This window comes from Pelophylax lessonae (assembly GCF_965119305.1).
Source record: "Pelophylax lessonae genome assembly, chromosome: 3".
NCBI lineage: Eukaryota > Metazoa > Chordata > Amphibia > Anura > Ranidae > Pelophylax > Pelophylax lessonae.
Window position 1 is genome coordinate 375,892,853 of NC_138770.1, and position 144,179 is coordinate 376,037,031.

At 40.6% G+C, this 144,179-nt stretch overlaps 1 protein-coding gene across 1 annotated transcript; it reads right to left on the minus strand.

Moving 5' to 3' along the window:
* Positions 1-695: 695 nt before the first annotated feature.
* On the minus strand, positions 696-57,957 carry LOC309550543 (uncharacterized protein; the record flags this gene model as incomplete). The annotated part of the gene is made up of 4 exons (XM_082250897.1): positions 57,727-57,957; positions 55,777-56,816; positions 55,251-55,567; positions 696-1,057 (listed from the first exon to the last, which is right to left on the minus strand). The coding sequence occupies exons 2-4, from the start codon at positions 55,860-55,862 to the stop codon at positions 696-698; spliced, it is 765 nt and encodes a 254-aa protein (XP_082107023.1). The 5' UTR covers positions 55,863-56,816; positions 57,727-57,957.
* Positions 57,958-144,179: the final 86,222 nt, after the last annotated feature.

A 144,179-nucleotide genomic window follows, 5' to 3' on the forward strand; every position in this document is an offset into this window, starting at 1 on the left:
CACTGTCTAGCTTGAGCTATATTTATAACTCTTTTCACTATTTAAGAAAGCTGAGCCCTAGTTTTGGGGCTACCTTTTTTCTTTCTCTTTTGCACTTTCAGCTAAGGTCTTTTTAGCCCATTTTCAGGAAACTCTAATTCCTTTTAATTTATCACTTAGTCACTTTCAGGGTCTTAACCCCCTGGTTCAGCACGTGTTCACCTCATTTTATTGATATTTTTAAGATATATCCTGCTATTTGATTCATATTTATTGCATATATTGGTTTTATAGGCAGCGCCATCTACCTCCCCTCCTTCCTTATCTTAAACAAAAACAGATCAAATATGCCCCTTCCCCTTTAAACATCCCTACCCTTTATTCCCTGCTTTTGCTTTATTTTTCTCCACAGCTTATTCCCTTCCTAAACTAGTGTGCATAAAGCAGTCATTTTTGGAAGTTACACATTTTCTTTTCATCCTCAACTTGTTAGGGCAACTAAAAGATCTCAAAGGACAGTAGGCCACATTCAAGTATTCCTTATGTAAAAACAAAAGTGATTAGAGCACCTAAAAACATTGAGCTTAAACAAAAACAGATCAAATATGCCCCTTCCCCTTTAAAGCATCCCTACCCTCTCTTCCCTGCTTGTGCTTTTTTTTATCCAAAACGTATTACCCTTCTTAAGCTGGTACGCATAAAGCAGTCATATATATTTAAGTTAGAAATCTTTGGTTTATTCTCAAAAGTAGTTGGTTTTCAAAATTGGAAGTATTCAGTCTCACTCTTCTAGGGCTAAAGACTAATCCTGCGATACTAAAAAGCCTCTCGCAGGCTGCTGATGCTGGAAGGGGTGTGTTTAACTTAACAGACAACTTGCACCCAGCTGGAAAAGACTTGAGCAAGTCCATGTTATCTGCTGAACATGACAAGTACGCATCTAGCTGTTTGGCACTGTCTTGTGCCTTCGAACCCTGCATGCCAGAAAAGAAGTCATCTTCATCAGATGAGCTGGACCTGTTGACCTCACTGGACTGCAACAAGGGGTCTTCAATGCTTCGTTTGATATAGTCCATTCCTAAAATATAAGAGTGCGTAAGCTAGCTGTTAATTTTATTCAATTGTATATGGTAGAAAATTAGACTATTAGTCAAAATAAACTTTTTGGTAATGCATCTCAACTTGTCAGCATCTAAGTGGTCTTTGCGCACTCCTGTTTCTCATAATGCATGGTTGGTTGTATCAAGTTAGTGAAACAGTGATTGCAGCGCTGCTTATAATAAATAAATATATAAATCAAATCACAAACTTCAAAGAAAATTAATAAAGTGCACTAGATGATAAATAATAAATGTCCATTGGTACATCATTGCGATGTGGTGAATCCTTTCATTTGTAATCATACAAGTGCTTGAATGTGAAATCCGTGCTTTATTCAGGGTTTCCCCCTTTGGTTATCTACTCACCGCCAAGTAGCTAATTTCAGGCATGTAGGAGCTGCTATGCTATAACTTCTCCACTTGCAATAAGGTCTCTTGCTGTAATATGAAGATCCATCCCCGATTTCCTCATAAGAAAAAGCCGATTATAGTGAAGCTCGTTTTTAAACAGCATTTATTCAAGAAAATCATAGGGGTGTATACTCACAAACATCTTAAAAACACATGCAATGTACAGAGCGGCACGGCGGCTAGCTGCTCCCGCAGCAAACAGTTCCCCGGCCGGAGGTCACGTGGTACTCGCTCGACCAATCGCTAGACGCGTTTCGCTGTAAGATACAGCGTCATCTGTAGCTATCATTCAGAGCGTACCACTCAGTTATATAGGCTGAATGCCCACTCCTACTTTGTATCTAATCCGTAGATCGATACATTTACTCCTAGGAATTAACTACTCTTATTGTGTTGGAGTGGATACTTTTATTAGTAAACATTCTTTGAACTTTGCTTCTGGTTAAACTTTTAAAATCATATAGAACTATATCCTGAGGGTTCTCAACATAGCCCTCTCCTGGTCAGTTCAAGGACTACTCTTTGTATAATTCTAGCTCATACATCTTTCGATTGCTCATGAGCGATTCCAATACATATTATCACAATACATGTATTCACAAATATTCATATATATATATATATATATACATTAATATTCAAAACTAAAAATAGATTATGTTGTAAGGTGCAGAGATCAATGATTACAGGCTGGATGTACAATTAAAAATGTATAAAAGTTATAAAATTATCATAAAATATATAAATCTTAAAAAAATTTTTAAAATATCATGTTAAAAATCATTAATAAAACAGTTTATATCAATTTCAACGTTTAACCCTTTAGGTGCCATGCTATCTAATTTATGAATCCACCAAGTTTCATTTTGGGAAATAGCTCTTTTCATGTTTGTACCTCTCCAGTGTTTTTCTATTGTATCTATTGCACAGAATTTTAGCTTACTCTGGTCTTTATTGTGACAGATTCTAAAATGATTCGATAAACTGTGCTTTCTAAAACCTTTTTTAATGTTAGCAATGTGTTCTCTTAGTCGAATTCTTAGTTCCCTGGTGGTACGTCCTATATATTGGAGTCCACATTCACACTCCAATAAATAGGTAACATGGGTGGTTCTGCAAGTTATAAATTTTTCTATCTTATATTGGTGCTTTGTGACATTAGATGTAAAATGTGTTACTTTTCTTGATTTATTATTCTTTCTACAGGTGCGGCAAATGACACAATTGCCACATCGATAATACCCTTTCTGGTCTAAAAATGTCACCATTTTAGTTGGAGGGTCGGGTATATTTTTGGCGATTTTATCTTTAAGAATAGGTGGTCTACGATAAATGAAATGCGTTTTTTTCGGTAAAATATTCTTAAAAATCGGGTCTCTCATTAGGATGGGCCATTGGGTTTTAAAACTGCTCTCTAATTGTTTGTACTGCTGGTTGTAATCTGTACAAAAGGCAATTTGGTGGGTTTTCTTTACTTTCTTACTAGGTTGCAATAATTCTTTTCTGTCCATACTCATAACTTTCTGTTGGATCTGGTTGAGCATTAAGGGTTTATAACCTTTATCTTTAAATCGCTGGATCAACATATTGGATTGTTGTAGATAATCACTTTCAGATTGGCAGTTCCTCCTGAGTCTTACCAATTGCCCTTTGGGTACTGCCGACAACCACTTAGGGTGGTGGTTGCTGTTGATAGGTATATAACTGTTTCTGTCCGTACTCTTAAAGTATGTTTTAGTGGACATGTGCTCATTAGATTTAGAAATTGGCAGATCTAGGTAGTTAATTTCTTGTTCATTTATGGTTTCCGTGAATGTAATATCATACTTGTTGGTATTCAGAGATTTGATGTATTTTGCCAGGGATTCTTGCGATCCCTCCCATATGATTAAAATGTCATCTATGAACCTTTTAAAACCTTTTAGTTGGGGGTGGGGCTTGTTAAAAATGTATTCAGCTTCCCATTTATTCATAAATATGTTCGCTACTGTCGGTGCGTACTTAGCCCCCATAGCAACGCCTTTTGTTGGCTTATAAAAGTGCTTAGAGTGCCAAAAATAGTTATTGCACATGGCCCATTCTAAAATATCTAATAAAAATTCGATTTGAGACGGAGGTAGTTGCTTTTCTGTTTTCAAAGCCCATTTCACTGCTGCCATGGCGTCTTTTTGATTTATATTAGTGTAAAGTGAATTTACGTCCACACTGGCTAAAATTGTATTTTCGGTAACATGCAAATGTTCTATATAATTTAACACATCTTTGCTGTCTTTGAGGTAGGATGTTGTTTTTTGTGCTAAAGGTTGGAGATAAAAATCTAAATATTCACCTACTCTTGAGAAAATTGATTCTATTCCATTTATAATCGGTCGACCGGGCGGTTTATCCTGATTTTTGTGGATCTTTGGTACCTGGTATATAATTGGCATCTTTGGAGCTTCCGGTACCAAATATTTCATTTCTTTTTTATTTAAAATGTCATTTTTGTATGCCTTCTTTATTTTCTTGGTTAGTGTGGCTTTAAGTTTGTTTATTGGATTGCCTTTTAGTTTTTCATACGTCTCACTATCATTAACTATTCTGTCCAATTCATCCATATACTGTTTTTTATCTAAAATCACAATTCCCCCTCCTTTATCCGCTGGCCTTATTACTATATTTTTCTTTTTTCCAAGAGATTCTATGTTCTGTTGCAATTTCTTGCTCCCAGGGATTGGGTGAATTGATATATTTCCGATATCTTGTTGCACCATAAGTTTAAAAACATCTAAACATTGATTATTGTTATTTTTTGGGTTAAACGTTGATATGTTTTTAAGACCACTATGTAAAATTTCATTTTCTGGTGGAGGGTCTGCGTTGTCATTCATTTTATTTGCATAAAACTTTTTAATATTTAATATTCTTACAAATTTATGTAGATCTATAAACACCTGGAATTTGTTTATATTTTTGGGGGGGGGCATATTTGAGTCCTAGATCAAGAATACGTAATTCTTCATCTGTAAAGGTTACACTACTCAAATTGTATATGCCCGCTCCTAATTGTCCCTTTTTCTTTTTCCTTTTCCCCCCTCTACATCCTCTTTTCTTTCGGTGTGTTGTGGCTGTGGGGGTCCTTGATGTGGAGGAGGTCCTTGGTGGTAACCTCTGGGTCTCCAGTAATAAGGGTTGCCCCTTGGTGGACCCCAATATGAGCCTCTCCCTCTGTTGCCTCTCCAAGGGGGTCTGCCCTGTCCCCTGTTCCAAAAATCCCCCCGATAGGGAGGTTGATGTTGGTACCCTTGCTGGTAATAGGGAGGTGGACCTCTTTGTCTTGGGGATGGGGAGTGTTGGTAAATAGGATCAAACCTATTGTGTGTGGGTACATTGTACTGAGGTGAATCCACATAATGTTGGGGGGTTTTGTTAACTCGTGAAGTGCTTGGAGTTGGAGTATTGGAAGGGAAAGGTGATGAGACACTTTCCCTTTCTGGTGATGAGTCCCTTGAGATAATGATCTCCTCCTCCATTAATTCCTGCCATTTATAAATGTTTCCTGCCTTATAATCAGTTAGATCTCTTTGAAATGTTTTAATTTTTTTCTTTTGTGTATCTTTGTCTAATTTAGATATGAATTCTTGTATACTTTTCATTCTATCTTTGTATTCATTCGTATTTGCATGTGGTTGGAGTGTTTCTTTTAAATTTAGGATCTTGCTTTCCAGCATTTTTAATTTGTTTTTCCATCTGATTAAAATCAAATCCAGCAATTTTTGTTCGCAGGTATTAAAAAAGGTATACCAACTTTCGTTGAGTTCTTTATTATCTAGACCATCATTGGGGGCCAAATCCCAACGTAGTCTTCTGGGTGTCATACCTTCTTTAATATATTGCTCTAATGTTGTAATATCCCACCACACCCTTACTTGCTTATCAAGGGTGTGTTTGAGTGCTTTACAACTTTGGCCTATGTCCAATGATGTGGGATTGCTGGAGAATATTTCTTCTGTGTTTATTTTCCTTTTTGATATAAAATCAAACTATTCCATAGCTGCTGGGGGGTAAAGTTAATAAACTTTAAAAATGTATAAAACTGTGGGTACCCTGCGCTTGTGGATAAAGTGCTATTGTGCTAAATATGTGCTAATCAATGTGCTAATTTTATAAAGCTGCTAGCTGCAGTGAAAAAGTACTGGTGCTCTTTTGATATGTGAAACAGTGATTGCAGCGCTGCTTATAATAAATAAATATATAAATCAAATCACAAACTTCAAAGAAAATTCATAAAGTGCACTAGATGATAAATAATAAATGTCCATTGGTACATCATTGCGATGTGGTGAATCCTTTCATTTGTAATCATACAAGTGCTTGAATGTGAAATCCGTGCTTTATTCGGGGTTTCCCCCTTTGGTTATCTACTCACCGCCAAGTAGCTAATTTCAGGCATGTAGGAGCTGCTATGCTATAACTTCTCCACTTGCAATAAGGTCTCTTGCTGTAATATGAAGATCCATCCCCGATTTCCTCATAAGAAAAAGCCGATTATAGTGAAGCTCGTTTTTAAACAGCATTTATTCAAGAAAATCATAGGGGTGTATACTCACAAACATCTTAAAAACACATGCAATGTACAGAGCGGCACGGCGGCTAGCTGCTCCCGCAGCAAACAGTTCCCCGGCCGGAGGTCACGTGGTACTCGCTCGACCAATCGCTAGACGCGTTTCGCTGTAAGACACAGCGTCATCTGTAGCTATCATTCAGAGCGTACCACTCAGTTATATAGGCAGAATGCCCACTCCTACTTTGTATCTAATCCGTAGATCGATACATTTACTCCTAGGAATTAACTACTCTTATTGTGTTGGAGTGGATACTTTTATTAGTAAACATTCTTTGAACTTTGCTTCTGGTTAAACTTTTAAAATCATATAGAACTATATCCTGAGGGTTCTCAACATAGCCCTCTCCTGGTCAGTTCAAGGACTACTCTTTGTATAATTCTAGCTCATACATCTTTCGATTGCTCATGAGCGATTCCAATACATATTATCACAATACATGTATTCACAAATATTCATATATATATATATATATATACATTAATATTCAAAACTAAAAATAGATTATGTTGTAAGGTGCAGAGATCAATGATTACAGGCTGGATGTACAATTAAAAATTTATAAAAGTTATAAAATTATCATAAAATATATAAATCTTAAAAAAATTTTTAAAATATCATGTTAAAAATCATTAATAAAACAGTTTATATCAATTTCAACGTTTAACCCTTTAGGTGCCATGCTATCTAATTTATGAATCCACCAAGTTTCATTTTGGGAAATAGCTCTTTTCATGTTTGTACCTCTCCAGTGTTTTTCTATTGTATCTATTGCACAGAATTTTAGCTTACTCTGGTCTTTATTGTGACAGATTCTAAAATGATTCGATAAACTGTGCTTTCTAAAACCTTTTTTAATGTTAGCAATGTGTTCTCTTAGTCAAATTCTTAGTTCCCTGGTGGTACGTCCTATATATTGGAGTCCACATTCACACTCCAATAAATAGGTAACATGGGTGGTTCTGCAAGTTATAAATTTTTCTATCTTATATTGGCGCTTTGTGACATTAGATGTAAAATGTGTTACTTTTCTTGATTTATTATTCTTTCTACAGGTGCGGCAAATGACACAATTGCCACATCGATAATACCCTTTCTGGTCTAAAAATGTCACCATTTTAGTTGGAGGGTCGGGTATATTTTTGGCGATTTTATCTTTAAGAATAGGTGGTCTACGATAAATGAAATGCGTTTTTTTCGGTAAAATATTCTTAAAAATCGGGTCTCTCATTAGGATGGGCCATTGGGTTTTAAAACTGCTCTCTAATTGTTTGTACTGCTGGTTGTAATCTGTACAAAAGGCAATTTGGTGGGTTTTCTTTACTTTCTTACTAGGTTGCAATAATTATTTTCTGTCCATACTCATAACTTTCTGTTGGATCTGGTTGAGCATTAAGGGTTTATAACCTTTATCTTTAAATCGCTGGATCAACATATTGGATTGTTGTAGATAATCACTTTCAGATTGGCAGTTCCTCCCGAGTCTTACCAATTGCCCTTTGGGTACTGCCGACAACCACTTAGGGTGGTGGTTGCTGTTGATAGGTATATAACTGTTTCTGTCCGTACTCTTAAAGTATGTTTTAGTGGACATGTGCTCATTAGATTTAGAAATTGGCAGATCTAGGTAGTTAATTTCTTGTTCATTTATGGTTTCCGTGAATGTAATATCATACTTGTTGGTATTCAGAGATTTGATGTATTTTGCCAGGGATTCTTGCGATCCCTCCCATATGATTAAAATGTCATCTATGAACCTTTTAAAACCTTTTAGTTGGGGGTGGGGCTTGTTAAAAATGTATTCAGCTTCCCATTTATTCATAAATATGTTCGCTACTGTCGGTGCGTACTTAGCCCCCATAGCAACGCCTTTTGTTGGCTTATAAAAGTGCTTAGAGTGCCAAAAATAGTTATTGCACATGGCCCATTCTAAAATATCTAATAAAAATTCGATTTGAGACGGAGGTAGTTGCTTTTCTGTTTTCAAAGCCCATTTCACTGCTGCCATGGCGTCTTTTTGATTTATATTAGTGTAAAGTGAATTTACGTCCACACTGGCTAGAATTGTATTTTCGGTAACATGCAAATGTTCTATATAATTTAACACATCTTTGCTGTCTTTGAGGTAGGATATTGTTTTTTGTGCTAAAGGTTGGAGATAAAAATCTAAATATTCACCTACTCTTGAGAAAATTGATTCTATTCCATTTATAATCGGTCGACCGGGCGGTTTATCCTGATTTTTGTGGATCTTTGGTACCTGGTATATAATTGGCATCTTTGGAGCTTCCGGTACCAAATATTTCATTTCTTTTTTATTTAAAATGTCATTTTTGTATGCCTTCTTTATTTTCTTGGTTAGTGTGGCTTTAAGTTTGTTTATTGGATTGCCTTTTAGTTTTTCATACGTCTCACTATCATTAACTATTCTGTCCAATTCATCCATATACTGTTTTTTATCTAAAATCACAATTCCCCCTCCTTTATCCGCTGGCCTTATTACTATATTTTTCTTTTTTCCAAGAGATTCTATGTTCTGTTGCAATTTCTTGCTCCCAGGGATTGGGTGAATTGATATATTTCCGATATCTTGTTGCACCATAAGTTTAAAAACATCTAAACATTGATTATTGTTATTTTTTGGGTTAAACGTTGATATGTTTTTAAGACCACTATGTAAAATTTCATTTTCTGGTGGAGGGTCTGCGTTGTCATTCATTTTATTTGCATAAAACTTTTTAATATTTAATATTCTTACAAATTTATGTAGATCTATAAACGCCTGGAATTTGTTTATATTTTTGGGGGGGGGGGGCATATTTGAGTCCTAGATCAAGAATACGTAATTCTTCATCTGTAAAGGTTACACTACTCAAATTGTATATGCCCGCTCCTAATTGTCCCTTTTTCTTTTTCCTTTTCCCCCCTCTACATCCTCTTTTCTTTCGGTGTGTTGTGGCTGTGGGGGTCCTTGATGTGGAGGAGGTCCTTGGTGGTAACCTCTGGGTCTCCAGTAATAAGGGTTGCCCCTTGGTGGACCCCAATATGAGCCTCTCCCTCTGTTGCCTCTCCAAGGGGGTCTGCCCTGTCCCCTGTTCCAAAAATCCCCCCGATAGGGAGGTTGATGTTGGTACCCTTGCTGGTAATAGGGAGGTGGACCTCTTTGTCTTGGGGATGGGGAGTGTTGGTAAATAGGATCAAACCTATTGTTTGTGGGTACATTGTACTGAGGTGAATCCACATAATGTTGGGGGGTTTTGTTAACTCGTGAAGTGCTTGGAGTTGGAGTATTGGAAGGGAAAGGTGATGAGACACTTTCCCTTTCTGGTGATGAGTCCCTTGAGATAATGATCTCCTCCTCCATTAATTCCTGCCATTTATAAATGTTTCCTGCCTTATAATCAGTTAGATCTCTTTGAAATGTTTTAATTTTTTTCTTTTGTGTATCTTTGTCTAATTTAGATATGAATTCTTGTATACTTTTCATTCTATCTTTGTATTCATTCGTATTTGCATGTGGTTGGAGTGTTTCTTTTAAATTTAGGATCTTGCTTTCCAGCATTTTTAATTTGTTTTTCCATCTGATTAAAATCAAATCCAGCAATTTTTGTTCGCAGGTATTAAAGGTATACCAACTTTCGTTGAGTTCTTTATTATCTAGACCATCATTGGGGGCCAAATCCCAACGTAGTCTTCTGGGTGTCATACCTTCTTTAATATATTGCTCTAATGTTGTAATATCCCACCACACCCTTACTTGCTACTCAAGGGTGTGTTTGAGTGCTTTACAACTTTGGCCTATGTCCAATGATGTGGGATTGCTGGAGAATATTTCTTCTGTGTTTATTTTCCTTTTTGATATAAAATCAAACTATTCCATAGCTGCTGGGGGGTAAAGTTAATAAACTTTAAAAATGTATAAAACTGTGGGTACCCTGCGCTTGTGGATAAAGTGCTATTGTGCTAAATATGTGCTAATCAATGTGCTAATTTTATAAAGCTGCTAGCTGCAGTGAAAAAGTACTGGTGCTCTTTTGATATGTGAAACAGTGATTGCAGCGCTGCTTATAATAAATAAATATATAAATCAAATCACAAACTTCAAAGAAAATTCATAAAGTGCACTAGATGATAAATAATAAATGTCCATTGGTACATCATTGCGATGTGGTGAATCCTTTCATTTGTAATCATACAAGTGCTTGAATGTGAAATCCGTGCTTTATTCGGGGTTTCCCCCTTTGGTTATCTACTCACCGCCAAGTAGCTAATTTCAGGCATGTAGGAGCTGCTATGCTATAACTTCTCCACTTGCAATAAGGTCTCTTGCTGTAATATGAAGATCCATCCCCGATTTCCTCATAAGAAAAAGCCGATTATAGTGAAGCTCGTTTTTAAACAGCATTTATTCAAGAAAATCATAGGGGTGTATACTCACAAACATCTTAAAAACACATGCAATGTACAGAGCGGCACGGCGGCTAGCTGCTCCCGCAGCAAACAGTTCCCCGGCCAGAGGTCACGTGGTACTCGCTCGACCAATCGCTAGACGCGTTTCGCTGTAAGACACAGCGTCATCTGTAGCTATCATTCAGAGCGTACCACTCAGTTATATAGGCAGAATGCCCACTCCTACTTTGTATCTAATCCGTAGATCGATACATTTACTCCTAGGAATTAACTACTCTTATTGTGTTGGAGTGGATACTTTTATTAGTAAACATTCTTTGAACTTTGCTTCTGGTTAAACTTTTAAAATCATATAGAACTATATCCTGAGGGTTCTCAACATAGCCCTCTCCTGGTCAGTTCAAGGACTACTCTTTGTATAATTCTAGCTCATACATCTTTCGATTGCTCATGAGCGATTCCAATACATATTATCACAATACATGTATTCACAAATATTCATATATATATATATATATATACATTAATATTCAAAACTAAAAATAGATTATGTTGTAAGGTGCAGAGATCAATGATTACAGGCTGGATGTACAATTAAAAATTTATAAAAGTTATAAAATTATCATAAAATATATAAATCTTAAAAAAATTTTTAAAATATCATGTTAAAAATCATTAATAAAACAGTTTATATCAATTTCAACGTTTAACCCTTTAGGTGCCATGCTATCTAATTTATGAATCCACCAAGTTTCATTTTGGGAAATAGCTCTTTTCATGTTTGTACCTCTCCAGTGTTTTTCTATTGTATCTATTGCACAGAATTTTAGCTTACTCTGGTCTTTATTGTGACAGATTCTAAAATGATTCGATAAACTGTGCTTTCTAAAACCTTTTTTAATGTTAGCAATGTGTTCTCTTAGTCAAATTCTTAGTTCCCTGGTGGTACGTCCTATATATTGGAGTCCACATTCACACTCCAATAAATAGGTAACATGGGTGGTTCTGCAAGTTATAAATTTTTCTATCTTATATTGGCGCTTTGTGACATTAGATGTAAAATGTGTTACTTTTCTTGATTTATTATTCTTTCTACAGGTGCGGCAAATGACACAATTGCCACATCGATAATACCCTTTCTGGTCTAAAAATGTCACCATTTTAGTTGGAGGGTCGGGTATATTTTTGGCGATTTTATCTTTAAGAATAGGTGGTCTACGATAAATGAAATGCGTTTTTTTCGGTAAAATATTCTTAAAAATCGGGTCTCTCATTAGGATGGGCCATTGGGTTTTAAAACTGCTCTCTAATTGTTTGTACTGCTGGTTGTAATCTGTACAAAAGGCAATTTGGTGGGTTTTCTTTACTTTCTTACTAGGTTGCAATAATTATTTTCTGTCCATACTCATAACTTTCTGTTGGATCTGGTTGAGCATTAAGGGTTTATAACCTTTATCTTTAAATCGCTGGATCAACATATTGGATTGTTGTAGATAATCACTTTCAGATTGGCAGTTCCTCCCGAGTCTTACCAATTGCCCTTTGGGTACTGCCGACAACCACTTAGGGTGGTGGTTGCTGTTGATAGGTATATAACTGTTTCTGTCCGTACTCTTAAAGTATGTTTTAGTGGACATGTGCTCATTAGATTTAGAAATTGGCAGATCTAGGTAGTTAATTTCTTGTTCATTTATGGTTTCCGTGAATGTAATATCATACTTGTTGGTATTCAGAGATTTGATGTATTTTGCCAGGGATTCTTGCGATCCCTCCCATATGATTAAAATGTCATCTATGAACCTTTTAAAACCTTTTAGTTGGGGGTGGGGCTTGTTAAAAATGTATTCAGCTTCCCATTTATTCATAAATATGTTCGCTACTGTCGGTGCGTACTTAGCCCCCATAGCAACGCCTTTTGTTGGCTTATAAAAGTGCTTAGAGTGCCAAAAATAGTTATTGCACATGGCCCATTCTAAAATATCTAATAAAAATTTGATTTGAGACGGAGGTAGTTGCTTTTCTGTTTTCAAAGCCCATTTCACTGCTGCCATGGCGTCTTTTTGATTTATATTAGTGTAAAGTGAATTTACGTCCACACTGGCTAGAATTGTATTTTCGGTAACATGCAAATGTTCTATATAATTTAACACATCTTTGCTGTCTTTGAGGTAGGATATTGTTTTTTGTGCTAAAGGTTGGAGATAAAAATCTAAATATTCACCTACTCTTGAGAAAATTGATTCTATTCCATTTATAATCGGTCGACCGGGCGGTTTATCCTGATTTTTGTGGATCTTTGGTACCTGGTATATAATTGGCATCTTTGGAGCTTCCGGTACCAAATATTTCATTTCTTTTTTATTTAAAATGTCATTTTTGTATGCCTTCTTTATTTTCTTGGTTAGTGTGGCTTTAAGTTTGTTTATTGGATTGCCTTTTAGTTTTTCATACGTCTCACTATCATTAACTATTCTGTCCAATTCATCCATATACTGTTTTTTATCTAAAATCACAATTCCCCCTCCTTTATCCGCTGGCCTTATTACTATATTTTTCTTTTTTCCAAGAGATTCTATGTTCTGTTGCAATTTCTTGCTCCCAGGGATTGGGTGAATTGATATATTTCCGATATCTTGTTGCACCATAAGTTTAAAAACATCTAAACATTGATTATTGTTATTTTTTGGGTTAAACGTTGATATGTTTTTAAGACCACTATGTAAAATTTCATTTTCTGGTGGAGGGTCTGCGTTGTCATTCATTTTATTTGCATAAAACTTTTTAATATTTAATATTCTTACAAATTTATGTAGATCTATAAACGCCTGGAATTTGTTTATATTTTTGGGGGGGGGGGGCATATTTGAGTCCTAGATCAAGAATACGTAATTCTTCATCTGTAAAGGTTACACTACTCAAATTGTATATGCCGGCTCCTAATTGTCCCTTTTTCTTTTTCCTTTTCCCCCCTCTACATCCTCTTTTCTTTCGGTGTGTTGTGGCTGTGGGGGTCCTTGATGTGGAGGAGGTCCTTGGTGGTAACCTCTGGGTCTCCAGTAATAAGGGTTGCCCCTTGGTGGACCCCAATATGAGCCTCTCCCTCTGTTGCCTCTCCAAGGGGGTCTGCCCTGTCCCCTGTTCCAAAAATCCCCCCGATAGGGAGGTTGATGTTGGTACCCTTGCTGGTAATAGGGAGGTGGACCTCTTTGTCTTGGGGATGGGGAGTGTTGGTAAATAGGATCAAACCTATTGTTTGTGGGTACATTGTACTGAGGTGAATCCACATAATGTTGGGGGGTTTTGTTAACTCGTGAAGTGCTTGGAGTTGGAGTATTGGAAGGGAAAGGTGATGAGACACTTTCCCTTTCTGGTGATGAGTCCCTTGAGATAATGATCTCCTCCTCCATTAATTCCTGCCATTTATAAATGTTTCCTGCCTTATAATCAGTTAGATCTCTTTGAAATGTTTTAATTTTTTTCTTTTGTGTATCTTTGTCTAATTTAGATATGAATTCTTGTATACTTTTCATTCTATCTTTGTATTCATTCGTATTTGCATGTGGTTGGAGTGTTTCTTTTAAATTTAGGATCTTGCTTTCCAGCATTTTTAATTTGTTTTTCCATCTGATTAAAATCAAATCCAGCAATTTTTGTTCGCAGGTATTAAAGGTATACCAACTTTCGTTGAGTTCTTTATTATCTAGACCATCATTGGGGGCCAAATCCCAACGTAGTCTTCTGGGTGTCATACCTTCTTTAATATATTGCTCTAATGTTGTAATATCCCACCACACCCTTACTTGCTACTCAAGGGTGTGTTTGAGTGCTTTACAACTTTGGCCTATGTCCAATGATGTGGGATTGCTGGAGAATATTTCTTCTGTGTTTATTTTCCTTTTTGATATAAAATCAAACTATTCCATAGCTGCTGGGGGGTAAAGTTAATAAACTTTAAAAATGTATAAAACTGTGGGTACCCTGCGCTTGTGGATAAAGTGCTATTGTGCTAAATATGTGCTAATCAATGTGCTAATTTTATAAAGCTGCTAGCTGCAGTGAAAAAGTACTGGTGCTCTTTTGATATGTGAAACAGTGATTGCAGCGCTGCTTATAATAAATAAATATATAAATCAAATCACAAACTTCAAAGAAAATTCATAAAGTGCACTAGATGATAAATAATAAATGTCCATTGGTACATCATTGCGATGTGGTGAATCCTTTCATTTGTAATCATACAAGTGCTTGAATGTGAAATCCGTGCTTTATTCGGGGTTTCCCCCTTTGGTTATCTACTCACCGCCAAGTAGCTAATTTCAGGCATGTAGGAGCTGCTATGCTATAACTTCTCCACTTGCAATAAGGTCTCTTGCTGTAATATGAAGATCCATCCCCGATTTCCTCATAAGAAAAAGCCGATTATAGTGAAGCTCGTTTTTAAACAGCATTTATTCAAGAAAATCATAGGGGTGTATACTCACAAACATCTTAAAAACACATGCAATGTACAGAGCGGCACGGCGGCTAGCTGCTCCCGCAGCAAACAGTTCCCCGGCCAGAGGTCACGTGGTACTCGCTCGACCAATCGCTAGACGCGTTTCGCTGTAAGACACAGCGTCATCTGTAGCTATCATTCAGAGCGTACCACTCAGTTATATAGGCAGAATGCCCACTCCTACTTTGTATCTAATCCGTAGATCGATACATTTACTCCTAGGAATTAACTACTCTTATTGTGTTGGAGTGGATACTTTTATTAGTAAACATTCTTTGAACTTTGCTTCTGGTTAAACTTTTAAAATCATATAGAACTATATACTGAGGGTTCTCAACATAGCCCTCTCCTGGTCAGTTCAAGGACTACTCTTTGTATAATTCTAGCTCATACATCTTTCGATTGCTCATGAGCGATTCCAATACATATTATCACAATACATGTATTCACAAATATTCATATATATATATATATATATACATTAATATTCAAAACTAAAAATAGATTATGTTGTAAGGTGCAGAGATCAATGATTACAGGCTGGATGTACAATTAAAAATTTATAAAAGTTATAAAATTATCATAAAATATATAAATCTTAAAAATTTTTTTAAAATATCATGTTAAAAATCATTAATAAAACAGTTTATATCAATTTCAACGTTTAACCCTTTAGGTGCCATGCTATCTAATTTATGAATCCACCAAGTTTCATTTTGGGAAATAGCTCTTTTCATGTTTGTACCTCTCCAGTGTTTTTCTATTGTATCTATTGCACAGAATTTTAGCTTACTCTGGTCTTTATTGTGACAGATTCTAAAATGATTCGATAAACTGTGCTTTCTAAAACCTTTTTTAATGTTAGCAATGTGTTCTCTTAGTCGAATTCTTAGTTCCCTGGTGGTACGTCCTATATATTGGAGTCCACATTCACACTCCAATAAATAGGTAACATGGGTGGTTCTGCAAGTTATAAATTTTTCTATCTTATATTGGCGCTTTGTGACATTAGATGTAAAATGTGTTACTTTTCTTGATTTATTATTCTTTCTACAGGTACGGCAAATGACACAATTGCCACATCGATAATACCCTTTCTGGTCTAAAAATGTCACCATTTTAGTTGGAGGGTCGGGTATATTTTTGGCGATTTTATCTTTAAGAATAGGTGGTCTACGATAAATGAAATGCGTTTTTTTCGGTAAAATATTCCTAAAAATCGGGTCTCTCATTAGGATGGGCCAGTGGGTTTTAAAACTGCTCTCTAATTGCTTGTACTGCTGGTTGTAATCTGTACAAAAGGCAATTTGGTGGGTTTTCTTTACTTTCTTACTAGGTTGCAATAATTCTTTTCTGTCCATACTCATAACTTTCTGTTGGATCTGGTTGAGCATTAAGGGTTTATAACCTTTATCTTTAAATCGCTGGATCAACATATTGGATTGTTGTAGATAATCACTTTCAGATTGGCAGTTCCTCCTGAGTCTTACCAATTGCCCTTTGGGTACTGCCGACAACCACTTAGGGTGGTGGTTGCTGTTGATAGGTATATAACTGTTTCTGTCCGTACTCTTAAAGTATGTTTTAGTGGACATGTGCTCATTAGATTTAGAAATTGGCAGATCTAGGTAGTTAATTTCTTGTTCATTTATGGTTTCCGTGAATGTAATATCATACTTGTTGGTATTCAGAGATTTGATGTATTTTGCCAGGGATTCTTGCGATCCCTCCCATATGATTAAAATGTCATCTATGAACCTTTTAAAACCTTTTAGTTGGGGGTGGGGCTTGTTAAAAATGTATTCAGCTTCCCATTTATTCATAAATATGTTCGCTACTGTCGGTGCGTACTTAGCCCCCATAGCAACGCCTTTTGTTTGCTTATAAAAGTGCTTAGAGTGCCAAAAATAGTTATTGCACATGGCCCATTCTAAAATATCTAATAAAAATTCGATTTGAGACGGAGGTAGTTGCTTTTCTGTTTTCAAAGCCCATTTCACTGCTGCCATGGCGTCTTTTTGATTTATATTAGTGTAAAGTGAATTTACGTCCACACTGGCTAGAATTGTATTTTCGGTAACATGCAAATGTTCTATATAATTTAACACATCTTTGCTGTCTTTGAGGTAGGATGTTGTTTTTTGTGCTAAAGGTTGGAGATAAAAATCTAAATATTCACCTACTCTTGAGAAAATTGATTCTATTCCATTTATAATCGGTCGACCGGGCGGTTTATCCTGATTTTTGTGGATCTTTGGTACCTGGTATATAATTGGCATCTTTGGAGCTTCCGGTACCAAATATTTCATTTCTTTTTTATTTAAAATGTCATTTTTGTATGCCTTTTTTATTTTCTTGGTTAGTGTGGCTTTAAGTTTGTTTATTGGATTGCCTTTTAGTTTTTCATACGTCTCACTATCATTAACTATTCTGTCCAATTCATCCATATACTGTTTTTTATCTAAAATCACAATTCCCCCTCCTTTATCCGCTGGCCTTATTACTATATTTTTCTTTTTTCCAAGAGATTCTATGTTCTGTTGCAATTTCTTGCTCCCAGGGATTGGGTGAATTGATATATTTTCGATATCTTGTTGCACCATAAGTTTAAAAACATCTAAACATTGATTATTGTTATTTTTTGGGTTAAACATTGATATGTTTTTAAGACCACTATGTAAAATTTCATTTTCTGGTGGAGGGTCTGCGTTGTCATTCATTTTATTTGCATAAAACTTTTTAATATTTAATATTCTTACAAATTTATGTAGATCTATAAACGCCTGGAATTTGTTTATATTTTTGGGGGGGGCATATTTGAGTCCTAGATCAAGAATACGTAATTCTTCATCTGTAAAGGTTACACTACTCAAATTGTATATGCCCGCTCCTAATTGTCCCTTTTTCTTTTTCCTTTTCCCCCCTCTACATCCTCTTTTCTTTCGGTGTGTTGTGGCTGTGGGGGTCCTTGATGTGGAGGAGGTCCTTGGTGGTAACCTCTGGGTCTCCAGTAATAAGGGTTGCCCCTTGGTGGACCCCAATATGAGCCTCTCCCTCTGTTGCTTCTCCAAGGGGGTCTGCCCTGTCCCCTGTTCCAAAAATCCCCCCGATAGGGAGGTTGATGTTGGTACCCTTGCTGGTAATAGGGAGGTGGACCTCTTTGTCTTGGGGATGGGGAGTGTTGGTAAATAGGATCAAACCTATTGTGTGTGGGTACATTGTACTGAGGTGAATCCACATAATGTTGGGGGGTTTTGTTAACTCGTGAAGTGCTTGGAGTTGGAGTATTGGAAGGGAAAGGTGATGAGACACTTTCCCTTTCTGGTGATGAGTCCCTTGAGGTAATGATCTCCTCCTCCATTAATTCCTGCCATTTATAAATGTTTCCTGCCTTATAATCAGTTAGATCTCTTTGAAATGTTTTAATTTTTTTCTTTTGTGTATCTTTGTCTAATTTAGATATGAATTCTTGTATACTTTTCATTCTATCTTTGTATTCATTCGTATTTGCATGTGGTTGGAGTGTTTCTTTTAAATTTAGGATCTTGCTTTCCAGCATTTTTAATTTGTTTTTCCATCTGATTAAAATCAAATCCAGCAATTTTTGTTCGCAGGTATTAAAAAAGGTATACCAACTTTCGTTGAGTTCTTTATTATCTAGACCATCATTGGGGGCCAAATCCCAACGTAGTCTTCTGGGTGTCATACCTTCTTTAATATATTGCTCTAATGTTGTAATATCCCACCACACCCTTACTTGCTTATCAAGGGTGTGTTTGAGTGCTTTACAACTTTGGCCTATGTCCAATGATGTGGGATTGCTGGAGAATATTTCTTCTGTGTTTATTTTCCTTTTTGATATAAAATCAAACTATTCCATAGCTGCTGGGGGGTAAAGTTAATAAACTTTAAAAATGTATAAAACTGTGGGTACCCTGCGCTTGTGGATAAAGTGCTATTGTGCTAAATATGTGCTAATCAATGTGCTAATTTTATAAAGCTGCTAGCTGCAGTGAAAAAGTACTGGTGCTCTTTTGATATGTGAAACAGTGATTGCAGCGCTGCTTATAATAAATAAATATATAAATCAAATCACAAACTTCAAAGAAAATTCATAAAGTGCACTAGATGATAAATAATAAATGTCCATTGGTACATCATTGCGATGTGGTGAATCCTTTCATTTGTAATCATACAAGTGCTTGAATGTGAAATCCGTGCTTTATTCGGGGTTTCCCCCTTTGGTTATCTACTCACCGCCAAGTAGCTAATTTCAGGCATGTAGGAGCTGCTATGCTATAACTTCTCCACTTGCAATAAGGTCTCTTGCTGTAATATGAAGATCCATCCCTGATTTCCTCATAAGAAAAAGCCGATTATAGTGAAGCTCGTTTTTAAACAGCATTTATTCAAGAAAATCATAGGGGTGTATACTCACAAACATCTTAAAAACACATGCAATGTACAGAGCGGCACGGCGGCTAGCTGCTCCCGCAGCAAACAGTTCCCCGGCCGGAGGTCACGTGGTACTCGCTCGACCAATCGCTAGACGCGTTTCGCTGTAAGACACAGCGTCATCTGTAGCTATCATTCAGAGCGTACCACTCAGTTATATAGGCAGAATGCCCACTCCTACTTTGTATCTAATCCGTAGATCGATACATTTACTCCTAGGAATTAACTACTCTTATTGTGTTGGAGTGGATACTTTTATTAGTAAACATTCTTTGAACTTTGCTTCTGGTTAAACTTTTAAAATCATATAGAACTATATCCTGAGGGTTCTCAACATAGCCCTCTCCTGGTCAGTTCAAGGACTACTCTTTGTATAATTCTAGCTCATACATCTTTCGATTGCTCATGAGCGATTCCAATAGATATTATCACAATACATGTATTCACAAATATTCATATATATATATATATATACATTAATATTCAAAACTAAAAATAGATTATGTTGTAAGGTGCAGAGATCAATGATTACAGGCTGGATGTACAATTAAAAATTTATAAAAGTTATAAAATTATCATAAAATATATAAATCTTAAAATTTTTTTTAAAATATCATGTTAAAAATCATTAATAAAACAGTTTATATCAATTTCAACGTTTAACCCTTTAGGTGCCATGCTATCTAATTTATGAATCCACCAAGTTTCATTTTGGGAAATAGCTCTTTTCATGTTTGTACCTCTCCAGTGTTTTTCTATTGTATCTATTGCACAGAATTTTAGCTTACTCTGGTCTTTATTGTGACAGATTCTAAAATGATTCGATAAACTGTGCTTTCTAAAACCTTTTTTAATGTTAGCAATGTGTTCTCTTAGTCGAATTCTTAGTTCCCTGGTGGTACGTCCTATATATTGGAGTCCACATTCACACTCCAATAAATAGGTAACATGGGTGGTTCTGCAAGTTATAAATTTTTCTATCTTATATTGGCGCTTTGTGACATTAGATGTAAAATGTGTTACTTTTCTTGATTTATTATTCTTTCTACAGGTGCGGCAAATGACACAATTGCCACATCGATAATACCCTTTCTGGTCTAAAAATGTCACCATTTTAGTTGGAGGGTCGGGTATATTTTTGGCGATTTTATCTTTAAGAATAGGTGGTCTACGATAAATGAAATGCGTTTTTTTCGGTAAAATATTCCTAAAAATCGGGTCTCTCATTAGGATGGGCCAGTGGGTTTTAAAACTGCTCTCTAATTGCTTGTACTGCTGGTTGTAATCTGTACAAAAGGCAATTTGGTGGGTTTTCTTTACTTTCTTACTAGGTTGCAATAATTCTTTTCTGTCCATACTCATAACTTTCTGTTGGATCTGGTTGAGCATTAAGGGTTTATAACCTTTATCTTTAAATCGCTGGATCAACATATTGGATTGTTGTAGATAATCACTTTCAGATTGGCAGTTCCTCCTGAGTCTTACCAATTGCCCTTTGGGTACTGCCGACAACCACTTAGGGTGGTGGTTGCTGTTGATAGGTATATAACTGTTTCTGTCTGTACTCTTAAAGTATGTTTTAGTGGACATGTGCTCATTAGATTTAGAAATTGGCAGATCTAGGTAGTTAATTTCTTGTTCATTTATGGTTTCCGTGAATGTAATATCATACTTGTTGGTATTCAGAGATTTGATGTATTTTGCCAGGGATTCTTGCGATCCCTCCCATATGATTAAAATGTCATCTATGAACCTTTTAAAACCTTTTAGTTGGGGGTGGGGCTTGTTAAAAATGTATTCAGCTTCCCATTTATTCATAAATATGTTCGCTACTGTCGGTGCGTACTTAGCCCCCATAGCAACGCCTTTTGTTTGCTTATAAAAGTGCTTAGAGTGCCAAAAATAGTTATTGCACATGGCCCATTCTAAAATATCTAATAAAAATTCGATTTGAGACGGAGGTAGTTGCTTTTCTGTTTTCAAAGCCCATTTCACTGCTGCCATGGCGTCTTTTTGATTTATATTAGTGTAAAGTGAATTTACGTCCACACTGGCTAGAATTGTATTTTCGGTAACATGCAAATGTTCTATATAATTTAACACATCTTTGCTGTCTTTGAGGTAGGATGTTGTTTTTTGTGCTAAAGGTTGGAGATAAAAATCTAAATATTCACCTACTCTTGAGAAAATTGATTCTATTCCATTTATAATCGGTCGACCGGGCGGTTTATCCTGATTTTTGTGGATCTTTGGTACCTGGTATATAATTGGCATCTTTGGAGCTTCCGGTACCAAATATTTCATTTCTTTTTTATTTAAAATGTCATTTTTGTATGCCTTTTTTATTTTCTTGGTTAGTGTGGCTTTAAGTTTGTTTATTGGATTGCCTTTTAGTTTTTCATACGTCTCACTATCATTAACTATTCTGTCCAATTCATCCATATACTGTTTTTTATCTAAAATCACAATTCCCCCTCCTTTATCCGCTGGCCTTATTACTATATTTTTCTTTTTTCCAAGAGATTCTATGTTCTGTTGCAATTTCTTGCTCCCAGGGATTGGGTGAATTGATATATTTTCGATATCTTGTTGCACCATAAGTTTAAAAACATCTAAACATTGATTATTGTTATTTTTTGGGTTAAACGTTGATATGTTTTTAAGACCACTATGTAAAATTTCATTTTCTGGTGGAGGGTCTGCGTTGTCATTCATTTTATTTGCATAAAACTTTTTAATATTTAATATTCTTACAAATTTATGTAGATCTATAAACGCCTGGAATTTGTTTATATTTTTGGGGGGGCATATTTGAGTCCTAGATCAAGAATACGTAATTCTTCATCTGTAAAGGTTACACTACTCAAATTGTATATGCCCGCTCCTAATTGTCCCTTTTTCTTTTTCCTTTTCCCCCCTCTACATCCTCTTTTCTTTCGGTGTGTTGTGGCTGTGGGGGTCCTTGATGTGGAGGAGGTCCTTGGTGGTAACCTCTGGGTCTCCAGTAATAAGGGTTGCCCCTTGGTGGACCCCAATATGAGCCTCTCCCTCTGTTGCCTCTCCAAGGGGGTCTGCCCTGTCCCCTGTTCCAAAAATCCCCCCGATAGGGAGGTTGATGTTGGTACCCTTGCTGGTAATAGGGAGGTGGACCTCTTTGTCTTGGGGATGGGGAGTGTTGGTAAATAGGATCAAACCTATTGTGTGTGGGTACATTGTACTGAGGTGAATCCACATAATGTTGGGGGGTTTTGTTAACTCGTGAAGTGCTTGGAGTTGGAGTATTGGAAGGGAAAGGTGATGAGACACTTTCCCTTTCTGGTGATGAGTCCCTTGAGGTAATGATCTCCTCCTCCATTAATTCCTGCCATTTATAAATGTTTCCTGCCTTATAATCAGTTAGATCTCTTTGAAATGTTTTAACTTTTTTTCTTTTGTGTATCTTTGTCTAATTTAGATATGAATTCTTGTATACTTTTCATTCTATCTTTGTATTCATTCGTATTTGCATGTGGTTGGAGTGTTTCTTTTAAATTTAGGATCTTGCTTTCCAGCATTTTTAATTTGTTTTTCCATCTGATTAAAATCAAATCCAGCAATTTTTGTTCGCAGGTATTAAAAAAGGTATACCAACTTTCGTTGAGTTCTTTATTATCTAGACCATCATTGGGGGCCAAATCCCAACGTAGTCTTCTGGGTGTCATACCTTCTTTAATATATTGCTCTAATGTTGTAATATCCCACCACACCCTTACTTGCTTATCAAGGGTGTGTTTGAGTGCTTTACAACTTTGGCCTATGTCCAATGATGTGGGATTGCTGGAGAATATTTCTTCTGTGTTTATTTTCCTTTTTGATATAAAATCAAACTATTCCATAGCTGCTGGGGGGTAAAGTTAATAAACTTTAAAAATGTATAAAACTGTGGGTACCCTGCGCTTGTGGATAAAGTGCTATTGTGCTAAATATGTGCTAATCAATGTGCTAATTTTATAAAGCTGCTAGCTGCAGTGAAAAAGTACTGGTGCTCTTTTGATATGTGAAACAGTGATTGCAGCGCTGCTTATAATAAATAAATATATAAATCAAATCACAAACTTCAAAGAAAATTCATAAAGTGCACTAGATGATAAATAATAAATGTCCATTGGTACATCATTGCGATGTGGTGAATCCTTTCATTTGTAATCATACAAGTGCTTGAATGTGAAATCCGTGCTTTATTCGGGGTTTCCCCCTTTGGTTATCTACTCACCGCCAAGTAGCTAATTTCAGGCATGTAGGAGCTGCTATGCTATAACTTCTCCACTTGCAATAAGGTCTCTTGCTGTAATATGAAGATCCATCCCCGATTTCCTCATAAGAAAAAGCCGATTATAGTGAAGCTCGTTTTTAAACAGCATTTATTCAAGAAAATCATAGGGGTGTATAGTCACAAACATCTTAAAAACACATGCAATGTACAGAGCGGCACGGCGGCTAGCTGCTCCCGCAGCAAACAGTTCCCCGGCCGGAGGTCACGTGGTACTCGCTCGACCAATCGCTAGACGCGTTTCGCTGTAAGACACAGCGTCATCTGTAGCTATCATTCAGAGCGTACCACTCAGTTATATAGGCTGAATGCCCACTCCTACTTTGTATCTAATCCGTAGATCGATACATTTACTCCTAGGATTTAACTACTCTTATTGTGTTGGAGTGGATACTTTTATTAGTAAACATTCTTTGAACTTTGCTTCTGGTTAAACTTTTAAAATCATATAGAACTATATCCTGAGGGTTCTCAACATAGCCCTCTCCTGGTCAGTTCAAAGACTACTCTTTGTATAATTCTAGCTCATACATCTTTCGATTGCTCATGAGCGATTCCAATACATATTATCACAATACATGTATTCACAAATATTCATATATATATATATATATATATATACATTAATATTCAAAACTAAAAATAGATTATGTTGTAAGGTGCAGAGATCAATGATTACAGGCTGGATGTACAATTAAAAATTTATAAAAGTTATAAAATTATCATAAAATATATAAATCTTAAAATTTTTTTTAAAATATCATGTTAAAAATCATTAATAAAACAGTTTATATCAATTTCAACGTTTAACCCTTTAGGTGCCATGCTATCTAATTTATGAATCCACCAAGTTTCATTTTGGGAAATAGCTCTTTTCATGTTTGTACCTCTCCAGTGTTTTTCTATTGTATCTATTGCACAGAATTTTAGCTTACTCTGGTCTTTATTGTGACAGATTCTAAAATGATTCGATAAACTGTGCTTTCTAAAACCTTTTTTAATGTTAGCAATGTGTTCTCTTAGTCGAATTCTTAGTTCCCTGGTGGTACGTCCTATATATTGGAGTCCACATTCACACTCCAATAAATAGGTAACATGGGTGGTTCTGCAAGTTATAAATTTTTCTATCTTATATTGGCGCTTTGTGACATTAGATGTAAAATGTGTTACTTTTCTTGATTTATTATTCTTTCTACAGGTGCGGCAAATGACACAATTGCCACATCGATAATACCCTTTCTGGTCTAAAAATGTCACCATTTTAGTTGGAGGGTCGGGTATATTTTTGGCGATTTTATCTTTAGAATAGGTGGTCTACGATAAATGAAATGCGGTTTTTTCGGTAAAATATTCTTAAAAATCGGGTCTCTCATTAGGATGGGCCAGTGGGTTTTAAAACTGCTCTCTAATTGTTTGTACTGCTGGTTGTAATCTGTACAAAAGGCAATTTGGTGGGTTTTCTTTACTTTCTTACTAGGTTGCAATAATTCTTTTCTGTCCATACTCATAACTTTCTGTTGGATCTGGTTGAGCATTAAGGGTTTATAACCTTTATCTTTAAATCGCTGGATCAACATATTGGATTGTTGTAGATAATCACTTTCAGATTGGCAGTTCCTCCTGAGTCTTACCAATTGCCCTTTGGGTACTGCCGACAACCACTTAGGGTGGTGGTTGCTGTTGATAGGTATATAACTGTTTCTGTCCGTACTCTTAAAGTATGTTTTAGTGGACATGTGCTCATTAGATTTAGAAATTGTCAGATCTAGGTAGTTAATTTCTTGTTCATTTATGGTTTCCGTGAATGTAATATCATACTTGTTGGTATTCAAAGATTTGATGTATTTTGCCAGGGATTCTTGCGATCCCTCCCATATGATTAAAATGTCATCTATGAACCTTTTAAAACCTTTTAGTTGGGGGTGGGGCTTGTTAAAAATGTATTCAGCTTCCCATTTATTCATAAATATGTTCGCTACTGTCGGTGCGTACTTAGCCCCCATAGCAACGCCTTTTGTTTGCTTATAAAAGTGCTTAGAGTGCCAAAAATAGTTATTGCACATGGCCCATTCTAAAATATCTAATAAAAATTCGATTTGAAACGGAAGTAGTTGCTTTTCTGTTTTCAAAGCCCATTTCACTGCTGCCATGGCGTCTTTTTGATTTATATTAGTGTAAAGTGAATTTACGTCCAACCTGGCTAGAATTGTATTTTCGGTAACATGCAAATGTTCTATATAATTTAACACATCTTTGCTGTCTTTGAGGTAGGATGTTGTTTTTTGTGCTAAAGGTTGGAGATAAAAATCTAAATATTCACCTACTCTTGAGAAAATTGATTCTATTCCATTTATAATCGGTCGACCGGGCGGTTTATCCTGATTTTTGTGGATCTTTGGTACCTGGTATATAATTGGCATCTTTGGAGCTTCCGGTACCAAATATTTCATTTCTTTTTTATTTAAAATGTCATTTTTGTATGCCTTCTTTATTTTCTTGGTTAGTGTGGCTTTAAGTTTGTTTATTGGATTGCCTTTTAGTTTTTCATACGTCTCACTATCATTAACTATTCTGTCCAATTCATCCATATACTGTTTTTTATCTAAAATCACAATTCCCCCTCCTTTATCCGCTGGCCTTATTACTATATTTTTCTTTTTTCCAAGAGATTCTATGTTCTGTTGCAATTTCTTGCTCCCAGGGATTGGGTGAATTGATATATTTTCGATATCTTGTTGCACCATAAGTTTAAAAACATCTAAACATTGATTATTGTTATTTTTTGGGTTAAACATTGATATGTTTTTAAGACCACTATGTAAAATTTCATTTTCTGGTGGAGGGTCTGCGTTGTCATTCATTTTATTTGCATAAAACTTTTTAATATTTAATATTCTTACAAATTTATGTAGATCTATAAACGCCTGGAATTTGTTTATATTTTTGGGGGGGGGCATATTTGAGTCCTAGATCAAGAATACGTAATTCTTCATCTGTAAAGGTTACACTACTCAAATTGTATATGCCCGCTCCTAATTGTCCCTTTTTCTTTTTCCTTTTCCCCCCTCTACATCCTCTTTTCTTTCGGTGTGTTGTGGCTGTGGGGGTCCTTGATGTGGAGGAGGTCCTTGGTGGTAACCTCTGGGTCTCCAGTAATAAGGGTTGCCCCTTGGTGGACCCCAATATGAGCCTCTCCCTCTGTTGCTTCTCCAAGGGGGTCTGCCCTGTCCCCTGTTCCAAAAATCCCCCCGATAGGGAGGTTGATGTTGGTACCCCTGCTGGTAATAGGGAGGTGGACCTCTTTGTCTTGGGGATGGGGAGTGTTGGTAAATAGGATCAAACCTATTGTGTGTGGGTACATTGTACTGAGGTGAATCCACATAATGTTGGGGGGTTTTGTTAATTCGTGAAGTGCTTGGAGTTGGAGTATTGGAAGGGAAAGGTGATGAGACACTTTCCCTTTCTGGTGATGAGTCCCTTGAGGTAATGATCTCCTCCTCCATTAATTCCTGCCATTTATAAATGTTTCCTGCCTTGTAATCAGTTAGATCTCTTTGAAATGTTTTAATTTTTTTCTTTTGTGTATCTTTGTCTAATTTAGATATGAATTCTTGTATACTTTTCATTCTATCTTTGTATTCATTCGTATTTGCATGTGGTTGGAGTGTTTCTTTTAAATTTAGGATCTTGCTTTCCAGCATTTTTAATTTGTTTTTCCATCTGATTAAAATCAAATCCAGCAATTTTTGTTCGCAGGTATTAAAAAAGGTATACCAACTTTCGTTGAGTTCTTTATTATCTAGACCATCATTGGGGGCCAAATCCCAACGTAGTCTTCTGGGTGTCATACCTTCTTTAATATATTGCTCTAATGTTGTAATATCCCACCACACCCTTACTTGCTTATCAAGGGTGTGTTTGAGTGCTTTACAACTTTGGCCTATGTCCAATGATGTGGGATTGCTGGAGAATATTTCTTCTGTGTTTATTTTCCTTTTTGATATAAAATCAAACTATTCCATAGCTGCTGGGGGGTAAAGTTAATAAACTTTAAAAATGTATAAAACTGTGGGTACCCTGCGCTTGTGGATAAAGTGCTATTGTGCTAAATATGTGCTAATCAATGTGCTAATTTTATAAAGCTGCTAGCTGCAGTGAAAAAGTACTGGTGCTCTTTTGATATGTGAAACAGTGATTGCAGCGCTGCTTATAATAAATAAATATATAAATCAAATCACAAACTTCAAAGAAAATTCATAAAGTGCACTAGAATCTGTACTGGGAAAGGTATCCCAAAGGGTGAAACCCACAGCTGGAACCTGAGGTGTACAGGTAGGTGCTGGGGTAAGAAGACACGAGAAGGAAGAAAAATGTCCTTGGATAAGGGTCGGTACGGGCATTCGTTTGCCCGGTGGTAAGTGGTTTCAGTCGAGACATCATGCCGACTGCAACACTCAGGGGGTCATTTACCTCATGAGTTGTTGCTGTGGGGCATTCTATGTCGGCAAAACCATTCGGAAATTGAGCAAACGGATAGGGGATCATATTTATCACTCTGAGGGAGGTACAATACAAACGAGCGTCACACGCCACATAGCTTTTTGCCACAAGTATGATAACTCCATGGTCTCGTTTTTTGCTTTGGAAGTGATCCCCCAGGATCCCCGAGGGGGAAACTGGGACAAACGGATTCTACAAAGGGAATCCTATTGGATCGAGTCCCTGGAGGCTACCATACCCCCTGGGATCAATGAGGTCCTGACTTACAAACCTTTCTTGGGCTAAAGTGGTCTTTTCCCCAACGCTCTATTCCTTCCTTTTTCTTTCTTTTTTTCATATACATTCTATATACATTTTTGATTGCTCTTGAACCCGGTCGATGCTAGTTGCTGAACGTCTATGTCCTTTATTTGCCCACGATTTATCTCTGGACCATTCACCCCCTGTGGCACCGCAGATGTGACTCTGGAGAATGGTGAGTCTGCTAATTACTCTCATTATTGAAAACTTTATACACTCATTTTTCGAGTTGATGTCTCTCTGGGATTCTATATCTCCAATCGCTGTAGTAGTCAATACTTAATATCATGATATGTTTTATTTTCTATGATGTCAAATTTCCCGTGCGCTGGAGGATTTCAGTTCTCCATAACATGGTATCCTTATATAGAAACTATGGGGAACTTTTTGTTTCCTATAAGTTTCCTCTACAATAACCACTTACTGTTAGGATTATAACTCTATATCTTACATAAAAATTAATAGGTGTTTTTGTTATTATTTTATCCCTATTGTCCATTGTCATATTTGTTTACATGCATGCTATGATTCTTTTGGCGATCAAAGTACATTCTGGGCACTATCCATGTGTGTGGTCTTTCCTCCTGCCACTGGGTGGCGTGTTCTCCAGACGTCTCAGCGGATGTGTGGTCCTCTCACACACCGCTGGCCGGGTGTTGTATATCCGTCCGGCGGTGTTGTGGCCGCTTTCTGGGCTGTCCTTTGCGGCCTGGTTTGAGCGACACTGCGCATGCGCCTCTTCGGATGCGCGCGCAGTTGAGGTCCTGACCCGCCCACGTTACGCATGACGTCATGCGCGGCGTGGCGTCGGGTTGAGGGCCATAACAGGGGGAACAAGCGTCTCATTCAGTCACTCAGGAATTGGTGTATGCGGACATGGCGGTCCCACGCGGGTAAGATACTCAGGATCATATTGGCGTACCTGTTGTCTGATGATAGACGGGTTCTCCTTTCACTTTGTAATATATTGATTTTTCCATATGCTATCTAGATGTCTGGGATGGTTGGCCTCACCCCTCTGACTAAGCAATACAAATGTAACAGCTCACACTTGGGCTTTACTCATATCCCTAGTTACCTATCTTTACCAAGAAGGACTTTTCCTCCATCTTTGCAGGTATAGCCCCCCTTTCGCTTATTTTTTAACCATTTAACAGAGACATAATATACAGCATTTTGATCATAGATGCACTACTTGTTTGATTTCCATCTCTACAGATCATCACCCCGCTGGGTATCCTTCCAACTTGGCCGCCATGTTTGACACCTCCTGCCCTTAACCTTTTTTACTTTTGACTATACAAACGTGTCCATTTTAGACACTGAATAAGGTATATATGTTAGACCTATAAACAGGTTTTTCTTTTTTGCTTACTGGGCGGTGAAAGCTTCTTTAGCTTACCACACCTACATCTCTATCCCACCCCCTATGTCCCTCCACATCCGCGGGTGAGACGTCTTTTCTGGGGAGCTTTCTATCCAATTGGTTTGGTGGTGGATCTCTCTATGGTGATGGCCCTGAATGTTCCTTTGATGTTCCATATTAGCATGCACTTTCTGCTCTTGTTGTTAGACATATATGCACCTGAACTAACAATAATTGTTTGTTGTCACTGTATCATACAGGCACTGTACGTTGACATACTCTTATTCCCCTGAAGAAGCGGTGCATCATTGCCCGCGAAACATGTCGGGATTGGTTTAATGCTCATCATTGGACCTATGTATCTACATTATCATTACTGCCTTATGTTCAGTTTATTTGCTCTTCTTGTATATGTCAAATTATTTGTATCCATGTTGTATTTTTTGTCTTGTATTTTAAAGATGTTATGTTAATAAATATCTCCAGTTTTTAAATTATGTGCTTATCATTTTGAACTACCTGGTACCTTTAAAGTCCCACTAGCCCTCCCCTCCTTTTCGCATCTTTATTTGCTTTTTCTTTCCCCTTTCCTTCTTCATTTTCCTTCTTTCTCTCCCTTTTCCTTCTTCCCACCCCCCCCCCCCTCCCTTTTTCTTTGTTTCCCGTCCCCTATCCCCTTTTTTTCTCTCCTTATTTTGATTTTCATCTTCCTTTCCCTCTTCCTTTTTCTTTTTCCCCCCCTTTTTCTTTTCACCTTTTCCCCCTTCCCCTTTTCTTTCCATTTTCTTTTTCTCCTTTCCCTCTTTCTTACTTGTTTTTCTTCCTTCTCGTGTCTTCTTACCCCAGCACCTACCTGTACACCTCAGGTTCCAGCTGTGGGTTTCACCCTTTGGGATACCTTTCCCAGTACAGATTCTATACAGATTGGGGATGTGGTACCTTTTGTTTACAACCTTATAAAACAAACACACTTTTTCAATTAATTTTAGGTGGATAACACACCTGAGGGCGCCTTCCTTTTTTTGGCTATACGCCAAGTGTTTGTAAAATTGTATTGCATTACAGTATTTTCTATATGAACATATTACTTGGATTATATGCTCAGCCTTTTATTGATATCCCAGAGAGACAGTAATTCTAGTTTTTGTTTTTGTTTCCCGGGGCACACACTCTGGTCCGGAGCAGTTGTGCTTTTTTTCTCTCCAGCTTTGCATCCTTTGAGGTCGCTGGTGGTCGTTTGGTCCGAAATTGTGGGCACAGGCATGGACTTGTTGGGCACAGCATGGACCGGTTTCATGACAGGTATACAATCCACGTGTGAATCTCATACCAAAACAGAGGAAGACCTAAGGACCTATTTAAGCAAAATGTATAACCTATTAAAACGCAAATCACATCTTTACTGGCACATCGAGTATTTCCTCAAGTACATTGACGAGAATATCAGTCCCCAAGGGCTGAGGATACACACGCTCCCTACTTTGAGAGACCCATCTGAGACTTTCAAAAAAGAATGGGAGAGTATACTTAATACATGCAGTCAAGATTTGATGAAATCACTCGTGACCCAGTATAAGGTGGATATGATAGCGCTAGACATTGAAATAGATCAAATGAATACCAAATATAAACAGGTCTTCGAGGCCCCAAATTTCGCTCCAGCTTGGACAGAGGTGAAGGCCAAACTAGAGATTATGAATAAAGAGATTATTCATAAAAAACAAGTTAAGTTCCAAAAAGACAAACAAGCCTTCAATGAAGGCTATGCCTACAAATGGAATCTCAAAACCCGCCCCTTATATACACACCGCACACGCACTACCAATCACGTTGATATCACGGATGATAATGTAGAATCTGATTCTAGTCTGGCTAGTTCCCTCTCGCACCAATCACGAGCACCACGAGCAGGTCCCCCTGCTTCCAACAAACGCACTAAGGCCCAGAAACGAGGACGAGGCAGTGCTGGTCCTTCACCCACTTTACCCTCGAGTCAAAATAAGAAAAAACCTGATACACTCGCTAATCTAAACACGTCCACGAGTCTACCAAATATAGCCCCTACACTACAGAAAGTACTAGCCAGAAACACCTCACTACCCTCTAACACTAGCGATTCCGCTTCCGCTATATCGGATGACGGTTTTTTAGAACTACCCAATCCCCAAACACCCAGGAACACCAAACAGGGCAACTTAAACATGTACGTGAAACCCAAAACAACCTAAACAATTCCAACACACACATTAACGCCTCAAACAAACTTAATATTATTAACTTAACCCCGTTTGACTTGACTCCTGTCCAGGAACAAGTGCTTGGCCTGGGTCTAGGCTTTTGCCCTTCCAGGGCTATCGATACTTCCGAAACTATAAAAGATTTACACTTATTTGCAAGGAATCTTACTTTTAAATTCATGTTTGACAAAGATAGGAAACAAAAAAACTTAGAAAAACAACTGGCCGAACAGACCAGGCACTTGACCATGGCTGAGAGTCGGGCCATCAAAGACCTGGTTTTGTTATATGAAGAGGGTAACACGGAAGTTGTGTCCATGATTGATTCAGTGGATTCACCTGATGAAACCCTTCCTCCTCCCACTTCTCAAATCATTTCAAAAAAGGTTTTCAAACCGAAATCAGAGAAATTTCCTGATCTATCGAACAATGCTAACATCTGGACGTTCGTTCAACGAGTGTCCAGAGACTTAAAAAAGACTTCTCTGCCCCCCATCCCTAGAAATCTCACTAGAGATCAGGCCCTGGCTCTATCCTCACTTCAAAGCAATAAAAATATCCTTATAAAACAATCAGACAAGGGGGGTAACATAGTTGTTATGACTCCTCCCCAGTATGAAACTATGTGTCTAGAAGTCTTATGCAACCGGCAATGGTATTTGCCCATTGAGCCCGGTTGCATTGAGGATTTCATCTGTGAATACAGGTCCCTGTGTTTTGAGGCCCTTTCCCAGGGCCTCATAGACAGGGACACGTATAACTTTCTATTTACCCAATATCCCAAAACTCCGACCTTTTATACCTTGCCCAAGGTGCACAAGAGCCTGGTGCACCCACCTGGGAGACCCATCGTCTCTGGCAACGAGTCGCTCACTGAGCACGCCAGCAAATTTGTGGACTCATTCTTACTTCCTCATGTCCTTGCACTTCCGTCCTATATCAGGGACACCACCGACCTTCTCAAACACCTTGAGGAGATTCAGGTCCCTCCGGATGCCCTGCTTGTAGCAATTGATATTGAGGCGTTATACTCTAGTATCCCGCACGACCAGGGCATCCGGATGGCCGAATCTTTCCTCAAGGAACAGGATTATAATACCTGGCCCTTGATGGACTTTGTCCTCCGGTTATTAAGATTCATTCTCACGAGAAATTATTTTACCTTTTTGGAACAAACATACTTGCAGGTCCAGGGGGTAGCTATGGGCACTTGCTGCGCTCCCTCTTATGCGAATTTATATTTGGGTGCCTGGGAGAGGCTGGTCTTTTCGGACGAGAGAATGGAACAGTGGATGTCTCACATTTTAATTTGGTACAGGTTCATTGATGATCTGTTGATCATATGGACAGGTACAGTAGATGAACTCTCATTATTTTTGAAAGCCATTGACCATAACAATCTAAATCTTAAATTTACTTACACGTTTGACAGACACATGATTTCATTCCTTGATCTGAACATCAGCCTCTCCCCGGATGGCCTTATCGACACGGATCTCTACCGCAAACCCAGTGCAGGTAACACTATCCTAAGCGCAGCAAGTGCCCACCCCGCCCCCTTGATTGCAAGTATCCCTTATGCCCAGTATCTAAGGCTCCGTAGGAATTGTTCCATGGAGGCTAAGTTTTATGTCCAGGCTGGCCTGCTCCGTGAGCGACTCCTTGCCAGAGGATATTCCAAGACACTGCTTAGGAAGGCCTACAATAGAGCCATCACTTATTCGAGAGCTGATTTGTTATACAAAACTACCTCCAAAAAAGATGACAAAAGTGTCAGATTTATTACCACATACTCTGCTCACGATGATGTTCTGCGTAGGATTCTGAAGCGTCACTGGCCGATTCTTACTCAAGACTTTACTCTTCACAAATATCTAAGTGCCAGACCCAGTCTGGTGTTTAGACGATCAATGTCCCTTAGAGACTGTTTAACTAAAAGTCACTATACCAAAGAATCTACCAAGGTGGGTCTCCCAAAGGGTACATACCGTTGTGGTTCTTGTGACAAATGTCCTTGGATAAGGGTCGGTACGGGCATTCGTTTGCCCGGTGGTAAGTGGTTTCAGTCGAGACATCATGCCGACTGCAACACTCAGGGGGTCATTTACCTCATGAGTTGTTGCTGTGGGGCATTCTATGTCGGCAAAACCATTCGGAAATTGAGCAAACGGATAGGGGATCATATTTATCACTCTGAGGGAGGTACAATACAAACGAGCGTCACACGCCACATAGCTTTTTGCCACAAGTATGATAACTCCATGGTCTCGTTTTTTGCTTTGGAAGTGATCCCCCAGGATCCCCGAGGGGGAAACTGGGACAAACGGATTCTACAAAGGGAATCCTATTGGATCGAGTCCCTGGAGGCTACCATACCCCCTGGGATCAATGAGGTCCTGACTTACAAACCTTTCTTGGGCTAAAGTGGTCTTTTCCCCAACGCTCTATTCCTTCCTTTTTCTTTCTTTTTTTCATATACATTCTATATACATTTTTGATTGCTCTTGAACCCGGTCGATGCTAGTTGCTGAACGTCTATGTCCTTTATTTGCCCACGATTTATCTCTGGACCATTCACCCCCTGTGGCACCGCAGATGTGACTCTGGAGAATGGTGAGTCTGCTAATTACTCTCATTATTGAAAACTTTATACACTCATTTTTCGAGTTGATGTCTCTCTGGGATTCTATATCTCCAATCGCTGTAGTAGTCAATACTTAATATCATGATATGTTTTATTTTCTATGATGTCAAATTTCCCGTGCGCTGGAGGATTTCAGTTCTCCATAACATGGTATCCTTATATAGAAACTATGGGGAACTTTTTGTTTCCTATAAGTTTCCTCTACAATAACCACTTACTGTTAGGATTATAACTCTATATCTTACATAAAAATTAATAGGTGTTTTTGTTATTATTTTATCCCTATTGTCCATTGTCATATTTGTTTACATGCATGCTATGATTCTTTTGGCGATCAAAGTACATTCTGGGCACTATCCATGTGTGTGGTCTTTCCTCCTGCCACTGGGTGGCGTGTTCTCCAGACGTCTCAGCGGATGTGTGGTCCTCTCACACACCGCTGGCCGGGTGTTGTATATCCGTCCGGCGGTGTTGTGGCCGCTTTCTGGGCTGTCCTTTGCGGCCTGGTTTGAGCGACACTGCGCATGCGCCTCTTCGGATGCGCGCGCAGTTGAGGTCCTGACCCGCCCACGTTACGCATGACGTCATGCGCGGCGTGGCGTCGGGTTGAGGGCCATAACAGGGGGAACAAGCGTCTCATTCAGTCACTCAGGAATTGGTGTATGCGGACATGGCGGTCCCACGCGGGCAAGATACTCAGGATCATATTGGCGTACCTGTTGTCTGATGATAGACGGGTTCTCCTTTCACTTTGTAATATATTGATTTTTCCATATGCTATCTAGATGTCTGGGATGGTTGGCCTCACCCCTCTGACTAAGCAATACAAATGTAACAGCTCACACTTGGGCTTTACTCATATCCCTAGTTACCTATCTTTACCAAGAAGGACTTTTCCTCCATCTTTGCAGGTATAGCCCCCCTTTCGCTTATTTTTTAACCATTTAACAGAGACATAATATACAGCATTTTGATCATAGATGCACTACTTGTTTGATTTCCATCTCTACAGATCATCACCCCGCTGGGTATCCTTCCAACTTGGCCGCCATGTTTGACACCTCCTGCCCTTAACCTTTTTTACTTTTGACTATACAAACGTGTCCATTTTAGACACTGAATAAGGTATATATGTTAGACCTATAAACAGGTTTTTCTTTTTTGCTTACTGGGCGGTGAAAGCTTCTTTAGCTTACCACACCTACATCTCTATCCCACCCCCTATGTCCCTCCACATCCGCGGGTGAGACGTCTTTTCTGGGGAGCTTTCTATCCAATTGGTTTGGTGGTGGATCTCTCTATGGTGATGGCCCTGAATGTTCCTTTGATGTTCCATATTAGCATGCACTTTCTGCTCTTGTTGTTAGACATATATGCACCTGAACTAACAATAATTGTTTGTTGTCACTGTATCATACAGGCACTGTACGTTGACATACTCTTATTCCCCTGAAGAAGCGGTGCATCATTGCCCGCGAAACATGTCGGGATTGGTTTAATGCTCATCATTGGACCTATGTATCTACATTATCATTACTGCCTTATGTTCAGTATATTTGCTCTTCTTGTATATGTCAAATTATTTGTATCCATGTTGTATTTTTTGTCTTGTATTTTAAAGATGTTATGTTAATAAATATCTCCAGTTTTTAAATTATGTGCTTATCATTTTGAACTACCTGGTACCTTTAAAGTCCCACTAGCCCTCCCCTCCTTTTCGCATCTTTATTTGCTTTTTCTTTCCCCTTTCCTTCTTCATTTTCCTTCTTTCTCTCCCTTTTCCTTCTTCCCACCCCCCCCCCCCTCCCTTTTTCTTTGTTTCCCGTCCCCTATCCCCTTTTTTTCTCTCCTTATTTTGATTTTCATCTTCCTTTCCCTCTTCCTTTTTCTTTTTCCCCCCCTTTTTCTTTTCACCTTTTCCCCCTTCCCCTTTTCTTTCCATTTTCTTTTTCTCCTTTCCCTCTTTCTTACTTGTTTTTCTTCCTTCTCGTGTCTTCTTACCCCAGCACCTACCTGTACACCTCAGGTTCCAGCTGTGGGTTTCACCCTTTGGGATACCTTTCCCAGTACAGATTCTATACAGATTGGGGATGTGGTACCTTTTGTTTACAACCTTATAAAACAAACACACTTTTTCAATAAAGTGCACTAGATGATAAATAATAAATGTCCATTGGTACATCATTGCGATGTGGTGAATCCTTTCATTTGTAATCATACAAGTGCTTGAATGTGAAATCCGTGCTTTATTCGGGGTTTCCCCCTTTGGTTATCTACTCACCGCCAAGTAGCTAATTTCAGGCATGTAGGAGCTGCTATGCTATAACTTCTCCACTTGCAATAAGGTCTCTTGCTGTAATATGAAGATCCATCCCCGATTTCCTCATAAGAAAAAGCCGATTATAGTGAAGCTCGTTTTTAAACAGCATTTATTCAAGAAAATCATAGGGGTGTATAGTCACAAACATCTTAAAAACACATGCAATGTACAGAGCGGCACGGCGGCTAGCTGCTCCCGCAGCAAACAGTTCCCCAGCCGGAGGGCACGTGGTACTCGCTCGACCAATCGCTAGACGCGTTTCGCTGTAAGACACAGCGTCATCTGTAGCTATCATTCAGAGCGTACCACTCAGTTATATAGGCTGAATGCCCACTCCTACATTGTATCTAATCCGTAGATCGATACATTTACTCCTAGGAATTAACTACTCTTATTGTGTTGGAGTGGATACTTTTATTAGTAAACATTCTTTGAACTTTGCTTCTGGTTAAACTTTTAAAATCATATAGAACTATATCCTGAGGGTTCTCAACATAGCCCTCTCCTGGTCAGTTCAAGGACTACTCTTTGTATAATTCTAGCTCATACATCTTTCGATTGCTCATGAGCGATTCCAATACATATTATCACAATACATGTATTCACAAATATTCATATATATATATATACATTAATATTCAAAACTAAAAATAGATTATGTTGTAAGGTGCAGAGATCAATGATTACAGGCTGGATGTACAATTAAAAATTTATAAAAGTTATAAAATTATCATAAAATATATAAATCTTAATTTTTTTTTTAAAATATCATGTTAAAAATCATTAATAAAACAGTTTATATCAATTTCAACGTTTAACCCTTTAGGTGCCATGCTATCTAATTTATGAATCCACCAAGTTTCATTTTGGGAAATAGCTCTTTTCATGTTTGTACCTCTCCAGTGTTTTTCTATTGTATCTATTGCACAGAATTTTAGCTTACTCTGGTCTTTATTGTGACAGATTCTAAAATGATTCGATAAACTGTGCTTTCTAAAACCTTTTTTAATGTTAGCAATGTGTTCTCTTAGTCGAATTCTTAGTTCCCTGGTGGTACGTCCTATATATTGGAGTCCACATTCACACTCCAATAAATAGGTAACATGGGTGGTTCTGCAAGTTATAAATTTTTCTATCTTATATTGGCGCTTTGTGACATTAGATGTAAAATGTGTTACTTTTCTTGATTTATTATTCTTTCTACAGGTGCGGCAAATGACACAATTGCCACATCGATAATACCCTTTCTGGTCTAAAAATGTCACCATTTTAGTTGGAGGGTCGGGTATATTTTTGGCGATTTTATCTTTAAGAATAGGTGGTCTACGATAAATGAAATGCGTTTTTTTCGGTAAAATATTCTTAAAAATCGGGTCTCTCATTAGGATGGGCCAGTGGGTTTTAAAACTGCTCTCTAATTGTTTGTACTGCTGGTTGTAATCTGTACAAAAGGCAATTTGGTGGGTTTTCTTTACTTTCTTACTAGGTTGCAATAATTCTTTTCTGTCCATACTCATAACTTTCTGTTGGATCTGGTTGAGCATTAAGGGTTTATAACCTTTATCTTTAAATCGCTGGATCAACATATTGGATTGTTGTAGATAATCACTTTCAGATTGGCAGTTCCTCCTGAGTCTTACCAATTGCCCTTTGGGTACTGCCGACAACCACTTAGGGTGGTGGTTGCTGTTGATAGGTATATAACTGTTTCTGTCCGTACTCTTAAAGTATGTTTTAGTGGACATGTGCTCATTAGATTTAGAAATTGTCAGATCTAGGTAGTTAATTTCTTGTTCATTTATGGTTTCCGTGAATGTAATATCATACTTGTTGGTATTCAGAGATTTGATGTATTTTGCCAGGGATTCTTGCGATCCCTCCCATATGATTAAAATGTCATCTATGAACCTTTTAAAACCTTTTAGTTGGGGGTGGGGCTTGTTAAAAATGTATTCAGCTTCCCATTTATTCATAAATATGTTCGCTACTGTCGGTGCGTACTTAGCCCCCATAGCAACGCCTTTTGTTTGCTTATAAAAGTGCTTAGAGTGCCAAAAATAGTTATTGCACATGGCCCATTCTAAAATATCTAATAAAAATTCGATTTGAGACGGAAGTAGTTGCTTTTCTGTTTTCAAAGCCCATTTCACTGCTGCCATGGCGTCTTTTTGATTTATATTAGTGTAAAGTGAATTTACGTCCACACTGGCTAGAATTGTATTTTCGGTAACATGCAAATGTTCTATATAATTTAACACATCTTTGCTGTCTTTGAGGTAGGATGTTGTTTTTTGTGCTAAAGGTTGGAGATAAAAATCTAAATATTCACCTACTCTTGAGAAAATTGATTCTATTCCATTTATAATCGGTCGACCGGGCGGTTTATCCTGATTTTTGTGGATCTTTGGTACCTGGTATATAATTGGCATCTTTGGAGCTTCCGGTACCAAATATTTCATTTCTTTTTTATTTAAAATGTCATTTTTGTATGCCTTTTTTATTTTCTTGGTTAGTGTGGCTTTAAGTTTGTTTATTGGATTGCCTTTTAGTTTTTCATACGTCTCACTATCATTAACTATTCTGTCCAATTCATCCATATACTGTTTTTTATCTAAAATCACAATTCCCCCTCCTTTATCCGCTGGCCTTATTACTATATTTTTCTTTTTTCCAAGAGATTCTATGTTCTGTTGCAATTTCTTGCTCCCAGGGATTGGGTGAATTGATATATTTTCGATATCTTGTTGCACCATAAGTTTAAAAACATCTAAACATTGATTATTGTTATTTTTTGGGTTAAACGTTGATATGTTTTTAAGACCACTATGTAAAATTTCATTTTCTGGTGGAGGGTCTGCGTTGTCATTCATTTTATTTGCATAAAACTTTTTAATATTTAATATTTTTACAAATTTATGTAGATCTATAAACGCCTGGAATTTGTTTATATTTTTGGGGGGGGCATATTTGAGGCCTAGATCAAGAATACGTAATTCTTCATCTGTAAAGGTTACACTACTCAAATTGTATATGCCCGCTCCTAATTGTCCCTTTTTCTTTTTCCTTTTCCCCCCTCTACATCCTCTTTTCTTTCGGTGTGTTGTGGCTGTGGGGGTCCTTGATGTGGAGGAGGTCCTTGGTGGTAACCTCTGGGTCTCCAGTAATAATGGTTGCCCCTTGGTGGACCCCAATATGAGCCTCTCCCTCTGTTGCCTCTCCAAGGGGGTCTGCCCTGTCCCCTGTTCCAAAAATCCCCCCGATAGGGAGGTTGATGTTGGTACCCCTGCTGGTAATAGGGAGGTGGACCTCTTTGTCTTGGGGATGGGGAGTGTTGGTAAATAGGATCAAACCTATTGTGTGTGGGTACATTGTACTGAGGTGAATCCACATAATGTTGGGGGGTTTTGTTAACTCGTGAAGTGCTTGGAGTTGGAGTATTGGAAGGGAAAGGTGATGAGACACTTTCCCTTTCTGGTGATGAGTCCCTTGAGGTAATGATCTCCTCCTCCATTAATTCCTGCCATTTATAAATGTTTCCTGCCTTATAATCAGTTAGATCTCTTTGAAATGTTTTAATTTTTTTCTTTTGTGTATCTTTGTCTAATTTAGATATGAATTCTTGTATACTTTTCATTCTATCTTTGTATTCATTCGTATTTGCATGTGGTTGGAGTGTTTCTTTTAAATTTAGGATCTTGCTTTCCAGCATTTTTAATTTGTTTTTCCATCTGATTAAAATCAAATCCAGCAATTTTTGTTCGCAGGTATTAAAAAAGGTATACCAACTTTCGTTGAGTTCTTTATTATCTAGACCATCATTGGGGGCCAAATCCCAACGTAGTCTTCTGGGTGTCATACCTTCTTTAATATATTGCTCTAATGTTGTAATATCCCACCACACCCTTACTTGCTTATCAAGGGTGTGTTTGAGTGCTTTACAACTTTGGCCTATGTCCAATGATGTGGGATTGCTGGAGAATATTTCTTCTGTGTTTATTTTCCTTTTTGATATAAAATCAAACTATTCCATAGCTGCTGGGGGGGTAAAGTTAATAAACTTTAAAAATGTATAAAACTGTGGGTACCCTGCGCTTGTGGATAAAGTGCTATTGTGCTAAATATGTGCTAATCAATGTGCTAATTTTATAAAGCTGCTAGCTGCAGTGAAAAAGTACTGGTGCTCTTTTGATATGTGAAACAGTGATTGCAGCGCTGCTTATAATAAATAAATATATAAATCAAATCACAAACTTCAAAGAAAATTCATAAAGTGCACTAGATGATAAATAATAAATGTCCATTGGTACATCATTGCGATGTGGTGAATCCTTTCATTTGTAATCATACAAGTGCTTGAATGTGAAATCCGTGCTTTATTCTGGGTTTCCCCCTTTGGTTATCTACTCACCGCCAAGTAGCTAATTTCAGGCATGTAGGAGCTGCTATGCTATAACTTCTCCACTTGCAATAAGGTCTCTTGCTGTAATATGAAGATCCATCCCCGATTTCCTCATAAGAAAAAGCCGATTATAGTGAAGCTCGTTTTTAAACAGCATTTATTCAAGAAAATCATAGGGGTGTATACTCACAAACATCTTAAAAACACATGCAATGTACAGAGCGGCACGGCGGCTAGCTGCTCCCGCAGCAAACAGTTCCCCGGCCGGAGGTCACGTGGTACTCGCTCGACCAATCGCTAGACGCGTTTCGCTGTAAGACACAGCGTCATCTGTAGCTATCATTCAGAGCGTACCACTCAGTTATATAGGCTGAATGCCCACTCCTACATTGTATCTAATCCGTAGATCGATACATTTACTCCTAGGAATTAACTACTCTTATTGTGTTGGAGTGGATACTTTTATTAGTAAACATTCTTTGAACTTTGCTTCTGGTTAAACTTTTAAAATCATATAGAACTATATCCTGAGGGTTCTCAACATAGCCCTCTCCTGGTCAGTTCAAGGACTACTCTTTGTATAATTCTAGCTCATACATCTTTCGATTGCTCATGAGCGATTCCAATACATATTATCACAATACATGTATTCACAAATATTCATATATATATATATATATATACATTAATATTCAAAACTAAAAATAGATTATGTTGTAAGGTGCAGAGATCAATGATTACAGGCTGGATGTACAATTAAAAATTTATAAAAGTTATAAAATTATCATAAAATATATAAATCTTAAATTTTTTTTAAAATATCATGTTAAAAATCATTAATAAAACAGTTTATATCAATTTCAACGTTTAACCCTTTAGGTGCCATGCTATCTAATTTATGAATCCACCAAGTTTCATTTTGGGAAATAGCTCTTTTCATGTTTGTACCTCTCCAGTGTTTTTCTATTGTATCTATTGCACAGAATTTTAGCTTACTCTGGTCTTTATTGTGACAGATTCTAAAATGATTCGATAAACTGTGCTTTCTAAAACCTTTTTTAATGTTAGCAATGTGTTCTCTTAGTCGAATTCTTAGTTCCCTGGTGGTACGTCCTATATATTGGAGTCCACATTCACACTCCAATAAATAGGTAACATGGGTGGTTCTGCAAGTTATAAATTTTTCTATCTTATATTGGCGCTTTGTGACATTAGATGTAAAATGTGTTACTTTTCTTGATTTATTATTCTTTCTACAGGTGCGGCAAATGACACAATTGCCACATCGATAATACCCTTTCTGGTCTAAAAATGTCACCATTTTAGTTGGAGGGTCGGGTATATTTTTGGCGATTTTATCTTTAAGAATAGGTGGTCTACGATAAATGAAATGCGTTTTTTTCGGTAAAATATTCTTAAAAATCGGGTCTCTCATTAGGATGGGCCAGTGGGTTTTAAAACTGCTCTCTAATTGTTTGTACTGCTGGTTGTAATCTGTACAAAAGGCAATTTGGTGGGTTTTCTTTACTTTCTTACTAGGTTGCAATAATTCTTTTCTGTCCATACTCATAACTTTCTGTTGGATCTGGTTGAGCATTAAGGGTTTATAACCTTTATCTTTAAATCGCTGGATCAACATATTGGATTGTTGTAGATAATCACTTTCAGATTGGCAGTTCCTCCTGAGTCTTACCAATTGCCCTTTGGGTACTGCCGACAACCACTTAGGGTGGTGGTTGCTGTTGATAGGTATATAACTGTTTCTGTCCGTACTCTTAAAGTATGTTTTAGTGGACATGTGCTCATTAGATTTAGAAATTGTCAGATCTAGGTAGTTAATTTCTTGTTCATTTATGGTTTCCGTGAATGTAATATCATACTTGTTGGTATTCAGAGATTTGATGTATTTTGCCAGGGATTCTTGCGATCCCTCCCATATGATTAAAATGTCATCTATGAACCTTTTAAAACCTTTTAGGTGGGGGTGGGGCTTGTTAAAAATGTATTCAGCTTCCCATTTATTCATAAATATGTTTGCTACTGTCGGTGCGTACTTAGCCCCCATAGCAACGCCTTTTGTTTGCTTATAAAAGTGCTTAGAGTGCCAAAAATAGTTATTGCACATGGCCCATTCTAAAATATCTAATAAAAATTCGATTTGAGACGGAGGTAGTTGCTTGTCTGTTTTCAAAGCCCATTTCACTGCTGCCATGGCGTCTTTTTGATTTATATTAGTGTAAAGTGAATTTACGTCCACACTGGCTAGAATTGTATTTTCGGTAACATGCAAATGTTCTATATAATTTAACACATCTTTGCTGTCTTTGAGGTAGGATGTTGTTTTTTGTGCTAAAGGTTGGAGATAAAAATCTAAATATTCACCTACTCTTGAGAAAATTGATTCTATTCCATTTATAATCGGTCGACCGGGCGGTTTATCCTGATTTTTGTGGATCTTTGGTACCTGGTATATAATTGGCATCTTTGGAGCTTCCGGTACCAAATATTTCATTTCTTTTTTATTTAAAATGTCATTTTTGTATGCCTTCTTTATTTTCTTGGTTAGTGTGGCTTTATGTTTGTTTATTGGATTGCCTTTTAGTTTTTCATACGTCTCACTATCATTAACTATTCTGTCCAATTCATCCATATACTGTTTTTTATCTAAAATCACAATTCCCCCTCCTTTATCCGCTGGCCTTATTACTATATTTTTCTTTTTTCCAAGAGATTCTATGTTCTGTTGCAATTTCTTGCTCCCAGGGATTGGGTGAATTGATATATTTTCGATATCTTGTTGCACCATAAGTTTAAAAACATCTAAACATTGATTATTGTTATTTTTTGGGTTAAACGTTGATATGTTTTTAAGACCACTATGTAAAATTTCATTTTCTGGTGGAGGGTCTGCGTTGTCATTCATTTTATTTGCATAAAACTTTTTAATATTTAATATTCTTACAAATTTATGTAGATCTATAAACGCCTGGAATTTGTTTATATTTTTGGGGGGGGCATATTTGAGTCCTAGATCAAGAATACGTAATTCTTCATCTGTAAAGGTTACACTACTCAAATTGTATATGCCCGCTCCTAATTGTCCCTTTTTCTTTTTCCTTTTCCCCCCTCTACATCCTCTTTTCTTTCGGTGTGTTGTGGCTGTGGGGGTCCTTGATGTGGAGGAGGTCCTTGGTGGTAACCTCTGGGTCTCCAGTAATAAGGGTTGCCCCTTGGTGGACCCCAATATGAGCCTCTCCCTCTGTTGCCTCTCCAAGGGGGTCTGCCCTGTCCCCTGTTCCAAAAATCCCCCCGATAGGGAGGTTGATGTTGGTACCCTTGCTGGTAATAGGGAGGTGGACCTCTTTGTCTTGGGGATGGGGAGTGTTGGTAAATAGGATCAAACCTATTGTGTGTGGGTACATTGTACTGAGGTGAATCCACATAATGTTGGGGGGTTTTGTTAACTCGTGAAGTGCTTGGAGTTGGAGTATTGGAAGGGAAAGGTGATGAGACACTTTCCCTTTCTGGTGATGAGTCCCTTGAGATAATGATCTCCTCCTCCATTAATTCCTGCCATTTATAAATGTTTCCTGCCTTATAATCAGTTAGATCTCTTTGAAATGTTTTAATTTTTTTCTTTTGTGTATCTTTGTCTAATTTAGATATGAATTCTTGTATACTTTTCATTCTATCTTTGTATTCATTCGTATTTGCATGTGGTTGGAGTGTTTCTTTTAAATTTAGGATCTTGCTTTCCAGCATTTTTAATTTGTTTTTCCATCTGATTAAAATCAAATCCAGCAATTTTTGTTCGCAGGTATTAAAAAAGGTATACCAATAGTGTTGAGCGAACACGGACTGTATTATTCGTGTTCGTACCGAATAATTGGATTTTTTGTACCCGAACACGGACACGGACACTTTACTGTATGTTCGGGTAAAAATCCGTGTTCGGTCGTTTTATTTCCGGGTTTTGCATGCTTTGGCGCTCTTTTCATGGCGGGCTTTCAACAGCCAATCAACAATCGTTTAACTGGTGTGCCTTAAGCCATCCCAGCCATGCCTGCAAATGTCTTAGTAGCTGTGATTGGCCGTCTGAAGCATGTGACCAAGTCTTTATAAGTTCGAGGCAGCCGCAGCGGCGTCATTATGCTGCTTATATCAGGGACAGAGCACACATCAACGTGCTGGCTGCTGATTAGGGAAAGATAGGCAGGAAAAAAACATTTGTGTCCGGATAGAATTGAGGGACAGGTCGGAGTGTTTAGGCAGGGCGAGTTGTAGGCATTTTAGGGATAGAGTCTGCTGAATTATAGGGTCAGTGTCTTCTACAAACTACAATCGATATTGCTGTGTGGGGGGTGGGGTGAATCTGCACTCAATCCTGATCTACGATCTCTTCTCAATCCTGTTAGGGACAGAGTCTGCTGAATTTTAGGGAAACTGTGTTCTACAAACTACAATCGATATTGCTGTGTGGTGTGGGATTGGAGATAGGCAGGTGTCAGTGATCCACATCCATTTTTCTGTGTGTGAGCTGCAGTGAACACAATCTTTTTGGGCTGCAGTGAACACAATCTTTTTGGGCTGCAGTGAACACAATCTTTTTGGGCTGCAGTGAACACAATCTTTTTGGGCTGCAGTGAACACAATCTTTTTGGGCTGCAGTGAACACAATCTTTTTGGGGTGCAGTGAACAAAATCTTTTTGGGGTGCAGTGAACACAATCCTTTTTGGTGTGCAGTGAACACAATCTTTGTGGGGTGCAGTGAACAAAATCCTTTGTGGGGTGCAGTGAACACAATCTTTTTGGGGTGCAGTGAACAAAATCCTTTTTGGGGTGCAGTGAACAACATCCTTTTTGGGGTGCAGTGAACACAATCTTTTTGGGGTGCAGTGAACAAAATCCTTTGTGGGGTGCAGTGAACACAATCTTTTTGGGGTGCAGTGAACACAATCTTTTTGGGGTGGAGTGAACAACATCCTTTTTGGGGTGCAGTGAACAAAATCCTTTTTGGGGTGCAGTGAACAAAATCATTTTTGGGGTGCAGTGAACACAATCTTTTTGGGGTGCAGTGAACACAATCTTTGTGGGGTGCAGTGAACACAATCTTTTTGGGGTGGAGTGAACAACATCCTTTTTTGGGGTGCAGTGAACAACATCCTTTTTGGGGTGCAGTGAACACAATCTTTTTGGGGTGCAGTGAACACAATCTTTGTGGGGTACAGTGAACAGAATCTTTGTGGGGTGCAGTGAACACAATCTTTGGGGGGTACAGTGAACACAATCTTTTTGGGGTGCAGTGAACACAATCTTTGTGGGGTGCAGTGAACACAATCTTTTTGGGGTGGAGTGAACAAAATCATTTTTGGGGTGCAGTGAACAACATCCTTTTTGGGGTGCAGTGATCAAAATCCTTTTTGGGGTGCAGTGAACACAATCTTTTTGGGGTGCAGTGAACAAAATCCTTTGTGGGGTGCAGTGAACAGAATCTTTGTGGGGTGCAGTGAACACAATCTTTGGGGGGGTACAGTGAACACAATCTTTTTGGGGTGCAGTGAACACAATCTTTGTGGGGTACAGTGAACAGAATCTTTGTGGGGTGCAGTGAACACAATCTTTGGGGGGTACAGTGAACACAATCTTTTTGGGGTGCAGTGAACACAATCTTTGGGGGGTACAGTGAACACAATCTTTTTGGGGTGCAGTGAACACAATCTTTGTGGGGTGCAGTGAACACAATCTTTGGGGGGGTACAGTGAACACAATCTTTTTGGGGTGCAGTGAACAACATCCTTTTAGGGTGCAGTGAACACAATCTTTGTGGGGTGCAGTGAACAACATCCTTTTAGGGTGCAGTGAACACAATCTTTGTGGGGTACAGTGAACAGAATCTTTGTGGGGTGCAGTGAACACAATCTTTGGGGGGTACAGTGAACACAATCTTTGTGAGGTGCAGTGAACACAATCTTTGTGGGGTGCAGTGAACACAATCATTGTGGGGTGCAGTGAACTCAATCTTTGTGGGGTACAGTGAACACAATCTCATACTTCTGAAGATTTGAGGGTGCTGCCTGTTCCATACTCCCCCTACTCCTCATCTAGCCTTTTAGGGGTACAAACAATAGTAATTGGGGCCTAGTGTGGTTGTGTACGTGTGATATACATACACTTTTTTTGGATCATATTTTCTATTCCGCTATTTAATCAAAAACCTTTGGGGATCAGTTAAATTGGGGGATAGTCTGTGTTGGTACGTGTGAGAGAGATCCACCTTTCCAAGTTGTTGGGGTTCATCTCATACTTCTGAAGGTTTGAGGGTGCTGCCTGTTCCATACCCCCCCTACTCCTAGCCTTTTAGGGGTACAAACAATAGTAATTGGGGCCTAGTGTGGTTGTGTACGTGTGATATACATACACTTTTTTTGGATCATATTTTCTATTCCGCTATTTAATCAAAAACCTTTGGGGATCAGTTAAATTGGGGGATAGTCTGTGTTGGTACGTGTGAGAGAGATCCACCTTTCCAAGTTGTTGGGGTTCATCTAATACTTCTGAAGGTTTGAGGGTGCTGCCTGTTCCATACTCCCCCTACTCCTCATCTAGCCTTTTAGGGGTACAAACAATAGTAATTGGGGCCTAGTGTGGTTGTGTACGTGTGATATACATACACTTTTTTTGGATCATATTTTCTATTCCGCTATTTAATCAAAAACCTTTGGGGATCAGTTAAATTGGGGGATAGTCTGTGTTGGTACGTGTGAGAGAGATCCACCTTTCCAAGTTGTTGGGGTTCATCTCATACTTCTGAAGGTTTGAGGGTGCTGCCTGTTCCATACCCCCCCTACTCCTAGCCTTTTAGGGGTACAAACAATAGTAATTGGGGCCTAGTGTGGTTGTGTACGTGTGATATACATACACTTTTTTTGGATCATATTTTCTATTCCGCTATTTAATCAAAAACCTTTGGGGATCAGTTAAATTGGGGGATAGTCTGTGTTGGTACGTGTGAGAGAGATCCACCTTTCCAAGTTGTTGGGGTTCATCTCATACTTCTGAAGGTTTGAGGGTGCTGCCTGTTCCATACTCCCCCTACTCCTAGCCTTTTAGGGGTACAAACAATAGTAATTGGGGCCTAGTGTGGTTGTGTACGTGTGATATACATACACTTTTTTTGGATCATATTTTCTATTCCGCTATTTAATCAAAAACCTTTGGGGATCAGTTAAATTGGGGGATAGTCTGTGTTGGTACGTGTGAGAGAGATCCACCTTTCCAAGTTGTTGGGGTTCATCTCATACTTCTGAAGGTTTGAGGGTGCTGCCTGTTCCATACCCCCCCTACTCCTAGCCTTTTAGGGGTACAAACAATAGTAATTGGGGCCTAGTGTGGTTGTGTACGTGTGATATACATACACTTTTTTTGGATCATATTTTCTATTCCGCTATTTAATCAAAAACCTTTGGGGATCAGTTAAATTGGGGGATAGTCTGTGTTGGTACGTGTGAGAGAGATCCACCTTTCCAAGTTTTTGGGGTTCATCTCATACTTCTGAAGATTTGAGGGTGCTGCCTGTTCCATACCCCCCCTACTCCTCATCTAGCCTTTTAGGGGTACAAACAATAGTAATTGGGGCCTAGTGTGGTTGTGTACGTGTGATATACATACACTTTTTTTGGATCATATTTTCTATTCCGCTATTTAATCAAAAACCTTTGGGGATCAGTTAAATTGGGGGATAGTCTGTGTTGGTACGTGTGAGAGAGATCCACCTTTCCAAGTTGTTGGGGTTCATCTCATACTTCTGAAGGTTTGAGGGTGCTGCCTGTTCCATACTCCCCCTACTCCTCATCTAGCCTTTTAGGGGTACAAACAATAGTAATTGGGGCCTAGTGTGGTTGTGTACGTGTGATATACATACACTTTTTTTGGATCATATTTTCTATTCCGCTATTTAATCAAAAACCTTTGGGGATCAGTTAAATTGGGGGATAGTCTGTGTTGGTACGTGTGAGAGAGATCCACCTTTCCAAGTTGTTGGGGTTCATCTCATACTTCTGAAGGTTTGAGGGTGCTGCCTGTTCCATACTCCCCCTACTCCTAGCCTTTTAGGGGTACAAACAATAGTAATTGGGGCCTAGTGTGGTTGTGTACGTGTGATATACATACACTTTTTTTGGATCATATTTTCTATTCCGCTATTTAATCAAAAACCTTTGGGGATCAGTTAAATTGGGGGATAGTCTGTGTTGGTACGTGTGAGAGAGATCCACCTTTCCAAGTTGTTGGGGTTCATCTCATACTTCTGAAGGTTTGAGGGTGCTGCCTGTTCCATACCCCCCCTACTCCTAGCCTTTTAGGGGTACAAACAATAGTAATTGGGGCCTAGTGTGGTTGTGTACGTGTGATATACATACACTTTTTTTGGATCATATTTTCTATTCCGCTATTTAATCAAAAACCTTTGGGGATCAGTTAAATTGGGGGATAGTCTGTGTTGGTACGTGTGAGAGAGATCCACCTTTCCAAGTTTTTGGGGTTCATCTCATACTTCTGAAGATTTGAGGGTGCTGCCTGTTCCATACCCCCCCTACTCCTCATCTAGCCTTTTAGGGGTACAAACAATAGTAATTGGGGCCTAGTGTGGTTGTGTACGTGTGATATACATACACTTTTTTTGGATCATATTTTCTATTCCGCTATTTAATCAAAAACCTTTGGGGATCAGTTAAATTGGGGGATAGTCTGTGTTGGTACGTGTGAGAGAGATCCACCTTTCCAAGTTGTTGGGGTTCATCTCATACTTCTGAAGGTTTGAGGGTGCTGCCTGTTCCATACCCCCCTACTCCTAGCCTTTTAGGGGTACAAACAATAGTAATTGGGGCCTAGTGTGGTTGTGTACGTGTGATATACATACACTTTTTTTGGATCATATTTTCTATTCCGCTATTTAATCAAAAACCTTTGGGGATCAGTTAAATTGGGGGATAGTCTGTGTTGGTACGTGTGAGAGAGATCCACCTTTCCAAGTTTTTGGGGTTCATCTCATACTTCTGAAGATTTGAGGGTGCTGCCTGTTCCATACTCCCCCTACTCCTCATCTAGCCTTTTAGGGGTACAAACAATAGTAATTGGGGCCCAGTGTGGTTGTGTACGTGTGATATACATACACTTTTTTTGGATCATATTTTCTATTCCGCTATTTAATTTAACTGGGCCTCCATGCGAGACCTGTGTGCCTTGTTGCGCTGTTTTGAGTACTCCACCAACATGGCCAGTGGCAATGACGCCGTTCTCAGCTTAACTATCCCACTTCTATGCCTCCTTGAAAAAACAATTCGGGCGATGATGGAAGAGGATGTGGCACAGGATGAGGAGGAGGAGGAGGATGAAGAGGTAACATTTCCAAGGCTTTCAGGGCAGTCATTCGCAAGGGGCTCCGAGGGTGGGTTCCTGCACACGCAAACGCCAGGGACGCAATTGTCCAGCAGGGGCACAGTTCTGGAGGATGAGGAGGATGAGGAGGAGGAGGAGCTGGAGGAGGAGATGGAACCATGTTCACAGCAGGGTGGCACCCAGGCCAGCTCATGGCCATCACTGGTGCGTGGCTGGGGGGATACAGAGGACACGGACGATACACCTCCCACAGAGGACAGCCTTTCGTCGCCTCTGGGCAGCCTGGCACACATGAGCGATTACATGCTGCAGTGTCTCCACAACGACCGCCGAGTTGCCCACATTCTAACTTGTGCTGATTACTGGGTGGCCACGCTGCTGGATCCCCGTTACAAGGACAACGTACCGTCCTTAATTCACTCACTGGAGCGTGATCGCAAGATGCGCGAGTACAAGCGCACGCTGGTAGACGCCATGCTGCTGGCATTCCCATCTGACAGCGGGGCCACAGTGGAAGCACAAGGCAGAGGAGGAGGAGGAGGAGGTCGCCAACGCAACCAGGGCACCGCCAGCACCTCAGAAGGCAGGGTTAGCATGGCCGAAATGTGGAAAAGCTTTGTCAGCACGCCACAACAAACAGCAGCACCAGCAGCTCAGATGGAACGTCTTAGCAGGAGGCAGCATTTTACCAACATGGTGGAGCAGTATGTGTGCACACGCCTACATGTAGTGAATGACGGGTCTGCCCCCTTCAACTTCTGGGTCTCCAAATTGGGCACATGGCCTGAGCTTGCCCTTTACGCCTTGGAGGTGCTGGCGTGCCCTGCAGCCAGTGTATTATCTGAACGGGTATTTAGCACGGCTGGGGGCGTTATAACAGACAAGCGCAGCCGCCTGTCCAGAGACAATGTGGACAAGCTCACGTTCATTAAAATGAACCAGGCATGGATCCCACAGGACTTTTCCGTACCTTATGCAGAATAGCAATGGATACCGACCTTACCCACCCATTGTTCCATTTTTGCTCTTTCTCACTCTTTTGGGGTGTACCCTCATTTAAAATTTTTGAAAAGAAGCAGTGTTGGCTACCTCGTCCTCCTCCTCAGGGCCAGATTAATGTAGGGGCTATTGGAGCTGCAGCTCCAGGCCCCTACCTTTTATATAGGCCCCGGGTTGGCCATATTCACTGTTACCGCTCTTCTGTCACTTGTAAACACAGAAGTCTGGCTTCTATGCTCGCTTCCCCAGGCAGCACCCTCAGAACCTCCCCACACAGCGTGAAGGCCGGACAAGGAGGGACAGTTGGCGATGCATGGATGTGTTTATGGGCTTCAGAGACAGCATCCCATGTTGAATTAGGCATGCATGGCTGCACCCTTCCTCCTCTGGGTGCATGGCAAGGCACGGCCCTTAAGGCCCTTCAAAATCCTCAGCACCAAGCCCATGATGCTGTTAATCCGGCCCTGGTCCTCCTCCACCGCCGCTTCCACCTACACCGCCCATAGGTGTGCGCAGCCTATTGCATTAAGGTGTGCACCCCAAAGTTGAAATACACATGCATGTGTTTGCCAGCAGGGAGAGTAATGTATCGGGGCCATGTACCTGTAGGCAAGGAGAAATAGAGCAGAGCAGGTCCCAGGGAGATCTTTCCCATCTCCTCACTGGCAATGCTATGTGCCCTAGGTGATTAGGGTGTGCCCAGGCACACCCAGCACACCCTGTGCGCACGCCTATGTCACCGCCACATCCACCACCACCTCAACCTCCCTCCTACTCCATATGGGCCTCGTCCTTCAGAGATGAAGAAGAACATTGTTTTATTTTTCTGTTTTTTTTTGTTGTTTTAAGTTATTTCCCTATCCACATTTGTTTGCAGAGCACTTGCCATGCTCTTAATTACGTTTTGCTGCCATTTGCAGCACTCTAGCCCTTTCCTTTGGTGTTTTAGAGCCATTTTAGTGCCTTAAAGTTCGGGTCCCCATTGACTTCAATGGGGTTCGGTGTCCGGGAAAAGTTCGGTAAAAGTCCGGGACACGGACCCGGACTTTTTTTTAAAGTTCGGCCGAACCCGTCGAACACGGACATCTAGGTGTCCGCTCAACCCTATATACCAACTTTCGTTGAGTTCTTTATTATCTAGACCATCATTGGGGGCCAAATCCCAACGTAGTCTTCTGGGTGTCATACCTTCTTTAATATATTGCTCTAATGTTGTAATATCCCACCACACCCTTACTTGCTTATCAAGGGTGTGTTTGAGTGCTTTACAACTTTGGCCTATGTCCAATGATGTGGGATTGCTGGAGAATATTTCTTCTGTGTTTATTTTCCTTTTTGATATAAAATCAAACAATTCCATAGCTGCTGGGGGGTAAAGTTAATAAACTTTAAAAATGTATAAAACTGTGGGTACCCTGCGCTTGTGGATAAAGTGCTATTGTGCTAAATATGTGCTAATCAATGTGCTAATTTTATAAAGCTGCTAGCTGCAGTGAAAAAGTACTGGTGCTCTTTTGATATGTGAAACAGTGATTGCAGCGCTGCTTATAATAAATAAATATATAAATCAAATCACAAACTTCAAAGAAAATTCATAAAGTGCACTAGATGATAAATAATAAATGTCCATTAGTACATCATTGCGATGTGGTGAATCCTTTCATTTGTAATCATACAAGTGCTTGAATGTGAAATCCGTGCTTTATTCGGGGTTTCCCCCTTTGGTTATCTACTCACTGCCAAGTAGCTAATTTCAGGCATGTAGGAGCTGCTATGCTATAACTTCTCCACTTGCAATAAGGTCTCTTGCTGTAATATGAAGATCCATCCCCGATTTCCTCATAAGAAAAAGCCGATCATAGTGAAGCTCGTTTTTAAACAGCATTTATTCAAGAAAATCATAGGTGTGTATACTCACAAACATCTTAAAAACACATGCAATGTACAGAGCGGCACGGCGGCTAGCTGCTCCCGCAGCAAACAGTTCCCCGGCCGGAGGTCACGTGGTACTAGCTCGACCAATCGCTAGACGCGTTTCGCTGTAAGACACAGCGTCATCTGTAGCTATCATTCAGAGCGTACCACTGAGTTATATAGGCTGAATGCCCACTCCTACTTTGTATCTAATATGTAGATTGATACATTTACTCCTAGGAATTAACTACTCTTATTGTGTTGGAGTGGATACTTTTATTAGTAAACATTCTTTGAACTTTGCTTCTGGTTAAACTTTCAAAATCATATAGAACTATATCCTGAGGGTTCTCAACATAGCCCTCTCCTGGTCAGTTCAAGGACTACTCTTTGTATAATTCTAGCTCATACATCTTTCGATTGCTCATGAGCGATTCCAATACATATTATCACAATACATGTATTCACAAATATTCATATATATATATATATATATATACATTAATATTCAAAACTAAAAATAGATTATGTTGTAAGGGGCAGAGATCAATGATTACAGGCTGGATGTACAATTAAAAATTTATAAAAGTTATAAAATTATCATAAAATATGTAAATCTTAAATTTTTTTTTAAAATATCATGTTAAAAATCATTAATAAAACAGTTTATATCAATTTCAACGTTTAACCCTTTATTTGCCATGCTATCTAATTTATGAATCCACCAAGTTTCATTTTGGGAAATAGCTCATTTTGGTAATGAAAACAAAGTGCTGACAACAAACAAAGCATCTCAACTTGTCTGCATGCATCTCAAGTGGTCTTCGCCCACTCCTGTTTCTCATGATGCATGGTTGGTTGTATCAAGTTAGGCCTACAGGGTTTTGCAAGTAATTGCATAGAAGTACTTAAGCAGAATACATGAAGGATCTTTGGTTATGGGGTTTCTTGTTTAAGTTTTTTTATATAGAATTATGGTGGAACTTATAAACAATAATAATAGTTTCAACCCATCATGACAGTAACCCCAGATTTGACATGATGACATTGTCAGTAAATGATTTTAATGGAAATGACGACTTTATACTTCAAATAATTCCCTTAAACAAAAAGCCTTTTGCAGCATTTACAGCCTGGCAAACCTTAGACATGAAGGCTTGGCTGCCAATGCCATACTACTGTGCTAAAGAGGAAGTCTCCCATACCACATCATTTCTCACTCTAACATCATAATGCCCTGTTTATAGGTATGTTTGCAATATCTTCTATGCAGGACAAGCTCATGTGTGTTTCCATATAAAAAAAATAAATAAAAGTAATCCCCAATATTTGAGCGGTACTGTATGTGTGACTTCGTGATTGCAAATTGGTAAAATACACAAATAACACACCCATATACTATATTTCTTGCCTATTTTGATTGTCTCATCTTTCTGTGTCCAATTTGTCCTGAATTTTGGAAGCAGAATAGCAGCGGCCACTAGCTCTGGGTCTTCCATCATAGGGCCAAAGCGATTCTGAATGCCCACCTGCAAGGCATCCACAAGCGGCTTGCAGTACTTCAGCGGCAGCTTGATCCTGTTCAGCTTGATTTTCAGGAGCTTGACGGTTGGGAGCAGCCACCCCATCTGGACATTGGTTTCAGCTTGCAAAATGTAAGTTGCTTGGGCGACTGGAGTCATGACAGCAGAATACTCTGACAGGAATGCAAGTTCAGCTGGATTAAACCTGTGACGAAGACAAGAACATATAAACAATAAGAGACAAAAAACAGCATTGCTACATGATTGGATGTGGATCATGTGGATGATTATCATCCAATGAATTGGTACATCGTTCAATGTTAATCATTCAATTCAATGTTGTATAAGTAGACAATATAGACCAGAATTGAGTTTGAACAGAAAGAGTACCATATGAAACATTTTTAAACTTACATTGGAACCTTCAAATCTGTGCAGAAAACTCTCATTGTTGCCTCTCCCTTTTCTTTCACTATCCCGAGCAGTCTCTCCACAGCCATGAACACAGAGTTCCACCTTGTTGCATTTGGTCACACAAGCTGGAGGGAGCAAGCATCTTACACAGTTTCAGCTGCTGTTGAGGATCTTGAACATTTATTCCAAAGTGCATTGCACTTGGCAAATGTTGAGTAGTATAATTTCTTGTACGCGTCATTGGACACTGCCTTGCTGGCATCGGCAGTGGCTATTAGGTTAAGCATGTGGCATGCACAACTCTGGTGCTTCGGGAGCTGGAACTCAAAACCATCATCCTCATCCAAAAGTGAAAATACTTTGACAAACTCTACCTCCTCCTCATCTTTGTCTGCTTTTTATTCCTCCTCCTCTTCCTCCTGAACTAAAGCACCAGCATTTCCATCTTCACCGAAGACTTTGAAGGCTTTAATGAAGCTAGAGCCATTGTCCGTGGTTGTTCTGACTATCTTCCCCCGAATGTCATACTCAGCATGGATATCATTAAGTGCATTTGCCAGAAGGTCAAAAGTGTGAGAGCCTCTTAATCTTTTACAGGCCAGGGCCACTGAGCACCTTTTTAAACTTTCCGGGTCCAGCCAGTGAGTTGTGACCCCAATGAAACGACGTCACCTGGCTGACCAGCAGTCAGTGGTTGTCGCAATGTGGTCAACAGTTTTCATGGCCTCAATAATCTTGATCTTCATCTGTTTGGCAGCATCATCAATCATAGATGTGAGTGTGATTCTTGTCATTATTTTGCTATTTGGCACCAGGTCTAACACAAAATCGCGGAAAGCTACTTGCTCTACAATGTTGAAAGGCTGAAGTCCTCAGACAACATACTTCATGATTGCCTTGTCGATGGATCTCTGAGGCATCATGTTCCAGCTACCCATTAATGTGGCCTGCTTGATGGAAGGGGAGGGAATCACAGTCTTCTTCTTTCGCTTTGCAAATGTGAGTTCCTCGTATCTACTCAAGTGGCAGTCATGCTTGCTCTAAAAAGAGACAAAAAAAATATATAGTTTTACCTTCACAGAATTATAACTTGACTGAGCAACATAATATCCACCATAATTCTATATAAAAAAAACTTAAGCAAGAAACCCCATAACCAAAGATCCTTCATGGATTCTGCTTTAGTACTTCTCTGCAATTACTTGCAAAACCCTGTAGGCCTAACTTGATACAACCAACCATGCATCATGAGAAACAGGAGTGGGCGAAGACCACTTGAGATGCATGCAGACAAGTTGAGATGCTTTGTTTGTTGTCAGCACTTTGTTTTCATTACCAAAAAGTTTATTTTGACTAATAGTCTAATTTTCTACCATATACAATTGAATAAAAGGAACAGCTAGCTAACAACAACTTGCTTTGCACTTTTTTTCTGTTTTCACCTCACTCCAGTCTAAACTAGGCTAAATTATTTTTTAGGTAATTTTTCTACACGTTGTCATATAAATAACCTGAAAATACTGTAGTACACTAAGATTAAATCTTACTAACCACTCTTACTAAAAAAAAAAATGGGCTTTGGCGGCCGCCAAAAACATTTCAATGTAGGAAAACTCCTGCATTACTTATGTCAGTGTCAATCTATACTACCAGCATTAACCTATAAAACAATACTACACTATAAAAATGGGTGTGTAATTAAGCAGCACCAACGGAGACATGCTCTACGATTTATTTTTGGCAACAGTAGGCTATGTCATAAAATAAGAGAAAGTTGACATTAGTGATGGGTCAAAAACACCATTCAACGCGTTGCGTGATAGCCTTTATTTATGATAGCCAGCTATTTAACGTTAAGTGAACACCGCAGCATGTCGCTAGTTAGCAAAAGGGCTTACTGATAGCTCAAGCTGGTGTGATTTTGGTGTGATTTTGATATTTGTAACTTACCTTGATATGTTTCTTCAAATTTGACGGTGAATTTTTGAAGGCCATTATTTCACAACCTTTCAGGTGGCAGAGTAAGCACTTCATTCTATATGAATTATCTTTCACTCCAACATATGAGAACATGGACTTTAAGTAGGGCCAGGGGTGGTCTCCTTCCTCACTCTCACAGCCACGACGATCACTTGAAGTTGAAGGGGTGGAAGGTGGTGTTTTTGGTTCGTCCATCTTTTTAGCTGATCAAAAGGCAGAACGGGAGTACGCGCAGTCTTCTTAATTGCTTGATTCGCTCAATGATGTGCTAGCTTCATCAAACCTACAAATGGGGGTACAGCGCTTAAAGTGAAAAGTGCATCAAAAACTACTAACAAAGTGGCCGTGCTAAATGCTAATAAAGTGCCTGCAATATATATATATATATTCTATTCATCGCCCACAGTATCAAAAATAAAGTGACATGTGCTAAATGCAGAGCAAATTATTCCCACAATGTAAATTTAATTCATATAAAATATGACAATAAAATTACAATAAAATAAGTTGTGATTGTGAATAGGTTAGGTGCAAGTGTGTAAACTTTAGACCGAAAAGTCCATTAATGAATTCCAGTATGCAAAATCTAAGAAGTGCTTGTCACTTGTCAGATGCTTCCACCTCCTTCAGTGCTCAAGTGACCCACCAACACTGTTATTATGGTGGATAGCCTTTCACCTTACCACTGGCACTGCACTGGTTCAAAAAGCCGTATATATTTAATTATTTCTCATAAGAACTTGTCAGAACATGCTTTCACCTGTCCTTCACACTAGTGCTCATTTGCTCAAGTGACCACCACCAACACTTATGGATAGCAGACACAGTCTCACCTTACTTACCAGTAACACTGGTTCCAAAAAGCTGTGTGTATATATAAATATAATATAATATTTAATATTTTATATATTTGAAATGGCAAGGTCCTCCTCATAAAGAAAGATGCTCCGAGTCCCACTTCCTCACTCAGTAAGGGCCCTAAGGGGTGGAGACTGAGTGAAGCAACGCAACGTGTTTAGGGGGCGGAGACCTCGAGCGGGGACACGGCAGCACGGCTCCTCCAGTGCGGTCTTAACTGCCTGTTCAATTGTTCATCATGTCCGCGAGCGAGGCTGTGGATTGTGCTAATAGCCTACTACATTTGTGAGTGTATTTTCATTTTATTATCTATATTAAAGAGGTATTGTTGTAACAGTGAGCACTAGATCTCCTGGCTGTCACTTCCTTTTACATGTTATACATTGGGGAATCACAGCGGCTACAAGTGCGTGTCCCCATCCCGCCATTACTAAGAAGTTCATCATCTTATATCTTTATGAGGACCTTCTTATGAGAAATAATTAAATATATACGGCTTTTTTAACCAGTGCAGTGCCAGTGGTAAGGTGAGAGGCTATCCACCATAATAACAGTGTTGGTGGGTCACTTGAGCACTGAAGGAGGTGGAAGCATCTGACAAGTGACAAGCACTTCTTAGATTTTGCACACTGGAATTCATTTATGGACTTTTCGTTATAAAGTTTACAGACTTCAACTTGCACCTGACCTAACTTATTTCATAACTTATTTTATTGTGATTTTATGGTCATATTTTATGTGAATTTACATTGTGGGAATCATTTTCACTGCATTTAGCACATGTCACTTTATTTTTGATACTGTGTGGAGTATGGGCAGTGCACTGGGCATTGGCAATGATATATATATATATATATATATATATATATATATATATATATATATATATATATATATATATTGCAGGCACTTTATTAGCACAGCCACTTTGTTAGTAGTTTTTGATGCACTTTTCACTTTAATTTTTTTCACTTTAACTTTAGATTTTGCACACTGGAATTCATTTATGGACTTTTCGTTTTAAAGTTTACAGACTTCAACTTGCACCTGACCTAACTTATTTCATAACTTATTTTATTGTGATTAGTGTTGAGCAAACATGGACTGTATTATTCGTGTTCGTACCAAATAATTGGATTTTTTGTACCCGAACACGGACACGGACACTTTACTGTATGTTCGGGTAAAAATCCGTGTTCGGTCGTTTTATTTCCGGGTTTTGCATGCTTTGGCGCTCTTTTCATGGCGGGCTTTCAACAGCCAATCAACAATCGTTTAACTGGTGTGCCTTAAGCCATCCCAGCCATGCCTGCAAATGTCTCAGTAGCTGTGATTGGCCGTCTGAAGCATGTGACCAAGTCTTTATAAGTTCCAGGCAGCCGCAGCGTCTTCATTCTGCTGCTTAGATCAGGGACAGAGCACACATCAACGTGCTGGCTGCTGATTAGGGAAAGACAGGCAGGAAAAAACCATTTGTGTCCGGATAGAATTGAGGGACAGGTCGGAGTGTTTAGGCAGGGCGAGTTGTAGGTATTTTAGGGATAGAGTCTGCTGAATTATAGGGTCAGTGTCTTCTACAAAGTACAATCGATATTGCTGTGTGGGGGGTGGGGTGACTCTGCACTCAATCCTGATCTACGATCTCTTCTCAATCCTGTTAGGGAGAGGCTGCTGCTGCTGAATTTTAGGGAAACTGTGTTCTACAAACTACAATCGATATTGCTGTGTGGTGTGGGATAGGAGATAGGCAGGTGTCAGTGATCCACATCAATTTTTCTGTGTGTGAGCTGCAGTGAACACAATCTTTTTGGGCTGCAGTGAACACAATCTTTTTGGGGTGCAGTGAAAAACGTCCTTTTTGGGGTGCAGTGAACAAAATCTTTTTGGGGTGCAGTGAACAAAATCCTTTTTGGGGTGCAGTGAACAACATCCTTTTTGGGGTGCAGTGAACACAATCTTTTTGGGGTGCAGTGAACAAAATCCTTTGTGGGGTGCAGTGAACACAATCTTTGTGGGGTGCAGTGAACACAATCTTTTTGGGGTGCAGTGAACAACATCCTTTTTGGGGTGCAGTGAACACAATCTTTGTGGGGTGCAGTGAACACAATCTTTTTGGGGTGCAGTGAACAAAATCCTTTTTGGGGTGCAGTGAACACAATCTTTGTGGGGTGCAGTGAACACAATCTTTTTGGGATGGAGTGAACAAAATCCTTTTTGGGGTGCAGTGAACAACATCCTTTTTGGGATGCAGTGAACAAAATCCTTTTTGGGGTGCAGTGAACACAATCTTTTTGGGGTGCAGTGAACAAAATCCTTTGTGGGGTGCAGTGAACACAATCTTTGTGGGGTGCAGTGAACACAATCTTTTTGGGGTGCAGTGAACAAAATCCTTTTTGGGGTGCAGTGAACAACATCCTTTTTGGGGTGCAGTGAACAAAATCCTTTTTGGGGTGCAGTGAAAACAATCTTTTTGGGGTGCAGTGAACAAAATCCTTTGTGGGGTGCAGTGAACACAATCTTTGTGGGGTACAGTGAACAGAATCTTTGTGGGGTGCAGTGAACACAATCTTTGGGGGGGTACAGTGAACACAATCTTTTTGGGGTGCAGTGAACAAAATCCTTTGTGGGGTGCAGTGAACACAATCTTTGGGGGGTACAGTGAACACAATCTTTTTGGGGTGCAGTGAACAAAATCTTTTGTGGGGTGCAGTGAACACAATCTTTGTGGGGTGCAGTGAACACAATCTTTTTGGGGTGCAGTGAACAAAATCCTTTTTGGGTTGCAGTGAACAACATCCTTTTTGGGGTGCAGTGAACACAATCTTTTTGGGGTGCAGTGAACAAAATCCTTTGTGGGGTGCAGTGAACACAATCTTTGTGGGGTACAGTGAACAGAATCTTTGTGGGGTGCAGTGAACACAATCTTTGGGGGGTACAGTGAACACAATCTTTTTGGGGTGCAGTGAACAAAATCCTTTGTGGGGTGCAGTGAACACAATCTTTGGGGGGTACAGTGAACACAATCTTTTTGGGGTGCAGTGAACAAAATCCTTTGTGGGGTGCAGTGAACACAATCTTTGTGGGGTGCAGTGAACACAATCTTTTTGGGGTGCAGTGAACAAAATCCTTTTTGGGGTGCAGTGAACAACATCCTTTTTGGGGTGCAGTGAACACAATCTTTTTGGGGTGCAGTGAACAAAATCCTTTGTGGGGTGCAGTGAACACAATCTTTGTGGGGTACAGGGAACAGAATCTTTGTGGGGTGCAGTGAACACAATCTTTGGGGGGTACAGTGAACACAATCTTTTTGGGGTGCAGTGAACAAAATCCATTTAGGGTGCAGTGAACACAATCTTTGTGGGGTGCAGTGAACAAAATCCTTTTTGAGGTGCAGTGAACACAATCTTTGTGGGGTGCAGTGAACACAATCTTTGTGGGGTACAGTGAACACAATCTCATACTTCTGAAGATTTGAGGGTGCTGCCTGTTCCATACTCCTCCTCCTACTGCTCAACCATCCTTTTAGGGGTACAAACAATAGTAATTGGGGCCTAGTGTGGTGGTGTACGTGTGAGATACATACACTTTCTTTTTGATCATATTTTCTATTCCGCTATTCAATTAAATCCTTTGGGGATCAATTAAATTGCGTGATAGTCTGTGTCGGTACGTGTGAGATCCACCTTTCCAAGTTTTTGGGGTTCATCTCATACTTCTGAAGATTTGAGGGTGCTGCCTGTTCCATACTCCTCCTCCTACTGCTCAACCATCCTTTTAGGGGTACAAACAATAGTAATTGGGGCCTAGTGTGGTGGTGTACGTGTGAGATACATACACTTTCTTTTTGATCATATTTTCTATTCCGCTATTCAATTAAAACCTTTGGGGATAAATTAAATTGCGTGATAGTCTGTGTCGGTACGTGTGAGATCCACCTTTCCAAGTTTTTGGGGTTCATCTCATACTTCTGAAGATTTGAGGGTGCTGCCTGTTCCATACTCCTCCTCCTACTGCTCAACCATCCTTTTAGGGGTACAAACAATAGTAATTGGGGCCTAGTGTGGTGGTGTACGTGTGAGATACATACACTTTCTTTTTGATCATATTTTCTATTCCGCTATTCAATTAAAACCTTTGGGGATAAATTAAATTGCGTGATAGTCTGTGTCGGTACGTGTGAGATCCACCTTTCCAAGTTTTTGGGGTTCATCTCATACTTCTGAAGATTTGAGGGTGCTGCCTGTTCCATACTCCTCCTCCTACTCCTCAACCATCCTTTTAGGGGTACAAACAATAGTAATTGGGGCCTAGTGTGGTGGTGTACGTGTGAGATACATACACTTTCTTTTTGATCATATTTTCTATTCCGCTATTCAATTAAAACCTTTGGGGATCAATTAAATTGCGTGATAGTCTGTGTCGGTACGTGTGAGATCCACCTTTCCAAGTTTTTGGGGTTCATCTCATACTTCTGAAGATTTGAGGGTGCTGCCTGTTCCATACTCCTCCTCCTACTGCTCAACCATCCTTTTAGGGGTACAAACAATAGTAATTGGGGCCTAGTGTGGTGGTGTACGTGTGAGATACATACACTTTCTTTTTGATCATATTTTCTATTCCGCTATTCAATTAAATCCTTTGGGGATCAATTAAATTGCGTGATAGTCTGTGTCGGTACGTGTGAGATCCACCTTTCCAAGTTTTTGGGGTTCATCTCATACTTCTGAAGATTTGAGGGTGCTGCCTGTTCCATACTCCTCCTCCTACTGCTCAACCATCCTTTTAGGGGTACAAACAATAGTAATTGGGGCCTAGTGTGGTGGTGTACGTGTGAGATACATACACTTTCTTTTTGATCATATTTTCTATTCCGCTATTCAATTAAAACCTTTGGGGATAAATTAAATTGCGTGATAGTCTGTGTCGGTACGTGTGAGATCCACCTTTCCAAGTTTTTGGGGTTCATCTCATACTTCTGAAGATTTGAGGGTGCTGCCTGTTCCATACTCCTCCTCCTACTGCTCAACCATCCTTTTAGGGGTACAAACAATAGTAATTGGGGCCTAGTGTGGTGGTGTACGTGTGAGATACATACACTTTCTTTTTGATCATATTTTCTATTCCGCTATTCAATTAAAACCTTTGGGGATCAATTAAATTGCGTGATAGTCTGTGTCGGTACGTGTGAGATCCACCTTTCCAAGTTTTTGGGGTTCATCTCATACTTCTGAAGATTTGAGGGTGCTGCCTGTTCCATACTCCTCCTCCTACTGCTCAACCATCCTTTTAGGGGTACAAACAATAGTAATTGGGGCCTAGTGTGGTGGTGTACGTGTGAGATACATACACTTTCTTTTTGATCATATTTTCTATTCCGCTATTCAATTAAATCCTTTGGGGATCAATTAAATTGCGTGATAGTCTGTGTCGGTACGTGTGAGATCCACCTTTCCAAGTTTTTGGGGTTCATCTCATACTTCTGAAGATTTGAGGGTGCTGCCTGTTCCATACTCCTCCTCCTACTGCTCAACCATCCTTTTAGGGGTACAAACAATAGTAATTGGGGCCTAGTGTGGTGGTGTACGTGTGAGATACATACACTTTCTTTTTGATCATATTTTCTATTCCGCTATTCAATTAAAACCTTTGGGGATAAATTAAATTGCGTGATAGTCTGTGTCGGTACGTGTGAGATCCACCTTTCCAAGTTTTTGGGGTTCATCTCATACTTCTGAAGATTTGAGGGTGCTGCCTGTTCCATACTCCTCCTCCTACTGCTCAACCATCCTTTTAGGGGTACAAACAATAGTAATTGGGGCCTAGTGTGGTGGTGTACGTGTGAGATACATACACTTTCTTTTTGATCATATTTTCTATTCCGCTATTCAATTAAAACCTTTGGGGATAAATTAAATTGCGTGATAGTCTGTGTCGGTACGTGTGAGATCCACCTTTCCAAGTTTTTGGGGTTCATCTCATACTTCTGAAGATTTGAGGGTGCTGCCTGTTCCATACTCCTCCTCCTACTCCTCAACCATCCTTTTAGGGGTACAAACAATAGTAATTGGGGCCTAGTGTGGTGGTGTACGTGTGAGATACATACACTTTCTTTTTGATCATATTTTCTATTCCGCTATTCAATTAAAACCTTTGGGGATAAATTAAATTGCGTGATAGTCTGTGTCGGTACGTGTGAGATCCACCTTTCCAAGTTTTTGGGGTTCATCTCATACTTCTGAAGATTTGAGGGTGCTGCCTGTTCCATACTCCTCCTCCTACTCCTCAACCATCCTTTTAGGGGTACAAACAATAGTAATTGGGGCCTAGTGTGGTTTTGTACGTGCGAGATACATACACTTTTTTGGATCATATTTCCTATTCCGCTATTCAATAAAAACCTTTCTAGGGCAAGATCTTAAATTACAGAAATATGAGGAGACCGTCAAATAAGGGCCGTGGCCTGGGTCGTGGTGCTGCTGGTAGAGCTCCTGTTGCAAGGAGAGGACGTGGTCGATCTGTGCCAGCTACACGCACAAGTGAAACACCTTCCTCAAGTGTGAGTAGGCGACAGAACCTGCATCAGTATTTGGTAGGGCATCATACGCCCCTAGAAGTGATGAGGCCAGAACAAGTGGAGGCGATAGTAGATTGGTTTGCTGCTGACAGTGCCTCCAGTTCCTTCACATTGTCTCCCACCCAGTCTACTGCAGAAAGGTCACAGTTGGCACCTGCAGCCGATGTCCAACCGTCTTTCACCTCACCCCCTTGCAAATCAGGCAAGCAGTCTGAGCCCCAAGCCATACAGCAGTCTCTTCTTCTTTTTGATGACTCTGTCAGCAGGGTTTCCCAGGGCCATCCACCTAGCCCTGCCCCAGAAGTGGAAGAGATTGAGTGCAGCGATGCCCAACCACTTATTTCTCAAGATGAGTACATGCAAGGATCATCGCAGCACGTCTCCGATGATGACGAAACGCAGGTGCCAACTGCTGCGGCGTTCAGCATTGTGGAGACCGACAAGGAGGGCAGGGGTGAAGACTGGGTGGAAGATGATGTGGAGGACGATGAGGTCCTCGACCCCACATGGAATGAGCGTCATGCAGGTGACCTGAGTAGTTTGGAGGAAGAGGCGGTGGTCGCACAGAGCCACCAGCACAGCAGAAGAGGGAGCAGGGTGCAGAAGCGGAGCGGCCATGCCCTAGACACTACGCCCGTTACTGCCCAACGCAGCAAGGGAACGAGCGCACCAAAGTCAGCTCAAAGGAGTTCTCTAGCGTGGAAGTTCTTTAGAAAATGTGCTGATGACAGGACACGAGTGGTTTGCACCCTGTGCAATCAGAGCTTGAAGCGAGGCATAAACCTTCTCAACCTGAGCACAACCTGCATGATCAGGCATCTAAGTGCAAAGCACGAGCTGCAGTGGAGTACACACCTTCAAAACCAAGAAACGTCTCTGGCTCATCCTGCTTCCTCTTCTGCTGCAGTCTTGGCCGCTCCAGCCACATCTGTAGTGATACCGGCACCTGCCACCCCGCAAACAGACGATCTGTCAGCAACACCACCACCTGGGTCACCAACAACCATCTCCACAATGTCCCGTGGAAGCGTTCAGCTTTCCATCTCCCAAACACTTGAGAGGAAGAGGAAGTACCCCCCTACCCACCCGCGATCCCTGGCCCTGAATGCCAGCATTTCAAAATTATTGGCCTTTGAAATGCTGTCATTCCGTCTGGTGGAGACGCACAGTTTTAAAAACCTTATGTCGGTGGCTGTCCCACAGTACGTCGTGCCCAGCCGCCACTACTTTTCCAGGCAAGCCATCCCTTCCCTGCACAACCAAGTGGGGGAAAAAATCAGGTGTGCACTGCGCAACGCCATCTGTGCCAAGGTCCACCTAACTACCGATACGTGGACCAGTAAGCACGGTCAGGGGCGTTATATCTCCCTAACGGCACACTGGGTAAATGCAGTGGCGGATGGGCCTGAGGCGGATAGCAATTTGGCGCATGTCCTTCCACCACCGAGGATTGCAGGGCGCTTCAGTTTGCCTCCTGTTCCTAACTCCTCCTACTCCGCTTCCTCATCCTCTACCGCCTCCTCATCCGGACAGCGTAACACCTTCACCACCAACTTCAGCACGGCCAGGGGTAAACGACAGCAGGCAGTTTTACAACTTGCCTGTTTGGGGGACAAACCACACACCGCGCAGGAGTTGTGGAGGAGCATGGAACAGCAGACAAATGAGTGGTTGCTGCCAGCGAGCCTCAAGCCCGGCCTGGTGGTGTGCGATAACGGGCGAAATCTCATAGCAGCTCTGGGCCTAGCCGGTTTGACGCACATCCCTTGCCTGGCGCATGTGCTGAATTTGGTGGTGCAGAGGTTCCTTAAAAACTACCCCGATATGTCAGAGCTGCTGCAGAAAGTGCGGGCCGTTTGTGCGCACTTTCGGCGTTCTCACCCTGCTGCTGCTCGCCTGGCAGCGCTGCAGCGTAACTTCGGCCTTCCCGCTCACCGCCTCATATGTGACGTGCCCACAAGGTGGAACTCCACCTTGCACATGCTGGAAAGACTGTGCGAGCAGCAGCAGGCCATAGTGGAGTTTCAGCTGCAGCACGCACGCGTGAGTCGCTCTGCGGAACAGCACCACTTCACCACCAATAACTGGGCCTCCATGCGAGACCTGTGTGCCTTGTTGCGCTGTTTTGAGTACTCCACCAACATGGCCAGTGGCAATGACGCCGTTCTCAGCTTAACTATCCCACTTCTATGCCTCCTTGAAAAAACAATTCGGGCGATGATGGAAGAGGATTTCAGGGCAGTCATTCGCAAGGGGCTCCGAGGGTGGGTTCCTGCACACACAAACGCCAGGGACACAATTGTCCAGCAGGGGCACAGTTCTGGAGGATGAGGAGGATGAGGAGGATGAGGAGGAGGAGGAGCTGGAGGAGGAGATGGAACCATGTTCACAGCAGGGTGGCACCCAGGCCAGCTCATGGCCATCACTGGTGCGTGGCTGGGGGGATACAGAGGACACGGACGATACACCTCCCACAGAGGACAGCCTTTCGTTGCCTCTGGGCAGCCTGGCACACATGAGCGATTACATGCTGCAGTGTCTCCACAACGACCGCCGAGTTGCCCACATTCTAACTTGTGCTGATTACTGGGTGGCCACGCTGCTGGATCCCCGTTACAAGGACAACGTACCGTCCTTAATTCACTCACTGGAGCGCGATCGCAAGATGCGCGAGTACAAGCGCACGCTGGTAGACGCCATGCTGCTGGCATTCCCATCTGACAGCGGGGCCGCAGTGGAAGCACAAGGCAGAGGAGGAGGAGGAGGAGGAGGAGGTCGCCAACGCAACCAGGGCACCGCCAGCACCTCAGAAGGCAGGGTTAGCATGGCCGAAATGTGGAAAAGCTTTGTCAGCACGCCACAACAAACAGCAGCACCAGCAGCTCAGATGGAACGTCTTAGCAGGAGGCAGCATTTTACCAACATGGTGGAGCAGTATGTGTGCACACGCCTACATGTAGTGAATGAGGGGTCTGCCCCCTTCAACTTCTGGGTCTCCAAATTGGGCACATGGCCTGAGCTTGCCCTTTACGCCTTGGAGGTGCTGGCGTGCCCTGCAGCCAGTGTATTATCTGAACGGGTATTTAGCACGGCTGGGGGCGTTATAACAGACAAGCGCAGCCGCCTGTCCAGAGACAATGTGGACAAGCTCACGTTCATTAAAATGAACCAGGCATGGATCCCACGGGACTTTTCCGTACCTTGTGCAGAATAGCAATGGATACCGACCTTACCCAGCCATTGTTCCATTTTTGCTCTTTCTCACTCTTTTGGGGTGTACCCTCATTTAAAATTTGTGAAAAGAAGCAGTGTTGGCTACCTCGTCCTCCTCCTCAGGGCCAGATTAACGTAGGGGCTATTGGAGCTGCAGCTCCAGGCCCCTACCTTTTATATAGGCCCCGGGTTGGCCATATTCACTGTTACCGCTCTTCTGTCACTTGTAAACACAGAAGTCTGGCTTCTATGCTCGCTTCCCCAGGCAGCACCCTCAGAACCTCCCCACACAGCGCGAAGGCCGGACAAGGAGGGACAGTTGCCGATGCATGGATGTGTTTATGGGCTTCAGAGACAGCATCCCATGTTGAATTAGGCATGCATGGCTGCACCCTTCCTCCTCTGGGTGCATGGCAAGGCACGGCCCTTAAGGCCCTTCAAAATCCTCAGCACCAAGCCCATGATGCTCTTAATCCGGCCCTGGTCCTCCTCCACCGCCGCTTCCACCTACACCACCCATAGGTGTGCGCAGCCTATTGCATTAAGGTGTGCACCCCAAAGTTGAAATACACATGCATGTGTTTGCCAGCAGGGAGAGTAATGTATCGGGGCCATGTACCTGTAGGCAAAGAGAAATAGAGCAGAGCAGGTCCGAGGGAGATCTTTCCCATCTCCTCACTGGCAATGCTATGTGCCCTAGGTGATTAGGGTGTGCCCAGGCACACCCGGCACACCCTGTGCGCATGCCTATGTCACCGCCACATCCACCACCACCTCAACCTCCCTCCTACTCCATATGGGCCTCGTCCTTCAGAGATGAAGAAGAACATTGTTTTATTTTTCTGTTTTTTTTTTTGTTGTTTTAAGTTATTTCCCTATCCACATTTGTTTGCAGAGCACTTGCCATGCTCTTAATTACGTTTTGCTGCCATTTGCAGCACTCTAGCCCTTTCCTTTGGTGTTTTAGAGCCATTTTAGTGCCTTAAAGTTCGGGTCCCCATTGACTTCAATGGGGTTCGGTGTCCGGGAAAAGTTCGGTAAAAGTCCGGGACACGGACCCGGACTTTTTTTTAAAGTTCGGCCGAACCCGTCGAACACGGACATCTAGGTGTCCGCTCAACCCTAATTGTGATTTTATGGTCATATTTTATGTGAATTTACATTGTGGGAATCATTTTCACTGCATTTAGCACATGTCACTTTATTTTTGATACTGTGTGGAGTATGGGCAGTGCACTGGGCATTGGCAATGATATATATATATATCTATTGCAGGCACTTTATTAGCACAGCCATTTTGTTAGTAGTTTTTGATGCACTTTTCACTTTAAGCACTGTACCCCCATTTGTTTGTTTCATATTTTCTTTTTAGTGGAAAGATTTGGTATAGCAGCTTTTATTTGTACTTATACAGTAGCATTTATTTTTGTATGCGCTGATTTACACATTATACACATTTCTTTTGAGCTTCATGAAACCTGCCATCTACTGTTCTGGCAGTGGTAATTTTTTTAATTGTAACGAGTAATTATGCAGCACATAAAAAAAATATCGGAGTAGAAGTATTAAACTCATCGAAATAGAATTGGAAGCAGGAGAAAATTGTAATCTAGTAAAGTACAGATACCGCCTTTTAGTACTTAAGTACAGTAGTGAAGTAGTTCTACTTAGTTACTATACATCTCTGCACGATGGGATAGAAAACATGCTGTGTCTTGGCCTGTAAAAAAAACACTTTAGGAGGAATTCCCCTTGGGAATGAAAACAACAGGAAGAATTACAGGCAAGCTCCCTATTTCTGGGGCATTTGCTACCTAAAAATGTAAAAGTGACACTTTTTTGAGAAGTAAATGATTATTTATTGTTTTTTACTGGAATAATTGCTTTCCAAATTTTCAGAAGTGACGTTTGGGTTCCTTTAACCAAACCCAACTGGACATTCTTCTGTTGTGTGCTAAGAAGATGAAGAGAAAAATAAATGCCTAACATCTGAGTGGGCTCTGCTCATGCAGCAAGGGTTGGAATGTCTGGTGTCCACTTTCTCCTAGAAAAGGTAAAATGAGTGCTGAAGACTACACTCATGGGCCTGAGTTAACTGGGACAAGGGGGATCTCTGCATTCTGTGAAGAGGGAACCAAAGGCAGCTAGCAGAGGCCTGTCCGCAGAAAAGGAACTCTGCTTCATTGACTGCTTATGTCTTGGTAGGAATGGGAGCTGTGTTAACCACAAGCATCTATCCAGTAGTGTACTATTGTCAGCAAGTTCTTTATTATTATGGTAATTGGTAAAATGGAGGAGCATACTTAGTATAATGATCACTAGAGAGGAGACTTCATTAAAATAGCAGCTGAGAGATAATTAGTTTGGGTTGCCATAGCAAAGTAAACAACACAATTCCATATAAGCGGCAGGTCGTCATGATGTCCTATCCCCCCCCCCCCCCGGAAGTCACGTGATTTAGTCACTTAATGTGTAAGGAGGAGCTTGATGACATTACATTACTCAACTGGAGGTACACAGAGCGCTATTTTCGGAGTGACTTGGATACCATACATCTTAAGGGGAAATACTGGCTTGTATGATGCCAGTATGTATGTACCATTATGATGCACTTATCATTGTGAGTGGTATTTTATCACAGTTTATAATAAAAAATAGTGGTGAATTAGCAGAAAGCACTATGATTGCTCTTCTTTTTGAGTAAATGGGGGCACTCTTGCTGATAATTGAAATGGATTGAGTTCCTGAGTGCCAACAGTGAGGAGACCAGTCGTGGCTTATAAGGCCCCTTTATAGACTATCCCTTCTTCCTTGATCTCTGGGTCCCTGGATCCTGCTGCTGGCTCTAATGTGTTGAAGCTCCCCAGTAGGTAGGCAGGGTGGTTAAAGCACTGATATTGGGGTTATAAGGGGCTCAAAACCTTCCACTCCAGCAAAGGGACAGGATAGGGGGGACATCACTGCCTAAATATGGGCAAATGAAGAATCCAAAAAAGTAGACCGCACTCAGGAAAGTAAGATGAAAACAATCAAAACTCCTTTATTCTTCTTCGGTGTAGCAGACAGACAGTACAATGCACATAACAGACGTGCCGGGTTAACGCGTTTCACGAATCAAATCGCTTACTCATAACCATACACTCAGTGTATGGTTATGAGTAAGCGATTTGATTCGTGAAACGCGTTAACCCGGCACGTCTGTTATGTGCATTGTACTGTCTGTCTGCTACACCGAAGAAGAATAAAGGAGTTTTGATTGTTTTCATCTTACTTTCCTGAGTGCGGTCTACTTTTTTGGATTCTTCATAGCTTGGACGGCGGATCTGACCAGCACCACCTATTGAACTGATACCTGAGCGGCTCTCTCTTTGTTGTCAATTAAATATGGGCAAATGCCCATATTTGGACATTAACATAACCAAATATGGCTATGACCATACTTAGGCAATGATACTACCACTATCCCTGCCCATGCCCCTAGGGTCCTTTCACACGGTGCGGACCATTTTTTGATCCGCTCCGGCACTTTTTTTTATGGACACGGATGAAACTTGTGTCATCCGGTCCGTATGTCGGTTTATCATCGTATCCATTTGCGGATGATAAATGGAGATAATGTATGTCAATGGGATTGCAGATGTCAGCGGATGACACCGCTGACATCCGTTTTTGCGTCCGTTACATTTTTTTAAACAGAAGAAAAATAGGTTTCTCTTCCGTTCCAAAAAACGGAACTGATAGGAAAGGACGCAAATCCAATGTCAGCGGATGGTCATCCACTGACATCCGCAATCCCATTGACATGCATTATGTCCGCTTTTCATCCGCAAAAAAATGGGATGAAAAACGGACATACGGACAGCCCGTGTAAAAGGACCCATATACTACTGATGAGCTCGGGGAGTATGTGGGGGGGGGGTCTCCTATTACCAAGTACAGCTGACCTTCATCTAGTATAACTATAGATAAAGAGAACCCCCAGCCACTCTGTTTATAAACAGAACAAAGTGACTGAAAACTACCATTTTGCCAGCAATGTACACACACTTTTTTCTATGTAAATGTCAGTTTAGAAGGTTGTATGCATCACACAGATATGGTTTGGAGTTTGCACTTTGGCTGTGTTTTTACGATGTGGTGCTACTCATTTTGATGGGCACCCCAACGCACCTTGCCAACAGATGTATGTTGCTGTGCAACACACTTTAACACACTAACATGTGCTACATTGCCAGACACGTTACATACACCTTTTTGGTGCATGCTGGTGTGTTAGGAATGGCATTCAAAAATAATAGGCTGCTTTAAAAAAGTAACTCCACTCTGGGTAATCTATGTACATTGCAAGGATTTTAACAAACTTTGTTTCAGATGCCTACCTTTTGTTATTCTGAAGAAATTACTGTGTGTTTGTCTGTGTCCATGTTGGAAAGTGACGTCTGATGATGGAGTAGAGGTTCCTTCTAAGGTCAGGCATACCCAACCTCGTTTTTCTGTTGCTGAGGTGCAAAAACCCATGATTCTCGTCGATACTAGTGTCACTCAACATTCTGATGAACTGGCGAGCACCAGCGGCCTCGTACACCCTGGTCGTCGACATGCCAGCACTGCAGTAACACTTGGTGACTTGGCGAGTCCCATAAGTGCAGTTCAGGCTAGTGTATGGGCTAGCACAAGTGGTGTCCCGCAGTACCCTTCCTGATGTACCTGCAAATCCTGATTGGCAGCCCACAGATTCTGCAGTGCCCGTACTTTCCCTATTCACTAGCTAAGCCGGAATTCAGGTGGAAACAGCCAATTTTACTCCCCTTGATTTTTTCTAGCTGTTTTTCACGGCAGATCTGTACAGATCTATTGTGGAACAAAGCAATTTGTATGCTAATCAATTTATCCCTGCAAACCCAAATGTGACCCTTGCTAGACACTTTGGCTGGAAACTATAACAGTTCCCAAATTTAAAACCTTTCTGGGCCTATCCCTCAACATGGGCATTACTAAAATGAGTGAGTTGCGGTCAAATTGGTACACTGACCCAATTCATCATATGCCCCTGTTCTCTGCTGCCATGGCCAGGGCTAGATACGAGCATATATTGCGGTTCATGCACTTCAATGACAATGAACTTTGTTGTCCTTGGGGTGACCCTGAATATGACTGGCTCCACGTAAACCACTTCAACCAAAAATTTGCAGCCTTGTTTATCCCCCAACAAGATGTCTGCATTGACGAGTCCCTGATTACGTTTTGTGGCTGCTTTGCTTTTAAAATGTTTCTCCCCAGCAAGCGTGCCAGATATGGGGTCAAGATGTATAAGCTCTGTGACAGGGCAACAGGCTATACATGTAGTTTCCTGGTTCATGAGGGAAAAGATAGCAGCGTGGAGCCCCCAACTGCCCAGACTACATAGGGAGCAGCGCCATTATACAACATCGAAGGGATACAAGGAACTCCTCCATAGAAGGAGACACGTACTTACTGATTAGACTACTATATCCCCCCTTTAGGGAATCAACGTTGGACACTTACTCTTACCACGCCTTACAGTGCGGGCCACCCTTTTGGTAATCCTCGTGGGAGTCTCTTGTGGGGTAGTTGCATCCCCCTCGTCTCATATTGCCATCTACACTTTGCCATCAGACACCTCAATTGGTATAAACTCTGTTTCAAGGCTAAATACAGACCCGGAGAGGCTGATACCCGGCGAATCTTTTCGATAGCACAAGCCATAGGTTTTCTCCTGGCTTTGTTTTTAAGTTTTGTGGCCTTCTTTCTCACATCACATTTAGGATGTGTTTTCAAGTCTGAGATTTTTTTCTGCTGGACCACTGAGAAAGGTTACCAACCGAAACGCGTCTGGTCCCTTCGCTCCAAGAAATCCCAGCCATTCTTATCTGTGATGTATTATTTGGCCACTTGTTTTTAATCACCTGATGTTTGTCATTTATGTACATAGCAACTTTCACATATTTTTCATGAATGTTCAAGATTGTACTAAATAAAGTTGTTAAAATCTACTCAAGCTCTGGTCTTTGCCATCCAAAGTCCCACCCCCAGGGGACCTTTTTGCTTTAGTTTTTTGGGACTTGGTGTCACCCTGATTTGGAAAAAGGTACCATTCATACGTGGACAACTTCTATACAAGCGTGCCACTTTTCAGACACCTCTTTCAATTAGGAATTGGCGCATGTGGCATCGTGAAATCTAATCACCGGGGCTTCCCCAATGGCTTGTAAATGCCCCACTTGGGAGGAGAGAGTCTGCTTGAGGTGCAATGAATTGTTTGCAGTGAGGTGGAAGGACAAACTGTTTTTGTTTTGTCTTTTATCCACGCAGATACGGCAGTCCAAATTACAACAGCGACTGGTGTTGTTGAAAAGCCCCTCTGTGTCCATGGCTACAACTGTAAAATAGGAGGGGTGGACTTCAAGGACCAGATGATGGGGCCGTACTTAGTTGCCCATAAGGCCAGACAGATGCTGGTACAAAAAAAGTGTCTGTATACTTATTCCATTTGGCTCTTTTCAATGCTAATGTACTATACAAAGCGTCTGGAAGAAGTGGATCCTTCCTAAAATTTTAATGAAGGGATCATCACAGCCTTTTTGTATCCAGAAGGTGCTGTGGCCCAATTTCCCAATCAAGATGCAGTGATCCAGCTGCTTGAGAGGCATTTTCTTGATGTCCTCCCTAGTACCCCTACCTAAAGAGCACCCCAAAAAAGATGTGTCTGTAGCAAGCGCGTATATAGGAGTGACACCTGCTATTTTTGACCCTCATGTCCTGACCAACCTGGTTTCTGTATCGGTGACGATTTCCGTAGCTACCAGACACTAGTATAGGGTAAAGCACGGCACAGTTTAGGGCACACAGGGTCTTGAAAGATGTCTGATGGCTATCACATTTTGAGAGACCCTAACCTGGAACGTTTATAGTTACAATAGAAGTGTAAAAAAGACAAAAAAAAAACATAAAAAATTGTAAAAAATAAATAAAAGCCAAAAATAGTTGTCATTTTATTGTTCTTACTGTTTTACTGTATTTTATGCTGTACTGTATAATTTTTTTGTTACTGTGCTTTATTGTTAATCATTGTATGCTTTGCAGGTATGTCATTCTACTGTTTTACTGTACTGTTGCTTTGTTTTATTGTTAACCATTATTGGCTTTGCAAGTACGCCATTCAGCTGCATCACTGATTTGCTTATTTTGACAGCAACTGGGTTTGCTCTCACAATACGTAAAATCAGTGACTCCAGCGCTGTAGGAGGTGATTTCACCACCACAGTTAAAAAAAGGGCATATATGGCGAAGCATAGGGGCAGGGGTGGACATATGGGCGGATTGCCCCTATGCTTCACCATATTTTTTTTACTCTTTTTTTGGCACAGATTGCAGGAATCTGTTACGTTATTTTATTTTGTTCAGCCCTAGGGCTGAATGAAAAAAAGAACAGTGCTGGTATGCCCAATATTAGAAGTGGGTGGATGCAGTGTGGTATTCTAATGGTGGGATACCACATGTGTGAGACTTTTTGGGAGCCTAGCCATGTACAGGACACCGAAAACCAATCACTGCCTTCAGGCTTTCTAAGGGCATGAATTGCTAATTTTACATCCTCACTACCTATCATAGTTTCAGAGTCCATAAAATGCCAAGATAGCACAAACCCCCCCCCCCCCCAAATTACCCCTTTTCGCAAAGTAGACACCCCAAGGTATTTGCTAAGAGGCATGGTGAGTATATTGCAGCTCTCATTTGATTTTGAAAATGAAGAAAGAAAAGGAAAATGTATTCATTTATTTTTTTTCCATTTTCAAAACTTTTTCACAAAAAGCAAGATCTGTAAAATGCTCAAGATGCCTCTCAGCAAATAGCTTGGAGTTTCTACTTTCCTAAAGGGGTCATTGGGGGGGGGGTTGTGCTATCCTGGCATTTCATGGCCTCCTAAACTGATAGGTAGTGAGGAGAGAAATCAACGATGTACGCTCTTAGAAAACTTGAAGGCGGTGATTGGTTTTCGGGGTCCTATACGTGGCTAGACTCCCAAAAAGTCTTACACATGTGGTATCCCCATACTCAGGAGAAGCAGCAAAATGTATTTTGGAGTGTAATTCCACATATACTCATGGTGTGTGTGAGCAATATATAATTTCATTGATAACATTGTGTAATTTTTTTTTGTTTTGTTTCAATCACTTGACACAAAAAAATGAAATATTCAATGGGCTCAACATGCCTTTCAGAAAATTCCTTGGGGTGTCAACTTTCCAAAAAGGGGTAATTTAGGAGGGGAGGGGCTTTACTGCCCTGTCATTTTAGCATCTCAAGAAATGGGATAGGCAGTCATAAACTAAAAGATGCGTAAATTCAAGTAAATGTACCATAGTTTGTAGACGCTATAACTTTTGTGCAAACCAATAAACATACGCGTATTGAATTTTTTTTACCCAAGACATGTGGCTGAATACATTTGGCCTAAATGTATGACAAAAAAATTTATTGCAGTTTTTATATAACAAAAAGAAGAAAATATCATTTTTTTCTATCTTTTTTCGTTTATATCACATAAAAAAAAATTCAGTGGTGATCAAATACTACCAAAAGAAAGCTCAATTTGTGGGAAAAAAGAATGCAAATTTTGTTTGGGTACAGTATTGCATGACCGTGCAAATATCAGTAAAAGCAGCGCAGTGCCTAATTGCAAAAAGCTCTCTGGTCAGGAAGGGGGTAAAACCTTCCGGAGCTGAAGTGGTTAAATCAAAGCACATTAACATACTGCATAACTGGTATTAAAGCAAGTGCACCAATGTCCCGCATAAGCGTGACTGGATCCTAATTTAATGTGTGGAACTAGAGATTTGTTTTGCTTCATGTGACCTTACAACAAAGATGCTTCAAAATGTTCAACAGTGCATACAGTCTTTGAGTTGATTTGAGGAAAGGCACACACCCCCCTCCACACAAACAGAGGAATGAAGAATCTTGCAGCGCTGTGCTCTGAACAGATAAGCTCTCTGCTTATCTGTCTCAAAGTCCCTTCCCCGACAAAAATTTCCAGCTGCTTTTATCCTATGTCGGAGAACTTGTCAGAAGTTTTCATGCTGATAACAGAGTAACAGAGCAGCAGAAAGACACGGGACTTAGAGCTTTGGAGAGATAAGTAAACACTACAGATATATGTGCCCAGGTCAGATTTCATGAATGGGGTTAAAATCCACTTTAAATATAAGTCATCTTTACTAAGAATTGTCATTGCAATGGCAGTAGCAGCAGCAGGCTTGATTTCTAGAAAGTGATAGTAAATACAAGTTACTAAAATTAAAATACAGAAATATTGCGGGATATTTAAAAAAATTATTTCATTTCAATTCCAATACATTTAATTATGTTTTGATCAGTATTGGCAACATATAAAAAGCAGAAAAATAATTTGTTTTAAAGCAATGAATGCATTACTGAAATATATGTGTAATGCTTACCTAAAATAGGAACTCGGTATGTCTTGTGATTATAAAAGACAAGCATACAAGAAAGAATGCTGTTCTGTACACGTGAGGAAGGTCACATAAATGCTTCAGTGGTTATTCCATTAAATTTTCTCAGCACAGTTAGCAAATTAATGTGGCAGAGACAGACTCAAAATTAAACTCATGCTCCGGTCAGCCACTGGACAGTATTCACCAAATCAACAGCCAAAGCATGTCAGACTTTGCTGCAAACTTTTATTAATTAGGAGCATCAAGGTGAGTGGCTCAGTAAAGATGACCTTTTAACAGAGCAATGAATTTTCATATACCTACTTAGGTTAATTACAGGGATCCATTTTCTGCAACATAAGACATTCAAGACAGCAGAATTATAATAAATGAGTAAAACTACATAGCAAATGATACTGTCAGGCTCCTTGATTTTAGTGTGGAAAGGTTGGACTGTAAGCGTCTATGGTTTGTGAGGACCTTAGTTTCTACAGATTAAACACCCACCTGATAAATGTACCTGAGACTGGATAAGGTACAAAGGCATTTATTGTCAGTTTGCCATCTAAATTTGATTAAAGAAATCACAGTTACAGGTTTGAAAGAGCATGTCTTAATCCGATTTGTCAATTTTTTTTGCTTTTTTAAATTATCAATGGATTGCAACTATTGAAGTCAGGGTACAGTAATGGAAATTGCCTCATATTTTGAAATCTAAAATATAAATACTTGTTGATTAACAATAAAGCACTGACTGACACATATTTGGTGTCTCTTTACTCAAGAAAACAATTTGTAAAAAAAATTCTGAATAATGATAAATATACCAAAAAGGGAATTAAACCTGCTTTGTGTACTTTTCGTCCATTTCTCACTTTATTTAAAAAATGTAGATTTTTTTTAAAACATATTACCAAAAAACATATTGTGTCTGCTAAAAATGGTGTGAACATTATGTTGGTATGCCAAAAAATTATTGGCAAGAAAATGATTTTGAAACGCTGTTAAAAAGGTATTGCTGAGAAAACCAGTGCATACCAAAACTTTAAATATTTATGAATCACAAAAGTTTTGATTACCCTGGAACTTGAAAATGATAAGATATACATTGGGACAGAACTGTTGTTCACCATATCCTTGCTGGGTCATTATTAATAGTACAGACCTATTCTATAATAATGGCTCTGCTAAAAAAGCAGAAATGTCATTATATTGGTAAAAAAAGACATGCAATTCAGGAAAAATAAATCTTAGAAAGTTTTGCTCCATTTTTGGAAATATTTACATTGAGTTGAATTTATTAAAACTGAACAAGCTAAAGATATACGCTAATCACTTACCATGTAGTTCCATATTCTTTTTGCTTCAATTTTGATAAATACCTCCTTATGTGTTCTAAAACACTCTTTCTGGTTGAAAGTTTTTAGGAAGGGTGTCATGTGGTAAAATGTTAATTGGTTGTATACATAAAGATGTAAAATATCAAAACAAATATAAAATATCAAAACACCTAGAGAACCATTATAGTTTCCCTTCAATTACCTATTTTCAAGGGTGAATAAATTCAGTTCAGTTACAATAGTATTTCTTTATACCTGAAATGTGCCATGCCTCTAATAATTTCAGTTTCCCTTTTCTGTCCTTTTTTTTTTTTTTTTCATCAAAACGCTTCTTCTTAATAAAGATTGTTACTCAATTATTAACATGTTGTTTATAATATCTTGCACAAACCTTACTTTTAAGGTTAAAAAGAATTATCTAAAGATATATAAATAGAAAATGTGCTACATAGCCAAATAAAAAATATAATTAAATCCAACAAACCTATATGTGCATGTGTAAAATTAAGCAAAAAAAGTACATTAACCACTTGCCGCCCGCCCACCGTCAAATGACGGAGGAGCGGTGCGGCCATTGTTCTGGGCCGACGCCATATGACGTCGGCCCATTCAGGCAGGGCAGGCGCGCGATCATATGTGCACCGCCCTGCGCTGTCGGTGGCGGCATGTCCCCGAGACACAGTGCGTCACTGGCAGGGGGAAACAGCCAATGGGCATGACTGTTTCCCACGTGATTGGCTGTGATCTAATCACAAAGCCGATCACAATAGAGACGCCCAGAAGAAGACCGCGCATGCGCGATCGGGAGCGCGCTGCGCGGTCATGTTGTGGCTCTGTGTTCCCTAGGAACACAGCTAGTCACTGGCAGTAGTAAACAGCCACTGACAGTAGCTGTTTACTATGTGATCGGCTGTGAATCCATTCACAGCCATTCACAAAATGTAAATACAGGGCAGTAACTCACTGTTACTAGCTCTTCTCCCCTCACACACTGTTTCCAGTGTGAGGAGAGCAGAGCCAGAAACAGTGAGTTACTGCTCTGTATACCTGTCAAAGTAAAAGCACAAGCACCTGTCCCCACACAGTCCTCAGCCCCCCAATTGCACCTGTCACCCAACAGTCACCTCATCAGTGCCCAGAAATTGCCACCCATAAGGCTACGTTCACATGTGATCCGGTACAAGAGCTTCTTTGGGGCGTCATGCGTTGTTTGCGCGATGTTACTGCGATTCAGCAGACAGAAATCGCGGCAACATCGCACAGCAATTGGGGTGCTATTGCAAATCACGGGAAACGCACAGGCGTCCCGCAATTTGCAATGATTTCCAGATCGCGGGCAGAATCGCGGCGATTCTGCCCGTGATCGCTACGAACACATGTGAACATAGCCTAAAGTGCACCTGTCATCAGAGACTGCCATCAGTACCGCCGTGCACCATCGCTCGTCACCTGTCACCCATCGATGACCATCGCCCATCACCTGTCACCCCATCAGTCATCTTCACCTGTCACCCCATCAATCATCGTCACTTGTCACCCCATCAGTGATCGGCACTTGTCACCCCATCAATCATCGTCATTTGTCACCCCATCAGTGATCGTCATCTGTCACCCCATCAATCATCGTCACTTGTCACCCCATCAGTGATCGTCATCTGTCACCCCATCAGTGATCGTCATCTGTCACCCCATCAATCATCGTCACCTGTCACCCCATCAGTGATCGTCATCTGTCACTCCATCAATCATCGACACCTGTCACCCCATCAGTCATCGTCACCTGTCACCACATCAGTCATCGTCATTGGTCACCCCATCAGTCATCGTCACCTGTCACCCCATCAGTCATCGTCACCTGTCAACCCATCAGTCCTCGTCACCTGTCAACCCATCAGTCATCGACATCTGTCAACCCATCAGTCATCGTCACCTGCCACCTGTATTTTGTAATTACCCTTACGGTGCAGGGAAAGAGGTGCCCCCCCTCCCGCCGCGTCCCAGACGTTTTCCCAGCTTACCGGACTCGCCGGCAGTGGGGAAAACTATCCGGTCCTGGATCCTCAGAGACAGGAAGTCGAGTGAGGGCAAGATGGCCCTCACTCAACTCTATGGTCTTGGAGGACCGAAGCTACGTCAAAAGTCGTTGCCTAGCAACCGGTTTAAAGGGCCGTTTTTTTGGGTGTTTTTTTGTTTTTTTTTCTTTTTCAACAATTTTTTTTTCTTTTTTAGTGTAGTTGTGAGGTCTGAGGTTTTTTTGACCCCAGATCTCACAATAAAGAGGACCTGTCATGCCTATTGCTATTACAAGGGATGTTTACATTCCTTGTAATAGGAATAAAAATGATCAAAACATTTTTTTTGTAAAACTGTGTAAAAATAAAAAATTAATGAATAAAATAAATAGGAAAAAAAATTAAAGTGTCCTGTCCCCGTTAGCTCGCACGCAGAAGCAAACGCATACGCAAGTCCCGCCCACATATGTAAACGGTATTCAAACCACACATGTGAGGTATCACCGCAATCGTTAGAGCGAGAGCAATAATTTGAGCCCTAGACCTCCTCTGTAACTCTAAGCTGGTAACCTGTAGAAATGTTTTAAATGTTGCCAATGGGGATTTTTAAGTACCAATGTTTGGCGCCATTCTGTGAGCATGCCCAATTTTGAAGCATGACATGTTGGGTATCTACCGTATTTATCGGCGTATAACACGCACTTTTTCCTCCTAAAAATGGAGGAAAAAGTAGCACTGCGTGTTATACGCCGATATAACAAAGAAAAAAAAAAGTCCAGAAAGCAGTCAGCTCCGAGAGGTAGAAGGGGGTGGGCGGCGCCGAGGAGAAGATTGGACACTCTGTCATCGGAAGTCCCGCCTCCTATGCCGACGTCAATCATAGGCGCCGGGACTTCCAATAACAGCGCGTCCTTCCTTCTCCTCGGCGACGGCCGCCCCCTTCTACCTCTCGGCGCTGACTGCTTTCTGGACAACTGGCGAGGCTGCAATAATGGGCGCTGGCGAGGCTGCAATAATGGGCGCTGGCGAGGCTGCAATAATGGGCACTGGCACTAGCTGCATGAATGGGCACTGGCACTAGCTGCATGAATGGGCACTGGCACTAGCTGCATGAATGGGCACTGGCACTAGCTGCATGTATGGGCACTGGCACTAGCTGCATGTATGGGCACTGGCACTAGCTGCATGTATGGGCACTGGCGCTAGCGAGGCTGCAATTATGGGTGCTGGCGAGGCTGCAATTATGGGCACTGGCGAGGCTGCATGTATGGGCACTGCGCTGGCGAGGCTGCATGTATGGGCACTGCGCTGGCGAGGCTGCATGTGTGTGCACTGCGCTGGCTGCATGTATGGGCACTGCACTGGTGAGGCTGCAATTATGGGCACTGGTGCTGGCGATGCTGCATATATGGGCACTGCACTGGCGAGGCTGTATGTATGGGCACTGGCGAGGCTGCATGTATGGACACTGCGCTGATGAGGCTGCATTCATGGGCACTGGTAAGACTATATTTAATTTTACAAAAATATTCCTGAGTTCAAAGCTGTTTATTTTAAATTTTAGCTTTTTTCCTGAAATTTCTGCCCTAAAATTTAGGTGCGTGTTATACGCCGGCGCGTGTTATACTCCGATAAATACGGTAATTACTCGGCGTAAAATTATCTTTCACATTATGGAAAACAAATGGGCTAAATTTACTGTTTTCTTATTTTTGATTAAAAAAAGTGAATTTGTTTTAAAAAAAAATTAATTTGGAAGACTGCTGCGCAAATATGGTGTATAGGCCTTCAGTACATCAGGTGTGATCAAGTGTGATCAATTTTCAATGATTGGCGCCATAACTTGTGGACTCTATAACTTTCACAAAGACCAAATAATATACACTTATTTGGGTTATTTTTACCAAAGATAAGTAGCAGTATAAATTTTGGCCAAAATTTGTGAAGAAAAATTACTAATTTGCAAAATTTTATGACAGAAACAAAGAAAAATGTGTTTTTCACAATATTTTCAGTCTTTTTTATTTATAGCACAACAAATAAAAATCTAGTAGTGATTAAATACCATCAAAAGAAATCTCTATTTGTGTGAAAAAAAGGACACAAACTTTTTATGGGTGCAGAGTTGCATGACTGAGTAATTGTCATTCAAAGTGTGAGAAAGCTGAAAATCGGTCTGGCCAGGAAGGAGGTGAAAGTGCACTGTAGGCAAGTGGTTAATGACCACATAAAACACCTTAGTGCCTTTGTGAACATAAACAAACAATGTTCTGATAAAACATCTAAAAAAAGGGGAAGATTTACTAAAACCGCATGGTGCAAAATCTGGTGCAGCTCTGCATAGAAACAAATCAGCGTCCAAATTTTATTGTGAAAGCTTAATTGAAGAAGCTGAGGTTAGAAGCTAATTGGCTACCATGCACAGCTGCACCAGATCTTGAGTGCACCAGTTTTAGTAAATCCCCCCAATGTCCATAAAAATAATATTGTGTTTGTGAATCACCTGTGTCCATGTCAAAAAGATATATGAATATAAATCTAAGTATCCTCTTCAACTCTCACATAGTAAACAGATGTGGCCACATGTTTTGAGAATGACACAAATATTAGTTTCACAAAGTCTGCTGCCTCAGTGTTTTTAGATCTTTTTGTCAGATGTTACTATAATATGCTGATGTATTATTACAAGCATTTCCTAAGTGTCAAAGGCTTTTATTTACAATTTTCATGGTTGACCCTTCTTTTTCAAGACCTCTGCAGTTCGCCTTGGAATGCTGTCAATCAACGTCTGGGCCACATCCGGATGGGTGGAAGCCCATTCTTGCATAATCAATGCTTGGAGTTTGTCAGAATTTGGAGGTTTTTTTGTTCACCTGCCTCTTGAGGATTGACCACAAGTTCTCAATGGGATTAAGGTCTGGGGTGTTTCCTGGCCATGGACCCAAAGTTATGATATTTTGTTCCCCAAGCCACTTAGTTTTTTTACTTTTGGCTTATGGCAAGGTGCTCCATGACACTGGAAAAGGCATTGTTCATCACCAAACTGTTCTTGGATGGTTGGGAAAAGTTGCTCTCAGAGGATGTTTTTTTACCATTCTTTTATTAATTGCTGTGTTCTTAGGCAAAATTGTGAGTGAGCCCACTCCCTTGGCTGAGAAGCAACCCCACACATGAATGGTCTCAGGATGCTTTACTGTTGGCATGACATAAAGAACTGATGGTAACACTTACCTTTTCTTCTCTGGACAAGGTTTTTTTCCGGATACCCCAAACATTTGGAAAGGGTATTCATCAGAGAAAATTACTTTACCCAGTCCTCAGCAGTCCAATCCCTGTACCTTTGCAGAATATCAGTCTGTCCCTGATGTTTTTCCTGGAGAGGTGGCTTCTTTGCTGCCCTTCTTGACTTCAGGTCATTCTCGTGCAGATGAACTCACACCTGCCTGCTGTCATTCCTGTGCAAGCTCTTCACTGGTAGTGCCCAATACCGCAGCTGAATCAACTGTAGGAGACGGTCCTGGCACTTGCTGGACTTTCTTGGGTGTCCTAAAGCCTCCTTCATAAATGCAGTGGAAATGTTTTTTTATTAGATTAAGTTCATTTTTATGGCAATTAATTTGCAATTAATTGAAATTCATCCGATCACTCTTCATAACATTCTGGAGTATATGCAAATTGCCATCATAAAAACTGAGGCAGCAGACCTCAGTTTGACCTCAGACTTAATTTGTGAGAATTAATATTTGTGTGATTCTCAAAACTTTTGGCCAAGGCTGTAGTTTTTGAAAACATTCAGTGTAACCTCCACAGTCTCCCTTGGACAAACTCTCATCCTAATGCATAGACCTTTATATACAAAGGTTAACAGAAGCATGTTCCCTTTAATACCAGGAGCAGGCAGTCTACAAGGAAGAAAAATTGATGCTCAGTTAAGCTGGTAGGAACACCACAAAGTTAAAGGACTCAAACAAACTCTTTAGTGCTTGCCATAAAATCAAACATTTGTTACTATAATAAAGTTTCACTCACAAGTATAAAATCCATCCAATCTTGTATAAGTGTTACCAGAAAGCCCCTTGTATCAGATCAATATTGCACAAAGAAAGCATCACTGTGCAGAAAACAGCTCTCAGCAGTTTCCTCCGGTCAGCATAAAGAAACAACTTGACATCTGCGTAGTCTCCTTGCTCCGCCCTACATGTTTCATCATGGATTCACTGAATGTTGTCACAAAAAATATACCATGTAAGAACTGATGACAATTAGAGATGTCTAATTCGCGAACATAAAATAAAATTTTATGTTCGCAAACGGCGAACGCGAACTTCAGCAAATGTTCGCGAACGGGCGAACCTCCATAGACTTCAATAGGCAGGCGAATTTTAAAACCCACAGGGACTCTTTCTGGCCACAATAGTGATGGAAAAGTTGTTTCAAGGGGACTAACACCTGGACTGTGGCAGGCCGGAGGGGGATCCATGGCAACACTCCCATGGAAAATTACGTAGTTGACGCAGAGTCGGGTTTTAATCCATAAAGGGCATAAATCACCTAACATTCCTAAATTGTTTGGAATAACGTGCTTTAAAACATCCAGTGTGTGAATATGATCAGGTATGATGTTGTATCGATCAGGTAGTGTAAGGGTTACGCCCGCTTCACAGTGACAGACCAAACTCTGACAGACCAAACTCCCCATTTAAGGCACCGCTAACACCTGCAAACAGTCCATTTGCAGTGGGCACAGTACGGTCTGTGGACCTGACACTCACTGGCAGGCAACTGCAATTATATTACAGAGGTAAAATTAAATTAATTTTTTATCTGCAAGGTGCTGTGCCACCCTATATGAGTGGTGGGCAGTGAGTACAGTGCAGTCTGTGGGCCTGAAACTCACTGGCAGGCAACTGCAATTATATTGCAGAGGAAAAATTAAATATATAAATATCACTACTTCTACTAAATTAATAGACGATGTTGTAATCCACTGCACTTTAGGAAATACAGGTAACACAAACCTGACAGAATAACACAAATAACACAAATTGCTGCTACTTAAATGAGTAAAAATAATAAAAAATAAAATTGATCCAGAAAAAACAGGAACTGGCTTTTTCATTCGAATTTCAGTAGCGCAGGGATGGTGATAACCTCTTACCAAATAAATAGGATGATAACATATACCAAAATATATGAATCAGATGTGATAAATATAATCATAAAATCATAAATACATAAAAGCATAAAATCACATTAATAGGAGTCCATAAAGTCCATAGGTATAAAGTGCATAGAGCAATGAAAGTGCAAACATGAAGGATCACAGGTGCAACTTATGGGGACCACCCTTGCTTGCCACCACCACACAGTGCTGGGAGAAGTATCTGAAATTCAGACTCACCAGACGCCTATGCCTAACCACTCTCATGGACTAGCCAACAGCATATAGTAAAATCAGGTTTCCTCCAGATCTCTTATTTGTGCTGCAAAGACTCCTCTGGAAGATTTCCTGGTAAATTTATAGTGAGTCTGAATTTCAGATACTTCTCCCGGCACTGTGTGGTGGTGGCAAGCAAGGGTGGTCCCCATAAGTCGCAACTGTGATCCTTCATGTTTGCACTTTCATTGCTCTATGCACTTTATACCTATAGACTTTATGGACTCCTATTGATGTGATTTCATGCTTTTATGTATTTATGATTTTATGCTTATATTTATCACATCTGATTCATATATTTTGGTATATGTTATCATCCTATTTATTTGGTAAGAGGTTATCACCATCCCTGCGCTACTGAAATTCAAATGAAAAAGCAAGTTCCTGTTTTTTTCTGGATGAATTTTATTTTTTATTATAGGAAAAATTAAATTGATTTTTTATCTGCAAGGTGCTGTGCCACCCTATATGAGTGGTGGGCAGTGGACACAGTACAGTCTGTGGACCTGACACTCACTGGCAGGCAACTGCAATTATATTACAGAGGAAAAATTAAATTCTTTTTTTATCTGCAAGGTGCTGTGCCATCCTATATGAATGGTGTGCACTGGCAGTGGGCACAGTTCAGTCAGTGGGCCTGACACACACTGGTAGGCAACTGCAATTATATTAAAGGGTAACAATTAAATGGCTTTTTTATCTGCAAGGTACTGTGCCACCCGATGAGTGGTGTGCACACAGTACAGTCTGTATATATATATATATATATATATATATATATATATATATATATATATAAAATAAATAAAAGCAGACTGATATACCAGCCCTAAAAAGGGCTTTTTGGGGTGCTGTCAGGATGCTGTCCTTACAGCAAGAGTGAACACAGAACACTGGCCTAGCTAATGATTTCCCTATTAATTCAGCAGCAGCAGCAGCAGCAGCACTCTCCCTGCTCTAACTAACTCTGCAGCTTCAGAATGAATCTAAGATGGATGCTGTCCTTGCTTTTTTATAGGATGTGGGAGGGTCTGGGAGGGAGGGTATGCTGATTGACTGGAATGTGTCTGCTGACTGTGAGGTACAGGGTCAAAGTTTGCTCAATGATGATGTATAGGGGGCGGACCGAACATCGCATATGTTTGCCCGCCGAGGCGAACGCGAACAAGTTCGGGACATCTCTAATGACAATATCTAACAGCATTTTCAAAACTAGGCAGAATTGATGCACTGTAGTGTCAGGAATCTCTTGTCAACCATCAGAAAGATAATCTTTCAGCTTGTAGCCTTATTATGCTTGATCCTGAATCCCTATTTACTCTGTTATTGACCCAGCTTTAGTATAGCCTGCCTCTGTACTACCCCTGCCTGTCTGCTACCTACCTGTGTTATCAACCTCGGCCTGGACCAAGTCCGGGTGCCTTCATCACTGCTCTTACAAGAGCTCCTCCAAGCACAAGTCCATAATTCCCGCTTCCTGGCACTGGCATCTGCGCTCTTCCATTGCCTTAGCAGTCCCTGTGGTAAACCCCAGAGGTACTCAGACAGGAATTGTGCAAGAAACCACCCTTATCATCTCAAGTACCTCATACAGGTATGTAACATTAGGATCATAATTATGTTGTTGTATTAATGTGTATTTCCATTTTTGCAGTCAAATTTGAAAAAAACCCCACTGTATGTTTGTTTTGTGGTCCCATTCACATACCTAAAAAGTATATATTTCTTACCTTTTCTGTGTTTCTGAGGAGAAGATGTCATGGCAAATTGTAAGCATCTCTGGAGATACTCACAGTGTCTCTGATTGGGGACTCACTGAGCTTTCTTTCATTACCATACAAATCAGGAGGCCAGTTTTGAACTGTTTTTTTTTTCACTTTTATTGGTTGAACTAGATTCACTTGTGTCTTTTTTTTCAACCAGACTAACTATGTAACTATGTAACTCATTGTTAGAACAGACAGCGTTCGAATGTAGCTTACAACTGATAATGAAGCATGGTACAGAAATAACTAATTATGTTAATTTTACTCCACAGACCCCTCCTAAATATAAAAAGCAGGGAGAACATGTTAGGATTTTTAGGAACATTAAAATAAAAAAAATATATTTAAAATATTTTATGTAATTTATGTTATGTTAATGGGGACATGGTAACACGTATAAAGCAGATGTTATTCCAGTCTGGCTGCAAAATTGGAAATATTTTAGATCTTTTTAAATATAGAAGAATAATAAAGAAATAAATGTTCATGGGGGAAACATGATAACATAATGACAACAGTGTGCTCATAGTTTGGCCATGTGTGATAAATAAAAAAAATAATAAAGAGAACACCTTGCTGACACCTCCCACCGGTGGTCAGAAGTACAGATCATTATCAAACCATGTGATGATGTCACATGGTCCAAATCATGCACATATTTTATAATGCTGCAAGGTAATTAGAAAAATTTTATTAATCCAGCTTGCAGGTAGGCTTTAAGAATAAACAGTCTTACAATATAGAAGAACCAGGAAATTCAACATTGTGAGTTATAAAACACTGTTCATTGCAAGCACGGCACCAATCAATACACTCATTGCAAGTTCTTGTGCCCTAGTTTTCAAAGTCAGTATGATTACATAAAAATGTATCTTACATAAGCTGTTTATATATATATATATATATATATATATATATATATATATATATATATATACATATACAGAGTGTTTCTTCACATTTTATTTTCTGTATTTTTATTATTGTTTTATTTATACTAAGACTAGCAGGTACTTGTAATGAAATGTTTAGCTTAGCAAAATACTTGTCTGTTTTATTTCTAAGTGATGCCCTTTGAATGCAAAATAGTAAAGGAACTAGCTCTGCTTTCTCGAACGCCTCTCTTCTAACATGAAAAGAATAATAAAGCTTTGAAGTAGTAAACGAGATGCATGAACTTTTGCCACAGCAGTTTCTAGGACGCATACAGTAAGTGAAGCATGACATATGGCAACATAAGAACTAAGCAGTTTTAAATCTCTCCTCTCTATATTCTTTCTTTCTTTCTTTCTTTCTTTCTTTCTTTCTTTCTTTCTTTCTTTCTTTCTTTCTTTCTTTCTTTCTTTCTTTCTTTCTTTCTTTCTTTCTTTCTTTCTTTCTTTCTTTCTTTCTTTTCTCTCTGTTTCTGCTATAGAATGAAGGTTTTCTTTATATTGTTATTCTGTACCTGGTGTGCATTTAAATTATTAAACTAATAGCAGCATCTGTATTACATATACACAGGTAGCATGTATGGTAAATTATAGTAAATGCAAATCTACAGTATGGGAAACTGATATATGACTTCAGAGACTGCCCAAACAAATATAAGAAAATATTCATACTACATCTCTCTATCTACAAGGTCATGTTGGGGGATCATGAATGTTACATGCTACTGTCCATTAAGCAGCAAAAAAGCCACATGGGACACTGGGATGCCTGGCAATTTAAACTGTTTATTGTTGCATTTTTAGCTCAGTTATAATGCAAGACATATATGTTTGAGATAAGGCTTTGAATCATGCGGGCTCTAGAGAATTCACTGTAAAGCTAGACCATGTTCTTCATTCTTGATATCTCTCTGGACTCCATTGGCACATGGACAATGACATAACAAATTCTTAACCTGTTTGGGTATCAACTTTGTTACAGGTAATGTATTTGTATTCTGATCTTTGCACTAACTTTAAAACTAACTTTTAAAAAAAAAAGCTGGCACAGAATTCATCACAAATGCTTGAGGTAGAAATGGGGCTCATACCTAGTTGCCTGCTAAATAATGCATTTCATACTTATACACAGGGGCATTCCAGGATGCAACCAATAGCTTAAAAAGGTAATTTATCACAGGAAATTTAAGACCAGGCATTCATTAGGGTTCCTTTAACAGGGCATTGTTTGTCAGTGACCTAATTTTAGGCAAATGGTTCACAGGTAAACCTAGGAAAATACAAGAAATTAATAGGAATGTAAACTACGAGATGGTCTTCTTTCCCTTGTTTCCCTTTTGCCAGTCTTGATAGTCTTCAGGCATAGCTGCCTGTCCTGTAATGCTTCCTTGCATCCACACTAGCCTAGTGGGACTTGGCTTTTAGACTACCTTTAGCTGTTTGTACTTTGGGAGGCCTACATGTGGGTGTCCAAGGAGGACATTTTAATTTTAGACTTTTGGATTATTTTAACTTCAATTTTTTTCTTGATATCCTACCTATAATAGGATATATCCTAATTGTTTCTTCTTCTCCTCCTTTCCTGTTTTCTCTTTTATTTTTTTTTCCTTCTTTGTTTTTTCTCTTTCTGGGACACTCACCTACCATACTCTAGAAAGATATGCACTCATTTTGAGGTGGCTTTATTCATCTTTTTTTTGTTTTTTTATGCAAATGGCCCTAACCACCCAAATAAGGCATACATGATATCAATTGGTGACCAAAAATTGACATTCTGCTTTTTCAAGAGATAATTTTTGTTCGGGAGACCATCTGACATGTAATAATAAACATTTTAACATTTGGCTTCACAGCACCAAACCCCAGGCCAAGGGAAACTGAGCCTCAATTGCCATACATAAAAATGCCTAATTCTAAATACTCAATTCGAAATCTGATCCCGTTGGGAAATATCCTTTTCTTAGATTTCTTTTTGGCAATAGCAATTACACTATTGCTAGCCTGTACTTACCCAACATCTCACAGTTGTGTTATGGTCTTTAAGTGGTTATAAAGGTAACATTTTTTTCCCTTAACGCATTCTCTCTATTAAGTAAAAAACATTTTATTAGTAGCATACCCCCCAGCCCCCCTAACAGGGCCACCATCGGAGGGAACAGACAATACAAATGTAGGGGGCATGGGCGTCCCGAGGGGCCCAGGCCCAAACCAGGACCACAGGGGGCCCATGAGACTCTCCTGGTATCTCAGAGGAAATTGTGCTGAATTCCAGAGCCCAGTGCAAGTTCTGCCACTAAGCTCCGGTAACTGGCTGGCCTGATGGGGTTGAGCTAGCATGGGCACCAAGGACACCTTTCCCGCATCTTTTGTGGGGTGCCTGGGCTCCCAAATGCAGCAATCACCCCTCTGTGGCAGCCGACACCACCATCTCTCCCGGTGACAGTCTGCAAACCACACCAAGCACACTGAGGAATCCTCCTCCCCCTCCTTGACTCTGATGTTCTCATCTACACAGACAGGAAGAGGAGGGACAATGCACTCTAAAAGCAACACTGATGATCTGAGGGCTGTCACTGTGTATGGTTTATGGACAGAGGAGGGGAAAACAGTAAGTGGGAAGGGCAGAGCACACATGAAGTAGTGATGGGAGAGGGGGATAAGAGGATATGTACTGGGGGTGCTTTGGGAGGAGAGAGGACTTGTGTTGGAAGGTGAGGTGGGGGAATTTCAAATCCTCTCCCCTCCCAAAGAACCCCAAGCACACATTCTCTTACCCCCTCCTCTCCAAATTTAAAGATATGTGGCCACAGAGGGAACAATTGAGATGGGACATATGAGTAGGTTCCCTGTCTGTCCTTATCTCAGGGATCCCTCTCTGTTCCCATCCCAGGGATCCCTCTCTGTCCTCATCTCAGGGGTCCCTTTCAGTGCTTATCTAAGGGGCCCCTCTCTGCCATTTACGCCTAGGGGAAAAATGTGGTAGCGAAAGAAATAGAACAAAAACATTTTTTTTCCTAAATGAAACAAAAAAATAGAATAGAACATAATTTTAAGAATAGAACAAAAAGTACGGAATTAAGTAAAACTTGGGGGGTAAGCAGTAATAATCACAAGTTGTAAGTTAGAAGGTTCCCTTAATAATATTTGAATGAAAACTCTTCCATCAACTTTACCAATGGAAAACTATCTATTTTAACTTTAGTAAAAGTCCTGTTCCTTAGGACACACTAATTCATGTTCAGCAAATAATAAAGAATTCTTAGCAAACCTTTCCCTGTGGGTAAAATAATAGGGACATGGAAATAATATTTATACAGCATGGCCAGTAAAATACAGTTTTGCATATAACTTAAATCATGCAAATCCCTGAAAATTGAAAGTTATAGTCACTTGGATTTGCATGTTTTGTAATTGAGTTGGAAATAAACCTGCAAGACAATTACTGCTGGCTGTATGCGTGGAGATAGAACCTGAAAGCTGTGTACAATATGCATGTTGGGGCATAAATCTGTCCAGGAGTTTAAATTATAGGGAATTATAAAAATCAATTAAAGGAATAATCCAACTGTGAATGAAAAATCGAAATAAGTCGCAGACTGTACTCTAAACAGTATAATTATAGCAAGGGTCAGAAAGATAAAACAAATAGTTATATGCTTATTACATTAATTTATAAATATATTCATATTTAAAAGTCAAATTCAGGACACAAAAAGTAAATGAGGAAAGTAGGCAAAGACTAGTAAATACTGTAAGTTTTAAGAGGATCAATACTGTATATAGTATATAAATATGGCCATAGACAGGAAGATTATAACATTATTATGCTACAACTACATTGTGGGGGAATTATGAGACAAATCTGTGCCACAGGACATCTGTTGAGTTGGAATGTTTTGTGGAATGTGCTAATCATATCTCCTGAAACAGAATAGACTAAAAGTGACAAGCCAGCACTGCACAGCACTGCCCTATGGACAATAGCAAGTCATTAGCTAAAATGCATTGAACAATGGATATGCTCATCAGAATAAAGACTTGTGTAAAGCCGGCCATACATGGATTAAAATTTGAAGGGTTCAGCAGGGACTGGCTGAGTTTTGATCTATGTATGGGCAGACTGGTTGTACAAAAGTCAATCTATCTACCAATTGACTTGTGTACAACTAACCTGTTGGGTTTTTACTGATCGATCAGCTATCACTGGCAGCCTTGATCAGTGTCTTTCTGCTTCTCAGAACACAATAGCTCAGTAGTGATTCCCCCATCCATCTAGAATGTGTGGATCGGGTAATCTGTTTTTTTTTTATTTATTTTTTTTATTAAACCAGTGTGTTAAATGAAAAAAATAAATAAATAAATAAAGCACGTATGGTCTGATCAGTTGTTTTCATCAGAACCAACATTTTTATTCAACACGAACAGTTAATTCAGCTAAAATATACACGTTTACTTTTTAACAGTTTTCCCAAAGTGTATCTATACTTCAAACTTTTTTAAAATACAATAGGAAAAGGTTAGAAAACCTGTCAGGTTTCAAATTCCATTAGACCCTGACCCTTCACAATTCTGAGAAAATCTGCAACAGGGAAACAAAAAAAAAAAAAAAGTCAGGCAATCCCCTACTTAAAGTGATCGTAAAGTCTTGTTTAAAAAAATAAACAAATAAATAACAAACATGTTATACTTACCTGCCCTGTGAAGTGTTTTTTTCACAGGGCAGCCTGGATCCTCCTCTTCTCAGGTCCCTCTTTGCTGTTCCTAGCCCCTCCCTTTAGTCGAGTGCCCCCACAGCAAGCAGCTTGCTATGGGGGTACCCAAACCAAGCTACAGCTCCGTGTGTCCATTCACACCATTCGGCCACACCCCTCTCTCTCCTGATTTGCTGACTGACTTTGATTGACAGCTGTAGGAGCCAATGGTGCCGCTGCTGTGTCTCAGCCAATCGGGAGGGGAGTCCCGGACAGCCAAGGGACTCATAGACATCGCTGGACAGAGATGGGGATCAGGTAAGTTTTAGGGGTGCTGGGGAGGCTGCTATACACAGTAGGCTGTTATACTTACCTGCCCTGTGAAGTGTTTTTTTCACAGGGCAGCCTGGATCCTCCTCTTCTCAGGTCCCTCTTTGCTGTTCCTAGCCCCTCCCTTTAGTCGAGTGCCCCCACAGCAAGCAGCTTGCTATGGGGGTACCCAAACCAAGCTACAGCTCCGTGTGTCCATTCACACCATTCGGCCACACCCCTCTCTCTCCTGATTTGCTGACTGACTTTGATTGACAGCTGTAGGAGCCAATGGTGCCGCTGCTGTGTCTCAGCCAATCGGGAGGGGAGTCCCGGACAGCCAAGGGACTCATAGACATCGCTGGACAGAGATGGGGATCAGGTAAGTTTTAGGGGTGCTGGGGAGGCTGCTATACACAGTAGGCTTTTTATCTTAATGCATAGAATGCATTAAGGTAAAAAATATTCTGCCTCTACAACTCCTTTAAAATCTAAGTCCATCTTTTGCAAAAAATAATAAAGGAACTCATATTAATCAATAAAAAATTTGAAAGTATTATTTGCTCGCATTTTAGCCTGCAAAGTATTGCAAAGGGAATCAATGGATTGCATGTGCAATGCTACGCCTCCCACCAACTTTTCCTTCAGCTGTAGGTTTGCACTGAGGTAGGAATCTTCAAAGTATGAATGAAAAGCAAGTGTTGTGATATTGCCACACTTGTGCTCCATTAAGAATCATGGTGGCATATGTGACTTTTTTCAATCATATATCTCTGTAAATGAAGGACACGACTCTACAGCCAAAGCCACACACAGCTGTGCTAAATTTAAAAAATGACGGGAGCCAGTGGGGAGTAGAACCAGTGACTTCTATAAGTGGGGGGGGGGAGTTTAAGGGTGGGGAGCTGCATAAACAGACAGTGTTTATGTTACACCCTAAATGTGGGGATAATATAAAACATGGTCAAAAAGATGGACTTCGCACTTAGCTTAACCACTTACCGCATACTAACGTAGGTCTACGTCGGTAAATTTTGCGGTAGTGTACCAGGATGATGCCTCTAGCTAAAGACACCATCCCGGTACTGTGGTTTGAAGCCGACAGTTGGCTTTCCGTCGGTAATGACCGATGCGGCTTGGGAGCCGCTCGATCGGTACCCGGGGGGCGGGAGGGGATGTCCCCCCCCTCCCGCCGCCTTCCGCGGCTTTGCTCGAGGCTCCCGTCCCACCGGGAGCCCCGAGCACCCAGCCGGCGCGTCCGCCGGCTGGATGGAGTCCCGATGAATGCCGGAAATGGCATCGATCGGGTCTCCGTTGACGTAACCCGGAGGCGGCGTCCATGACGTCACTTCCGGGTTACTGTGCTGCAAAAGGCGGCAAATTTGAAAATCGGCTGTATGCAAAAACGCCGTTTTTGGCGTTTTGCTTACAGGAAAGTGTAGTGGAGGGGTCTAGGGTCTTTTAGACCCTTGATCCCTCCATAAAGTATACCTGTCACACATATTGCTGTCACAAGGGATGTTTACATTGCTTGTGACAGCAATAAAAGTGATCAGATTTTTTTTTTTTTAAACTGTAATAAAGTTAAAAAAATAAATAAAATAAATGGGAAAAAAAAAAAATTTAGCCGCCCCCGTCACCGTTAGCTCGCGCACAAAAAAAAACGTATACGCAAGTCGAGCCGCAAATGAAATCGCTGTTCAAACCACACATGTGAGGTATCGCCACAATCGCCAGAGCGTGAGCAATAATTTTAAAAAAAGAGCTACACTCTAACTCTAAAATGGTAACCGTTAAATAAATTTAAAGCGTCGCAGGTTGAGATCTCTATTGACCGTAGTTTGTCGCCATCCCACGGGGGGGCGCAATTTTAAACCATAACATGTTGGGTATCTATTTACTCGGTGTGACATGTTCTTTCACAATATACAAATAAAATGGGCTAACTTTACTGTTTAGTATTTTTTAAATGCAGTGAAATGTGATTTTTCAAAATTTTTCCAAAAAAATGTCGCTTTAAAGACCGCTGCGCAAATACTGCGAGACAAAAATTATTGCAATGACCGACATTTTATTCTCCAGAGTCTTTGCTAAAATAATATATATAATGTTTGGCGGTTCTAAGTAGTTTTCTAGGAAAAAATACTGGTTTTAACGTGTGAACAAAAAGTGTACGAAATAGGGCTGGGGCTTAAGTGGTTAAAGTGGATGTAAACCCCATTCATTAAATTTGACCTGGGCACATATATCTGTAGTGTTTACTTATCTCTCTCCAAAGCCCTAAGTCCCGTGTCTTTCTGCTGCCCTGTTCCTCTGTTATCAGCATGATAACTTCTCCCAAGTTCTCTGATACAGGAGATAAAAGCAGCTGGAAATTTGTGTCAGGGTGAGTGCATAGAGATAGATTAGCAGGGAGCTGGCCTATTCACAGCACAGTTCTGCATGTTTCTTCTTTCCTCTGCCTATGTGGAGGGGGGTGTGTGCCTTTCCTCTAATCAGCTGTCACACAGTGTATGCCAAGACTCCACACCCAGTGCTGAAACAGAAAAAAAAATTCTAACACAATTTTCACTTTCTTTTTCTTTTATTGAAAATGTTTTTCAATACAAAAATACAATGTGTACATAAACATTTATAAATTGTGAATGAATAACTTTAAAAATGTGGTATATTACTATTGACATTTTCCATTTTAACTATTTATTCATTCGATATAACTGTATTACAAACTAGTAATAAAAGTCATAAAAAAATATATAAATAATACAAAAATAGAATATCGGGCATTATTTTATATTAAAGCAGCTTGTGAGGCTTTGTATAGAAACCAAGGATCCCATTTAAGGTCATATAGATGTTTAGTGTTGCTAATGGTATGTTGTAGATATTCCATATGCTTTATTTCTTCTATTCTGTTTAGAACTTGTGAGAATGGTACAAAGTTCTCTTTCCAGTGTAAGGCTATTGTCCAGTGTGCCACGACACACATTGTATGAATTAGGTGTAGAAATTGTGGTGATATATCTTGTATATTTTGAAATAATATGCACTGGAAATGTGATAATATTAGTTTTTTACCTGCCATTTGGTCTATGATTTTAAATAATGCAGACCAAAGCTGCTTGATTTTGTCACAATTCCACAATATGTGTAAAAGCATTCCAGGAAGTGAACATCCTCTAAAACATTCCGGGGTGAGTGTCTGCAAAAATTGGACTGGTGTGTAGTACCATCTAGTAAATCATTTTACAGCTGTCTCTCTAACTGACAGCGACCTAGTACATTTACGCAAATTGGACCACATCAGACCCCAATCTCTTACAGAGATTTCTGTGTCCAAATCTGCTTCCCATTTTAGCATATATGGTAGTTTCATATCTGGGGGTTGTGAATTAAATTCATTATACAGGGTGGAAATAAGTCCCCTTCCCTTGGGTGTTGTAAAACACTATGTAAAAAAATATGTTCAAACACCGTTACTGGTGATCCAGTGGGTCTTGAGTAATGCGACTCAAAAATGTTTTTATGAGTAAGTAATTTGGTCTCTCAGTGTCCGGCATGTTATAAGTGTTGAGTATATTTCCAAAAGGGAGAAATACACCTCCGTTATAGAAGTCTGAAAGTCGGATAATGTTTCTCTCTGACCATTGTGTGAAATTATATGGAGAAATGAAAGCATCTGTAAATCTAGGGTCCCCAAGGAACGAGGCTCCCGGAGGGGGTTAGAGGTCAGGAACCCTCCCTTTTTCACTTTATTCCATATTTTGATAGAATCTGAGACTATGGTGTTGCGAGCTGCAAGTTGTCTAACCCAATTACCACTGGACCACAACAGGCTTGGAAGGTGAAAGGGGGCAACCGAAATGTTTTCAAAATGCAGCCATGGGATAGAAGTACTCAAGATTTTCCATTAGGCCAACTGAGATAGTCTACATGAGGTATAATAAAACCATAGCTGCGAAAGGCCCAATCCACCTGATTTGTGTGATTGATAAAGGATAGTTCTATTGTATCTGGGTCTCTTACCGTTCCATACAAATTTATTAATAATCGATTGGATTTTTGAAATATAGCCTTTTGAGAGATTAATTGGGAGTGATCTAAATAGATATAGGATTTTTGGAAGTATAGTCATTTTGATTGCAGTGATTTTTTAGAGAAAAGAAAGGGAATATAAAGACCAGATTTGTAAAGTGTTGCGAATTTTATTAACAAGGGGGGGGGGGGAGTTATGATAAAATAATGAGTCATGTGTCTTGGTCAATTGGATCCCTAGATAGGTGATTGACTCCACTGACCATGTAAAAGGGAATTGTTTTTTCAGGGATTGCAACTCAGAAAGGGTAAAATTGATTGGGAGGGCCATAGATTTGGAAACATTAATATGAAGTCCTGAGATGTCATCAAAAAGATTTAACAATTGTAGTAAGTTTGGAATCGACGTGGAGGGTTCAGAAATGAATAACAATGTATCGTCTGCATATAGGTTAAGTTTAAATGTCGCATCTACTTTGTTATATCCTAAAATGTTAGGGTGTTGTAAGATCGCGATGGAAAGTGGTTCCAAAGCTAAACCAAATAAAAGGAGGGAAAGGGGACATCCTTGCCTTGTACCTCTACCCAGGGGGAAAAATTCAGAGTTGCATCCAGGGATCCTAATTCTAGTCCTAGGATTATGATACAAGGCCCTGAATCCATTAAGAAACTCTCTCTCAAAGCCAAACCCAGGTAACACCAGTTGTAGGAATTGCCATGACACACTATCGAAGGCTTTGTATATATCTAAGCCAAAAAGTAGTAATTTTTTACTGAATTTGTTTGCGTCTTGGATAATGTTGCTGGCTAATCTAATATTATCTGTGATTTGTTGATTGGGTATAAAGCCGGATTGATTAGGGGAAATTAAAGTAGTAATGATGGATGATAATCGAATTGATAGTATTTTACTAAAGATTTTAAGATCATTGTTTATCACCAATATTGGTCTGTAATTTTGTGGGTGGGATAAATCTTTATTTGGTTTGGGTACAAGTGTCATGTTGGCCAATAGCATCTCTTCTGGGAACTTACCCCCCTGTAGGATATGATTAAACAGTAGTGTAAGTTTCGGGGCGAGTAGAGAAGCAAATTTTTTTATAGTATATAGCGGTGTAGCCATCCGGGCCTGGTGCTGAAGAGTTTCTAAGGTTATTTATACCTTGTAGTATTTCTTCTTCTGTAATGGGGGTATTTAATAAGTCAATCTGTGGAGAAGTTAATTTAGGGATGGGAAGGGATTCTAACCATGTGTGGTGCTTGGTCTATGGCAGGAGAGAGAAGATTAGAGTAGAAATCTTCAAATATTTTCGCAACTTCTTTAGGGTATGTTGTAGCGAAGCCCGAGGGAGTGTTCAATTCATATACATAGGGGTGGTTTAATCGTCTGATTTAATTTCCTAGCAAACATAGTTGAAGCAGTGTTGCCATGAAGGAGGCATTTGGTCTTTGAATATCTCAATGATTTCTCAGCAATATATGATAATATATTGTTTAATTCCTTCCTTTTTTTGTCTATATTTGATCTGATTTCATTGTCCTGAAGCGCATCTGGGTTTTTATGCAGGGTTTCTATTTCTTTTGTGAGGTTATATATGTTTTTTGTACGTTCTTTATTTTTAATTACTGCTTTGGCAATTAAATTGCCGCGCATATATGCTTTATGTGTAACCCAGGTGTTCGTGATGGAGGTATCTTGGTTTTGGTTAAGGAGGAAAAATTAATTCAATGCTGCCAAGAGTTCTTGTTCTACCACTGCGTCTGAGATAAGAAATTAATTTAATCTCCAAGAAAATGGCGTGGTGGTCATACCAAAAATTTAGTTACGAATAGGGTTGAGCGGACACCTAGATGTCCGTGTTCGACGGGTTCGGCCGAACTTTAAAAAAAAGTCCGGGTCCGTGTCCCGGACTTTTACCGAACTTTTCCCGGACACCGAACCCCATTGAAGTCAATGGGGACCCGAACTTTAAGGCACTAAAATGGCTCTAAAACACCAAAGGAAAGGGCTAGAGTGCTGCAAATGGCAGCAAAACGTAATTAAGAGCATGGCAAGTGCTCTGCAAACAAATGTGGATAGGGAAATAACTTAAAACAACAAAAAAAAACAGAAAAATAAAACAATGTTCTTCTTCATCTCTGAAGGACGAGGCCCATATGGAGTAGGAGGGAGGTTGAGGTGGTGGTGGATGTGGCGGTGACATAGGCGTGCGCACAGGGTGTGCTGGGTGTGCCTGGGCACACCCTAATCACCTAGGGCACATAGCATTGCCAGTGAGGAGATGGGAAAGATCTCCCTGGGACCTGCTCTGCTCTATTTCTCCTTGCCTACAGGTACATGGCCCCGATACATTACTCTCCCTGCTGGCAAACACATGCATGTGTATTTCAACTTTGGGGTGCACACCTTAATGCAATAGGCTGCGCACACCTATGGGCGGTGTAGGTGGAAGCGGCGGTGGAGGAGGACCAGGGCCGGATTAACAGCATCATGGGCTTGGTGCTGAGGATTTTGAAGGGCCTTAAGGGCCGTGCCTTGCCATGCACCCAGAGGAGGAAGGGTGCAGCCATGCATGCCTAATTCAACATGGGATGCTGTCTCTGAAGCCCATAAACACATCCATGCATCGCCAACTGTCCCTCCTTGTCCGGCCTTCACGCTGTGTGGGGAGGTTCTGAGGGTGCTGCCTGGGGAAGCGAGCATAGAAGCCAGACTTCTGTGTTTACAAGTGACAGAAGAGCGGTAACAGTGAATATGGCCAACCCGGGGCCTATATAAAAGGTAGGGGCCTGGAGCTGCAGCTCCAATAGCCCCTACATTAATCTGGCCCTGAGGAGGAGGACGAGGTAGCCAACACTGCTTCTTTTCAAAAATTTTAAATGAGGGTACACCCCAAAAGAGTGAGAAAGAGCAAAAATGGAACAATGGGTGGGTAAGGTCGGTATCCATTGCTATTCTGCATAAGGTACGGAAAAGTCCCGTGGGATCCATGCCTGGTTCATTTTAATGAACGTGAGCTTGTCCACATTGTCTCTGGACAGGCGGCTGCGCTTGTCTGTTATAACGCCCCCAGCCGTGCTAAATACCCGTTCAGATAATACACTGGCTGCAGGGCACGCCAGCACCTCCAAGGCGTAAAGGGCAAGCTCAGGCCATGTGCCCAATTTGGAGACCCAGAAGTTGAAGGGGGCAGACCCGTCATTCACTACATGTAGGCGTGTGCACACATACTGCTCCACCATGTTGGTAAAATGCTGCCTCCTGCTAAGACGTTCCATCTGAGCTGCTGGTGCTGCTGTTTGTTGTGGCGTGCTGACAAAGCTTTTCCACATTTTGGCCATGCTAACCCTGCCTTCTGAGGTGCTGGCGGTGCCCTGGTTGCGTTGGCGACCTCCTCCTCCTCCTCCTCTGCCTTGTGCTTCCACTGTGGCCCCGCTGTCAGATGGGAATGCCAGCAGCATGGCGTCTACCAGCGTGCGCTTGTACTCGCGCATCTTGCGATCGCGCTCCAGTGAGTGAATTAAGGACGGTACGTTGTCCTTGTAACGGGGATCCAGCAGCGTGGCCACCCAGTAATCAGCACAAGTTAGAATGTGGGCAACTCGGCGGTCGTTGTGGAGACACTGCAGCATGTAATCGCTCATGTGTGCCAGGCTGCCCAGAGGCAACGAAAGTCTGTCCTCTGTGGGAGGTGTATCGTCCGTGTCCTCTGTATCCCCCCAGCCACGCACCAGTGATGGCCATGAGCTGGCCTGGGTGCCACCCTGCTGTGAACATGGTTCCATCTCCTCCTCCAGCTCCTCCTCCTCCTCATCCTCCTCATCCTCCAGAACTGTGCCCCTGCTGGACAATTGCGTCCCTGGCGTTTGCGTGTGCAGGAACCCACCCTCGGAGCCCCTTGCGAATGACTGCCCTGAAAGCCTTGGAAATGTTACCTCTTCATCCTCCTCCTCCTCCTCATCCTGTGCCACATCCTCTTCCATCATCGCCCGAATTGTTTTTTCAAGGAGGCATAGAAGTGGGATAGTTAAGCTGAGAACGGCGTCATTGCCACTGGCCATGTTGGTGGAGTACTCAAAACAGCGCAACAAGGCACACAGGTCTCGCATGGAGGCCCAGTTATTGGTGGTGAAGTGGTGCTGTTCCGCAGAGCGACTCACGCGTGCGTGCTGCAGCTGAAACTCCACTATGGCCTGCTGCTGCTCGCACAGTCTTTCCAGCATGTGCAAGGTGGAGTTCCACCTTGTGGGCACGTCACATATGAGGCGGTGAGCGGGAAGGCCGAAGTTACGCTGCAGCGCTGCCAGGCGAGCAGCAGCAGGGTGAGAACGCCGAAAGTGCGCACAAACGGCCCGCACTTTCTGCAGCAGCTCTGACATATCGGGGTAGTTTTTAAGGAACCTCTGCACCACCAAATTCAGCACATGCGCCAGGCAAGGGATGTGCGTCAAACCGGCTAGGCCCAGAGCTGCTATGAGATTTCGCCCGTTATCGCACACCACCAGGCCGGGCTTGAGGCTCGCTGGCAGCAACCACTCATTTGTCTGCTGTTCCATGCTCCTCCACAACTCCTGCGCGGTGTGTGGTTTGTCCCCCAAACAGGCAAGTTGTAAAACTGCCTGCTGTCGTTTACCCCTGGCCGTGCTGAAGTTGGTGGTGAAGGTGTTACGCTGTCCGGATGAGGAGGCGGTAGAGGATGAGGAAGCGGAGTAGGAGGAGTTAGGAACAGGAGGCAAACTGAAGCGCCCTGCAATCCTCGGTGGTGGAAGGACATGCGCCAAATTGCTATCCGCCTCAGGCCCATCCGCCACTGCATTTACCCAGTGTGCCGTTAGGGAGATATAACGCCCCTGACCGTGCTTACTGGTCCACGTATCCGTAGTTAGGTGGACCTTGGCACAGATGGCGTTGCGCAGTGCACACCTGATATTTTCCCCCACTTGGTTGTGCAGGGAAGGGATGGCTTGCCTGGAAAAGTAGTGGCGGCTGGGCACGACGTACTGTGGGACAGCCACCGACATAAGGTTTTTAAAACTGTGCGTCTCCACCAGACGGAATGACAGCATTTCAAAGGCCAATAATTTTGAAATGCTGGCATTCAGGGCCAGGGATCGCGGGTGGGTAGGGGGGTACTTCCTCTTCCTCTCAAGTGTTTGGGAGATGGAAAGCTGAACGCTTCCACGGGACATTGTGGAGATGGTTGTTGGTGACCCAGGTGGTGGTGTTGCTGACAGATCGTCTGTTTGCGGGGTGGCAGGTGCCGGTATCACTACAGATGTGGCTGGAGCGGCCGAGACTGCAGCAGAAGAGGAAGCAGGATGAGCCAGAGACGTTTCTTGGTTTTGAAGGTGTGTACTCCACTGCAGCTCGTGCTTTGCACTTAGATGCCTGATCATGCAGGTTGTGCTCAGGTTGAGAAGGTTTATGCCTCGCTTCAAGCTCTGATTGCACAGGGTGCAAACCACTCGTGTCCTGTCATCAGCACATTTTCTAAAGAACTTCCACGCTAGAGAACTCCTTTGAGCTGACTTTGGTGCGCTCGTTCCCTTGCTGCGTTGGGCAGTAGCGGGCGTAGTGTCTAGGGCACGGCCGCTCCGCTTCTGCACCCTGCTCCCTCTTCTGCTGTGCTGGTGGCTCTGTGCGACCACCGCCTCTTCCTCCAAACTACTCAGGTCACCTGCATGACGTTCATTCCATGTGGGGTCGAGGACCTCATCGTCCTCCACATCATCTTCCACCCAGTCTTCACCCCTGCCCTCCTTGTCGGTCTCCACAATGCTGAACGCCGCAGCAGTTGGCACCTGCGTTTCGTCATCATCGGAGACGTGCTGCGATGATCCTTGCATGTACTCATCTTGAGAAATAAGTGGTTGGGCATCGCTGCACTCAATCTCTTCCACTTCTGGGGCAGGGCTAGGTGGATGGCCCTGGGAAACCCTGCTGACAGAGTCCTCAAAAAGAATAAGAGACTGCTGTATGGCTTGGGGCTCAGACTGCTGGCCTGATTTGCAAGGGGGTGAGGTGAAAGACGGTTGGACATTGGCTGCAGGTGCCAACTCTGACCTTTCTGCAGTAGACTGGGTGGGAGACAATGTGAAGGAACTGGAGGCACTGTCAGCAGCAAACCAATCTACTATCGCCTCAACTTGTTCTGGCCTCATCACTTCTAGGGGCGTTTGATGCCCTACCAAATACTGATGCAGGTTCTGTCGCCTACTCACACTTGAGGAAGGTGTTTCACTTGTGCGTGTAGCTGGCACAGATCGACCACGTCCTCTCCTTGCAACAGGAGCTCTACCAGCAGCACCACGACCCAGGCCACGGCCCTTATTTGACGGTCTCCTCATATTTCTGTAATTTAAGATCTTGCCCTAGAAAGGTTTTTATTGAATAGCGGAATAGGAAATATGATCCAAAAAAGTGTATGTATCTCGCACGTACAAAACCACACTAGGCCCCAATTACTATTGTTTCTACCCCTAAAAGGATGGATGAGGAGTAGGAGGAGTATGGAACAGACAGCACCCTCAAATCTTCAGAAGTATGAGATGAACCCCAAAAACTTGGAAAGGTGGATCTCACACGTACCGACACAGACTATCCCGCAATTCAATTGATCCTCAAAGGTTTTTATTGAATAGCGGAATAGGAAATATGATCAAAAAAAGTGTATGTATCTCGCACGTACACAACCACACTAGGCCCCAATTACTATTGTTTGTACCCCTAAAAGGATGGATGAGGAGTAGGAGGAGGAGTATGGAACAGGCAGCACCCTCAAATCTTCAGAAGTATGAGATGAACCCCAAAAACTTGGAAAGGTGGATCTCACACGTACCGACACAGACTATCCCGCAATTCAATTGATCCTCAAAGGTTTTTATTGAATAGCGGAATAGGAAATATGATCAAAAAAAGTGTATGTATCTCTCACGTACACAACCACACTAGGCCCCAATTACTATTGTTTGTACCCCTAAAAGGATGGTTGAGCAGTAGGAGCAGGAGTATGGAACAGGCAGCACCCTCAAATCTTCAGAAGTATGAGATGAACCCCAACAACTTGGAAAGGTGGATCTCACACGTACCGACACAGACTATCTCGCAATTGAATTGATCCCCAAAGGTTTTAATTGAATAGCGGAATAGAAAATATGATCAAAAAGAAAGTGTATGTATCTCGCACGTACACCACCACACTAGGCCCCAACTACTATTGTTTGTACCCCTAAAAGGATGGTTGAGCAGTAGGAGGAGGAGTATGGAACAGGCAGCACCCTCAAATCTTCAGAAGTATGAGATGAACCCCAAAAACTTGGAAAGGTGGATCTCTCTCACACGTACCAACACAGACTATCCCCCAATTTAACTGATCCCCAAAGGTTTTTGATTAAATAGCGGAATAGAAAATATGATCCAAAAAAAGTGTATGTATATCACACGTACACAACCACACTAGGCCCCAATTACTATTGTTTGTACCCCTAAAAGGCTAGATGAGGAGTAGGGGGGGTATGGAACAGGCAGCACCCTCAAACCTTCAGAAGTATGAGATGAACCCCAACAACTTGGAAAGGTGGATCTCTCTCACACGTACCAACACAGACTATCCCCCAATTTAACTGATCCCCAAAGGTTTTTGATTAAATAGCGGAATAGAAAATATGATCCAAAAAAAGTGTATGTATATCACACGTACACAACCACACTAGGCCCCAATTACTATTGTTTGTACCCCTAAAAGGCTAGATGAGGAGTAGGGGGAGTATGGAACAGGCAGCACCCTCAAACCTTCAGAAGTATGAGATGAACCCCAACAACTTGGAAAGGTGGATCTCTCTCACACGTACCAACACAGACTATCCCCCAATTTAACTGATCCCCAAAGGTTTTTGATTAAATAGCGGAATAGAAAATATGATCCAAAAAAAGTGTATGTATATCACACGTACACAACCACACTAGGCCCCAATTACTATTGTTTGTACCCCTAAAAGGCTAGATGAGGAGTAGGGGGAGTATGGAACAGGCAGCACCCTCAAACCTTCAGAAGTATGAGATGAACCCCAACAACTTGGAAAGGTGGATCTCTCTCACACGTACCAACACAGACTATCCCCCAATTTAACTGATCCCCAAAGGTTTTTGATTAAATAGCGGAATAGAAAATATGATCCAAAAAAAGTGTATGTATATCACACGTACACAACCACACTAGGCCCCAATTACTATTGTTTGTACCCCTAAAAGGCTAGATGAGGAGTAGGGGGGGTATGGAACAGGCAGCACCCTCAAACCTTCAGAAGTATGAGATGAACCCCAACAACTTGGAAAGGTGGATCTCTCTCACACGTACCAACACAGACTATCCCCCAATTTAACTGATCCCCAAAGGTTTTTGATTAAATAGCGGAATAGAAAATATGATCCAAAAAAAGTGTATGTATATCATACGTACACAACCACACTAGGCCCCAATTACTATTGTTTGTACCCCTAAAAGGCTAGATGAGGAGTAGGGGGGGTATGGAACAGGCAGCACCCTCAAACCTTCAGAAGTATGAGATGAACCCCAACAACTTGGAAAGGTGGATCTCTCTCACACGTACCAACACAGACTATCCCCCAATTTAACTGATCCCCAAAGGTTTTTGATTAAATAGCGGAATAGAAAATATGATCCAAAAAAAGTGTATGTATATCACACGTACACAACCACACTAGGCCCCAATTACTATTGTTTGTACCCCTAAAAGGCTAGATGAGGAGTAGGGGGAGTATGGAACAGGCAGCACCCTCAAACCTTCAGAAGTATGAGATGAACCCCAACAACTTGGAAAGGTGGATCTCTCTCACACGTACCAACACAGACTATCCCCCAATTTAACTGATCCCCAAAGGTTTTTGATTAAATAGCGGAATAGAAAATATGATCCAAAAAAAGTGTATGTATATCACACGTACACAACCACACTGGGCCCCAATTACTATTGTTTGTACCCCTAAAAGGCTAGATGAGGAGTAGGGGGAGTATGGAACAGGCAGCACCCTCAAACCTTCAGAAGTATGAGATGAACCCCAACAACTTGGAAAGGTGGATCTCTCTCACACGTACCAACACAGACTATCCCCCAATTTAACTGATCCCCAAAGGTTTTTGATTAAATAGCGGAATAGAAAATATGATCCAAAAAAAGTGTATGTATATCACACGTACACAACCACACTAGGCCCCAATTACTATTGTTTGTACCCCTAAAAGGCTAGGAGTAGGGGGAGTATGGAACAGGCAGCACCCTCAAACCTTCAGAAGTATGAGATGAACCCCAACAACTTGGAAAGGTGGATCTCTCTCACACGTACCAACACAGACTATCCCCCAATTTAACTGATCCCCAAAGGTTTTTGATTAAATAGCGGAATAGAAAATATGATCCAAAAAAAGTGTATGTATATCACACGTACACAACCACACTGGGCCCCAATTACTATTGTTTGTACCCCTAAAAGGCTAGATGAGGAGTAGGGGGAGTATGGAACAGGCAGCACCCTCAAACCTTCAGAAGTATGAGATGAACCCCAACAACTTGGAAAGGTGGATCTCTCTCACACGTACCAACACAGACTATCCCCCAATTTAACTGATCCCCAAAGGTTTTTGATTAAATAGCGGAATAGAAAATATGATCCAAAAAAAGTGTATGTATATCACACGTACACAACCACACTAGGCCCCAATTACTATTGTTTGTACCCCTAAAAGGCTAGATGAGGAGTAGGGGGGGTATGGAACAGGCAGCACCCTCAAACCTTCAGAAGTATGAGATGAACCCCAACAACTTGGAAAGGTGGATCTCTCTCACACGTACCAACACAGACTATCCCCCAATTTAACTGATCCCCAAAGGTTTTTGATTAAATAGCGGAATAGAAAATATGATCCAAAAAAAGTGTATGTATATCACACGTACACAACCACACTGGGCCCCAATTACTATTGTTTGTACCCCTAAAAGGCTAGGAGTAGGGGGAGTATGGAACAGGCAGCACCCTCAAACCTTCAGAAGTATGAGATGAACCCCAACAACTTGGAAAGGTGGATCTCTCTCACACGTACCAACACAGACTATCCCCCAATTTAACTGATCCCCAAAGGTTTTTGATTAAATAGCGGAATAGAAAATATGATCCAAAAAAAGTGTATGTATATCACACGTACACAACCACACTAGGCCCCAATTACTATTGTTTGTACCCCTAAAAGGCTAGATGAGGAGTAGGGGGAGTATGGAACAGGCAGCACCCTCAAACCTTCAGAAGTATGAGATGAACCCCAACAACTTGGAAAGGTGGATCTCTCTCACACGTACCAACACAGACTATCCCCCAATTTAACTGATCCCCAAAGGTTTTTGATTAAATAGCGGAATAGAAAATATGATCCAAAAAAAGTGTATGTATATCACACGTACACAACCACACTAGGCCCCAATTACTATTGTTTGTACCCCTAAAAGGCTAGATGAGGAGTAGGGGGGGTATGGAACAGGCAGCACCCTCAAACCTTCAGAAGTATGAGATGAACCCCAACAACTTGGAAAGGTGGATCTCTCTCACACGTACCAACACAGACTATCCCCCAATTTAACTGATCCCCAAAGGTTTTTGATTAAATAGCGGAATAGAAAATATGATCCAAAAAAAGTGTATGTATATCACACGTACACAACCACACTAGGCCCCAATTACTATTGTTTGTACCCCTAAAAGGCTAGATGAGGAGTAGGGGGGGTATGGAACAGGCAGCACCCTCAAATCTTCAGAAGTATGAGATGAACCCCAAAAACTTGGAAAGGTGGATCTCTCTCACACGTACCAACACAGACTATCCCCCAATTTAACTGATCCCCAAAGGTTTTTGATTAAATAGCGGAATAGAAAATATGATCCAAAAAAAGTGTATGTATATCACACGTACACAACCACACTAGGCCCCAATTACTATTGTTTGTACCCCTAAAAGGCTAGATGAGGAGTAGGGGGGGTATGGAACAGGCAGCACCCTCAAACCTTCAGAAGTATGAGATGAACCCCAACAACTTGGAAAGGTGGATCTCTCTCACACGTACCAACACAGACTATCCCCCAATTTAACTGATCCCCAAAGGTTTTTGATTAAATAGCGGAATAGAAAATATGATCCAAAAAAAGTGTATGTATATCACACGTACACAACCACACTAGGCCCCAATTACTATTGTTTGTACCCCTAAAAGGCTAGATGAGGAGTAGGGGGGGTATGGAACAGGCAGCACCCTCAAACCTTCAGAAGTATGAGATGAACCCCAACAACTTGGAAAGGTGGATCTCTCTCACACGTACCAACACAGACTATCCCCCAATTTAACTGATCCCCAAAGGTTTTTGATTAAATAGCGGAATAGAAAATATGATCCAAAAAAAGTGTATGTATATCACACGTACACAACCACACTGGGCCCCAATTACTATTGTTTGTACCCCTAAAAGGCTAGATGAGGAGTAGGGGGAGTATGGAACAGGCAGCACCCTCAAACCTTCAGAAGTATGAGATGAACCCCAACAACTTGGAAAGGTGGATCTCTCTCACACGTACCAACACAGACTATCCCCCAATTTAACTGATCCCCAAAGGTTTTTGATTAAATAGCGGAATAGAAAATATGATCCAAAAAAAGTGTATGTATATCACACGTACACAACCACACTGGGCCCCAATTACTATTGTTTGTACCCCTAAAAGGCTAGATGAGGAGTAGGGGGAGTATGGAACAGGCAGCACCCTCAAACCTTCAGAAGTATGAGATGAACCCCAACAACTTGGAAAGGTGGATCTCTCTCACACGTACCAACACAGACTATCCCCCAATTTAACTGATCCCCAAAGGTTTTTGATTAAATAGCGGAATAGAAAATATGATCCAAAAAAAGTGTATGTATATCACACGTACACAACCACACTAGGCCCCAATTACTATTGTTTGTACCCCTAAAAGGCTAGATGAGGAGTAGGGGGGGTATGGAACAGGCAGCACCCTCAAACCTTCAGAAGTATGAGATGAACCCCAACAACTTGGAAAGGTGGATCTCTCTCACACGTACCAACACAGACTATCCCCCAATTTAACTGATCCCCAAAGGTTTTTGATTAAATAGCGGAATAGAAAATATGATCCAAAAAAAGTGTATGTATATTACACGTACACAACCACACTAGGCCCCAATTACTATTGTTTGTACCCCTAAAAGGCTAGGAGTAGGGGGAGTATGGAACAGGCAGCACCCTCAAACCTTCAGAAGTATGAGATGAACCCCAACAACTTGGAAAGGTGGATCTCTCTCACACGTACCAACACAGACTATCCCCCAATTTAACTGATCCCCAAAGGATTTTGATTAAATAGCGGAATAGAAAATATGATCCAAAAAAAGTGTATGTATATCACACGTACACAACCACACTAGGCCCCAATTACTATTGTTTGTACCCCTAAAAGGCTAGATGAGGAGTAGGGGGAGTATGGAACAGGCAGCACCCTCAAATCTTCAGAAGTATGAGATTGTGTTCACTGTACCCCACAAAGATTGAGTTCACTGCACCCCACAATGATTGTGTTCACTGCACCCCACAAAGATTGTGTTCACTGCACCTCACAAAGATTGTGTTCACTGTACCCCCCAAAGATTGTGTTCACTGCACCCCACAAAGATTCTGTTCACTGTACCCCACAAAGATTGTGTTCACTGCACCCTAAAAGGATGTTGTTCACTGCACCCCACAAAGATTGTGTTCACTGCACCCTAAAAGGATGTTGTTCACTGCACCCCAAAAAGATTGTGTTCACTGTACCCCCCAAAGATTGTGTTCACTGCACCCCACAAAGATTGTGTTCACTGCACCCCAAAAAGATTGTGTTCACTGTACCCCCCAAAGATTGTGTTCACTGCACCCCAAAAAGATTGTGTTCACTGTACCCCCCAAAGATTGTGTTCACTGCACCCCACAAAGATTCTGTTCACTGTACCCCACAAAGATTGTGTTCACTGCACCCCAAAAAGATTGTGTTCACTGTACCCCCCCAAAGATTGTGTTCACTGCACCCCACAAAGATTCTGTTCACTGCACCCCACAAAGGATTTTGTTCACTGCACCCCAAAAAGATTGTGTTCACTGCACCCCAAAAAGGATTTTGATCACTGCACCCCAAAAAGGATGTTGTTCACTGCACCCCAAAAATGATTTTGTTCACTCCACCCCAAAAAGATTGTGTTCACTGCACCCCACAAAGATTGTGTTCACTGCACCCCAAAAAGATTGTGTTCACTGTACCCCCCAAAGATTGTGTTCACTGCACCCCACAAAGATTCTGTTCACTGTACCCCACAAAGATTGTGTTCACTGCACCCCAAAAAGATTGTGTTCACTGCACCCCAAAAAGGATGTTGTTCACTGCACCCCAAAAAGGATGTTGTTCACTCCACCCCAAAAAGATTGTGTTCACTGCACCCCACAAAGATTGTGTTCACTGCACCCCAAAAGATTGTGTTCACTGCACCCCAAAAATGATTTTGTTCACTGCACCCCAAAAAGGATTTTGTTCACTGCACCCCAAAAAGGATGTTGTTCACTCCACCCCAAAAAGATTGTGTTCACTGCACCCCAAAAAGATTGTGTTCACTGCACCCCACAAAGGATTTTGTTCACTGCACCCCAAAAAGATTGTGTTCACTGCACCCCAAAAAGGATGTTGTTCACTGCACCCCAAAAAGGATTTTGTTCACTGCACCCCAAAAAGATTGTGTTCACTGCACCCCACAAAGGATTTTGTTCACTGCACCCCACAAAGATTGTGTTCACTGCACACCAAAAAGGATTGTGTTCACTGCACCCCAAAAAGATTTTGTTCACTGCACCCCAAAAAGATTGTGTTCACTGCAGCCCAAAAAGATTGTGTTCACTGCAGCCCAAAAAGATTGTGTTCACTGCAGCCCAAAAAGATTGTGTTCACTGCAGCCCAAAAAGATTGTGTTCACTGCAGCTCACACACAGAAAAATGGATGTGGATCACTGACACCTGCCTATCTCCAATCCCACACCACACAGCAATATCGATTGTAGTTTGTAGAACACAGTTTCCCTAAAATTCAGCAGACTCTGTCCCTAACAGGATTGAGAAGAGATCGTAGATCAGGATTGAGTGCAGATTCACCCCACCCCCCACACAGCAATATCGATTGTAGTTTGTAGAAGACACTGACCCTATAATTCAGCAGACTCTATCCCTAAAATGCCTACAACTCGCCCTGCCTAAACACTCCGACCTGTCCCTCAATTCTATCCGGACACAAATGGTTTTTTCCTGCCTATCTTTCCCTAATCAGCAGCCAGCACATTGATGTGTGCTCTGTCCCTTAGCTAAGCAGCAGAATGACGCTGCTGCGGCGGCTGCCTCGAACTTATAAAGACTTGGTCACATGCTTCAGACGGCCAATCACAGCTACTAAGACATTTGCAGGCATGGCTGGGATGGCTAAAGCACACCAGTTAAACGATTGTTGATTGGCTGTTGAAAGCCCGCCATGAAAAGAGCGCCAAAGCATGCAAAACCCGGAAATAAAACGACCGAACACGGATTTTTACCCGAACATACAGTAAAGTGTCCGTGTCCGTGTTCGGGTAAAAAAAATCCAATTATTCGGTACGAACACGAATAATACAGTCCGTGTTCGCTCAACACTAGTTACGAATGATACTATATGGTAATCTAACCAAACGCAGTGGTATATTTCAGCAGAGAGTGAATTTGCCAGAATAATTGGGGAGCAGAAAATATAGTCTATTCTCGCTGAGGAGTTATGGGGGTTAGTTTAAAAGTATATTCTTTTGCTCCTACGTTTATCGTGCGCCAGGTGTCTATTAGTTGCAACTCTTGAAGTTTTCTAGCAAGGGATTTCGGGAAGGTCTTGGAGATGGTTGTTGGGTTACTTCTATCTAAAGTAGTGCTACCATGTTGAAATCCCCTCCTAGAAGAATGTGAGAGGAGTGATATCTCTCCAGAGTGGAGAAGAATTCCTGAAAAAACTGCATTGACGAACCATTGGGGGCATATAATTATAAGTTCCTTCCCTAAAATTCGTCCTTTTAATATAATATATATACTGTTTTTATCTTTATATACATCTTGTACTTCAAAGGGGAATGTATTATGTATGAATATAGCTACTCCTCTACTCTTAGAAGAAAATAATGTATAGTAGGTTTGGTTGGAAGATTTGTGAAAATATTTAGGGTGATTGGCTTCTGCAAAGTGGGTTTCTTGTATGAGTACAATTTTAGCACCTATCCGTTTATAATGGTGAAAGGCTTTACGCCTCTTGTTGGGTGAGTTAAATCCTTGTACATTGTGTGAAATGCATCTAATATTCATTTTACACTAAATTTATAAAGTACGCATGATAGGGATAAACATGTATACATTCACATTTTCTGCTGGGAGCACAAGATATATTACCATGTCTATATATAAACCTTGTCCAGTGTCTATAACAAAGCTCGAAAAAGTGCCCAAAAAAAAATTTGTCTGTATTGTAGTTAAAAAGAAAAAAAAATTACTTGCCAGGTAAGTAATAGTAATAATGAGAAAAAATAAAATACTGTTTTCATCTCGTCAATATTGTAAAGGAAACAATTGAACATTATATATACCTGGATCAGTATACCCAAGGGGGATACTGAATAAAAAAAAGATTATCCGGAGAAAGTTTTTCTCCTAAACAGCAAACTCGATGTCGCTAGCTCAGACAGAACCAGTCAACACCGTGTGGGCTGAGTGGGGGAACAATGACCTTGCACGGAACTAAGATTGTAAAAATCTAAATTATGCAGAAAATGCAAAACTGTGAAATGACCTCCTCAAATAGATTTATATTTGTCGCAAAATATAGGATTTGTTATAATGACTTCAAAATTTGCATAGTATATATAAAATAAAAAAAAAAGGTGGAAAAAGAATAGGAGTGATATACTTTCCAATGCTCCATTTATGTCCTTTATAAAAAAACCTTTGCATCACTCTAAGACTATTTGTGGTCCCGATATTATACCATGTGATTTGTGGATAATGTTCCTTAAAGTATATTAGATATAGTCAGAGAAAAAAAAAGAAAATGGTAGTAATACTGACTTTGACCATCATTGTTGCTTCAAGATTTTCCATTTTTAACCAGTAGTATCAAAGTTCAGCAAGAATGATAGAGGAGTTGTCCAGCATCTAGTGGAGAGTAGGGTTATCAGAAGACTATTTCTTTGGAGTCTGTGAAAAGAAAAAAAAAGAAAACAAACAAAAAAAAAAAAAACAGAACAACAAGATTGCAAATTTTACAGTGCAGAGGAAGATGATTGGAGATGTTAATATTCCATCTATATTTCTTATATCATCTGTCCCATTTGAGGGGTTGGGAATTTAAATTATTAGACCCGTGTGAAAAAAAAAAAGCATTAATTAATCAAGAGAGTTGGTGTAAGGCGACTCTGACATTTAATTGTCACCACTCTATCCAATCTCATTCCTGGTTCTGCGGCGGCCCCTTCTGGAGGCTGGTGTCTGCCAAAGAGGGGATAGTCTTGGCGAGGGAGCAGGTTGAAGTGTGGCTGAGGGATCCAGCAATCCTAGTTTGACCAGGATGTCCTGACCTTCTGAAATGTTTGTGGCTATATAAGTGGATCCATTATGTGGGATTATAAGCTTGAAAGGAAACCCCCATCGGTACCTCAGACGGGCTGATTGTAAAACTGATGTGATATCTTTCATATCACGCCTCCTTTCCAAAGTAGCTTGAGAAATGTCAGGATAAATTTGCAGCTTATGACCATCAATCACGATATTTTGTGTATTTCTAGCAGCTCTCAGAATTTCCTCTTTTATGAGAAAGTCTTTCAGGCAGAGAATTATATCTCTAGGTGGTTTGTCTGCTGGTGGCTTTGGTCTGAGAGCCCGATGAATGCGGTCACAAATAAAATTGTCTTCGGTACGGTCAGGTAACAGAGATTTGAACAGACGATTAAGCATCTGAGTCAATTCCAAATAAGACTCAGGGATCCCTCTCAGCCTTAGGTTGTTTCGTATGTTCCTGTTATCCAGGTCTTCTACATGAGACTGTAGTTGTGTGAAGGCATTATTTAGTGCTTCATAATCTCTACTGAGCTCTTTATTTGCTAAGCATAATTTGTCGTGTTTGGTTTCAAGCCTGTCTGTTCTGCCACCCAGGGCTGAGATCTCCTGGGACAGTGTGTTTGCAGTTTTATCGAGTTTGATTGAAATTTAGAGGCCAGCTTAATATACATGGCCTCCAAACTGTTCTCCAAATCATTTTTGGTGAGTGGTTTGTTTTACTTATTACTAGATGTCTCCTGCTGTGAGGAATTTTGCTGTGGGGCTTTGGCAGGATTTTCCGTTGTTACAGAGGGACTGTTAGTGCCGTTTTGAGCGATGCTGTACCGCTCTCTTGTCCTCAGAATGTAGTGTGTTAAAGATTTTTTGGGTGATTTATAATGCTTTTTACGGGTGGAAGACATGCACATTGTCTGCAGGTCTCAGGGGGTGTTAATCTCGGGTGTCAAGTAGTGCATTTATGGCCCCTGGAAGAGCTATTGACACCGTGCAGCTTGGATCTGTGCGCCTAGATGTGCATATTTTCCCCTGCCACTCCTGCGCCTCCTAGAGAATATCACATTCTGAAGGGATTAGAACTCACTGTGAGTAAATAGGATGGTTAAACTTTGGTGTGTTGTATGATGTATGGAGAATGCAGGAACTTCCGATTGATATGTTATGAGATATACTCAATCTTTGCCAAGTAACTGAAATAGGTAGGTAGCATAAAACGTCTGGTGCAATACTCTGCAGAATTTATAGTAATATAGATGTTGCTCTTCCCAGTTGTTAGCTAGTTGTTCTGTTTGTCAGGACTTTTGAACAGCCTGTCAGTGAGTCTGTGTCACTGGGTTATAGAAAAAGAATGTAAGTGTCTTACCAGTGATCTGTTGGGATTGCTACAGGGCCTCGGTCTTCAGAATGGTGGCGATTGGGAGGCAGTAGTAGCAGTGATCAGGTTGGTGTGTGAACAGGTTGCTGTGGCTTTTCTTTCTTTCTTTTGAATATCAGGGTTGAGGGTTCAGATTGTATGCCCCTTTATGCCTCTATTGTTACTTAAATATGCTGGTCACAACTTGGGCCCTCTGTTCTCCTCCATGCCTACCTGAGTGGCTGGAGGCCTCGGTAGGCGGCGAATAGCTCGGACAGCAATCCGGGTTACACGGATGAGATATGGGCACCGATGGATGCAGGTCACTGATGGGGCAGCAATCAAGGAGATTTCAGACCAATTGTGGTAAAGGCAGAGCTGATGCAGGCGGATTGCTGGGCAGGAAATACCGGGACTTAAGTGTCAGTTATTAAAGCATCCATTCCATAGCAACATCAAACATGGCTTTGGGTTTATTTTATACACTCATAAAGAACTGTTCTTGCAATATCTCATATGAGTCTTTATAGCTGTTCTTTAGAGCCCTTTGATCCCCAATACATACATGCATGGAGAAAGGGACTAATAGAAGATAAGGAGACATGCAATAATAAATAATAAATCTTTGTTGCAAAGAGAGAGAGAAAATAAAGGGGTGGGGGGAGGATGAGAAAAGAGGGGGAGGAGAAAGTGGGGAGGGAAGGAAAGGGTCAATCCTCCGTAGACTTCCCTAATCACGAGTTTAATGACATGTATCATATCCATGGGTCCCACATTTTATCAAATTTTGTCTGTGTGTTATTGAGCATACGTGTCAGTACGTCATTGACCATGAATTTAGCTTGTGTATCCAAATTCTTGCTGTCACAATTCTGGCATCCAGAATAATATTTGACACTAATCTTCCCAAATGTTTAAGGATGTCTCTATTAAATGTGTTTAATAAGACAGCTTCCTTAATTTAAATGGGCTGCCTTAAGGCAATGCTTGTTAATGCATAACATAACATGTGGTAATGCAATGCCCCAGAGTGGACAAGTCTGAATAGCCTTTAAAAATAATTCTTATTTGGAAAAATCCCCTTTTTTGTGGGACTATATAGGCATAGACTGAAATTGCATATTTTTATAAAATGGAATAAAAAAACTTTTATTTATACAAAAATATTTAAAAGGAATACATGTGCATCAAAAGCGGATGTACATTCAATGATACAATATCTTACAGTATAGAACACAGATGAAGGTATAATGTGCAAAAGCAAATAAGGAAGACCTCTGACACATTGCAAGGATACAATCTTTTTTTCAGAGGTGCCAAACTCTGAAAGCAAATAACCTACAATGCAAGGATATCAATAAATATACAAATGTATATTGCAAACAAACATTCATTATGGTAAAGAAAGAATGTGTCATCCTAAAAGTTCCAATACTAACCCATCTGTGGGAGATATATTAGAGAAAGAAGCTATCATATTGAAAACCAAGAAACTTTACTGTCACCATCCCCATATTTCCTCCAACTGCGGCTGTGTTATCAAACCAGGGGTTGATAACACAGCCGCAGCACAAATGATGGTGTCACTAAATAGATTTAGAAAAGTATCTCCTGTGTTTAATAAAAAATGCTGCCAATATGAAAAGGAAAATAAAATAAAAAATATATACAGTATGTCTATACAGACTCCCAAATTAGAACATATATATCATGTAATTAATATACTGTGCTTCAATGGTGATGGATGCGATTTGGTATAATTTAAAAGTATATATTCCCAATTCAAAAACTCATAAGTATTGAATAAATTAATAAATAAATAAATATTAAAGAGAGGGAAATAAATATGTGCAATATTAGACCTTCAGTGTACACATTAAATCAATAATAAATATTAAAAAATAACGGAAATCAATCATGTGCAATTATAAATAAATAATCAGTAATTGATATATAATACATTTAAATGTGCACAGTGATTTAGTGCAATACAACATATATAATGAATATAAAGTGCATATGATATCAACTAGTAGTGGGATTGTGCAATAATGCAAAACCTCCAGGTGCAAGTGCAAACTCTATCAAGTGCAAGTGCCAATGAATCAGAGTATAAACTAAAAAATTTTATTTTTACAAATTAATTCTATTGCAAATATTAATCAAATAAGACAAATCAATAATCAGTGTCCAATCCAAAAAAAGTTGACAATGTCCCAGTTTTCAAACCCAGTATATTTTGATACACCTCTTCCCCCTCTAATGTTTGCGAGTAATGGCATTCTTCAGTGACAACCACTTCTAGGTGTGCTAACCGCTCACCTTAGTACTGCAAGTAATACGCCTGTGGTATTATTGCCAGTATGATCCACTCCTATCTCAGCTTGGCTGTGTTTTCAGCTCTCTGGGGGTCTGCGGGCACTCTTTACATGGGTGTTCTTCAACTCTCTGGGGTACTGCCGGTCTTTCTTACACCGTCATATCCATTCATCTGCCTCGCATTTACTGTGTCTCAAAATAATGGGGCCATCATGGTGTAGTATTGTTAGGCATTTATTAAAAAAAAAAACATAGTAACTTACAGTCAAAAACTTTTTTTGTGCTGCTTGTTCGTATGCCGCGGGACTCGTTCCTGTGTCACGTAACGTCACTTCTGGTAGTGTGCTTCCGCGTATTCTACATCCCATCTATTATAAAGATTAAGGAGGAAAAAGGGGTCTTACATATTTAGATGATTAAGGGGAGAACAGGGGACTACCAATACTGGAGCATAGAACTCTGGATGCAAGGTCTGATCCGGCCTGGGTGCCTTGAAGTTTCTTCAGGGGTGTCTTGTAAAAAAGGCCTAAAAATTGCCAAAATATGTATACAAGCCTGCGAATTGATGAAGCCTGCCTTTTAATTACACAAAACCACAGGTTTTCATTGTACACTATTACAACCTTCTAGCTGCTGGTATCCCAACAACCAATACCATCACCAGTTAATATGGAGTATGTCAGTTGCCTGCATAGCATCCTTGTGTGACCCTCCAATGCCACTCTCCATCAGCATTGGGGTCACATTAGCTGAGTGATGGAGAAAAATTGAGAAAAATATTGGAATACTAGTCAGTACCAGTTTGCAAACGTGTATTTGCTTTGGAAGAAGAAATCACCTCCAATGCTGGGTGTCCTATTCGTGTGAATGTTGCTGCATTGTGTAAAACTATTTTTTACACAAAAAACTTGTAAAAAAACAATTTTTACATTTTAGAATGGGGTTCCTCAAGATTGTCTTTAATTTTTAAAGAGTGCCTTGAGATTGTCCATAATTTTTAAAGGGTGCCTCCACTGAAAAAAAGGTTGAGAAACGCTGGTCTGATCTGAACACAACACAAGCAGCAAACATAGCCTGACTGGATATCTGACCATATTGAAAAACAACAGCGAGAGAAAGAAAAAAATACAGGTCTTATAAAAAGGAATTTGAATTCCGTACAACACATGGCCAGGAGTGTGCCTATAGAACTTTCTATACATGATATACAGGGTATATGTTCTAATTTGGGAGTCTATATATATTTCTTTCTTTTCTTTTCCTTTTCATATTGGCAACATTTTTAAATAAGCACAGGAGATGCCTTTCTCTATCTATTTTGGTGACACCAACAGTTGTGCTGTGGTGGACTTTTCGACCCCCGGTTTCAAGTTAGAGGAAATATGGGGATGGCAATAGTAAAGTTTCTTGGTTTTTAATATGACGGCTTCTTGTGCTCTAATATATATCTCCCACAGATGAGTTAGAATTGTAATTTTTAGAATGATACATTCTTTCATGATGAACGCTTATTTGCAATATACGTTTGTATATTTATTGATATGCTTGCATTGTAGGTTATTTGCATTCAGACCTAGGCACCTCTGAAGAAGAGATATCATCGTTGAAACATGTTAGGTGTCTCCATCATCTGTTTTTGCACATCTTACCTTTTTCATACTGTGAGATTTTGATGCATATTTTTCCTGACAGACTCCATGGCAGCACACGTATGGGTAGGCTCCGCCTCCTCTCCTACCCTATAGGACCCCACTCCCATAAATCTTTGCTCCACACCAGGAGCCGTGTTCCTTTTTCGTCCTCCTCCTGCGAGAAGGAAGTCTTACCTTATAGGACGTCTATCGGTTTCAGGCGAGCTGGTGGCGTGTGGACCTTGTTGATGTCGGATGCCTCCTGTTTTATGTCCAGCAATCTCGATATTTATCGGGTGGACCCGGGCAATATTATTTTAAAATGCTGAAGATGCCGTAAATCCTGAATGAGAGGTGGGCTGCATTGATGGCCAATACGTCCTTGCTATTGAGCGGATAGGCCCTGATGCCCTGTCACACACGCATGAATTCATCCAGGCCTGAGACTGTTCGGTTATCGTCATGGTGGTAAAGTATAAAACTTTCTTTTGGTTTCATTGCATTTCCTGTTTGTGGTCGGTGGAGCGCTCCTGCGTTCCAGATCGTCGCTTAGGCTCCTCCCCCTGCCTCGCTGGACCTTCAATTGGTTGTCCAGGATGAGGCTTGGCCCTGGTATCGTCTGCGCATGCGCGCGCATCGCTCCCGATCTCCTATAAAGATATTGCGTCATTTGGGGCGTGGCTTTGCGGCGCCCGGGAGATTTAAGCAGCTGTCATTCCTGTTTACAATGGGATGTCTGCGGGCGTTGCGGTGGCTTCCCCGTGCTGTTTCTCTGCTCTTCAGCGGTGAGTCATGCTTTGATCCAGGTGCCATTTGGGGTAAAAGGGTTGGTGTGGAGACGAAAGTCAGTACATGTATGCTTACTTTCTTCCTGTGCAGGCTTTTGCTTCTATCTGCAAATGGATGCTTCACCACCCCCCGGTGGCCAGTCCCTGCGCAACAGGTGAGCTAGTTTTTCTTAACCCTTACCTGCTTGCGTTGGCTGGTGGAATGGAGCCTAAGTGTGTTTTTCTTTCCCTATTTAGCCCTTTTAGGTCTGACCAACGCCCTATTTCTGGATCAAAGGATCGTTCTCCTTCAGCCCATCGGCATTCTTCATCAAAGTCTGGTCATAGGTCTAGCTCCAGGTCTAAACGACATGAGCACACTTCCAGTTCAGTCGCTCCGCGGCAATCCCGCCATTCTGACCGCAGTTCAGGGAAATCATGCTGGGGCTGTCAAGCCCATATCCCTGAGGATAGATCCCTATGTGATACCTGTTATTCCAGGGTTTTGAGGGAAAAGCAAGACACTGCACAACCAGTGGAGGCTATGGTCAGGCGGATTGTAAAAGAATCCCTTAGAGATTGGTGTTCGAGCAGGCTTTCGGGTCACTCTTCAGAGGCTCCTGGTTTCCTCCCAAGGGATGAAGTGGAGCCAGGTACTTCACAACCAAGTCGTCTGTCAGAAGATTCTACAGACAGTGAAGATGATTTGGCAGACCAGAATGTAGGTTTTGAACTTGCTATGGTCCCACCGCTAGTTAAGGCGGTTAAGGAGGCATTAAAATGGGAAGATCCAGCTGAGTCCCCAGCTAAACAGAAGAAATACTTCAAACATCTCAAAAAAGAGCGTTCCCATTTTCCCCTCCTAGGGGAATTGGGAGAAATTATTACAGACGAGTGGCAGGGAGTTGAAAAGAGAAACTCTTTGTCATCTAAGGTCTCCAGAATGTATCCCTTTAAGGATGATAAGGTGAAACATCTAGACTCCGCTCCCACGGTGGATGCGGCCTTGATGAGGTTGGTGAAACACGTAACCTTACCATTGGAAGACTCAGTCTCATTCAAAGACACTCTTGACAGGCGGATTGACACAGATCTTAAGAAGATTTATCTCTCCGCAGGTATGGCGTGTAAGCCGGCTCTGGCTTTGGCAGCCACATCCAAGGCAATGGAAGCCTGGGTAGACAGCGTGGAGGCTACACTTCAGAGTGTCTCCGAAGAGGTGGCCAGGAGTTCAGCCATTCAGGAGTTGAGACTGGCAACGGCTTTCTTGGGTGAGGCATCCATTGATATAATCCGCTTGGCGGCGCGGGTCATGCTGTCCTCTGTCACGGCCAAATGCGCCTTGTGGTTGCGCCCCTGGTTGGCCGACCCTGCCTCTAAGCAGGCCTGGTGCAAAATTCCCTTTGAGGGTTCCTCCCTCTTTGGTAATAAACTGGACAGTGCTATTACCCGTGCCACTGGTGGTAAATCTGGTTTCCTTCCCCAGGATCGCCGGTTGATAGATCAGAGAAGACCTCAAAACAGACAAAATCCTGATCGTGCCAGAGAGGCCCGTTTTTACAGGCCCGGTCGTGAGTTCAGGAAGAACTGGAAGCGCCCTCAGTCTACAGGGCAGAAGTTCTCCAAAGGAAAACCTTCAGCAAGCCGAGAGGCGACGAAGTCTTTTTGACATCTAACCTGTCCAGACGGTGCGGGTAGGCGCACGCTTGCTTCAGTTTGCGCACGTCTGGGCAGCCTCGATCGAAGATCAATGGGCCGTCAGAACCGTATCACACGGACATGTGTGGATTTTCGACAGAAGCCCCATTCTTCGCTTCATTCCTATGGCCTTACCCCGTTCAGAAGAGAAGAAGTCAACTCTTCTTACATATGTAGAATCCCTGGTTGCCCAGGGTGCGGCAGTGCCTGTCCCAACCGAGGAACGGTTCCAAGGCATCTACTCTCCGCTCTTCATGGTCTTGAAGAAAAGCGGCTCTTGGAGGCCGGTTATAGACCTAACACACCTAAACACCTTCATCAAGAAAGAGAGGTTCAGGATGGAAACACTTTTTACAATTCGGCAAGTGGTTCAGCCAGAGGATTGGATGATATCCATAGACTTGAAAGATGCCTACTTTCACGTCCCAGTCGCAGCAGAAATGCAAAAATTTCTCCGATTCGCAGTGGGTCAGGTGCATCTTCAATTTACCTGTCTCCCTTTCGGGCTTACCACATCACCTCAAATCTTTTCCAAAATCTTACTGGCTGTAGTAGCCCTGATCAGAGCAAAAGGGATTCGTCTTTACCATTACTTGGACGACTTGCTCCTTCTGTCAGAACATCAGGATCAAATTCTGCTTCACAGATCTCAAGTAATTTCCACCCTTCAAGAGTTCGGGTGGCTCCTGAATTTGGAAAAAAGTCATCTGGAACCCACAAAGTCGTTGGTCTTCCTAGGGGCCCTCTTCAACACTTCCAGAGGCACTATCTCCCTTCCATTAGAGAAGATTCCGACAATTCGCAACAGGATTCGTCCGGCATTATCAGCCTCTCATCTCCGGGCGTCCCAGTGCATGAAGATAATTGGGACCATGGTCCCATGGTGAAGTGGGCACAGTGGAAGATGAGGCCCTTTCAGATGGGATTCCTCCAACTATGGAATTTTGAGAATCCAGAAGTCCTCATTCGGATAACTACGTCCATGAAGGACAGCTTAACCTGGTGGCTTCAGCGAAAGAATCTTTTAAACTGCCATTCAATCGTTCCAGCGTCCTGGTTGGTCATGACCTCGGACACCAGCAGGACGGGATGGGGAGCGCATTGCCTGTCGGAGGTGGCCCAGGGCAGATGGGACTTCCCTACATACGGGGTGGTCTCGAATGTGCTGGAGCTTCGGGCAGCGTTCTGTGCTCTCCAGGCCTTTCAGCATCTGGCGACCGATGCCTCGGTCCTCCTAAGACTGGACAATACGACAGCCGTAGCCTACATCAAGAGACAAGGGGGCACCCGCAGTCCTTCTCTTCTGAAAGAAGTGAAACCTATTATGGATTGGGCTCAAAGACATCTGTCCAACTTGTCAGCCGCCTATCTTCCGGGTGCCCAGAACGTCCAGGCAGACTTCCTCTCGAGGTCTGCTCTGGACAACAACGAGTGGTCACTCCATCCAGAGACCTTCATATGGGTCATGTCTCTAGGTTACCTTCCAGAGGTAGATCTGTTCGCATCTCCAAGCAATGCCAAACTGGAGAGATTCTACACGAGGTGGCGTTATCCCCAGGCCTACGGGGTAGACGCCCTGACGGATCATTGGAATTTTCAAACGGCTTATGCGTTTCCTCCAGTGCCAGTCATCTTCAAGTTTCTTCACAGACTCAGGACAGAGAGAGTGCAGATCATAGCGATTCTTCCCTTCTGGCCAAAGAGACCGTGGTTTCCTCTGTTGCTCCAGCTGAGCTGTCGGGACCCGATACCTCTGCCAGTCAGGCCGGACCTTCTGTCCCAAGGGCCTATTCTTCACCCCTGCCCAGCACAGCTTCATCTCATGGCATGGCTGTTGAGAGGGAAAGATTGAAAGCGCTCGGTTGTCCAAACGAGACAATCGCTACAATGATGAGTGCCAGAAGACCCGGCACGAACAAGGTCTATGAAAAAATCTGGTCCAAGTTTAAGGAGTATGTGGATAGCAGATCTAGCTCTGTCTCTGACCCAGGAATCCAGGATATTTTGGGCTTCCTCCAGTCCGGTCTGGACCTGTCATTAGCAGTAAGCTCCCTTCGGGTCCAAATTTCAGCCATTTCGGCCTTCACTGGGACTGCATGGGCGAAACACTCCCTGGTTCGCCAGTTCTTCAGAGGCGCTACTAGGTTAAGACCTCCTAGAAAGCCCAGGTTCCCTAAGTGGGATCTTCCTACGGTCTTGGAGTTTCTTTCCTCACTCACCTTGGATCAGAAGGATCCATTCTTCCTTAAAAACATCTCCATGAAAACAGCCTTTCTGGTGGCTATTACTTCGGCCAAAAGGGTTTCTGAACTCGGTGCCTTGGGTTACAAGGAACCATTCCTTACGTTTTTCCCTGATCGGGTCGTATTGGTTCCGATGCTTGGCTCCAATCCGAAAGTAATGTCGGTATTCCATGTCAACCAGGAAATTGTCCTACCCACGTTCAAATCTCAAGATGAAAATTCTGTCCATCCTTTGGACGTGGGGGAAACTCTTCGGCTATATCTGGAAACTACAGCTCCTTTCCGCCAGTCAGACCATCTTTTTGTCCTCATCTGTGGAAAAAACAAGGGCAAACAAGCTTCCTCAAGATCTATAGCTAGTTGGATAGTTCAGACCATCCAGTGGGCATATAAAGCTAATGGACTGGCTCCTCCAGAGGTGGTGACAGCTCATTCCACTAGAGGGATCTCTACATCATGGGCAGCTTCTCTCCATGTAGCTCCTGACGTGATTTGCAGAGCGGCTTCTTGGTCATCAATTCATACCTTTATGTCGCATTACTGTGTTGAACCGGCTTCTTTATCTTCGGTCAACTTTGGTTTAAAAGTCTTGTCTGTTGACGGTGCAAATTAAACCTTTTTCTGTTAAACCAGCAGTTACCCGCCCGGGTGTGTATGGCTAGTTATTTCCCATACGTGTGCTGCCATGGAGTCTGTCAGGAAAACGGAAAATTTATATCAATACTTACCGTAATTTTCCTTTCCTGATGGACTCCATGGCAGCAGGAGTCCCCTCCCATCTGCTGGAGTAGTTCTAGTTATGGAACACGGCTCCTGGTGTGGAGCAAAGATTTATGGGAGTGGGGTCCTATAGGGTAGGAGAGGAGGCGGAGCCTACCCATACGTGTGCTGCCATGGAGTCCATCAGGAAAGGAAAATTACGGTAAGTATTGATATAAATTTTCCGTTTTATTCCCTTTAATAAAAAAATTGCTATCTCAGCCTATGCCTATATAGTTCTACAAAAAAGAGGGTTTTTCCAAACTCTATTTTTCATTAGGATGATGGCACATTCAAACACTCTACCTCTATTTACTTAAAAATAATTATTTCCCTTGGTCTTCAGCTACCTTGCCAAGTCCAAAATTGGAGCAAGGTAAGTGTACAACCAATTAAGCACTTTGTGAATTCACTTTAAATACAATACAGTAAAATTAAAAATCACACGCGTGCCTCCATTTACAGAACCAGATCGTATGTGTTATGTAGGTGTCCCTAAATACCAAATTCAATCCTGAAACTGTCACCTCACTATACTGTTCTGCGGTATTTACCGCAAAATGCTGAAAATACTCCACCAAACGAACAGGCGTTAAAATCAATTTACAGTAGGAAATAAATCATTTAATGCCTGCGGTAATTAAGTAGTGATTGAGGCATGTGGTATTTAGGAAATGTATACTGGTTGTTAAGGAGCAGGCGGCAGCCAGCATCCTTAAAAACCAGTAAATAACATGGTTGTTAAAGAGCGGGCAGCTGCCACGTCCTTAACAAATGATGAGTCATCAGCCATCAGGGGGGTTCCCTGTTTGGGTCTGGTATGAATTTTGAGGGGAACCCGCATGTCAATACAAAAACGGTGTGGGGTCCCCCCCAAAATCCATAGAAGACCCTTATCCAAGTATGAAACCCAGCAGGTCAGGAAAGGGGGGGAGCGAGCACCCCCATTCTAAACCATACCAGGCCACATGGCCTCAACATGGGGGTGTTTTGAGGCAGAGGGTGAGGGGCTCTGGGGTCTTATCAGAATCTGGAAGCCCCCTTGTTAAAGGGGGCCCCCAAATCCCACCCCCCCTTTGTGAACAGTATGGTACCCCTAATCATTCACCAAAAAAAGAAGTGTAGTGTAACAAAATAAAAAAAAGTGTCCCCTGGTATAGATCCATCAATCATGATCCTCGCCACCACCACCTTCCTGGAAAAAAAAAAGCTCAGCTCCCGATGAAGGCTCCCGTCACCTAAAAGCTCCCTCGCCTCCAGCTGCTAAATAACCAAGAGGCAGTGCCACCGGTGACATCACCAGATGGCATTGCCCCCTTGTGTCCTTGTGACATCACTGACCCAGCAAACCATCCAGAGGGCCTGGTAGGGATTGGGGGTACCCCACACTGTTTTTTTTTTCAACATTTTTCATTGATGGCAATTCTTTTTTTTTTTTTTTTCTGCAGTATTTTAGAAGTGTTTTTTAGTGAATGCCAATTTTTTTTTTTTTGATAAATACTTCGAAAGCATTTAGATGCCACTTGGTAAATGGGGCCTGCTGAGTTGATAATTTTCATGGTGATTTGCAGAGCCCCCCCCCCATGCCCCAAAGCACCCCCTATGTTGAGGGCATGTGGCCTGGTATGGTTCAGAAGGGGGGGGCATTCGCTCGTCCCCTCCCCTTTTTCTTACCTGCCAGGCTGCATGCTCGTATAAGAGTCTGGTATATATTTTGGGGAGAACCCCACGCTGTTTTTTTTTTAAAACTTGGCATTAGGTTCCCATTAAAATCTATACCCCACACCATTTTTTCTTTTTCTTTTTAACCAGCAAATTTTTTTTTTTTTTCATCAGCTGTTAAACCCATTGACACCTGATGACTCATCAGTTGTTAAGGATGCCATGGCCCAATCAATGCGCACAGTGCATTGCAGGGTGTTCGGCGGGGCAAACATCTGCTGAACACCCTACAAATTCAGATGTTGGAGGAACAGGCTGATCATGCCCAACTCATGCTCAGACCGAACCATTCACCCAATATTATTATTTTGTATAAAATTGGCATATTATTTTATACTCCAGTTTTTAATTTCCTTGCAAATGCATAACTATAACTCTACGTACATGTTTAGGAAGTAATACCTAAGTGCTGTTTGGAATAATTTATCGTTGACTAACCCTTAGATATTAGTGTTTCTACAGAATATCTACAGTCAAAAGTTTTTTATTTGTAGTTAAGAATAGAGTGTGGAAGTGGGAGATTCATCCTGTCTTTTGGTTCTGGTGATCACCAGGAGAGAAAGTAAGGTGCCACAATTGTTACAGGAATAAAAAGAGAGGGTAATCCATCCATTGGGTACATCTGTTAACATGAAAACAGATGTTTTGGAGCAAATAATGGAAAATACAGCCATATTGTTGTGTCTAGAAACCACAGGTGTTGTGTACATTTGCTTGTACAAATGAATTACAGGATAAGGCTCTAGGTTGTACATGGGTAAATGAAGCTTTAAGTGTAAACATGCATAGGCTTACTGACATACAGCCCTGGATGCAGACTGTTTGCACCCAGGGGCATCTGTCTGCATTCTTACCCATGCTTACACTTAGAATTGCGTAAGCCCACATACAGCCATATCTTGCCATTTATTTGTAAAGAACTGTACTCAACACCAGTGGCTCTTGGGCACTGAGTTTACCCTGTATGAGCCCTCAGCAGGGATATCCCTGCTGAGGGCTCATACAGGGTAATCACACTCCTTATGGTGTAGTATTAAAATTTGGCAAAGTTTATTAAAAGGTTATCACAAATAAAAATGTTGGTTGTACAGTAGACAAAACAGTGCGATGGAACCTCGCCATGCACACCATCCAGATATGAAGCAGGCTATCAATGCTGACACTCAGCCCGCCGCTGCATGAAGCTTTCTGGAGTGTGTATCAGCTTGCGGTCCAAAGCATGTACCAAAACGAGGCTACGTGCGTCCCAGCTTGACGCATTTCATCATCAAGTTCTGACGTCTTCGGAAGATTTTGTCTACTGTACCACCAACTTTTTTATTTGTATTAATAAACTTTGCCAAATTGTAATACTACACCATGAGGAGTGTGATTTTTGTACCCCCTCACATTTGCTGCTAGGACCATCCAGGACCACTTGGGTAGGGACGGAGGGGATATACTTCTGGATACATACCCTAAGCCTGTATTGACCTCCTTACCATACAGTTTTGGGGGTCAACATCTTCTGGTGAGTTTGCAATCTTACCATACCTCACGAGCACGGAGGGTGACACCACCATTGTTTCAGACCTGCACAATACAGTGATTGGAAGCGCCACCTCACTAGTCCATGTTATTGAGGAGTTTTTTTGTTTTTTTTTGTGTTTATTAAACACACTAATACTTTGAACTTTTTGGACACTTAGATGAGCGTTTTTTGTGCAATGACGCATGTTATAGGGACATTAGTTCATTTTTTGATGCACTTTTTTATGGGCACCTCATACAAAGTTTTATAATGTATTGTATACAATTTTTCTTGACCATCACGGATGCACTTTAAATTTCACTGGATGCACTTTATATCTTGGGATGCACTGTATATGTATATTATGTGAATTGCAATTTTGCACATTCTAATCTCATGATATATTTTATATATGTTATTTATTTGATTTATCACATATACAGTATTCATATCGCACTTTAGTTTCATTAACCACCCCCCCCCCCTTGTGTTATTTTCTGGGTAGTAGGGATAGCACCCCTATCACACCCCGTGGAATATTGCGCTGTTAGTAATATACTATATTACAATTTTTTCTCACAGGGTGACAACATGGCTGTGCAATTTTACTGCAGAATGAACCGTTTTTTCAACGCTGCTGAAGGAAACTGAAATAACCAGATATATTGGTAGGATCAACAGCTAATACAACTGTGTTACAGCCACTACATTAACACTACATTAACGCTACCACTATATTAACACTATTGACATCATGTATGTATTTTTTTCTTAAGGCAAAAAGTTTCATGTTAGGTAAGTGACTGTTTTTTTTCTGACGCCTGCTCTTTTAAAAAAACATATAGTTTATATATATATATATATATATATATATATATATATATATATATATATATATATATATATATACTATGTAAATCCAGCAGGTGGTGCAATTGAGTTATTTACTTTTTTAGTTATTCAAATAGATGTGCAAGGACACTAAAGCAATGATGTACAGTACAGTGCTTTTTTCTTGGTAAATTAGATGCAGTGCACTTAAAGCACTGTGTATTTTCAAAAAATAGTTAATTAAAAGAATTTAGTAGGACATTTTTTACTATGCTGACAGTGCTGAAAAAAAAAAAACAAACAAACTTAGTTCTCCACTGTCCTTGGTGTTGAGGCAGACTGTGTATGATTTCATATTTTTGTACGTTCTGCTATGTCATCAAAAGGGAACTTTTCAGAACTTTACAGCCTCAAAATCATACACTGCAGAGTCATAGCCTGAATAATACCAAAACGATAATGAGTAAAGCCTTCAGTCTCCCTGAGTTCATTATGCATGTGCAAACTTTTTTTTTTCCTTTCTGAACTTTTGTAGAGAGAAAAAAAAATCACTAAAACGCAAACTAAGAAGGTTTCTTTGCATTCGTAATATGTTTTGTCCCTTTGAATAGCCATCATGGTGTTTCATGTCTTTGTTATAAAAGTCACCAGAGGAAGCAGATGAAAACTACCACCTGAAGAAACTGGCAGAACTGAAACTAAAGGAATCCCAATGCTACACGTTTTATCTGTGTGCAACGCCAGATGTAAAGATCTACAATGCTCACAAAAGTGGTTTTCAACTGTTTTGAAATTTAATGTAAAATAACATTTCTCTGCTGTGTCTTGGTTTATTAAAAAGGAAAATATATGCATATTTTATGTATGTCCTAAATAATAAAACAATGGAAATTAAGTCACCGAGTGGAGCTGAATACTGAGATGTTGTCTTTTTAAAGTGCTATTAAATAAACAGCCCATTCAAATGCAGTTTACAGTTTTCATTAAGTTGGTATTTACAGCATAGGTTTCCATCCTAAGATATTATCTTCTAATTCCCAATAATACCTCTTAGATTTTTATTATGGTGATACTAGAAATGAATTTGTTGGAAATTCCTCCATCGTTGAGCATGAATCGAGATAAACAAGTATGAACATGAATGCCTAATCAGTTAGAAAATGGAGTGGGCAGTGAGCATTAAATTCACTATAAGTGTGCACATTTATATCATCATTAAATCCAATTGATAACAAAAATGTATTGTAAGTATGGTAAACAGAAATATTTATTTTGGATAAACTCACAAAATTAAAGTTTCACAACATTTATTTTATATTTCTAAACAAGTGCCTTTTTTTTATTTTTAAAGCCCTGTGGTGAAAGTGATTCAGTATATGTTAAGTGTTTACCCAAAGTAAGCTAAATTTCAAGACTGTCCACTGAGCACAACCATGTTTTCCTTGGTTAATATGCATGTATGTGTGCAGAAATACAAGCAAGTAGTAAACAAGCACTAAATTGTTGGCGAGAGTCAATTAATACTCCAAACGAATAGAAAGTGGACACCCTGGATGGTTAAAACTGAGGTACAATATTACACAGCTGATAAAACACATCACGGGGAGCAGTATTTCCATGCTTTTCAGATAAACATGTCCTTTTTATCAAGCAAATGTAAAATATGGTACATCCCTTAAATACATTAAGCAAGCGTGCACCACCTACACGACAGAACGTAAGACCAACAGGAGTATAAAAACAGGAAAAAAAATATAAGAAAAAAATAACAAAGCACATCATTTTTTACAGATGACCAAAAAATATATCCAAAATGCATCAACCTCAGGTAGTATCTAATAAATATAATATCTAAATAATAAATTACTAATTAACTGACAATTCAGAGACCCAACCCACAAACACATCAAACAAGTCAAAATCCAAAATAAAGAATTAAAAAATTAATGTATTTATAAAAATGCAATCACTTAGGGTGGCATGTATCCAAAGTAAATATCCAAAATGCCTCACGTCAGTTGGGTATCTTCTGAAACATAAAATTGGAGGTGTCACCTTCATGGATCAACAGAAAGTGTTTTAATACATTTCATAGTGTATGGAATGGTCAATATCATGTAAATGTTTGGAGATTCTAGTTGTGGAATATTACCTACCCTCACCGGCAGCAGAAGAGTGATTGGATACATAGCAAAGTAAAAAAACAATGAATAAAGATTTTTCTCTTAAATGAATTAACTAAATAATTAGTAGTTTATATTTATTTGAAAAATATACTAGGAAAATTACTAATAAGAAAACTTACTTTCCTCAATAGATAATATGATATAAATGCTATTTGGTATAGAAAACTCTAACTGTTAATGCACTTGCATTTGACTTTTTTTTAACAGTATAGAACCTTATTTGTATGGTAACTCATTCACAGGCAATGCTGACATCCCTCAACTTCTCTATCATCTACAAAAGAATCTTCACAGCAAAACAAGCATTACCAAAGCATGCGTTGTATATTGATCTGGGTTCATTCTCAAATTGCCCTGTGAAATCATTTTTTCATGTATATCAGAGTGACACCTCCAGCATTCTGTTATTTTGTTTATGGAGATAACGTTCTAACTATGAGCTTCTTTCTACTCAAATCATATGAAAAATCAAGAGGACAGGGGACAAAATTAAAATAAGGCTATAAGCCACGGGCAAGCCAGCAGTCAGAAAGTACAGGCATTGATATCTGTTTAACAATAAAAAATAAAAGCCAAATTAAGCAACGGCTTTCCTTAAATGTACATATCAAAAGGCAGTTGCTTCGGGCTGAGTTACTGCTAATCAGGAACACCCAGACAAAAAAATACATTTATAACGTTTTTTTTCTTTAAGTCACATCTAATTGTTTTCACTGTGTTTTCACAGGTAAATAATCTAACCAATACATTAAGAAAATAAAAGCATGTAAAGAATTATGGTAGAAGATATCTGTGTTGCAGTAATGACATACTTTGTGAAAATATATTCTTCGCAAACACTGCAAAAAAAAAATTAAATAAACTAAATAAAATAAAGTATTGCCTGTCTGGCAATTATTAACACCAATTAGCCCACCTGACTTTCGACTAGTCCCCGATGGAAATATCTAATACAATCAGTATGTTCTCTCAGTGTGCAACAGAAACAACAGGAGCAGCAGCATACAGCTTCCAGCTGTTTCAGCAATGACTCTTCTTGATCACACCTAATCTCTCTCCTCATGCTGAGGTTTTCCACACACACAACTCTGTGCTCTGTACCATTCCTTTCAATCCTCTCCTTGCACAGGACAGACATGAGTCCATCTGCGGCGATTTGCTTTTTTTTTTTATAACCCGATGATTGGCTTTCACCAAGCAACGTTAGGTATAAAAGAAAATACAAAGTGCAGCTATTGCATACGATGGTGCATTTTTATTTATTTATTTATTGTCTTACAAATAGCAATTAGTAAAAGGCAATTATTTTAAGCTTGATTTAACTTGCCTGTCTTCCCATTTTATAAAGGTACTAGAGGCTAGAAGTACTATGTAAGCTTTTTGACATATTTTACCAGGTGCTCTAATCACGTAGTGCCTTCCTATGACTATTACATTGTAGGCTTTGGAGTAGACTACCTTAGTGTATTATGGCTTTGTATTAAAAGTGTAACAAGAAAGGGTATGATAATACAGCCACTACTACATAGTTTTTTTTACTAGTGGTCATGCCATTCAAAGACTGTAGTTAGGGCTTTCTTATTATTGCATCAATGCTACCGGCATGTAGATTTTTTTCTTTCCTAATTTTGGAGCATCAAATTTAGCAAGTAATTAACAAAATTTTAACAGCTTTCTTAAAAGTTTTAAAGCACCCCAGAATTCCAGCCTGGGAGTGTTGAATATAAATCTTAATTACAGTCTCTTAAGTGGTGACTGTAGCTTTAAACAAGCTTTCAGCAGATATCAGCAGGGTGTATTATTGTTTAAGCCATGTCGAAACTTGCTAAAGTCTGTTAAGGCCTGCTAAAAGCTTGTTAAACCTGCAGAAAATATTAGGATCATTTAAAATATTACTAAGGTTTGTAGCCAAAACTACTAAACTAAATTGTAGCTGTCTAAAAACACCTGAACTTTTTTTTTTTTTTTTTTTTTTTTTTACAATTTTGCTTCAAATTGTAGTTTTTTTGGTTCCAATCAAGCTGTCTGGTTGTAGAGTAGTAATACAGGCCCAAGCATGGGATTTTGGGAAATCATGCTCTGCCCATTTAATAATTACCACTACATGCTTTTTATTAAAAAGGAAGTTTGCCAATGGATTTTTTGTTTTATCTTACAGGGGCTTCTGAACAAAGTGACCACAGACATTCCCCTGCTTCCTTGCATGGGCTATGAGCAGAACAAATTACAAATGGAGAAATAAATAAGTACATTCACAACATAATCGACCATGTGCAATATACTACTGTATGCTTGGCTACAGATCAGCTCTAAGGGCAAAACAGAATGTTGGCAAAGCTATGAAATGCTTGGTAACAAACCTGAACAAATATCAAAAGAGGTCTATATGACACTGCCCCACTTAATACATTGTAATTGGACTTGATCAGAAGAAAATTTTGTTAATAAACCAATTAATAGTTAGAGATAGGAAGCTTTAACTTGTGCAGCCAATCAAAATGTATTTAATTGAGATTTCCTTTTTTGGGAGTTTTATAGACCCTGTAATCTAGTTTGGCATTTCTCCAGTTATTTAACTTAAACAGTGAACTTGATCATCTGCAGGCTGATCAACAGATTACTTTTTTTAGCCTAAATTTCTAGACTCCAGGAGTTAAATTTGAAAAAGGCCCATTCTAAATATTTTGAACTACTATGGCCAAAGCCTGTTCAGTGCTGACAGACACATGACACAGATCGTTGTGTAGCTTTCCGAGTGTTACAACCCATTGTGAAACCCCTAAAGTCAGAGTGCCGTTTTTTTTTTTTTTTTTTTACATGTAAGCACATTTTAATTTGCAAAAAAAAAATTCTATGGTGAGCACTATGTTGTTCTTTTTGTGGTTTTGGTTGAGTTTGCCTTAGTGGTTTTATCCTGAAGGCTATGACATCTTTACCACCATTGGAAAAGTGATAGCCTTTATCTTGACTCAGAAAGGGATATGCCTGCTTGTTGCTGAAAGGTCATTTCTTTCAGGGGAGAGTATCTTGTTATGAGTGTTGATGGGACTCGCAGGAAAACAAATATTTAAGCTAGTTTTGACCCTTGTGGAAGACACTAAACAATATATGATTAATGCTTTTTTGGACACTATTGATTTTTTTGCAGTTTCATGGATTTCTGGTTATGTTTGGACATGAGACATAAGATTGCTGGACTTTTGAACACCAATTATTTTTTTAAATACACAGAGGTGGATCACACCTATTATCACTATAATCGATGATTGTTAATTAGGATTAGGTCTTTATATTATACCTGTTGTATTTGAAGTGCAACATTTATTTATTCACAATTATGAGTTGGCGATTCTGATATATAAATTTTCACCTTTATGCTTGTGGCTTAATATCAGAGTGTATGAAAATTTTCGTTTAGTAAAGGTATTATCAGATTATCACAAAAATCAAAACAACAAACTAACTGCTCTACCTCCTGATATGGGAAAAGTTAAACACTCTGAATAATCCCATATATAAATACGTAATTATACCAAGAATAACTGTGTCTTTCCAAGTATATGTACTCAGTTTATGACAAGGAAAGAGAGATCTTCTTCCATTTTTGTGCTGATGTGCTGAGGATACATACAGAGGAGTATTTACTAAAACTATTAGTGCACATTATGTGAGGCCAAGACATAACTATGTGCAGTATTTTTAACTGAAAAACACTGTGGGGTTGATTTACTAAAACTGGAGAGTGCAAAATCTGGTGCAGCTTTGCATAAAAACCAATTAACATCCATCTTTTTAGGTCAAAGCCTAACTGAACAAGCTGAAGTTTGAAGCTGTTTGGCTACAATGCACAGCGGCACTGGATTTTACACTCTCCAGTTTTAATAAATCAACCCCACAGTGTTTTTCAGTTAAAAATACTGCACATATTTATGTCTTGGCCTAACATAATGTGCACTAACACTTTAAAGGGGTCTGTTTATCAATGTTTTCACTCAAGATACATAGGATTCCTTTAAAATGTGTGACTGTTGGGTCAAAACACTGACAATTAAATCCTAAATATAAGCATTTGAATAGTCAAATAAATGTCTTTATATCCAAGAAAACATACTTTTACCCAAGATTAACTTCACTCAAGACTCACTATTTTTTTCACTTAGATTTGAATTAAAAATGTGTGACTCTTAGGTGAAAACACTGAGAAATAGATCCCTAAATATGAACATTTAATAGTCAACTGAAAATCTTTATGTAAAAGAAAAAATAGCTTGAATGATATTGCATTTCACCCTGAAACAAGTTCTAGGAGCGTGCCATACAATTAAAAATGTGATTTCGTTTATTGAGCTACATAAGTAATTCATACTCAAATTCTAATTCTCTTTTAATTGAGCATTTCTTACATCTGCTCTCAGTTACCTTGAGCATGGTAACCAAATTTTTTTTAGGAGGTTAATTAAAAAATATTTAATACCTTAGGACAGTGTCACATGAGAGTTTTTTCTGACAGCACTTTTATATTTGCTAAAACCTTTCAGACAAAAGCATCTTCACCCAAATAATGCTGCATGTGTGACAAGGTCAGAGTGTTTCCTATTGACTTCTGCACAGAGATGATGCAAAGATTATCAGCTCAGTGTGGAATTTTTATGAGGTGAATCTCAATTAAAAGGAAAACAAAACCACTGACAAGGAAAGCTCTAGTTTGACATCACTCTAATTGCTTGTTAGTAAGAGATTTAACTCTTTACTGACAAGTGCGCCATTTGAAAAGTGCTGATTTCAACAGAGGCAGTTATAACATTATTACTATTATTATTATTATTATTATTATACAGGATTTATATACTGCCAACAGTTTACGCAGCCCTTTACAATATGAGGGAAGACAGTACAGTTATAATACAATTAAATACAGGAGGAATTAGAAGGTCCTACTCATTAGAGCTTGCAATCTAGTGGCAAAAAATCACTTGTTACCAATTACCATAAACCTATAAACAAAAAAAAAATAAAAAAAGGGGAGGAGGGGTGGTCTCCCCCGATGACCTCCTTCAAAATTGCTAGTCATTTAGCTATTACTCCAACTCGCTAACTTTGATATTTTCTTATCCAATCAGAATTCCTTATCTGCATGGAGTCTTAATCATTGTATTGAAAAACAAAAAACCGAGCATGACAGCCAGGCAACTAACATTTCAGGAGAAGAAATCAATGACAACTTCCATGCTTCTCTTTTTAGGGGTTTTCATTTAAGCCTACATAACTCAATTCTAAATCAGTATCTTTTCATTCTGTGCTCATCTATTAATTCTGAACAGTTATATACTAGCTGGAAAATATATTTGAGTTTGTTGACAGATTTGTTAAATAGCAAGCAAAACATTATTTTCAAGTAAAAATTAAGATAATTTGTTCATGTTGATAATTTATACTGATAAAGATGTTTTTTCCCTACTTTTAATTTAATGAAACAGTTTAGTAGTTACAGGTCTAAATTTCAACAGTAGATATATAGTGACCTCTGCTGGTCATCTCCTGGCAACGCACATTATTTTAACATCAATATATACATGTAGCAAACATGACATTTTCCTTGATAAACTTAGCAATAGATTACATTGTCAAAAACAATATTTGTTTTAAATAACAGATTAAAGTCAAAGTATACAGCACAGGTAGCAAGGCAATTGCTGTTTTGGGATTTATTCATTCCAATTTTGCTTTGCTTTGGGTGATTTTAGAAAAAAAGGGAATAAAATATAATTTCCAATTTAATTTAATGATTTTAGCAATATCCTTAATGATTCTGAAATGCACTTCCATGACTCCCAAGAGCAAAGTTTTAATCTAATATACAATCCCGGAATCATTATGGGATCTATTTAAGCATAAAGCAAGCATAATGCAATTGCACTGTATGTGTTAAAAGATCATTCAAACCAATATGATTGTGTTTGCTTTTTATTTTTGTGTAATTATTTTATCCCCATTACAAATGATAGCAAAGTGTGCTTATACTATTAGTGTTCATAAAATCTGAACTCCCTTTTCAGTATTAAAAGTTTGCATCCCTGAGCAATTATGGGCATCAGGGGGCAACTGTAAAATAGGATTAAGAGAGTCATTACAAAATCAGGGCACATGCATACTGTGTATATTTGCCAACTGTTTGCTCTATCCAGTTATTGTGTACTTCAGAGTGCAGACGCCTAATACCCATACAACTGTGAGAAACTCAGACAAACTAAAAGTTCAAACAAATATAACTTTAACAGTGCACTTAAACAAAAGCACATCAATTAATATAAAAACAAAAATAAGATCCCTAAAGCAGGACAAAACACAAAATCTATGGGACTTTAAATATGCTCACCTAAGAGTACCTAATAATAATCAAGGGCAAAACAATTTAAAATAAAGCACTGCATTCAATGAGTTTATTGTATACTATATTTTAGCCGTAAATGAAAAAAGGGATCTTTTCATTAACCACACGTTTATGTAATACAATACTTAAAGCGGAGTTCCACCCAAAAGTGGGAGTAGGTTTCCAATTTTGAGAGGTACCTGCTCCCACTTCTGTTCCGGTTGACTTAGGTGATTGGAAGCAGAAGTTCACCTACCCACCTCCCTCCCGAAGTCTTCTGGGACACATGACAGGTTCTAGAAGACCTCAGGACCAGTCACAAATGCGCAGCACCACTCGTGCATGCGCAGTGGGCACCCAGCTGTGAAGCCACAAGCTGTCACAGCCAGGTGAAGGTAAAAAGAAATTAAGACTGTATTACTTAATGGTGGTGGGTCAGTCCTCAGATATGTTGCCAGGTGATTTTAAAATTTGCACATCTTAGGGAATAAAATATGGCTGGTTAGATGTATAGGGTATACTTCAAATGTACAGATGTTGTACTTATGTACAGTTGCCTAAGAATGGCCAAACCGTGTAATTGGATTATATGGAAGGTAGTGATCGAAAGGTTAAAATTAGAAGTTAAAATGTATGTGCATCCGTATCAGGTAAAAACATAAACACTCCAAAGAATATAAATGAGGTATAAGTAATTCAATGTATAGTAGAAATTGTAGAAGTGGTGCAAAGGTAGCTGTGCACGTATTACTACCAAAAAAATACAAATAAGAATGTGTGCAAAAGCAGCAATAAACCTGTGCAAATCTAGCGGTATAATTAAATATACTTCCAAATATGTGCAAATATGCTAATAAATAAATATCTATGTGCTAAACCGGCAATAGACCTGTGCAACTCTAGCAAAATAAATAAATATATTACCAAATATGTGCAAATCCCTTGACCAATATGTATGTGGAAAACCCGCATTAAAATCATGCAGGTCCAACAAATAAATAAGTGTATCTCTAAGTGTGTGCAAATCTGCTGTCTAAGTGCATATAGTCATATGTGTATGTAGCATGTAGTAATAAGTGTGCATGTGCATATAAATACCAAAGTTAATGAAATAAAATACAATAATAGGTACAGATAAATGAAAAATGTGCCTCACTTATAGATAAGGAAAAAAAATATATATATACTCATACACTTGGAGTGTATATAGCTCTAATAGTATAAATACAGTAGAATTTATGTGCAAGCTCAGCAAAAAAGATACATATAACTGCCCATATGCGGATGCAGCAGTGCAATTTTAGAAAGTGAAAAAAGTGCAAACTCAGCAAAAAAAATAAATGTAACTATATATAGGCACATCCAATAAGTCCAGGTGTCATGCAATCAGAATTGGTGAAAAAATCCAAAAAGTCCTAAAAACATATATAGTCCATAGACAGATTGTTAAGGTGCTCTTTTCTCTATGGCCCGGAGTGCAGTGAGTGGGCGGAAGGTAAGGTGCTCCCCTTCTCCTAAGGTCCCGCGCTTACCAGATTTAAGTACCCCTGGGGGGTAAGTAGCGGGTCGATATTGGGGATCGCTCCCATACACCAGCAATCTGGTCACTGCTCCTATCCTTCCTCCCTTAACTCGATTCCACTCCACAATAAATAGGTGTTTGGCTTACAGCATCAGTAAATGAGGAAATATCCAGAACAATCCCCGGGTATAAGGAAGGGAAATAAAAACCTCCGATAGTGAAGAATCGCTTAAAATCTTTATTTCAATAAAAGTAGATAAGTTCTCACACTTAGATTTTAATGCGGGTTTTCCACATACATATTGGTCAAGGGATTTGCACATATTTGGTAATATATTTATTTATTTTGCTAGAGTTGCACAGGTCTATTGCCGGTTTAGCACATAGATATTTATTTGTTAGCATATTTGCACATATTTGGAAGTATATTTATTTATACCGCTAGATTTGCACAGGTTTATTGCTGGTTTTGCACACATTCTTATTTGTATTTTTTTGGTAGTAATACGTGCACAGCTACCTTTGCACCACTTCTACAATTTCTACTATACATTGGATTACTTATACCTCATTTATATTCTTTGGAGTGTTTATGTTTTTACCTAATACGGATGCACATACATTTTAACTTTTAATTTTAACCTTTCGATCACTACCTTCCATATAATCCAATCACACGGTTTGGCCATTCTTAGGCAACTGTACATAAGTACAACATCTGTACATTTGAAGTATACCCTATACATCTAACCAGCCATATTTTATTCCCTAAGATGTGCAAATTTTAAAATCACCTGGCAACATATCTGAGGACTGACCCACCACCATTAAGTAATACAGTCTTAATTTCCTATTACCTTATCCCTATCTGGCAGCGCCAATCACTTCCCCCCTCTTTTTTCACACAATTGATGCTTCCCTTTTAGGGTTGCATTTTTTGAAGTGGGCAGCAGCCTTAGTTGATAATTTTTTAGCCTTCTATCCTAAGCGCCGGTCTTTCTACCTCTTTATTGTCACAGCCAGGTGCCCACAGTAGAGATGCAGGCGAGCCGAGGGAGGACATGAGGAGAACTCGGCTGGGGTGAGTGCACCGCTGGATCTTGGGACAGGTGAGTGTGTGTTGATAAAAAGTGAGCAGCTACATTTTTTTGTAACTGCTGACTTTTATTAAACAAAAATGATTGGAACTACACTTTAACCACTTGAAGACCAGGCCTATTTCTGACATTTGTTGCTTACAAGTTAAAAATCTGTATTTTTTGCTAGAAAATTACCTAGAACCCCCAAACAATAAATATATATTTTTAGAAGAGACCCTAGAGTGTTACCTAGGAGTACGGCCATTGTGGCAACATTTTATGTCACACTGTATTTGCGCAAAGGTCTTTCAAATGCAATTTTTTTTGGAAAAAATACACTTCAATAAAAAAACTAAACAGTAAAGTTAGCCCAGTTTTTTTGTATAATGTGAAATATGATTTTACGCCAAGTAAATAGATACCTTACATGTCACGCGTTACAATTGTGCACACTCATGGAACTACGTCAAACTATGGCACTTAAAAATCTCCATAGGTGACATTTTACAAATTTTAATGGTTACCTGTTTAGAGTTACAGAAGAGGTCCTATGCTAGAATTATTGCTCTGGCTGTAACGATCGCGTTGATTTCCAACATGTGTGGTTTGAACACTGTTTACAATTGCGGGCCCGACATTCGTATGCGTATGCTTTAGTGTGTGAGCACGGAGGAATGCGGCGCTTTAAAAAAAAAAAATTTCTTTTAAAAAAAATACTTTTTTTTTTACACTGTCCCTTTAAAAAACATGTAAACATCCCTTGTGACAGTAATAGGCAGTAACAGATACTCTTTATGGATGGATCTGGATGGACCCCAAACCCATCCTCTATACTTAAAAGTATTTAAATTGCCAAGATCAGTGTTTTTGAATACTTTGCATTTTTTTAAAACTGCTGCAGTTGGTTGCCGAGTAAACCGGAAGTGACGTTGCTGCCGAGTAAACCGAAAGTGGCGTTGTGGCGTCGCTTCCGGGTTACTACATCAGAGACCCGACCAAAGCCAATTTCGGTTTTGTTCGGGTCTATGGCCAGCTGGCAGATGTGCCGGCTGGTGGCTCGGGTCTCCTGGTGAGGCGGGAGAGCCCGGGCGAGCTGTGGAAGGTGGCAGGAGGGAGGGATGTCCCCTCCCACTGCTTGTAATAACAGCCAAGTAGCTGCTTAGCTGCATCGCTTGGTATTACAAGAAAGCCAATTGTCAGCTCTAAAAAATGGTACCGGGGTGATACCTGCAGCTGAAGGCATCACTCTGGTACAACAACTTGAACAAACTGACGTACAGGTACATGATTTTGCGGCAAGTGGTTAGTTAGTGAGCTTAACATTAAATAGCTCAGTTTACGCATTTTGTAATGCTCCCACTTCTTCATTTCTGAAATGTAAGCTTTCCTGTACTTAGTACTGAAGGATAAAGATCAACAACAAGTACTAACAACAAATAATAACATCAGTTGAAATGAATTTTATATATATATATATATATATATATATACCGTATTTAACCATACCCAGAAAAGTTGCACTGTTGGTCATCACTCAGTGCACCCAGTGAAAGAGAGAGATGTGAAAAGAGAAGAGAGAATGGGGGGGGGGGGGGGAGAGGAACTATCAACAACACCAATTCATACTATATATCTAGATTCTTACCTCACATACAAAACAAACTACCAAACCATCCAAAGATAGGTATGGAGTGATATCACTATTAAGCTGATAATATGTAATATAGACATCCTTAAAAGTGCCAGTAAAATAATGTATAGTCTTAAGCATAAATTAAGCCTGTAAAATGCAAGTACAGTAATGTCAAGATCCCAGGTAGCCTTTGGATAGTAGGAAGGAGATATGCCTAATACTTAATTAAAGAATTACAGGTATAAGAAAAAAGAAAGCTGAGTAACAAAATAAAATATAATATAGCAGTTAGGGTTACATACAGTAGCCAGGGAGACTATTGGCATTGAAACTTACCTTGTGTGTGTGTGATAAGCTCTGAACAAACATTTATTCTCAAGAAGCATGGTCATTCATAATTTGAACTGTAGTATGAACTGTTGGTGGGTTAATCTGCTTCCGGTTTCTAGCAACAGACAGTCTTGCTGTTATTACCAGGTGAGTGAGTACAGTGTGAAAGTTTGAGGGCCATGCATCAATTCCCAGTTCCAGTCTGGGGTCTGCAGCACATACAGTGTCAGTGATATTGGATATCAAGAGAAAAAAAATAGCTGATCAAAAGTCTTTAGGCACTGGGCAGTGCCACCACACATGAGCTAAGGATCCCAACATAAGGGGCAGTAACCAGGAAAAATTTGGGATAACATATATGGGGTGTAATACCACTTGTTGAGATTTTTGTGGACTTATTCCCAGTTAGAAACACTTTTAGACTAGGGGGGCGTGGTTTCCGGCGGAGAAGATAGACGTGTTCTAGTCCCGCTCCGTGAGGCCACCCTGGACACGCAGCAATCTTAGAGCCCCATCGACCCGCACTGACACCCCAGCTTATCGGCAGAGACAGCAGACTACCGCCGAGATGACCCGCCACAAGAAGGGACCGGAACAGCTGAATTAGCTGTCCGGTTTCTGGATATCGCAGAGCGCCGGGCTCCAACAAAATGGCGGCGGTCCCGGACTGCAGCAACGGCCACAGCCACTACAGGCGCTCCATCCACGTCCATCCACGGCTCCAGCCTTCAGGAAGATCGCCAATCCAGACAGTGGACAGTCATCTGGCTCCCCCTCACCTCCCTCGCCCTCTTCCAGAAGTGCGGCGAAGAACAAGCAGAGGAGAGGGTCCCCTCCACGGCCTTTCCAGGGAGCAGGTATGGACACAAATGCTTCTCTCTCTGCTTTAGCTGTACAACCACCCAGTCAGCCAGATCCCTTTGCTACATTCCCATCTGGCAGTAACCCCATCTCTGAGGGAGTGATGAGGGACATGATGTACACCCTCTGTACCACTATGCAGGCGGACATGCAGACCTGCATGCACCAGTTTAAATCGGAGATTGTGTCATTAGGGTCTAGAGTGGACATTACTGAACGCACTGTGGGGAAACAGGCCTCTTGCATCAATGCAGT